General features: G+C 41.9%; 7 protein-coding genes and 1 long non-coding RNA gene across 11 annotated transcripts; 6 read left to right on the top strand and 2 right to left on the bottom strand.

The window, feature by feature from the left end:
• The first annotated feature begins 2,218 nt into the window (after positions 1–2,218).
• hspb7 (heat shock protein family, member 7 (cardiovascular)) lies at positions 2,219–4,189 on the top strand. The gene is made up of 3 exons (XM_024384544.2): positions 2,219–2,626; positions 3,507–3,640; positions 3,763–4,189. The coding sequence occupies exons 1-3, from the start codon at positions 2,461–2,463 to the stop codon at positions 3,940–3,942; spliced, it is 480 nt and encodes a 159-aa protein (XP_024240312.1). The 5' UTR covers positions 2,219–2,460; the 3' UTR covers positions 3,943–4,189.
• A 204-nt stretch (positions 4,190–4,393) lies between these two features.
• zbtb17 (zinc finger and BTB domain containing 17) lies at positions 4,394–13,411 on the top strand. Its single transcript, XM_024384543.2, has 15 exons — positions 4,394–5,206; positions 6,664–6,893; positions 7,152–7,328; positions 7,523–7,840; positions 7,928–8,017; positions 8,221–8,486; positions 8,700–8,842; positions 9,201–9,501; positions 9,627–9,714; positions 10,007–10,123; positions 10,301–10,421; positions 10,497–10,627; positions 11,049–11,321; positions 11,511–11,600; positions 11,858–13,411. Exons 2-15 carry the CDS (start codon positions 6,689–6,691, stop codon positions 12,256–12,258), a joined length of 2,721 nt encoding a protein of 906 aa, XP_024240311.2. The 5' UTR covers positions 4,394–5,206; positions 6,664–6,688; the 3' UTR covers positions 12,259–13,411.
• Positions 13,412–13,775: 364 nt separating this feature from the next.
• Positions 13,776–18,311, top strand: ddost (dolichyl-diphosphooligosaccharide--protein glycosyltransferase subunit (non-catalytic)). The gene is made up of 11 exons (XM_024384542.2): positions 13,776–14,050; positions 14,615–14,725; positions 14,831–14,917; positions 15,031–15,134; positions 15,336–15,430; positions 15,547–15,640; positions 15,775–15,923; positions 16,061–16,208; positions 16,393–16,513; positions 17,565–17,671; positions 17,783–18,311. The coding sequence occupies exons 1-11, from the start codon at positions 13,816–13,818 to the stop codon at positions 17,930–17,932; spliced, it is 1,401 nt and encodes a 466-aa protein (XP_024240310.1). The 5' UTR covers positions 13,776–13,815; the 3' UTR covers positions 17,933–18,311.
• Positions 18,312–18,562: 251 nt separating this feature from the next.
• On the top strand, positions 18,563–38,248 carry plekhm2 (pleckstrin homology domain containing, family M (with RUN domain) member 2). 2 transcript variants are annotated; one of them, XM_024384537.2, is made up of 20 exons: positions 18,563–19,298; positions 20,411–20,517; positions 20,636–20,745; positions 21,183–21,282; positions 21,387–21,474; positions 21,725–21,890; positions 22,357–22,410; positions 23,638–23,917; positions 25,350–26,207; positions 26,645–26,714; positions 27,294–27,384; positions 29,182–29,246; positions 29,996–30,084; positions 30,354–30,486; positions 30,811–31,001; positions 31,913–31,978; positions 32,299–32,458; positions 33,328–33,507; positions 34,391–34,507; positions 34,667–38,248. In XM_024384537.2, exons 1-20 carry the CDS (start codon positions 19,239–19,241, stop codon positions 34,802–34,804), a joined length of 3,123 nt encoding a protein of 1,040 aa, XP_024240305.1. In that variant the 5' UTR covers positions 18,563–19,238; the 3' UTR covers positions 34,805–38,248. The 2 variants fall into 2 exon arrangements, with proteins under 2 accessions (XP_024240305.1, XP_024240306.1); XM_024384538.2 differs by lacking the exon at positions 22,357–22,410.
• On the bottom strand, positions 38,063–46,099 carry LOC112222013 (E3 ubiquitin-protein ligase TRIM16). 2 transcript variants are annotated; one of them, XM_024384539.2, is made up of 8 exons: positions 44,946–46,099; positions 42,756–42,851; positions 42,194–42,427; positions 40,030–40,180; positions 39,811–39,870; positions 39,667–39,729; positions 39,478–39,531; positions 38,063–39,362 (listed from the first exon to the last, which is right to left on the bottom strand). In XM_024384539.2, exons 1-8 carry the CDS (start codon positions 45,558–45,560, stop codon positions 38,794–38,796), a joined length of 1,842 nt encoding a protein of 613 aa, XP_024240307.1. In that variant the 5' UTR covers positions 45,561–46,099; the 3' UTR covers positions 38,063–38,793. The 2 variants fall into 2 exon arrangements, with proteins under 2 accessions (XP_024240307.1, XP_024240308.1); XM_024384540.2 differs by having other exon boundaries at positions 39,161–39,300; positions 44,946–46,011.
• A 5,549-nt stretch (positions 46,100–51,648) lies between these two features.
• On the top strand, positions 51,649–63,362 carry LOC112221543. Of its 2 annotated transcripts, none has more exons than XR_006079634.1 (6): positions 51,649–51,833; positions 52,009–52,174; positions 53,845–53,941; positions 56,815–56,958; positions 61,898–61,996; positions 62,178–63,362. It is a non-coding gene; the product is annotated as an uncharacterized LOC112221543 (long non-coding RNA). The 2 variants fall into 2 exon arrangements; XR_006079635.1 differs by having other exon boundaries at positions 52,480–53,941.
• Positions 63,363–72,455: 9,093 nt separating this feature from the next.
• On the top strand, positions 72,456–108,317 carry arhgef19 (Rho guanine nucleotide exchange factor (GEF) 19). The gene is made up of 16 exons (XM_024384536.2): positions 72,456–73,944; positions 89,069–89,731; positions 89,947–90,402; positions 90,569–90,710; positions 90,856–90,941; positions 91,178–91,434; positions 91,838–91,998; positions 99,531–99,683; positions 100,665–100,794; positions 100,982–101,056; positions 101,203–101,292; positions 101,573–101,736; positions 101,948–102,106; positions 102,198–102,277; positions 102,509–102,613; positions 107,253–108,317. Exons 2-16 carry the CDS (start codon positions 89,071–89,073, stop codon positions 107,408–107,410), a joined length of 2,877 nt encoding a protein of 958 aa, XP_024240304.1. The 5' UTR covers positions 72,456–73,944; positions 89,069–89,070; the 3' UTR covers positions 107,411–108,317.
• A 2,455-nt stretch (positions 108,318–110,772) lies between these two features.
• Positions 110,773–119,126, bottom strand: LOC112222010 (probable pleckstrin homology domain-containing family N member 1). Its single transcript, XM_024384535.2, has 11 exons — positions 118,677–119,126; positions 115,509–115,608; positions 115,025–115,168; positions 114,815–114,901; positions 114,609–114,687; positions 114,336–114,472; positions 113,148–113,294; positions 112,224–112,310; positions 111,924–111,999; positions 111,669–111,745; positions 110,773–111,406 (listed from the first exon to the last, which is right to left on the bottom strand). The coding sequence occupies exons 1-11, from the start codon at positions 118,769–118,771 to the stop codon at positions 111,299–111,301; spliced, it is 1,137 nt and encodes a 378-aa protein (XP_024240303.1). The 5' UTR covers positions 118,772–119,126; the 3' UTR covers positions 110,773–111,298.
• Positions 119,127–121,388: the final 2,262 nt, after the last annotated feature.

Here is a 121,388-nt window from a genome sequence, read left to right as displayed (position 1 = left end):
CCCACAGCTGGCAGAACACAAGTAATCATCCATTTAAAGTGCAGCTGCATGTGATCCAATCGTAATGCCATGGTACATTTCTTAATTAACCAAATCTAAAATGAGGCCCAATCAGGAAGTGCAGTTGCACTTTAAGCCACCTTCAGTATTATTTTACAGCTACGTATGTGAATGACACCCTATTCTGATTTCTCAACTCCGTACTGGTTTCCATGGAAACAACCCAATGAAGTGAATGTGAAAATTGATATTACAAGTTAGTAACTTCCATACAAAATCATCTTGGTTGGAACTCTAGTGCTCTAATCTGTTTCCGGGACCAGTGGCAGTCAGTCAGTCAGACACACAGTGGGAGAGTGAGAATGGGAGCGTTATATAATACATGGCAGCTGAGACAAACACAACCACATGCCCAAAAATAGGAATGATATTAGTGTGTGTGTGTGTGTGTATATGTGTGTGTTAGAATGTCTATGGGTCTATCTGCTGTGCACATTTCCCACTATCCAAAACACATGCCTTGTGCTGGTCATAGCTAATGGCGTCAGTGACCTCTCCAGAAGTGACTCAATGTCACTGATGAGACACATGAGTTACTGGGCTGTGTGTATAAGGTTCACTTTTAATGTGCGTTCCCTCTCTTAATGCCTCAGAACAGCACATGCTGAGAACGATAACACTCCCTCCCTCCCTTTCACTCTCTCCCTCCCTGTCTCTCTCTCTCCCTGTCTCTCTTCCTCCCTGTCTCTCTCTCTCCCTGTCTCTCTCTCTCCCTGTCTATCTTCCTCCCTGTCTCTCTCTCTCTTTTTCTTTCAATCACTCACTTCTCTGGCAAACTGCTCTTTCTGTCTCTCTTGTTAGTTTCTCTTCCCAAATATCTCACTCTCCAGCACCCTTCATCTTTTTCCCTGTTTCCCCCCACTCCCCTCTCCCTTTCTTATCTCTCTGTCTCTCCAAATCACTAATCTGTCTAGAATAGAAGCCCACTCAGACAGGTCTCTTGACTGGAGACATGGTCAGTCTCTGTGGGGAGGTGGTGAGTTGCTGAGCCGGATTTAGACGATTAGTAGTGGACTTAGCATTTACACTGATAGGATGGAATATGATGTGTCACAGTGCAGTAAATTGTATAATTGGAATCACTTCTACGTGACCTTAAAGGACAGAGCAAGAGACCATACAGAGCTGAACTTTTATTGCCCTTGATTCATCCATTATTTTGGGCTTCCCCTCGTGGATTAAGGAGCAGTGAAGCTGAGAAAAGTAAGTCAATTAGTTAATTAATTGCAGACTGTTATTTACAACCATTTCAGTGGACAATGTTGATTTTTTTCGGGCAAAGTATCATCAACATTGACGAGTGGCTCAAAGAGACTCAAAATGTTCCATTGATGTCCTGAATTCCCTACAGATATTAATAGCTACTGTGCCCTCCCAAACAATGTCACCTAATCCCTGGTGCAATCATCAGTCCTCCACCAAAGGCTTTGTTTTCAGGCGCATTCTTTCCACCTTGCCTCTTCTCTGAAGTAAAAAACAAACAAAAAAACAACCCATTGAAATGGGTAGATGAACAGTGTAGCCTACATACTAAGAACAAAGGACAGGAATACAAAGGTTAGCTGCACTTTATTAATTAATTAGAAACAGCATATTTAGAAACAGATACATAGTAGTTACTTCATTTAGATATGAACCCCAAGTACTAATTGGTTCAGTTACCACTAGTTTTGTAATAGTAATTACTTGAAATAAGTATAATAACACCAATTGTAACCAATATGTGGGTGAATAGCAGGCAGCAGAAGTTTTATGGCCAAGAGTACATGTTATGTAACCACTGATCCACAATATGATCAAATGTCATGACAAGAAAGGGAAACTGATGCTTACAGAGAAAAAAACAGATAGAGAGAGAGTAGAGGAAAGAAGTAGATAACTATTTGGGGTATTGAGTGTCTGGAATGCCAACTGTTGACTCATCCCCTTCTCTTGCCTTCCTCTCACCGTCTCTCTCTCTCTTTGTCAGAGCCCCTCTCTCTCTCTTAACCTCAAGCCCTCATCGCCCATAACTTTTCCGACCCCAGACCCGCTCTCTCTCTCCCTCACATGATAAATATAGCTCACTGTTATCCTTCAGAAACGCACACGTGACCCCCACCACACACACAAAAAAAAAACATTGCTTGGATCCAAATATATAAGAGCCTGTATGTGTGACTGACTGGCTATGCTCGTGCACACACTTAACCGACACACTTATCCAAAAGATAGACACAGACACACTTTTTTAAACAGTGGGAAAGTAAAGATAGCATTTTACAAACTACCTGAAGATCTGCCCACTTTCCCTCTGATGTAAACTGAGTGGACTGGGCCAAGACTGAACAACAAGGATATCCTCCCTTTCTCTCTTTAAAAAGCGGATCCTTTTCCCACCTCTCAGGCAGATAGCCATCAATGAGTGTGACCAACTCCTCTGCCTACAGATCGGAACGCAGCTTCCAGCAGACCTCTTCCTCCTCCTCATCCTCCAACAACCCATACATGGAGAAGAGCAGGGGGCTCTTTGCAGAGGACTTTGGCTCTTTCATGCGTCCTGGAACGGATGCCTTGGGATTTCCCAGTGAGTTGATTTGACATGAATTCCCAATTTTGGACCAGCATAACATATATATAGCTATACATGATATATTAGGTTGTAATATTCTACTTATTCCATACATATAGTATCAAATGCCATTGCTGAATGAATTTGTCTGTGGATAATTCATGATGTATTAGATGTGTCTCTGTGCCACACACATGTGTATTCATGTGTGTAGATTGCCTGCTGAACTCTATTTAAGGCTCTGCGCGCATGTGCTTCCATGTGTTTGACCCAACAGCTTCTCAACAGGACATCACAGGGCAAATGGGAGGGTTGTTTGGTGGGTATTAGCAGTAGGGCAAAGCAGGGTATTTTGGTGCTATGACTGGTATGCCCGTGCCTCCGGAAAAAGGAGGAGGTGGCTGCCGATGGAAGGAAGACAGGGCTGGATGGGAGGGGGGATGTTGGACACACTGCCAGCGCCGTGACCTCACACACAGAGAATGACTGGGATGAGGCGTAGGAGAGGACGGGCCAGACTGTTGCATATCAACCAGCATACACACACACTGTCAAACTGGCCATCATGTAGCCAAAGCAGACAAGTAAGAGGCACCCAGGCAGCTCACACAGCGGAATGCTCATTTCCAATTTGGGGACACACGTTAACTAATTTACATTCTAACACAACACTTTTTAAAAATAATTAATGCATAGACAGTAAACAGGCCAAACCTTTGGACTGTGTGTGAATTTATTTTACATATGAATGTTTTTAAGGTGCATCTAAGGTTGATTAAGTAAGAATGATCATCTTAGTTATTATATAAGGATAAGAGTGATTGGGCTGCACTCAACCAGTCAAGAATGGATAGCTCTCAGTAAGCACATTACCATGTCTTGGTTGTGTTTCCAGGTCGGACAGGGACAGCAGGAAAGATCAAGACAATGGGAGACAGCTACCAGTTCACAGTGGATGTCCAAGACTTCTCTCCAGAGGACGTCATTGTCACCACCTCCAACAACCAGATCGAAGTACATGCAGAAAAGGTGGACATATCTCTTTTTAGTGACAATTAAATTCTCTGTGATTTTGAGAATTTTGTTTCTAAAATATTTGAGATATGAAAAATATCTTGGTCATTTTCTCATGTCTATCTTCACTTCAACAGTTGGCAGCGGATGGCACAGTGATGAACACTTTCACCCACAAGTGCCAGCTACCTGAGGATGTGGACCCCACCTCTGTGACATCATCATTGGGCACTGAGGGAACGCTAACAGTCAAGGCCCGTAGAAACCCATCCAAGCATGAGCTCACACAGACCTTCCGCACTGAGATCAAGATCTAAGAAGACAGACAGGACTCTCCCATGAGCCATGACCCCTGTTCCCTCACTGCCTGTATTTTGTAATGCTATATTCCCGTTTTTCTCATTTAATGTCTTTATCATTATATGTTCATTCTGCCCTTTAAGCTGGAACGTTTTTTTTCTTCTGCCATACCACCTCCTCAAAATACCACATCCTCCAATAGCTGCCTTGGATTGACAACAGTTAGCCTAATTTGTTATTGTGTTTTCCCAGTTATCACACATACACACATCACCTCCACACACACACACATCACCTCCATACATACACACATCACCTTCACACATACACACATCACCTCCACACATACACACATCACCTCCACACACACACATCACCACCAAACACACACACCACCTCCACACACACACACACATCACCTCTACACACACACATCACCTCCACACACACACACACACACACATCACCTTCACACACGTCACCTCCACACATCACCTCCACACACACACACACAAAATTGAGAATGCTGGGGGGAGGATGGCTCATAATAATGGCTGGAGCTGCGTGAATGGAATGGCATCAAACCATGTGTTCTGCTATTCTACTCCAGCCCTTTCCACGAGCCTGCACACACACATCCATCCATCAACTAACTATTGCTTCTTCTACTGAAATCTACAGATACTGCTACCATTGTGCATTGTAATAGTTGTGTGAATAAAGTAGTTGATTGATTTTTAATTTAGAGAACATAAACGTTTGTGTGCATCAATGTACGATGTTTCATGTTTGTCTATTCATGGCTCAGAAGACCTAGGCCAGTGTCAGAAAAAAGAAAAAGTGCACACCACTAAGAATGGCCATAGCTAAATTTCTATTTTCTTACCCCTTTCAAACATTTACACCTAAGCTGTCCATTGTTTTTAGTATGTCATTATGAGGATTAAAAGAACATATACAAGTTTAGGCACAACGTAGTAGTGAAAGAAATTATTACTGTGAGAACCATCTTGAATACGACCAGGTTTAGTGCGCCATCACATGGCCATTTTTTAACACCATTCCACGCTCAGAAATAAAACTGCGCGTGCGCATTATGTAAACTATCCACCCGGCCACTATCAATCGATCAGAGAGTGGAAGATGGCGGTGAATCGAGTCTTTGGGGCTAGATCGATCACCGAAAAACTCGATTGAACGAATTCAACGGATTGTGAGAAAATATTACGAAACAACAACATAACAAGCGTTTGGAGTGGAGAAACCTGCGATTCTTGAGAGGTAATTTTAATGCACTCCTTTTGAAAGATGGCGTATGCTTAAAGTACAGAACGAGGCTCTAAGGACTAGCAGAAAGAAAGGCCTCTCTATAGCCAAACGCCATCTTGTTTATCCAAAACATGCATGTCTAGACACGCTAAATTAATCCCGGATAGCGAGGGTAGAAGGATATAGGATTCATAATCAATCTTCTGCATCGTCAAAAAATAAATTCATGAAATTCCTTAAATTACAAATGATTTGCGAACCATTGGTATACAGTCTGTCGCATCGATGGCTAGGACTTTTAAACGGTCAATTGTCGATATACGCCAACCCTGGCTTCTTTTGATAAGTTTAATATTGCATTGCTATATTTTTTTTAATATAAAACAACACCATAGAGTACCACAGAATGAGTCATATTACGTTTTGATCTCTCTAAGATGCTTTTTATAAATATTGTAACGACCCTGGGTTTATAAGCGCGGAATTCGACTCTGCCGCACGAGTATGCTTTTGCGGCACAGTCTATAGCGCGCCGGACCTCGGGCTAGAAGGTTGAGGGTTCGAGACCTGCTCCCTGCTGTTTCATTACAATATATTCACCACCCCAAATATAAATGCTTATTATCTGCTAATAGGGCTATCATAAAAAAAAACTACAAATGCCATGATGATCTGGACGAGACTACCAAATCAAAGCAATGGTAAGAATCTCTGGATTCTGTTAGCTAAATTTAGTAATCAATAAATTGGCACCAAAAAAAATATATTGACAATTCTGTGAATGGTCATGTGCAAGTTTTAAATTGACACAATACCTGTTAGCAAAGGCATCAGCTAGAGATGTCTACTTTAATACTAATGAGCATTTTTGAATCTGAGAGTAAATAGAGACGAATATATTGATAAGAGTCACCTTGTCCGAGAGAGTTATCAAAACATCATGCCAGGGTAAGCCTACGCCCCTATTTTAAGTGTTTCTGAAGTCCCTTATGGGAAAAAATTAATGGTGGAAATACAATTGGAACTGTTTCCCTGTTTGACCGCTAGGTTTTATGGGTATTATGAAACCTCCACTGTGGGGCTCTATATCGTGTGAGCCCGGATTATTTAGTTGTCAGGAAATGTTAAATTATTAAATTACATACGATAAATGCACTGAGGAATAAACCAACCGTGAGGGATTATATCATAATTATTAGTCACATTTTAAGTGAGAATCAAATGCGCTGAATACAACAAGTGTAGACTAACTTACAAACCCTTTCCCAACTATACAGTTAAAGAGTAAGACAATTAACAAATAGAAAAACAAAATAGTAACACACAATAAAATAGCAATAATGAATCCCCTTTCTAGACATGTTTTTGTTTAAAGTTCCAAACATGTAGGTTAGTTTGACAGTGGTAATGTGTTGCCTCACCTGCTTGACTAAGTCCAATACAACTGTAACCCTATCCACTGTCAATAGCTTCCCAAGGCGCCCACTCTCCAGGATGGACTTTCCCTGGCACAGTGGCAAGGTTTTGGAACAGCTCAATCACCAGCGTCAGCTGGGCCTGCTTTGTGACTGTACCTTTGTGGTGGATGGGGAGGACTTCAAGGCCCACAAGGCTGTGCTGGCTGCCTGCAGCGCCTACTTCCGCACCCTCTTCCTGGACCAGAAGGATGTGGTGCACCTGGATATTAGCAACGCAGCAGGTACATAAGCCTTTTCCTGGTTGATGAGTTAGGATTTCTGCAATAAGTGGATGTCTGCTGTTGCCCCTAAAAGCCTTGTTGGAAAATGATAACACTATTATGAATTATGGTATTCCCCACCTAAGACAAAAATATATGGAGGGAAAACACTGAATTATTTTCTTTACCTTAATATCCAAGACCATGTTCAACATCATGCTTAGGTTGCCTGCCTCAGTCACAGCAGGGCTCATGGATCCATCCCTGTGTATTCTGCAGGTCTGGGCCAAGTCCTTGAGTTCATGTACACGGCCAAGCTGAGTCTGAGTCCTCAGAATGTGGAGGATGTGGTGGCGGTGGCCACGTTCCTGCAGATGCAGGAGATAGTCAATGCCTGTTCTGCCTACCAGTCTCTGGCAGTCTCCACATCCCAGACAACACAATACTTAATTGACCGTGAGTACAGTACAGATCAGTTCACAAACAGCGGTTATTAGTGCACAGTCATTAGCATGCTCGCTTTAACAAGACCACTAATGTTATCAGTACATTTTTTGGGACAGCTGAAGCAAGCACACTGATTTTCTTCAGGAAATTGACCATTTCTGGTTAATATTGTTCTCACCCATCATTTCTTCCAAACCATAAAGACAAGATTGAGGAAGGAGAGCAAAACACGGAGAAGGAGCCGTCAGAGACAAGGTCACATGATGAGGAAATCCCAAACCCCTCAGCAGAGGATGAAGGGCCAAAGGGCTTTCAGGAGGACCCGAAGGAGACCACCCTGGATGATGGCCAGATTTCCAGAAAAGCCCCAGACAAACAGACCCCGGGGAGAGGAAGACCCCCCAAAACCTCCACCTACGCCACACAGAGAAAAGCTGCAGCTGAAAGTGAGGAGGTGGAGAGCACCGCCAAAGATGTGCCTGAGTTTCAGGATGACCCCTCGGATGCGGACTACACGCCCAGTATGTGAATAATTTGTCTTCATACTTTTCATTGATGATCTGTATGTTTGATATTGCTGTGCTGATGAAGATTTATTTTGTACTTAGAGTTGCCATTCAAGTCTGCAGCCTGTAGGTCCTACATGAGCACCAGGAGAAGAAGGACACGGAGAGCTCCTCGACGCAACCTCTCACAGGGTAAACAAACAGATTGACTGACCTTCCTAGGAGTAATTACAGATCTGCCATGACTGGAGAGGTTAAAGCTACCTTGCTTTCTCCTATCCAATCATATCGGATCAGTGACTACTTCAAGGAAGGGAAGATGGAAGGCTATATTTTCTAAATATTTGACTGCAGTGGGCCACAGTGTCTGATGGTTATGCAATTCCTATTCATAGATAATGACTCCAATGAGGGGAGTAGCGCACCAAAGACAGTAAATGAAGAGAAAAAAGAGGTGGAGGAGGGCGAGCTGGAGGAGGAGGAAGAGGAGGGAGGTGGTGAAGAAGAAGAAGAAGAAGTAGAAGAGCAGGAGGATGAAGGAGATGAGGGAGAAGACGGCCAGGGAACAGAGAGCGGAGAGGAGAGGAAGCAGCTACGGTTGGGTGCTGTCACCGACCGCACCGAGTCACGGTCCTACGGCTCTGTGACTCACAAGTGTGAGGTGAGAACCACGTGCTTGTTTATGTGTGTGGTTACTTTGCACACTGTGATTAAACATGGAAATTATCGTCTTGAATGTTTTTTCATGATCCATTCCCTATTAGAGGACTTATTGTTTTAAACTGTTTATATATTGTCCTATAAAATAGAGGATATTTACACTCATGTAATTGGGGGTTGCGCATTTCTAACTTACGTGCCATGTATTTTCTAGGACTGTGGAAAGAAGTTCACCCACACGGGGAACTTCAAGAGACACATTCGCATTCACACAGGAGAGAAACCTTTCAGCTGCCGTGACTGCCACAAGGCCTTCTCAGACCCGGCTGCCTGCAAGGCTCACGAGAAAACACACAGGTTCGTATCAAGCTCATCACCTGTCTTTCTCATGGGCATAATGACAAACCAATCCCTTTGTCCTATGTTCTCTTTGCAGATCTGATTGGTTTACTTTCTCATTTTAGATTTGCTTGAAGAGATCTACCCTCTCTTAATGTTCAAAAACAAGACTTTGTCTGAACAAGGCTTTTTGTGCAACACATCCCCTTGTAACTTGTTGATAATAACGATGATCAAATTGATAGTGAATTAAAATCAAAACAGTCATAAAAATCTGAGTTTCATTACATCAACATCCTCTCGAACCTCTCAACACCTGAGTAAATATAAGTAGCTATATCTTACTTAAATATATCTTATGTTTCTCTCTCCATAGCCCCCTGAAACCTTACTGCTGCTCCTCATGTGGGAAGAGCTACCGGCAGATCAGCCTGCTCAACTTGCACCGGAAACGTCACACGGGCGAGGCCCGATACAGTTGCAGAGACTGTGGCAAGCTCTTCACCACGTCTGGCAACCTGAAGCGCCACATGCTGGTGCACAGCGGCGAGAAGCCGTACCACTGCGACTACTGCGACCGGGCCTTCTCCGACCCCACTGCCAAGATGCGCCACCTGGAGACCCATGATGCCGACAAGGGCCACAGGTGTCCGCACTGCGACAAGCGGTTCAACCAGGTTAGGACCACAACTACACTGATAATGTTGTAGTGTTTTTGTACAACCCTGTATATAGTTTCTCTCTATCCTTGCATTGAAATGTTTAACTGTACTCTAACCTGGCTATTCCTCTGTTTGGACAGACTGGGAATCTAAAGGCTCACCTGAAGATCCACATCACAGACGGCCCTCTGAAGTGTAAAGAGTGTGGCAAACAGTTCACCACCTCAGGTAAGAGCAGACTAGACGAGAGGTGGACTTCTGGGATTGTAGTCATTAAGCGTCTCAGAGAGTAGGAGTTCTGATCTAGGATCAGGACCTCACTGTTCATGTAATCTTATTAATTATGATCTAAAAGGCAACACTGATTCTAATGAATAAGATTGCATGGGAGGACCTGATCCTAGATCAGCACTCTTACTTTTACACACTTTATGAACACAGGCCCTGGTCGCTCTCTGTGTTGATATATAACTAGTCTCTGGTCTTCGTATTGGTATATAACTGTAGTTTTGTTTCTCAGGGAATTTGAAGAGACACCTGCGTGTTCACAGTGGGGAGAAGCCCTATATCTGTATGCACTGCCAGAGAGCTTTCTCCGACCCCGGGGCGCTACAGAGACACGAGCGCATACACACAGGTAACAGTCCTAGAAATGGATTTATATGACGGTTCACATTTACCTCATGCTTTGTACTGTGTAGCCTTAACATGTGTGTAACATAAACATGTGCAAAAATAACAGGAAATGCCTGTGCAGTGCATCATTGGTTAGAGACTGTAATGTAACTGTAGTGTGTGTGTGTGTCTCCTGTAGGGGAGAAGCCGTGTCTGTGTCTGATCTGTGGGAAGGGGTTCACCCAGGCCAGTTCACTCATCGCTCATGTCCGCCAGCACACCGGAGAGAAGCCCTATGTCTGCGACCGCTGTGGCAAAAGGTAAACACACACACACACACAGTATGATCCTATTGATATAACATAGAGCCGTTTATGTCCTCTCTCCGACTTCAGGTTTGTCCAGTCCAGTCAGCTGGCCAATCACATCCGTCACCATGATAACATCCGGCCACACAAGTGTCACATCTGCAACAAGGCGTTTGTCAACGTTGGGGATCTCTCCAAGCATATCATCATTCACACAGGTAGGAAGTACCATTGTGAGTGAGCAGAAAGTGAGATTCCCTGGAAGTAGTGAATATTAATGTATTCCACACCCTTGGCGACATTGACAGAAAGCAGATTTATTTCTGGTTTTCAGGGAAACAGTATTTTCAACCTAACTTCTGTTTTCTCTGAAAAACAGAAGTTGGGGCTCTGCTCAGGCATCTTTCTATGTCTGCTACTGTACATTAGGTTAATGGATAGTCAAAAAATAGTACATAATATGTAAAAAGAAAAAAGAAAAAAAAATGGAATATAGGTATATTTCCAGTGAAGAAAACAAAGCTGTTGGGTATCTGGGTACATTATATCCCCTCTGTCTTTAGTGTCCCTCAACCTCCTTACCCTGAGGTATAACATTAGTCTACATTCAAGTCATTTTTTCATCCCACCATCCCCTAGGAGAGAAGCCCTTCCTGTGTGACAAGTGCGGCCGCGGTTTCAACCGCGTTGACAACCTGCGCTCCCACGTCAAGACCGTCCACCAGGGTAAGGCCGGGATGAAGCGCCTGGTGGTTGCCGGGGGCGACAGCGACGATGGGGGTGACGGGTTTCACGGTGGGTCGGCCTCAGAGATGGACGACAACGAGATCAACATCGTCACCGTCACCACTGAGGACATCGTCACCCTGGCGACAGGGGCCCTGGCTGGCAGCTCTGTGGCCCAGCTGACAGGTCAGACCGATAGCATGCTGGGTAATGAAGTTCAGATAGGGGGAGGAGAATGGTGGTATGCAGTGGATGTGACTGTAATAGGAATGAGTTGAAAGGAATGTGGCTGTGTGAGAGTAAGAAAGAAATGGACTCGGAATAATGAAGAAAATTCTCCTGTTGTGCGTTTCTATGGATTCTGTCTGTTTCCAGTGGTGCCTGTGGCTTCATCGGTCTCAGCAGACGAGACGGAGGCTCTAAAAGCAGAGATCACCAAGGCTGTGGAGAAGGTGCAGGAAGCAGGTGAGACTGGCCAACACAGCTTTGATCAGCTATTACTATTCATCACTTGGATAACACGGAATGTAATATCAGTATTTTTTTAGTTTATTAATTAGACCATTTAAAAAAAAAACAGGCACACATAAAACTTAAAAAGCCATTCATGCACGTGAATAAAATCATTGAGGATAACACACAATAAAGTCTGGGGCTATAGATGATACTTCCTTATACACATACTGTACATCCTCACCATCAGTCTTCTCTGTTCTTCCCAGACCCCAACACTCAGATCCTGTATGCGTGCGACTCGTGCGGTGACAAGTTCCTGGATGCCAGTTCGCTGGCCCAACACGTGCGAATCCACACGGCCCAGGCCCTGGTCATGTTCCAGGCTGACTCGGACTTCTACCAGCAGTACGCCGCTGCTGCAGGAGCCACCGCCGTGGGGGAAGTTGTTACCACAACCTGGCAACCCGCCTCCGAGCAGGTCATCCAGGGAGGGGAGCTCGTCTTCCACACCCGTGAGGCCGAGGAGGAGGGGGGGGGGAGGTGGTGGCCCAAGCTGACTCCCAGCCGGAGGGGAAAGATGAGGCTGGAACAGAGGGAGAAGAGATGGAGTGTGAGGCTTAGGGAAGAAAAGTACATTGAAGAACTGATTATATCTGGTGTGCAATGACACCCCAAGTTACAGTGCATTGAGTGAGTAATTAGTCATAATTTTTGACAATTTCCTGCCCTGTGTGGGAAAAGGAAAGTAAGATTTCTAATCACGAGTTTACATAATCATTAATAGAGATTTAATAGAGATTTAGCAAAGCATTGTCAGCCTCTTCTGACATAAGTTCCCCTAATTCTAGAATCTCTTTAGACGATAGCAGTAGTATGTAACATGCTATAGTCAATTTTGCACTGTATGTTTAAAATGTATATTATAAAATATAGAAATGGGCTATTCATTTAGAAAATCGTCATGCGGTATATCCCAGGGCAGGAAGGTCAGTTGATACATCACACCACTTTTGTTTTTCTTCTCCCTGACAGTAAAAAACAGATAGGTAGTAAAATATTGCCTACAGATTCCTGCCTTGTTTTACTGAGATAGTGTAAATGTTCCTCTCTTAGTTTAGGTATTTTAGTATACTTCATTGAAGTATTTTCATTAAAAGCACAAGTGTACATAAACGATTGATAGAATACTTTGTGTAGTGCTACTAGCATTTTGAGTGAGAAGGACTTGCTAGAAATGTTGTTTCTCTTTCACATTGCACGTCCATGGTCGACAGGCAAACAATGTAAATGCTGTGCACGTTGACGTTTGTTCTATTTCCTACTAACCTATTATAATTACTCTTTGTGGAGATAACTAGAAAACTGAAATCACTTCCTATTGGTGGGATCCATATGAGAAATGACAAGTTGTGGATTCATTCCACAAATTGACAAGATTATTTTCCAATTGATCCCTGTGTAAATCATGAAACAGCACTGTCATTCCTCAATGATTTGTAGCACTGACTTGGCAGGTATTAAGAAGTACAAGAAGTCATTAACTGACTATGTATGCTAGCCTATATTAGCATAAAAATATGTTTCCTTGAGAAAGCTTAGTTTAATGGCAGCAGGAACACCTAACATGCATACCAATGTGTGTAGATTATGATTATATTCAGTCCTGGTTGATACTAGGTCGTGCAAATCTTTTTTTAGTTGAACAATACAGATTATGACATACACCATCTGTTTTAAATTAAATCAATGGCTGATTAAATATGGGGGGAGGGGAGAATGTATAAAAACTGATCAATAAAGACGGCTACATCAAAACAGAACTGAGCTGCTCGTTTTTTTCCCCCTTCACTGTTAAATGTATGTGGTTGAACCTAACACCACACGTGTTCCTTGGGTGAATAAAAAAAAGTTCAGTAACACTTAAAACTGACTGCATAATGCATTATATGTTGCATATTGGGACAAGAATGTATGACCCACTTGTGTCTTTAAATTATGATTATGCACAGTATTGCAGATCATTTATTGACAAAAAATACAAACAATTAAGTATTCGCACAGATATTACAGAAAATCACACTCCCTCATAATAAAATAAAAGTGCCCTGATCGTGTTCATTGTCAAACTTGAAAGCACGGTGGACGCGTTCTTGTGTGCGATTGGCTGAATTCTGAAGCCAAAGGTAGGTTTACTGCTAAAGCTGACGTCGGCTTATTTCCCAAAATGGCGACGCGGACATCAGACACACAAACGAGCCGGGGTAGTACTACGTTATTATCTAGTAAACGGACCGTAAGCATGGCTCAAACAAAATCCAGACTGTTGGGAAACAATTGTATTTTCTTCTTAACAATATCGTCTATGATGCACATGGCATTGGCTGACGGAAAGACACTCGTTTTGTTGGACAACCTCAACATAAGAGACACCCATTCAATCTTCTTCCGCAGTCTGGCAGGTGAGAAGGAATACTCATGCTTTTCTCAATCATTGATACTTAGGTCGCTAGTGGTTTCGCAATATTACATTCAATAACAACAACGTGTTTTCATTCATTGTTTTCGTTCAGATATTAATCTAAGTTAGCGCTCGTATCTGTCCACTACTAGCTAGCTAATCTTAGCTAGTTTTGTTAACGTTGCGTAGGAAAATGTGTCACTGCTGGGGCGTGTGGCATTGATTTTGGTCAAATAGTACCTAGCTAGCTCCCATTGTCGATGTTGAAGACGAAGATAGCTCGTATCTGTCCACCTGACGATGTTAGCTTTTTGCACTAATTGTGATTGTAGTGTACTGCTGAGCTACATCCTGCATATTTTACAGACCTCACTGCGCATGTGCAGTTACATGATGTTTCCAAAATGTATATCCAAGGCAATACACATTTTTAATGTAAGCATCCCTCAAAGTAGTGCATTCTTTATATGCACTAGAAATGACTGGTTAACAGCATATCCTAGGGGATCAAATGTGTGACGCAAATACATTTGCAGCGGGCTGATGTAGCTGTTTCCTTTTGCAGATCGTGGTTTTGACCTTTCATTCAAGACTGCAGATGATCCTTCACTTTCCCTGATCAAATATGGCCAATTTCTCTATGACCACCTCATCATCTTCTCCCCATCTGTGGAAGGTTAGTTAATATTGCAGTTGAACATTTTTGTTGCATTTCATAACTTTACTCAGTGACTCTTGTTACAAAGTTTAAACTATTCAATGCATATTTGTTTCCTTTAAGACTTTGGTGGCAACATCAATGTTGAGACCATCACATCATTCATTGATGGTGGAGGCAATGTCCTGGTGGCTGCTGGCTCTGATATTGGTAAGTGCAAAGATGGATTATTCTTCCATGATGTGTGTAAAAACCACACACTTGGCTGCTTCTTCATTTACACTGGAACTAGTGCCATTGTCTTGTCCTCTCTTTTGCCCTAGGTGACCCACTTAGAGAGCTGGGCAGTGAATGTGGGATTGAGTTTGATGAGGAGAAGACTGCTGTAATTGACCACCACCATTACGATGTGTCAGACCCTGGTGAGGTAAGCGGAAGAGATGTAGATAACATTCTAATGTAAACCTTTAAGCTGTAGTTTTTGCAATTGCTTATAGAGGCACTGTTTGCACACCTGTCTGGTAATGTAAACTTCTCAAGAAAAGATGTGGCTTGAGTGTACATTTGAATTACAGAGCACTTGAGGTGGGTTATGATCATAAGATGTAACTGTTTTTCTTTCCCCTAGCATACCCTGATTGTTGCTGATCCAGAGAATCTGCTGAAGGCTCCCACTATTGTTGGGAACCCCAGTGACAAACCCATCCTCTTCAAGGGTGTTGGGTGAGTATCATTACAGTGGAGAACAATTATTTGCTCTTAACAAGGGTTATTACTACACTGTTATTGGGTTGTTTCCCATGGTGAAGGATTGTTGTCATCTTCTCTCCTTCTCCCAGCATGGTGGCAGACCCAGATAACCCCCTGGTCCTGGACATCCTGACTGGCTCCTCCACATCCTACTCCTACTTCCCTGACCGGCCCATCTCTCAGGTAATACCAGCACTGTTTCCTTCCTTATCAAACATTCTCCTTTGAAAATGTAATAAGTTATGTGCATGTATAAGGTGTTTATCCCTGGAACATAATATTTTGGTTAACACTATGTTCTCCTTCTTTCTGGACAGTACCCCCATGCTGTTGGAAAGAACACTCTTCTGATTGCTGGACTCCAGGCCAGGAACAACGCCCGTGTGGTATTCAGTGGCTCATTGTACTTTTTCAGCGACGCCTTCTTCAACTCAGCTGTGCAGAAGGCCACACCTGGCTCCCAGAGGTAACTCTCTCTCTTAGTGCTTTTCATCATCTGCTCTGCAATTGCCTGCCCTACTTTTTCACTTTAATTGTCCAATACTCACCCTTGTATTTCTAGAAATGGAACTGTTTTAATTCCTGTCTTGCACCTCCTTGAAGGTATGCTCAGACTGGGAATATGGAGTTGGCTGAGGCTCTGTCCCAATGGGTGTTCAAGGAGGCCGGCGTACTCCGGGTGGGAGCTGTTACCCATCATCCTGTTGGCGAGAGCACCCCTCCAGCAGCCTACACAATCACAGACCTTGTGGTGAGGCACTTAAGGCCATGATTTATGATCACAGTATTTATGATGACAGTATTTAGCTATTTTTATGTTTATTTAACGGACATTCAAAGTTGAAAATATGCCCGTTGAGCTCATGAGTGAGCATGAAGATGTTAGTTATCATCAAGTGGCATGGCAATGTTTCTGTCCCTTACTTCCGACACAGGAGTACAGCGTTGTTATTGAGAAGCTGTCCAAGGGCAGTTGGGTTCCCTTTGACGGAAAAGACATCCAGCTGGAGTTTGTGAGAATTGACCCCTTCGTCAGGACCTACCTGAAGAAAAATGGTATGAATATTTCACAGACATGACCAATGTTCTCTTTAAGCAGTCTGTGAAAAAATACCTGCCCCTGCAGAGATGCACAAAATTCAACTTCTCTGAACTTGACTTGATTTTCACACTGTTAGTTTACAGTATTTTTTTAGCTCAACGTTTCCCTCTACTGTGGTAATTGTGTTCGACTCAATATCAGCCCCTTTCAATGCAACATACCGAAATAAAGCAAACTGTGAAATATTGTTTTTGTTGTCGGCAGAGTGCATCGAAATGGGGATTCTACAGGCACGAGCGACTGCAACTTACGAGTAGCCTAGATGCGCTTGTTTTCAGATCAAGGTGCAGAGCCCGTGTGCACATTTGTTGATGTTCTTTGCTTGTTAGTGAGTTATTATCCCAGTTATAGCTAGTTTTTGGTCCGCAATGGAGTGATTGCTGCCTACAAAATGCATGAAATGTGTACATTTCTAGCTATCTTTGAAAAGTAAGTCAGGTTAAGAGGGGCAGTATTGTATTTTGAGACGGGCTTGAATCTATCATCACTGGGGCCAAGCTCCCTGCCTTCCAGGACCTCTTAAGGCCTTCCTCTGATGGTGTTAGAGGAAAGCCCTAACAATTCAGACTCCAGCCACCCTAGTCAGACTGTTCTCTCTGCTACCGATACATCAAGTCTGGAACCAACAGGACCCTGAACAGCTTCTACCCCCAAGTCATAAGACTGCTAAATAGTTAACCAATATCTACAATGGACTATCTGCATTGACACTTTTTGCACTAACTCTTTTGACTCCTCACATATGCTGCTGTTACTGTTTTATCCATCCTGTTGCCTAGTAACTTTATCCCTAACTGTGTACATATCTACCTCATACCCCTGCGCATTGACTCTGTACTGGTGCCAAGTTATCATTACTCATTGTGTATTTATTCGTGTTATTTCTGCATTGATGGGAAGGGCACGTAAGTAAGCATTTCACTGTTAGTCTGCCCCTGTTTACGAATCATGTAACTAATACAAATTCATTTGAAATGTGTTTTTTCTTTATTTTTTTCTTTACAGGAGATAAGTACAGCGTCCAGTTTAAGTTGCCTGACGTGTATGGAGTGTTCCAGTTCAAGGTGGACTATAACAGGCTAGGCTACACACACCTGTACTCCTCAACTCAGGTGAGGGAACTGTTACATTAAAACATGTTTTGTAATGGAAGGTACCTAACATAATAATATAGTCCTGAACTGTAAGAGGCTCATTTGCTAATGTATACATCCTCTCCATAGGTGTCGGTGCGACCCCTGCAGCACACCCAGTATGACCGCTTCATCCCCTCTGCGTTTCCCTACTACGCCAGTGTCTTCTCTATGATGGGAGGACTCTTTGTCTTCAGCATAGTCTTCCTTCACATGAAAGAAAAGGAGAAGTCAGACTAGGGTGATAAATGTGTATTAGGGGAGGGCTGGTAGATGATGGGGGTGAAGGTTCTTGGTTGCTTAAATTGTCTGTCGGAGCCTGCAAAAAGAGTTGACAATTGTAATTGTTGCTTCTCTATTGGTTGTGGGGGCATTTAATTAGGGCTTTGCAGGCCAACTTACTCAGCTTTTGTACAAAAAAAATAAAACGTTCATGTTTAAAATAATCACTTAAATTATCTGTGAGCATTCTAAAATTAAGTTGGGAATTGGATGTTGTTGCGTCCAGATCTCAATATCAGGTGAAGCACTTGTTTGGAAATATTCCATGAATTTGTTTTTTTTCCCCCCACCCACTTGTACGAGGATTAAAAACACATTGATATGGAAATGCTCTGAATATTTTAGTTGTCTTATAAAATCTGTTTCTGTGGTAAGTCTAACATATTTTCAACTACTAGAAAGTTAAACAAGTCCTTGAAAGTTACAATAAAATGTTGACATGACATTATTAGTCAATAACATATCCTGCAGCAGGACAGGGCAGAACATATATTACAATTCATTTTTTTGCGAAAATATGTCCGTTCCCACTTTAACATTTTTATTTTTATTAACAACAAATCAATACATAAAGCACATGAGTTATCCGTTCCCACATCTGTCTACAATCATTTTGTTGGTGTCACGAGCTCATTGACAGGCGGTTAGTGACGTATAACTTGGAATGGCTAGCTGCTGAGCTTATTGTCAAGAACTTATTCCTCCACTAGACTAAACATTGGGCCTGACCTTGCTCATGGTCTCGCAATTTCACAATGATAAGTTTATCTACAGTAAAAGTAAGTTTGAAGAAGTGTATATATTAAAGGACAATTCGCCTATTAAAATACTGGGTAGCTAGCTACACCGAAACTGTACGCAACCTATGACAGCGGGAGATTCATTCTCTAGCGCTAAGGTAACGCGTTGGCTAGATAGCTAGCAAGCTTACGTGTTAGCCAGTTTAGTTGAATAGTCATTCGAAGCGTTTCCGAGGCTAGTATTGAGACCGTAGCTAGCTAACGTCAGCTAGGAAACTAGTCAACGTTAGTAGCTAGCACTTGCCACTGTCTTGTGTGCTAGTTTAACTACGGTAACGTTATCGTTACCTAGCCAGCTGCTTGCTTGATGGTTTATGTTGTGTGCTAGCCAATTACTGTACCAGCATTAAATATATATGGCTAGCTAGCTTAGCTATTAGTTGTCTAGCTTTGAGAACATCAACAGACCACATCGAGACTTCTGGGAATCAGCTGACAGCTGCAGGCAGCCAAGGAGACCAGTGATGGATCAACTTAAAGTCAAGGACCGAATATTGGAAAACATTAATTTGTCTGTCAAGAAGGTAAGTTTGATATTATGTCTCGTAAGCACACATTCTTCATGCTAGCATGATTAGCTAGCTAATTTATTTGAAGATTAAACATGAGTATTAACCTAAGTTACGTAGCAGGCGTAAAAATAAACGCATGCTAGGATAAGTAGGCCTGGTTCATGAAAGAAAACAGTTGATGACTGTAAGGTCCTTGAACATTGTTTAGTTAGCTAACAAATATGGATTAAGTATATCAACATGGGTGTTTTGTTTACTAGCTAACGTCACTAGTATTGTATTGGTTAGTCGAGACATTCAATGGCTGGTGAAAACAAAGCACAACAGCACTAATCCTGCTGCTGCCTGACTGCCGCATATCGATACTGTCACGTAATAAACTTCCTTCTAAAATTCTTTGTCATGGTCGATTCAGCAACCCTTGGGTAGCTAGCTAGGTCTATTTGAAGGACAACATATTGTTGCTAATTTTCCAAACACATTTCAATAAACTTGCTTCAGATAAACATGAGTACTGTGAAAACATTGACATTCAGTATTTGACTTCTAGGTGTCTTCATAAATTAGGCTGAACCCTGTTTGAATGTTGACATTCACCCTTTGCATAAACCTGTGCAGTGTGGTAACATTGAGTCCCATCCTTCCAAAGTATTTGTGCTGTGCCAGACGACCACGGCTTTATAGACCTTGCCTGATATGATATTCAAATCATCTTCTGCCTATATTTGGTTAATTCCTGTCCCCAGTCTGTCTCGTGGTCACGTTACCATCAGGGGACTGGAATTTATTACATTTCTACATTCCAGTATATTCAGTCAGTGATGTTTAACTGGTCTTTTCTGAGGTGACGCACAAAAGTCTGATTAATTTAAGTTAGTCATGGTAATACCATTTAGGGGATCAGATATACTGTAGCATTTAACCAATTTCAGGCTCCATACTTCCATCAAAGCCTATACTGTATCCTCAGACAGACATTGCACAATCATGCTTGTCAGCTGTCAATATTTGATGCATGTGGTACTCCTCTCAGGGTCTCATGACTGGGGAAGAAATAACCATATTTCTAGTTTGGCTGTGGGCCTACTCACATCAGTCCCACCTGTTTTGTGCACTGACTGCAGTTGCAGAGTTACTTTGCTGCCTGTGAAGATGAAACCCCAGCCATTCGGAATCACGACCGGGTTCTACAGCGGCTGTGTGAGCACCTCGACCATGCACTGCTCTATGGGTAAGAAGACTGAGAGAGACCAATCTTCTCAGTACTTTGATACATCCTAACTCTGACATTGTCTGTGATTGTACGTTTTGAACTATGTTCTTCAACTCTCCTGTTTTGTGCATTGCAGGCTGCAGGATATCTCCTCAGGTTATTGGGTCCTGGTTCTACACTTCACCCGCAGGGAAGCGGTCCGGCAGATAGACGAGCTCCAGCACATAGCAACCAACCTTGGGCGAAGTAAGAACACAATCATTTTCACCACATCTTACGCACACATTCACATCAGTCTTGTGGGCAACTTAAGAGACAAACATTTCATAGTAGTAAACACGAATACATGCCATTTCTGTAAATAAATTCATACACTCCCATTTACTGTCATAATGTGAATGACATTTGTTAGTGGTTTGGCAAATGTAAGTTCCTCTTGTGTCACATGCCAGAAATGTAGCACAAGAATGCTGTTATTTGAGGTCAGGATTACAGTAATTACCACTGTGGTTTGCACATGTTTGTTTCTCTTTTTACAGAGAGGTTTCTTTGTAGGTATACTTGTTTGACTTATTTGCACGTTCAGACAGGAAAGAAAGAATAGAGAGTGCTTGTAAAAATGATCTACTTATGCCCATGTCCCTCATACTGAGCAAATATTTTTCTGTTGTGTTTCTGTGCAGGTCGTGCCTGGTTATACCTAGCACTGAGTGAGAGCTCCTTAGAAAGCTACCTCCGTCTCTTCCAAGAGAACCAAGGATTGCTGCAGAAGTATTACTTCAAGTGAGTCTTCTGACCTAAAGAGCATCATATTATTCCTTTTGACTAATGCGTGTAGCTAGTCTCCTTATTGTAAATACACCATTTGCTTTTAATCTCTCCCCCAGAAATGCATTGGTATGCAGCCATGATCACCTCACGCTCTTTCTCACTTTGGTGTCGGGACTGGAGTTCATTCGCTTTGATCTGGAGTTGGTCAGTATTAAACAGTTTTTTGAAACCATTAGAATTCACATCAATACCCCTAATTTACAAAAGTCCAACAGTTCAATGTTCAGGCTTTATTGTAACAAAAGAAGGTACAACTTGGCTTAACCAAAGAATGTAAACAGAGTACATGGTTGGTGCGTAAAACCCAATAAATAATTCAGTCAAAAAAGAGACATGTATAATGTAATATCAACAACACTCTCAAACCTCCATTGTTTTGTTTTCTGGGTGTTAGGATGTCCCCTACTTGGACGTGGCCCCCTACATGCCGGAGTACTACAAGCCCCATAACCTTCTGGACTTTGAGGAGCGTCTCCCAAGCTCGGACAGCCTGTCCCTGCACTCTTTCACCTCCACCAACCTGGAATGGGATGACAGCGCCATCGCCCCGTCCAGTGAAGGTCGGGGGCTCCACCTTTCTCTTTCTTGCTTTCTCTTTCTTGCTTTCTCTTTCTCTACCTTGGTTTCAGTCTCCACCCACTCCGTGTTATGCGGTCCATTAGCCTAATTCATAGGCCGGTGTGTCAAGTAATGGGGTGTTGAAGCTGATGTTGGATCGATCAGGTTAACCCGTTCATGGGTTATTACGTAGAAATAATAGTCTAGTGCTCACATTGAAGTGATTTTCATTGAGCACCCAACACAGTATGGTGTGAATGTTCTCATACAGTATCTCTCATCACTTTTCACAAACCATCGAGTCTTCATTTTTTAAATTGTAGTTTTCTGTCTGCCTTCCCATACCTGTGTCTGTTATCATCATGTGTATCATATTTCTCTCATATGTCATGTTTTCAGTGTGTGCCATTGTCTCTTCTCTCTCGGGCCTTCCTGTTCTAATGTTGAGTCTTATCCCTCCTTTTTTAGATTATGATTTCGGTGACATCTTCCCCGTGTTGCAGCCAAGTGCAGACTGGGAAGGTGGGACATGGTTACCCCTCCCCTATCCTCCCTCCCTCTCTGTCTCCGTCCTCACCTCTCTTGCCACCCCCTTCCCCGTCTCACAGCATCATGCATGTCCTCCATCCCACTGTGTGTGCTGAATGCATGCTGGTCCTCTGTGTGTGTGTGTAGCCAGTGGTTTAATTGATATTGCAATTAAGATACTCAAATACTGATAAAGAACAAGCAGCTAGCTAATGCTAAGAGGGAATGGTAGAGAAAGGAATCAAAGGGCTTTTGATTAATCTACTGCTAGTTTCTTGGGAAATAGGCAAAATGGATTGGTAATGCTTTTACACTTCTCTTTGAAGACACTACTGAATCAAGCATCACTCCTTAATATCATTACATTTGTAGAGTACAACAGGAGGAATATCATAATGATGCCTAGATGTTAACATTTTTTATGTATATATAATTTTAGGGGCATTTTGTGCTCACCTTTATGCAATAAATTATGATGTGGCACTATTGCCAACATTTAATACGATTTATGGCCAGGTAAGTTATTTTCTAAGTAGAAATTTGTATGCACTGGTGAATTGTTAGATGTTGACGATCATGTTTTAATGAACCACGCAACATGTTTCTCTTTAAAGATGTGATCCTAAAGCTAATGCAGCATTGATGTGGAATATTACTAATGAGAGCTGCATTGCCTGATGAAATGGTACTCACTCTGTCTGGTATCTACTGGCATATATGTGGAATATTCTCTCTTTCTCTTTGTGGAAACATTGGAATGCATGTATTTGGTCTAGGTTCAACCCAGCCTTTATAGCTTTTGTCACCAACTTTAGTGTGTAGCACTGCATTCATTCACTTGACATAGGCTAAGTAGTTTAATTTAACTATAATTTCTCCAAGCAAGTCCTGGTATGTTGCATTGATTGACTTCAACAATATCAATTAGGCACCTAATTTGAACAGATAATGAAACATCCTAAATCAATTTAATAAACACTTGTGCCCTTATGTATGCTTTATCAACTATATTGTACAGTAAGCTATGGTAGGATGGTTTAGCCAAGGCCTTTGTCGCTTATGTCTGTCTTCCTGCCTGTGTGACCTTCTCACCCCTGTCCCAGCCAAAGCACCAGTATCTCTTCTCATTCATTTAAACCCAGAGTGTGTTCAGTAGCCTGTGGCATACTGTACGTGTGACTGTTCTGCTATTCATTTGACTGTGTGTGTTCCCCTCCATAGAGGGTGACCTCACTGACCCAGTCAGCTGTCCTCGCTCAAATGCCTCAGACCCTCAGACGGTCTTCAGTGATTCTGTGATTCTCCGGGCAGCCGCTGCCGTCATCACAGTGAGGGGAACGCCGCCGCCACCGCCCCGCAGCCCCACCTTCAGACACAACCCCTTCAACGAGTACTCAGACACCAACACCTCGGCTGACATTACACCCGTCCACACAGCCAGCTGCCACCACGACACCAGGGACAACATGGAGAGCATCAGCAACGAGCTAGAGGTTATCAGGTACAGCACACACCCCTAACATTAGCCTCTGTGGCTAAAACTACATGGGAATTAGCCTAGTTAGGTGGTTATCCTTTTATGTTACCCATACTTTTCTCAGCCTCAACACAGAGCTTGGAGTTGTTGAATCCAATTGGCACATTATCACTTAATCTCGATGTCTGTAAACTAAAGTTATCAGATCAACAAAGCCCTCGGACACCCGACAAGGCCCAAATCCCTGTCATTCGCATGAAGAAGAGACGGAAATATCGGGGACATAGGTCGGGGTGCCTTGTCATTAGAGGCGGATTATCAACTAAACGTTGGATCCTTACAAGGCACCCCTACCCACTATTAGCCAACGTGCAATCATTTAAAAATAAATTGGATGAGCTCCAATCAAGACTATCCTACCAACGGGACATTAAAAACTGTAATAACTTATGTTTCAGTCGTGGCTGAACGATGACATAGATAACATACATCTAGCTGGGTTTTCAGTACATTGGCAAGATAGAACAGCTGCCTCCGGTAAGACAAGGGGTGGTGGTCAGTGTCTATTTATAAATAACAGCTGGTGCATGAAGTACCAAGTACTTAATATTAAAGAAGTCTCGAGGTTTTGCTCGCCTGAGGTAGAGTATGTCATGATAAGCTGTAGACCACACTATTTCATTTAACAGTTTTCATCTATATTTTTCGTAGCTGTCTATTTACCACCATAAACCGTTGCTGGCACTAAGACCACACTCAACAAGTTGTATAAGGCCATAAGCAAACAAGAAAATTCTAATCCAGAGGCAGTGCTCCTAGTGGCCAGGGACTTTAATGCAGGGAAACTAAAATCAGTTTTACCTAATTTCTACCAGCATGTTACATGTACAACCAGAGAAAAATTAAAAAAAACTCTAGACCACCTTTACTCCACACACAGAGACGTGTACAAAGCTCTCCCTCGCCCTCCATTTAGCAAATCTGACCATAATTCTATCCTCCTGATACCTATTTACAAGCAATAACTAAAACAAGAAGTACCAGTGACTCACTCAATACAGAAGTGGTCAAATGATGCAGATGCTAAACTACAGGACTGGTTTGCTAGCACAGACTAGGAATATGTTCTGGGATTCTTCCGATGGCATTGAGGAGTACACCACATCAGTCACTGGCTTCATCAATAAGTGCATCGCACGTACGCACGTGCAAGGAAAATATGCGTATCGGCCAAAAATGCCATATTGGTGCATCCCAAATTTCACTGTCAGGTCTACACCTGTTGTATTTGGCTCATGTGACAAATAAATATTTGATTTGTTTTATTGGCACACACATACAGGTCAGCAAGCCTTGTAGCTCTATGGCTTGGAAAATGTGATTTGTTAATTTATACAATGGGCCCAGGAAGAGTACACATGACGCCATTATGACGTGGTTGTTTCTTTTCCACCAGGATGGCCAGACGAAGGAAGCCATCCAAGAAGCGCTGTAGCGTGAAAAGCTCCACAGTGAGCGGTGACCAGAACAATGTGGCCTTCGAGCAGGCGGAGGCAGACGATAGAGCCCCGGCTGGATGTGAGGGACCAGAAGGAGACACCTGGAGCCCCTCTGTGGGGTTGCCGCAGGGCTCAGGGGTAGCAGAGACGGCGAGGAGGAGCAGCAGGAGGGAGACAGGGGAGGAGGAAGAGTCAGAGGGCCTCCTGCGGCTGCCAGAGATGACAGACACCTCCATGGACAGCGTTGGCCAGCCCCTACGTGACGTCATGGACCGGCTCAACGGTGCTCTGGATGGGGAGAAGACCTGGGGGCGACCAGCTGGAGAGGAAGAAGAAGAAGAGGAGGGGGCAAAAACCCAGCAGAGTTCCCTCCCCAGAAGGCCCTCCTCCACCAGCCTTGAAGCCAACCCGCAGCCCCCGGGGCAGCAGCCCTTTCGAGGGGATTCGATGGGTGAGCCGCCTGACCCAGAAGCCAGGCACCCCCCCCTGCTGCGCCCTGCTCTGGCCCCGAGTCCCAACTTCCTGCAGGCCCCCCCGGCTCCTGCAGACTTTTACTGCTTTACCCCCCACAGTCCAGATGCTGCTGCCCTGCGTAGTGGCCACCATGACACTGCAGGGCATGGCCAGTCACAGGCTCTTCTTGGTGGCCATGAAGTTGAGGCAGAGGCACCGCCAGGACAGAACCCCTCCCTAGAGGAGGAAGAGCATGATGAGGCAGTAATGGTTGAGAATGGATTGGCTGCTGGAGAAACTGAAGAGGAGACTGAAGAGGACAGGCTCAGTCCAACGGAAAACTCTCATCCTGCAGAATTCAAGTGAGTTGAGGGTTACTTAACACCATTTTAGGTGAACCATGAATGAAACCTTTTTTTCATGGTGCAATATGTCGAATTTAGCTTTCTGGTTTCGAATTTAGATTTCTGGTTTCTAAAATGTTTTAATGTCCGTCTGATTTCAGGTTGTGACATAACAAGCAATGTACAGTATAGAAAATCATTGTACCATCTAAACCGCTAAGAAAAACATTTTTAATAACCAGAAATATAGTTTATAATATTGCTGTATGAAGCTGATATGAGTAAAATGAAACTTACGGAGGAGGGGAAGCAATCATAATGAAAGATGTATAATTCACATTTCTATCTGAAATCAGTCAGGTCGTACACCAAATTACACAATGGACCTTTTAAGTATATCTTTATTGGCAATACTTTAGCCACAGTGGTGTGCTGATTCTGTGTGGCCGTTTCAGGGTGGACAACAATCACCTGCTGCTGCTCATGATCCACGTCTTCAGAGAGAATGAGGAGCAGCTCTTCAAGGTAAGCCTCTGTTTCACTGTGGTATATTATGTTGGGGGGGGGTAAAGGCCATACATTATGATAATTTGAGCATTTATCATTGGATTTAAACCCTCCCTGTCATGGATTTAACAATAGTAGAATTTCCCTCCAGCCAATGCTTCCCTCCAATCCAAAGCATTTAAATCCTTGAAAGGGAGTGTGCACACTAGGAGAAGCATTGAGAATCGGGACGCTGCCACAACCATGTCCATTCTGAATACATAACTGGGGAAAAATTATTCAAATGTATTGGTGAATAAACAAGTACTATTAGTATGCTTTGCAGTGTATATTTTGAGTTTATATGAACCTTTTTTCAACTAGGCAAGTCGGTTAAGAACAAATTCTTATTTACATTGACGGCCAAACCCTAACCTGGATGACGGTGGGCCAGTTGTGCGCCACCCTATGGGACTCCAAATCATGGCCGGTTGTGATACAGCCTGGAATCGAACCAGGGTCTGCAGTGACGCCTCTAGCACTGAGATGCAGTGCCTTAGACCGCTGTGCCACTCGGGAGCGGTGCAGTCCTGAGTGTTTAGTTCTGTCTGTTCCCAGATGGTGAGGATGAGCACGGGTCACATGGAGGGGGACTTGCAGCCTCTCTACCTGCTGCTGACTGACTGTTACATCTACCTGCTGAGGAAAGGTGAGGGTTTACTGCTCATCACGCTCTCAGATACTCTCTTTCTTACTGTTTCTATCTATCTCTTGCGCTCTCTGTCTTTGTGTGATGGTCATTACATTTATATTTAATGGCTGCCTTTGACTTTGCTTGTCATGCTCTATCCTATCTATCTACAGTGCATATGGAAAGTATTCAGACCACTTGACTTTTACACATTTTGTGACATTACAGCCTTATTCTGAAATGGAATAAATACATTTTTTTTCTCATCAATCTACACAATACCCCATAATGACTTAGGGAAAAATGTTTTTTAGAAAATTTGCAGAATGTATTAAAAATAAGAAACAGAAATACCTTATTTACATAAGTATTCAGACCCTTTGCTATGAGACTCAAAATTGAGCTCAGGTGCATCCTGTTTCCATTGATCATCCTTGATGTTTCTACAACTTGATTGGAGTCCACCTGTGGTAAATTTAATTGATTGGACATGATTTGCGAAGGCACACCTGTCTATTTAAGTTCCCACTTTTGACAGTGCATGTCAGAGTAAAAACCAAGCCATGAGGTCAAAGGAATTGTCCGTAGAGCTTCAAGACAGGATTCTGTTGAAGGACAGATCTGGGGAAAAACATTTCTGCACGATTGAAGGTCCCCAAAAACACAGTGACCATCATTCTTAAATTGAAGATGTTTGGAAACACCAAGACACTGACTAGAGCTGGCGGCCCAGCCATAATGACCAATCGGGGAGAAAGACCTTGTTCAGGGAGGTGACCAAGAACCCAATGGTCACTCTGACAGAGCTCCAGAGTTCCTCTGTGGAGTTGGGAGAATCTTCCAGAAGGACAACCATCTGCAACACTCCACCAGTCAGGCCTTTATGGTAGAGTGGCCAGATGGAAGCCACTCCTCAGTAAAAGACACATGACAGCCCACTTGGAGTTTGCCAAAAGGCACTTAAAAGACCCTCAGACCATGAGAAACAAGATTCTCTGGTCTGATGAAACCAAGATTAAACTTTTTGGCCTGAATGCCAAGCGTCACGTCTGGAGGAAACCTGGCATCATCCCTAGGGTGAAGCATTGTGGTGGCAGCATCATGTTGTGGGGATGTTTTTCAGCGGCATGGACTGGGAGACTAGTCAGGGTCGAGGGAAAGATGAACAGAGCAAATACAGAGAGATCCTTAATGAAAACCTGTTCCAGAGCGCTCAGGACCTCAGGCTGGGGCAAAGGTTCCTTCCAACAAGACAACGACCCTAAGCACACATCCAAGACAACGCAGGAGTGGCTTCGGGACAAGTCTCTTATTGTCCTTGAGTGGCCCAGCCTGAGCCCACACTTGAACCTGATCTAACATCTCTGGAGAAACCTGAAGATAGCTGTGCAGCAACACTCCCCATCAAACCTGACACACCTTGAGAGGATCTGCAGAGAAGAATGGGAGAAACTTCCCAAATACAGGTGTGCCAAGCTTGTAGCGTCATACCCAAGAACACTCAAGGCTGTAATTGCAACAAAGTACTGAGTACTTTCCAAATGCACTGTAGATAGATAGGACAGAGCGTGACAAGCAATGTCAAAAGGCAGCCATTAAATATAAATATTTTGCTCTGACTTGTGTAAATGTGATATTTCAGTAGTTTTTGCTTTGTCATTATGGGGTATTGTAATCAATTTTAGAATTAGGCTGTAACGTAACAAGATGTGGAAAAAGTCAAGGGGTCTGAATACTTTCCGAATGCACTGTAGCTGTCTCTCTGTCTGTCTGTTCATCCAACACTTGAACGCTCTCTCTCTCTTGCTCTTTCAGGTGCAGCGGAAAAGCCCTACACAGTAGAGGATGCCATCTCTTACAATGAGTTGGACTTTGTCTCTGTAAGTTGTCTATACTGCTGGGATATGTTGTCTAGTGTCAGGATTGTCTGTGAATTGTTTCTTGTAATGTCGAATGGCTTCAAGGACACTACTTTTTCTTCAAGTTTTAGCTTTAGGGTTGTCTTGGTCAATGTTTAGCTTCAGGGTCACAGTGTCACAATGTTCATGAGGTCAGATGGTTCATGATGAGTTTGCTAGATTCGCGTTGTTCCAGTCATTGTTTATGGGAATTCCAAGATGGCCGACAATCTTGCAACCAATTTGAAAACCGTTGACTGTGACTTTCTGTCATTCAAATGTTCAAATGCAAATTGTAGTAGATCCTTCATAGACATATGTGCAGCGGTAGCAATTTACCAAAAGTAAAATCCCAATGCTTAGTTTATTGACTAGAGTCTTGTAATGAGTTTAATTTTCCAAATAGTGTTGATGCCACCATATCATTTTATGAAGTACTTTGGACTGTATGAGGGAAGTGCATGAAAGATGCCTTGAAGGGATACTTTGGGATTTTGGCTATGAGGGCCTTTTATTTACTCCCCCAGAGTCCGATGAACTGACTCTGGGGAAGTGACCGGAAGTCTATGGGTATAAAAATGAAAAGATTGCTTTTATATTGCACATTGCTGCAACAAGACCTCCACCTAAAAAGCTGATGGACAGAAGAAGGGAAAACGACAAGAAGGAAATGACTGTCAATGTCCAGTCCACTAAGTTGTGCTGTGTTATTGTCCCTGTCCGTCTCTCAGGTGGGCTTGGACCAGCAGACATTCCTGCTGGTGTGCACCAACAGAAGACGGCAGTTCCTCCTGGACACGGCTGACTCATCGCTTACTGTGTGAGTGCCTCTAATCTGCTCTCCCTCCTTCTCCCTGGCGGCATCTCCACAGTCTAAAATGGCTTCCTCTCCCCATCTCCTTTCCTCCATCTGTGCTAATTCTAAAGGACTGGACTGTGGAAAGCAACTTCCTAGTTGGCATGCTCTTGCATATGTTTCCATATCAGTATGAATGAAGGAGAAGAGAAGCAGAATAAGTTACTCTTTATCCATCCCCCTGTCTTCTAACCCACCATCCTCTTTTTTCTTTCTTTCTCTCTCTCCCCCAGCTGTTTTTTGGCAGCCCTGACATCGGCCATGATAAAGGGGTGCAGGGAGCCCCCCTACCCCTCTGTGCTGACCGACGCCACCATGGAGAAACTGGCCCTCACCAAGTTTGTCTCCCAGGAGTCCCACTGTGAGGTGAGGACCACCAATTTTTTCTGTCTCACTTAGCTGGGCCTGCACACATCCTTCATTTCTAAAATATACAAATAAAGACATTTCATTTTGAAAGAATGCCTGTATACTGATTTTATGCTCTCATGAAAGGAAGTCTTATTTTGATTGGAATCACATTACAATACACACTTAACTTTCATCAATCATGGATCTGATGGAGTGGTTATAGGCATAGCTATGACTAGCCACAGACATCACCAACTCAATCAGTATGCTCAACACATGTACAACAATGTGTAATAGACAAGGGATACACTTGTGTAATGATGCGTTGTGTCTGTGTAGGTATCTCAAGTGATCATTCGCCTGTATTCTTTGATTCACTGGGAGGACCCCATGGATGTGACTCTGGCCACCCAGACAGCCCTGGTGGGCGCTGGGGACTCGTCCAGCACTAAAGAGGGCCCCCTACTCTACAGAGCATGCACCACCTACCTGGGCAAGGAGCTGTGGAAGAGCTGTTACCTCGTACTGAGGTATGTATTGGCAGTCATAGGCTTTTAGAGGAACAATATGCTGAAATCACTCTGCCATTGCCTGGTTGCTAAAGTTCTAAACTGATTGCCTAATTTCTGTTTATGTGATGAAACAAGCAGTGTAGAGAATCATTGTAACGTCTAAACCTCTGTGTAATATATTTTCAATAACCAAAAATATTGTATCTTTAGCTGTTTGAAGCTAGTGTACAAAATCGAAAGTAAAAAAAGATGCAAAAACAAAAGTTAAGGACGGTAAGCATAAACATAACACCCATAAAACAGATCTATCGCTTATAAGACTTTCAATGAGAATGACGGATCTATAACTCACATTTCTGTGTGAATTTGGTTGGGTTGCCCATAAAGCTACATATTGCACCTTTAATAAACCCATATAATAAGACATCATACAGGCTCGTACTTGCTTATAACAAGTAATAAAGCATTGTACCTGGATGCGTCTTCCAGGAAGTGTTACTGATATATCTGCCTTCTATTACGTTTGTTATAGAATGTTATGTGTAACTTTACTTGAACAGGTTGAAGCACAGCTACAGTAACACATTCCTGTTCTTATTTTAATGTAACTGCAATATTCAATGTAATAATATAATTATACATTTGCACATTTCATTGTGCTCAAAGCAAGATTATAAACTGGGTTGTTCAAGCCCTGGACGCTGATTGGCTGAAAGCCATGGTATATGAGGCCATATACCACGGGTATGAATTAAAACTACTTATTTACTGTTCTAATTACATTGGTAACCTTTTTAAAATGGTAATAAGGCACCTCATGGGTTTGGGGGGCTAACAGCTTAGCCGTAGTATATTGTCCATATACCACACCCCCTTGAGCCTTATTGCTTAAATATATTTCAGTATGTGTTCCTCTTGTCCTTGTTCAGCAAAGGGGTTCTCTACCAGTATACAGAGAAGACTGATGCGACACCACTAATGTCCATCACTATGGGGTAAGGCATGCACGCCGTGTTACTGCTCATCCTCCAACATGTGTGTTGTGTCTGTTTATGATGGGATTCCACAAGGGAATGGATCTGTTCCTAGCACTTTTATGGATCAAGTTGTTTGGACAATTGCACTGGGTTCAAACATAGGTGATTGCACTTATTTTGCTGAATTTTCCAAAGTCATAATTTGATGAAATACCCATAGTTGGGTATCTATCGCTATGAAAATATATATTTTTTGTAAATAGTAGGCTATTGACTTTTCCTATTTTCATTGTTTGACCATCTTCTGTGTGCTCTCTCCCACCCTTCTTCGCTCTCAGGGGTGGGTACTGCGGAGGTTGCCGGCGCTCCAACAGCACAGAGCAGCCTCATGCCTTCCAGGTGATCCTGACAGAGCGGCCTCCTCTGGAGCTGAGCGCCGACAATGAGGGAGACATGGCCGACTGGATGCTGGTGCTCTGCCAGTCTGTCTCCAAAGGGGTGAGGGCATACACACACACGCTGCACTCTGACACACATGCACACTGCACCGTGAGAATCATGAGAGTGAGCATGGCTGACCATGCAGATTTTGCCATGCTATAGCCATGAGGGGAAGAAAACCCTACTAGATTAAAAACATATTTTTGCATGAACTGTCCCACACCATGTCATTCCCTATCTCCCAACATTGAGTTCAGTTCCTCCAGGTTCAATCAAAGATTGACTGCAGACAAGGGATCTTTCTCTGATTTTTAAATCAGAAATATGTTTGTTTTCATTTAGTTCATGGTTTTTCTACATAGAATTGTTGTTGGTTTTGTACCGTCTATGTCCAATCTTTTTTATATAAACATTTCCGGGATAGAAAAAGGTTTTCAGTGTAAACTTAAATGATGAAAACGATATAAAGTATGCCAATCATAATGGACCTAATATACTTTTTCAAAAAGATCTTTGAGAATGAACTATATTTTTGTCATGGCATGGGCCCACATTGATTTTATGTTTGAGTCACTCGGGATAGCATAAGCCATGGTAAAATGTGTAGAATTGCAGGAAATTATCTTTAAAATAGCACATTTTCTCTCGGCCCCATGGAAAGAACTGAAAAATTGCAGGAAATTTGCTTTAAAAGCTACATTTTGCAGCCAACAGGAGGGCATCTAAAACTGCATCATTGGCCACAACCCTGCCATGCCCACCACCTAAGCCAGATTTTGGTCCAGAAAAAAACCTGTCGTTTTAACAGTAGCTCTGAAGTACATAGGTTAAGTATATCTGTATTTTATCAATAAATTAGACTGGTTTCCCTATATCACCCCCCACCATAGCTGTTTTTATTCTTTAAACCTCCCTTCTGTCTTCAGGTGATCCCCCAGGGCGTGGCCCCCACACTGTGTATTCCTTGTTGCCTGGTGGTGACAGACAGGAAGCTGCTGACATGCCACCAGGACTGCCAGACTAGCTTCTTCCGCTCGCTGGGCGGCGCTGATCTCTCTGATGTCACTGCTGTCAGTCTGGAGGACGACAAAGAATACTGTGTTGTTGTGAGTCACCTCACGCCTGCCTTGTCCTCACTTGCCTGTGCCCTCTAGTCTTTTCTCTTTGTCTCAATTAAAATTGAATTTGTTCTATTGAACATGCCACCACTATAAAAGCATTTTAATTATATGAAGAATCTTGTAGATCAGTGGTTCCCAAACTTTGTTTGTAGTCCCGTACCCCTTCAAACATTCAACCTCCAGCTGTCTACCCCCTCTAGCACCAGGGTCAGCACACTTTCAAATGTTTTTTTTTTTTCCATCATTGTAAGCCTGCCCCACACACACACACACACACACACTATGAGTTTTTGTCACAATCCGGCTCGTGTGAATACACAAGAACTCTTATAGGACAAGGGCACAAATAATAATATAATAATAATCAATAATTTTGCTCTTTATTTAACCATCTTCCATATAAAACCTTATTTGTTAATCGAAAATTGTGAATAACTCACCACAGGTTAATGAGAAGGGTGTGCTTGAAAGGATGCTCATAACTTTGCAATGTTGGGTTGTATTGGAGATATTGTATTGGAGTCTCAAGTCTTATTTTATTTTCCGCACACAGTCTGTGCCTGTATTTAGTTTTCATGCTAGTGAGGGCCGAGAATACATACATACACCTTAGCCAAATACATTTAAACTGTTTTTCACAATTCCTGACATTTAATCCTAGTAAAAATTCCCTGTCTTAGCTCAGTTAGGATCACCACTTTATTTTAAGAATGAAATGTCAAAGATTTATTTCAGCTTTCATTTCTTTCATCACATTCCCAGTGGGTCAGAAGTTTACATACACTCAATTAGTATTTGGTAGCATTGCCTTTGTCTGTATTGCTCTTGCCATAATTATTATTGTTATTATTATTATCTCTGTATATAGGAGTTTGCAGTGGACAGGGCTCAGTTCCTGCCTCCCTGGGTGTTGTACTTCAGCGGATGTGAGGAGAGAGACCGCCTGCTGGAGGCGCTAGAGAATGCCTGGAGAGACATTTTCCAGGTAAGGGAGAGAAGGATCGAAGAGGAAGGGGTTTGAGACAGGCAAGGATCACAGTAAAAAAGGATCAGCTCAATAACATGATTTCCCTGTGTCTCTGTCCCTCTCTTGCTCTCTTTGTCTCTCGCACTTTCTTTTCAACCCTCTTTTCTTGTGTTCCAGGTGTGTCTGCCTCGTAGGAGGGTGTCAGAGCCGTCGGTGCAGAAGCATTGTGGTGAGGCCTTGGCTCTGATGAGGAGTGCCTGGCAGAGAAGTGACAGCCTTGCCCGGGGACGTGCCCAGAGAGAGCCCTGGTGCTGACAGACTGGTGGATGGACAGATAGGACAAAAGGCTTTCACTAACACTCCTATCTATTCCTACTCTACACATCAGGGTCGTAGTCAATTGCATTCAAATGTTATCAATTCTGCAAGTGAATAGAAAATGTACCATTATTTTCTATGTGGATTTGTTCAATTGTCAAATTTAATTTCAACTGGGTGACTGAGTTTGAATGGAATTCACACCAAACCTGTTACATATAATTATGACAACAGCCATATAGATAGAGGGAAACGCACCCTCTGTTGTGTCTACATTATGAAGAGTATACGGTAAGTTAAGCATATGAGGATGTGTCTTCATGGGATGTTGCGAGACAGACAGCAGTTTGAATCTCCGTTCACACTCCTGGCCTTCACAAATATGTATGTAGGGCTGTGACAGTCATGGCATTTTGGATGACGGTTATTGGTCAGGCAAATGACTGGTCACTGTTTTAATCGTTTGAGTAGCAAAATGTTTTTTTATATAAAAAAAAAAATTAAACACTCATTTTCTCCTCTCCTTCGCTCCTTACTGCACGTGCTGCTGCTGCAGAGAGGGGGTCATTGCCTAGGCAACTAGAGACTGTTGCTAAAACATCTTGCTTGTTTCAGCAAGGAGCAACAAAGTTTCATCATGTTGTAAAGAGTCCATGTTACCTCTGAAAGGGACTCAACTGCACAATGCCTGTGGTCCTGTCTTCAGTCAGCTCATTCAATGTAAAAAATAAAATATATATATATTTTTTTTTTTACTGTTATTTTATTTTCATGATTGTCTTCATCCATAATCGTCAGTTACACAATTACACGGTAGTTGTGCCAGCCCTATATGTATGTATGTATGTATGTATGTATGTATGTATGTATGTATGTACGTTCTGCTTGACATTCCTCTTCTCGTTGAGTCGGCCGTCAGGGGAGGAGGTGCACTCGTTATAGAATAAGACGTTCACTCACATATGAGGTTCTTTTGAACCTTAACCAACACACTACATGTCTAGTGCTTATGTAAAACGCGGTATAGTATTGAATTATAGTATTGTATGTTTATCAATCCTTACGCAAATGTACATTGCCCATCTCTCCATGAATCCAGACCTACATTGATTTAGTCTTGTATAGGTTTGTCTGTTGTCAAATACATCAAACAAAACCCTTCTCTCCCATGCAAAGGTTGTGATAGTTATTCTTCAGTCACTTGAAGTGGCATACACTATTAGTTACAGCACTCATCTCTTGCCTTGGTCGGCCATCTTGGTTTACCATTGGGTTTTCCACCTTTTAGTTAGGTCGGGTTGGATGGTCAAAGTTAATATTAAAGTATCAGAGCGGAGAATGGTCTCAACCTAGCATGGATACACTTTTAACAAGAAGGATGAGAGGAAGGATGAGAGGAGAGAGTAACTTGCTGTTGAATGCGAGATTGCACATTGCTTTTGGGTTTCAGCCGTGGTGATTTTATTTGAGTGTATTGATAAGTTCATTGGGGTTCTGTGCGAAGTTCACGTTCAGTGCTGCTTTTAAATATAAGCACAAATGGGAGCAAATAGTTGTTTATTTGTAACACGACTTGTTATGTGAGTCTAATTGTATGCAATTTATAAAGGGGATATATTTGCTTTTATTTTGCGTGGTTTGTTCTAGTCATTTGGCACACACCTCTATCCTTTGAGGGGAGTGTCTGTCATTGCATTGTATGTGTTGCAAGTGGCCTGGTCAAGATGTGGGATATGTCAATGTTCTACAACAGGTGGAGGCATCAGTGCATCCCTACTTTATTGCACAACCTGTAATTTTATTGCTCTGGAGACTCTGTTGCGCAATGACTGACCATTGCTTTTAGTCCAGTAGTTATAGTACAACCAGTCCATATGCATTAGTAAATCAATAAAAAGCAGTTTGACTAGAGATGACACTACTTTATTCATATGATTTGTCATCGCATTAATCCAGTTTACCCCTTACAATGTATCCCCCACATAATTAAATGCAAATCCTCACATTCATTTGTTTGACAATGTAGCTAATTATTTATATAGACATGTTATGTGAACGTAAGATTTTTGTGTTGCTGTTGACAAGAGGGGAATTTATCCAATGCCATGGCTATCCTGAAATTGCTCAAGGGCAGAGTGATGCTAAGACTTTAAAATGTATGCCAAACAAAAAAACAGTGATTGCAAAGTTAAACAAACCATACAACTCTGCACAAGGACTACTTTGAACTATTTCCACAGAACATTTGACAAAAACACATCTACTTGAAGAGTAAATGTGTTTGTCAAATTTTCAATTAACATTTTTAAAAGTCGTCGTTGTGGTTTGTTTAATTTTGCAATCAGTTTTTTGTTCACCATAGATTTTTTTTAAAGTGAAAAATCTTGAGTCTCAGGATCACTCTGTTACTGTGGAATTTACTTCAATCATCAGGAGAAGGTTTCTGGAGGCTTTCAGTTTAATTGCCTGTTGCTCCTTAATAATCGCGTCCTTTTTCATTACCTTCATTTGATTGGCGATAATGGCCTCAGGCCCTGTTTTGACCAAATAAAGTACTACTCTTGAATGTGGCCTTATACTGCTGCTGGCTTCTAATCGAACATGATTAAAAATCAGTGAAATTAATTTGCTGGGTTGTGAATACACAATGTGTGTGTTCCCTGTCCTCCAATTGCATTATAGTAATAGGCGTAATTACTAAACATTCTCTGCTTTGAGCATTTTAAGTGCCACGTGGTCTTGCCTCTATTCTACTGTTTCTGTAGGCGTGGGAAGCCAACATCCCAGAATTTAGCTTCTCAGGTTAGAAATGTTACAAATAATTTAAATGTAGTACCCTAGATCCCATGCAGAAAAGACCCAACACCTCAAGCCAGAGAAACCATGTCCTACATTTTAGTTTCAACTGACTTCTGCTATTTTATATCCCCTTTCTTTTGTTGGTACTTATCCCTTAGTTTTCTAAGCAGTGGAGTTAGAGAGCTCACTGGAAGTAAGATTATTATGTTCTAGAGAAATGTACAATTGTGATACTTCAGTATTTGAAAGGTTTGTCAATATTTGATTGAGGAAAGGAAATATGAAGCATCTTGGCTTCATATCCAGAGTTAAGTGAAGTTTGTCTTTATGAACAGTAATTTAAATGTTGGACATTGCTGGCCAATGGTGGATTACTTCTTTTGATTGACTACTTGTGATACTAAAATTGTTTTTACGTTTGTTTTTATATCTATGTATATCTATATATATATATTCTTTGTATTGTGTTTAGCTGTCTTTTTTTTATTTGAAATGTATGACACTAATGGGATTGCTCTATTGTATGATAACCTGTGATCATCACACTAAAACCTGCATGTATTTAGTGTTTTTTTATATTGCTAATAACGAATGTACAAAAAAACTTGTGAATAGAACATGAATAAAGAAATTCAAACCATAGCTTTTCAACAACTAGTCTTTGTTTTAATGACCTTAACACGGGTGTTCTAAGCTAAGTTATTGAACAAAGTCCCTGCCGTCTGTGGATGCCTGGCTCGTAACTATGACTATGGAGAGTAAAGGACTAGACTATTCTCTCAGCAGCCTTTTTTTGGTTTCCTGTTTTGCTTCGGTTTAATTTAGCTGTGTTTTTGTTTGGATTTTAGTTTCTTTGAAATTAATATAAGGCACCTTTTGGTCTTTGGAAGCGCTATCTAAATCCCATGTATCTATGTACCGGAATGTAAGTTATTAACTGTGGTTACTACTAAAGCATTCTTGTGATCAACACCATGAGGCATAACATGTCCAGAAGCCCCCATAACCCCTTGGAACTTGTAGATCAGAAAAGATTGGATAGCTAAGGATAACAAATATGGCACTGAGCAGCTTGATACAAAACTTTGATACATTACAGATTGGGATCATTGTAGTTCTGAATGCAAAATAGCCTAATAATATGTGAAACAATCTTACAAGTCAGTTGCAAAGAGTGATTGGCATGTCTATGTCCTCAATTGTCGTTGTCTCCCCAATTGGCAAAGTATCAACGAGGATTGTAGCCCAACACCAAAACCAGGATACAGTGGCTCTGAGAAGTCCTCTGACAAAAAACTATGGAGCAGAATCATGGAGGAGTCAGAGATGCTGTAAAAAGACAGAGTTCCTGCTTTGTGATCTAAATAAACCCCTATTCTAGGGGATGAGACCTTGGCAGTGATCTTGGTTTCAATGTTATCGTGCCATGCTGAGTAACTGGTGTCAGAGCACTGTAAGCTCCATGATTTTACATTGTACCCCAGGCCACACGCTAGTCCCCTGCCTCCCCTCTGAATGCTCTCATAGGTCACTCCAATGAACACTCCTTTGCCTCTCCAATCTGCCTCCCAGTAGTAACGGGCACCGGTCAAGCCCTCCCAGCACAGCACTTGTTCCCAGAAGTCAAAGGTCTTCGGGAGACGTGACCTGGTCCAGGATTGACCTCTGGACTTGACCAGAGTCACCTTGCGGTTCTGGTCAGAGAAGCACAAGTTGCGGTGTGCTGTATCAGTGTCTAGAGTGAGTTGAAAAGCATCTGAACAAAAAGAGACAACAGTCTTCACTGTTCGGGTTATTCTCTTTCACATTCCTTCTTGTTAAAACTAGCCTTACTGTACACGCAAAGCCATAACTCTGTTACAATGACTCACAGTGTAAGAAGTCGGGTCTGGTCTTAGGAATTCCAAATGTGAAATCTCTGCTTACTGGAGAGACGAGTGTTAGTATTTTAGTTAACAGATTGGACATTCGACTAGTTGTAGAGACACTACCTTAGGGTCCACATTCAATAATAACATTCAATAAATAATATTCTGCAACGAAAATAAGGATACACTTACTGCTCCATGCTTTTTGCAGTGGCACCGGTGGCATTGGCTGGCATTCAGAATGGGCTCTTCTCACTTGAAGAAAAAGTGGAAAATCCATGATTTCATTTTCATTCTTTGGTGTGCAGGAAAAAGGACTAGAGGCAAATGTCTTACCTTGCCTGCCCTGAGGTTTGGTCATGGGTACTGGAGATTCCAAAATGTCCACATTTGCAACTGCAAAGAGGATCAAGAAATGTCCAAATAGGTTATTGTAAGTTTGTATTCTTGTATTATCTTTCCATTTAAACAGAACCCTCCTCCATTCACAGACTGAAGAAAATCTCACCGCTGCCACCAATTTCACAAGTAAAACGTTTAAGTTACCATACTAACCTGCTTGTTTAATCTTTTCTAAGAAGTCAACATTCATGTCCTTAAGCAGCTCCTTGAATTCAGTGATAATTGACGTCACAGCTCCAAATGAATGTCTTTCACTGATAACACTAGGTTCACGATCCGGCAGCAGGCTGATGGGTTGCCACCTCTACAGAGACCAGAGAAGATTAATCAATAAGTTCGTTTTTTTTCTTCTTTTGGTATAATTTCAGTTTTTGGTCTCATACCTTCCTTATAATGTACTGTTACGAAACCAATAACTGGCCTGCTAATATCATTGCACTCACTAAGTCTAGGGTCTTAGTTAACTGTCTGTAACCTGATTTGATGTGTGCGTAAATGTGAGAAGTAAACGTGCGTGACGAGGTATTGAATGTACAGTCGTGGCCAAAAGTTTTGAGAATGACACAAATATACATTTTCACAAAGTCTGCTGCCTCAGTTTGTGTGATGGCAATTTGCAAACACTCCAGAATGTTATGAAGAGTGATCAGATGAATTGCAATTATTTGCAAAGTCCCTCTTTGCCATGCAAATGAACTGAATCCCCAAAACACATTTCCACTGAATTTCAGCCCTGCCACAAAAGGACCAGCTGACATCATGTCAGTGAGTCTCTCGTTAACACAGGTGTGAGTGTTGACGAGAACAAGGCTGGAGATCACTCTGTCATGCTGATTGAGTTTGAATAACAGACTGGAAGCTTCAAAAGGAGGGTGGTGTTTGGAATCAGTTCTTCCTCTGTCAACCATGGTTACCTGCAAGGAAACACGTGCCGTAATCATTGCTTTGAACAAAAAGGGCCTTCACAGGCAAGGATATTGCTGCCAGTAAGATTGCACCTAAATCAACCATTTATCGAATCATCGAGAACTTCAAGGAGAGCGGTTCAATTGTTGTGAAGAAGGCTTCAGGGTGCCCAAGAAAGTCCAGCAAGCGCCAGGACCGTCTCCTAAAGTTGATTCAGCTGCGGGATTGGGGCACCACCAGTACAGAGCTTGCTCAGGAATGGCAGCAGGCAGATGTGAGTGCATCTACACACACAGGGAGGCGAAGACTTTTGGAGGATGGCATGGTGTCAAGAAGGGCAGCAAAGAAGCCACTTCTCTCCAGGAAAAACATCAGGTACAGACTGTTATTCTGCAAAAGGTACAGGGATTGGACTGCTGAGGACTGGGGTAAAGTTATTTTCTCTGATTAATCCCCTTTCCGATTCTTTGGGGCATCTGGAAAAAAAGCTTGTCCCGAGAAGACAAGGTAAGCGCTACCATCAGACTTGTGTCATGCCAACAGTAAAGCATCCTGAGACCATTCATGTGTGGGGTTGCTTCTCAGCCAAGGGAGTGGGCTCACTCACAATTTTGCCTAAGAAAAAATATTGACTCTTTGCATCAACTTCATGTAATTGTCAATAAACGCTTTTGACACTTATGCAATGCTTGTAATTATTCTTCAGTATTCCATAGTAACATCTGACAAAATATCTAAAGACACTGAAGCAGAAAACTTTGTGGAAATTAATATTTGTGTCATTCTCAAAACTTTTAGCCATGACTGTATATGCACCCATGAGACTGCCACTTTACTTTAGGCCCAGGGCCAGCTCGTTCTTGACCAAGCTGATTATTAATTGTTCAGATCATGACGAAACATAAATATGTACAAAAAGAAAGAAACAAAGGCAAGCCCATAGAACCAGCAGCCACACAGCTTTGCCAGCTGGAAAACTGACTGAGGCTGCGTTTAGATGATTGATGCAAAAACCATCATACAGTCAGCATGGGGGACAAGAAAACAAGAGAGGGTGGCGGCAAAAGCAAGCCAGCGAGACGGTACGCGTTGCTATGGTGATTTCCGTTAAACAGTGCAAATCAACATCCAGCAGAAAACAACGCTAAGGCAGATGTTGAAATATTTGAACTCTGGCGGCAACTCCCGTCTACCGTGGCTGCTGACACCATTCACCGCCAGCCTCAACGGCATTTACCGTCATATTCTCATTGAAAACAATGTCATCCTGTTTGCTCTCTACCTCATACCATCTAAATGCAGCATTAATTGCGTGCACGTGACAGCTTATAAAGACTTGGCTCAGCATTGAGACCCGGTTGGCACTACCACCTGGGGGATGGCATGTGTGTGTGTCCCAAAGGGAAGTTACCTGGAGAAAGAGTATGCTGTCTTGTGTTTGGGCGAGTTTCTCCAGATCGCTGTTTCTCCTTTGCAGTGTTGTTATGTCCTGTCTCAGTCGTGTCTCTGCTCTTGCTGCCTGAGCAGCCAGAGTCTTCTCCCTATCTTTGATGGAGTCCCTCACCTCTGCTCTCCTCTTTTCTAGGGAGTGGATCAGCTCAACGAAGATCATGTCACTGACCTCCACTGCAGCTTGTGCAAATCCCTACAGGGAGTGGGAGTACAGTCAAACATGGGCTCTATTCCAATATCCACTCTACCATAGTACTACTTAGCAATGGTCCGGGCATGCATTCTAAGTGGTATGTTAGTATGAGAATGGGAACCTACATATCATATTCTGTTTAGTCGACAGCATCTTAGTTGTTTAGTCAATAATTTTATGTCATCATCAAGGCTCTATTTTGGAACATAGGGTACGCTAATGAGGAGGACCTTCCTCCTGCCTGGACGAGCCTCCACTGGCACAGCATGCCGAAGGGTGGCAAACTCAATGGTGGCTCAGTAATGTTATCTACTTTTTTGTAACTCACTTTAAGAGATCCCGCAGCCTCTCCCAGTTGTGTCAGCAGCTCCTCCTTCATCTGGAGTTTACTGTTGGATTTGATCTGTTCCACTGCCAACAGTGCCTTAAGGAACAAACCCATACATTTCAGTTAAGAAGGCCATAATAATTCTCACTCCAACATGCAATATGGTAGGCCATACTGACCTAAGAACAGTAGGTTTGAGTTAGAACTGTAAAAACGTTGCATACTATCCCACACCTACCACTCTCGTTCCAACAGATCATACTTTAATTTACTTTAAATGTTCCACTTGTGCATATCTAGAGGTCTTGTTCATGGAGCTACTCACTGACAATATTTATCTAATTATCCACATACAAATGAAAACCCACCTGCTGCTTGACAATTCGCTGTGACCCCTTGCCGTTCCTCAACTTATAAAGCGTTAACGTTAGTTGCTTACTGGACCTTGGCAATCTGTGTGAAATTTTAACTAGTTATAGTTTGCTAACAAACTAACTACTGTGAACTAATGTTTTCCCTCTATAATTTGTGGTTAATTTTCAGAATGAGAGAATTAGGTGAAAAGTAGGCATTGCTTGTTATTAAACAAGTGCAGCTGGAGCTGGGCCTGGCTTAAGATGGATGCCACCATAGAGGTGAAAGGAACACCATAGACTTTCCCTCTTTCTCACTTTTTTACAGTGGATAAGAAGGGGTATGCCAGCTGTACTCTCTGCCTGAAAGAGATCAATTATTCCAACAAAGAATGCTGGCCATTGTAGAACAGATGTCCATAGGAAGAAAGTGTACAATGTAATGATTTGCAGTGTAGCCCAAAGATATTGCTTTTGTGTTGAACTTGACAGTAACACTTGTGTGTGAATGGGATTATAACTTTTTTTACTCAGTGAACGTTATTTCTGCACACATGTAGTTTTGTGCACTTGATCGATGTCTAGTGGCCACTATTATAGAGCAAAAATAGAAAGTATATTTGTTTAACTCTATTTCTAATTTAAAATGTGTTTAGATGCGTGTGGTCACAAACGTTCTATTATAAAGAATGTCATGGCTAACTGCAATATTTGTGTATTGTTCTTTCTCCATTGCAGTAAAGTCTAGGCAACAAACAACATTGGATTGCTTTCTTTACATTTTTTCAGCTGTGAGTTAGGTTCACATTAACCACTTTTTATTTTACACATAGACTGATCAAGTAAAACATATTATTTTTTGTTTAATTAGTTAACCTGCATTTCCCCCAAGCAGGGATTTTTTGCATGTTTCAATGACCTTTTTGGGCCCTCAGCAGTTTGCATCCCTGGTGCTTCTGTAACAGATGGTTATCCAGGTGGACTCTAAGGTGAGACTGGCAGTAGGACAGCTTACACTCCCGACGGGCTTTGACAGACTTTGCCTTCCTCCCAGCCTCTACACGAGTACACACCACGTCTTCAGTCGAGCAAAGTAATCTACTTTAGCTTCTCCACCATCTTTTCCAGCATTGGGTTCTTAGTGTGGGGCACCTGCAGAATGTCTCTCGACAGTAAGGACAGAAGGAATCTTCGTTGCTGCTGCTGATACTACCACTCTCATCCAAGCATTTTCTGATACAGTCGAGGCAGAAGTTGTGTCGACATGGAAGATGTCAGGGTGTTCAAACAGACTGGACAGCTGATGTCCTCCCTTGTCCACGGCTTAGAGACCATTTTGTCACAGTGTATACATTTTTTTATAAATAATGTTGTTTTATAACACCGGTTCAGCATGAAGTTTTGTGACTAATGTTACCTATCAGGAAGTGTAACATTCAGGACTCATGAAGGATGAACCAGTTTGAGACTTACTGGAAATAAGAGCTCCTTCTGACACGAGAATGCGCAACACTTTTAGAATGCAGCTGTACTGTGTACGTTTTTGCTAGTTTCTTCATTGTTGGCTGGTGGTTGGTGTCATGGTAAATATAAAAAAGATGACCTCGTAGTTTTTTTTTATATGCGCACAAAGGATCTATTGTTCCTCCTTTTTTGTAAAAGCATGAGACCCAGCATGAGTGGCACTGACACTGTCTACCCCTCTCCCTATCCACTCCCTATCCTCTCCCTATCCTCTCCCTATCCTCCCCCTATCCCTTCCTCAAGTCTAGAAGCTCACTTACAATATTTATCGAATTATCCAAATTCAAAATGTCCTTTGGTTATGAAAACCCACCTGTTTCTTGGCCCGTTCAGTCTCAGCGGAGACAGTTTGGTGGCTTTTGTGTTCCTCAACTGCACACAGAGAACAGATACACCTCCTCTCAAGTCTGCAGTACATGTCCAGCAGTTTGTCATGCTGGGGACACAGCTTCTCCAGTTGCAGCTCCTTGACCACCACACCCACCAGAGTGTGCTTCTGTAACAGAAGGATATCCAGGTGGGCTCTAAGGTGAGACTGGCAGTAGGACAGCTTACACTCCCGACAGGCCCTCACAGCCTTTGCCTTCCTCCTGGACCCTAGAAGAGTACACACGTCACACACCACGTCTTCAGGCCCATCGTACGGATACCCAGGAGAGGTATCGAGTAAAGTAGTCTTTAGCTTCTCCACCATCTTTTCCAATATTGAGTTCTTAGTCAGTGTGGGGCGCAATCTGAATGTCTCTCGACAGTAAGGACAGCAGGAAACCGCGTTGCTTCTGCTGCTGATACTACCACTCTCATCCCAGCATTTTCTGATACAGTCGAGGCAGAAGTTGTGTCCACATGGAAGAGTTGTAGGCTCTGTTAGGGTGTTCAAACAGACTGGACAGCTAATTTCCTCCTTTGTCCACAGCTTAGAGGCCATTTCGTCCAAGTGTATAAAAAACAAAAAAATACTGTTGTTTTATAACACTGGTTCAGCATGAAGTTTTGTGACTAATGTTACCTATCAAGAAGTGTGGCAGCTTGTAACATTCAGAACTCCTGAGTGATTAACCCGTTTTAAACTTACTGGAAACAAGGAGCTCCTTCTGACATGAGAATGCACGCATCACTTCTAGAATGCAGTTGTACTGTGTAAGCTTTGGCTAGTTTCCTCATTCTTGGCTAGTGGTTGGTGTCATGTTTTAATGAGCACAAAGGATCTGTTGTTCCTCCTCTTGTAAAAGCATGAGTCCCGGCATGAGTGGCATTGACACTGTCTCCTCTTCTCTCCTCCTACCATCCCCTTCTCAAATCTAGAAGCTTCCTAGAAGCTCAGCTTTATAACCCCTCTCTGGCGATTGTTAATATTTCACACTACCCCCACCCCCTTCCACCTCTCTCTCTCTCTCTCCCTATGTTGTAACTGCGGTAATGGGGGAGGGGTAGAGATGAAAAGCAGCAGATGGAAAACAAAAACCAAGAAGCACGTGTGTTCTTCTGAATCAGAACACCTCTGCAGTTTTCGGGCATGAAAAATGTATCCCAATCCAACTAACAAAGCCCCACCCTGGTCCCTTATGTTAAGACCGTATCTATGTACTGGTGTATTGGCACATTTAGCAATACCGATAAGTGACTTGGCTGTGAGAGAGGTGTGGCCAAGCTGAAAAGGCTGGGCTTCTTCTAATGGTAATAATTCATTATTCATGAGTATGTGCCAGTGAGAGAACCAATACACACATTGTGTATATTAATGAAGACTGGGGCAATACACTCCGACAGGAAGATCAGAAAACTCCCCTCCCCTCTCATATGCCCTACAGCATTCACCACCCCTAAGATAATGCTGGTCCTCTCCCTACCCTTTAAAATCTTACTGAGTAGGTGTTACATTATTTACTGGTGTAAGGGCATGTGCATGTTTCCTCTGCTGAAAGGGATGGAGAAAAAGGATTACGGTATACCATTCTGTTCGGCTCTGTCCCTGTGGAGTGAGGAGAGAATGATGCAGAGAGAAAGGAGAGAAGGCAGAGATTACTGCAGATCCACACACTCTTCCCTCCCATTCCCAGCCCCCTCTCCACTGAGATAGTATTATCATTTCCTTTCCCTGCTCCACTCCTCCATCTCTTGCTGGAATACCAAATCCATTCTTCCTCTTCATTAACCCCAATCTATCTCCTTAATGCTGAGTGCTAAGCAGAGATGCATTGGATCCCATTTTTGCAGTCTTTGGTATGACTCGTCCGGAGATCGAACTCCCAACCTTCCAATCTCAGGGTGAACACTAACCACAGGCCCACTGAGTTGGTCCAGATTCTTGGTAACAGATAATATAAAGAAAATGCCACCAATCAAATTCTAACTCGTGGCTTTGTCTGGCTGTACCTGAATCAGACTTTGTTCTAGTGTGGGAGGTGAAACGGAGAAAGTGTCGCTCCCAAAAGAGGGGGAGATTGGAGACCAGCAGTCAGGGAGGTCGGGGGAGGGCCAGAGGAGGAGAGAAGCAGGTCTGAATGGAGAAAAGACTCAGCTGGCTCGATGGAGGGACAAATTCACCCAAAACCTGCAGAATACCGGCCTGCTGCTGGAAAAGGTAACATATGACATTTGATGTACACTAGATCACCTAGCTCAACAAGTAGTTAGATCTAGTGTTCCTACTTTCCCAATAACATTATATTTGCATGTTACCTTAGAGAGGACAATTGCTCCTTAATGTTAATGCTCTGACAGTTCTATGGTCAGTCTAATAATGCTTATGTCCCTAATAATGCTTATGACATACTGTACTAAATAATTCATTATTTTGTGACTGTTCTGTAATGTAATGATTTTTTTGGCATTAGGAGGAGACAGTGAGAGAGGAAAAAATCCATCCATTATCTGAAATTTAGCGCCCCCTGGGATGTGTTGGTTTATTACGCAGAGGAGCTCATTCTAAGAGTGCCCCTACAGGTCAGTGCTAGTACCAAATACAGTAGTATAGAATACGTTAATCCCAATACTATGGTGTGTTATGAAGAACATTGTTTTTGTGTATCAGGCTCAACCAAACCCAGACTTCTATACGTCTGACTGGATCCTTCGGAAGCTATGCATTCCCAACATCATGGCTGAGTCCGTGCCCAGCAGGCCACTGGACTACTACACTTGTGCCTTTCGCAAGTCAAATGGAGAAGTGAGTACCTAGATGGAGAAGTGGGGCTCCCAAGTGGCGCAGGGGTCTAAGGCACTGCCTCTTAGTGCTAGAGGCGTCACTACAGGCGTCACTACCCTGGTTCGAATCCAGGCTGTATCACAACCGGGCGTGATTGGGAATCCCAATCCCCGGCTCACAATTGGCCCAGCGTTGCCTGGGTTTGGCCGGTGTAGGCCGTCATTGTAAATAAGAATTTGTTCTTCGCTGACTTGCCTAGTCAAATAAAATTTAAATAAATCATCCTGGAAACTTCCTAATATAGGTTTTGATTGAGGATCCTCAAACTTTAGTTGAGCCTCATTGCGTACTGATCCTCATAGAGCTGTCTGTATGTGTACAAATGACTACAGGATTAACCTGGCTCAGTTTGTCCTTCTCAGGTTCCTTGGCTTTGAGGACCATGACACCTACTTCACTAATACACAGAGACACCGTATAGTGAGTGCATCCATTGACTTTTTTATATCTTTACCCATGTGTTGTGTAGTGATGGACGTACCCCAGATATACACCCAGAGGGTACAAAACATTGAGAACACCTTCTTAATATTGAGTTGCAAACCCCCTTTTTCCCTCAGAACAGCCTCAATTCAACGGGGCATGGACTCCAAAAGGTGTTTAAAGCGGTCAACAGGGATGCTGGCCAGTGGTGGGAAAAGTACACAATTGTCATACTTGAGTAAATGTAAAGATGCATTCATAGAAAATTACTCAAGTAAAAGTGAAAGTCACCCAGAAAAATACTACTTGAGTAAAAGTCTAAAATTATTTAGTTTTAAATATACTTAAGTATCAAAAGTATAAATCATTTCAAATTGCTTATAGTAAGCAAATCGGAAACCACAATTATTTTAATTTTTTTAAATTTACGGATAGCCAGGGGCACACTACAACACACGTACATAATTTACAAACAAAGCATTTGTGTTTAGTGAGTCCTCCAGATCAGAGGCAGTAGGAATGACCAGGGATGTTCTCTTGATAAGTGAGTGAATTGGACCATTTTCCTGTCCCGCTAAGCATTCAAAATGTAACAGGTACTTTTGGGTGTCAGGGAAAATGTATGGAGTAAAAAGTACATTATTTTCTTTAGGAATGTAGTGAAGCAAAAGTAGTCCAAATATATAAATTGTAAAGTACAGATACTTTAAAAAAATACTTAAGTTGTACTTTAAAGTATTTTTACTTGAGTACTTTACACCTCTGATGCTGACCCATGTTGACTCCAATGCTTCCCAGAGCTGTGTCAAGTTGGCTGGATGTCCTTTGGGTGGTGGACCATTCTTGACACGCATGGGGAAACTGTTGAGTGTGAAAAACACAGCAGCGTTGCAGTTCTTGACACATACCGGTGCACCTGTCACCTACTACCATACCCTGTTTAAAGGCACCCTCTGAATGGCACACGTACACAATCCATGTCTCAATTGTTTTAAAAATATTTATTTAATCTGTCTCCTCCCCTTCATCTACATTCTACACTGATTGAAGTGGATTTAACAAGTGATCTCAATTAGGATCATAGTTTTTACTTTGTCAGTCTATGAAATGGACAGCAGATGTTCTTAATGTTTTATGTACTCAGTTTAGGTGGACATATATAGGCCTACCTACAGTGCCTTCAGAAAGTATTCAGACACCTTGACTTTTTCCACATCTTGTTACAGCCTTATTCTAAAATGGATACAATTTTTTTCCCTCATCAATCTACACACAATACCCCATAATGACAAAGCGAAAACATGTTTTTAGAAAATTTAGCAAAGGTATTAAAAATAAAAAAACTATCACTTTTACATAATTATTCAGACCGTTTACTCAGTACTTTGTTGAAGCACCTTTGGCAGCGATTGCAGCCTCGAGTTTTCTTGGGTGTGACGCTACAAGCTTGGCAGACCTGTATTTGGGGAGTTTCTCCCATTCTTTGCAGATCCTCTCAAGCTGGGTTCGGTTGGAGGGGGAGCGTCGCTGCACAGCTATTTTCAGGTCTCTCCAGAGAAGTTTGATTAGGTTCAAGTCCGGGCTCTGGCTGGGCCACTCAAGGACTTTCAGAGTCCTGTCCTGAGGCCACTCCTGCATTGTCTTGCCTGTGTGCTTAGGGTTGTTGTCCTGTTGGAAGGTGAACCTTCGACCCAGTCTGAGGTCTTTTTTCTTGTAACGATGTGGGCTGAGAGTCGGGAAGCAAGTTCAGGGAGTGAGTGTTTTAATAAATAAACACAACAAAATACGAAACACGAACAACGCACAGACATGACACAGCAACAGAAACAATAACCCCTGGAAAAGGAACCAAAGGGAGTGACATATATAGGGAAGGTAATCAGGGAAGTGATGGAGTCCGGGTGAGTCTGATGAAGCGCAGCTGCACGTAACGATGGTGCGCCATAACGAAAAGCCTGGTGACCTAGAGGCCGGAGAGGGAACACACGTGACGGCTCTGGAGCAGGTTTTCATCAAGGATCTCTATATTTTGCTCTGTTCATCTTTCTCTCGATCCAGACTAGTCTCCCAGTCCCTGCCGGTGAAAAACATCCCCACAGCATGATGCTGCCACCACCATGCTTTACCATAGGGATGGTGCCAGGTTTCCTTCAGATGTGATGGTTGGCATTCAGGCCAAAGAGTTCAATCTGGGTTTCATCAGAACAGAGAATCTTGTTTCTCCTGGTCTGAGAGTCCTTTATGTGCCTTTTGGCAAACTCCAAGTGGGCAGTCATGTGCCTTTTACTGAGAAGTGGCTTCCGTCTGGCCACTCTATCATAAAGGCCTGTTTGGTGGAGTGCTGCAGAGATGGTTGTCCTTCTAGAAGGTTCTCCCATCTCCACAGAGGAACTTTGGAACTCTGTCAGAGTGACCAATCGGCTTCTTGGTCACCTCCCTGATCAAGGCCCTTCTCCTCCCATTGCTCAGTTTGGCCGTGCTTTAGGGATTCTTGGTGGTTCCAAACTTCTTCCATTTAAGCCACTGCATTGATTTTGGTACCCTTCCCAGATCTGTGCCTTGACACAAACCTGTCTCGGAGCTTTACGGACAATTCCTTCGACTTCATGGCTTGGTTTTTGCTCTGACATGCACTGACAACTGTGGGACCTTAAATAGACAGGTGTGTGCCTTTCCAAATCATGTCCAATCAATTTAATTTACCACAGGTGGACTCCAATCACATTGTAGAAACATCTCAAGGATGATCAATGGAAACAGGATTGACCTGTTTTTTATTTTTAATAGATTTGCAAAATGTTAAACTGCTTTTGCTTTGTCATTATGGGGTATTGGGTTTAGATTGATTAACACTTTTTTCTTAAACACATTTTAGAATAAGACTTTAACGTAACAAAATGAAAAAAGTCAAGGGGTTCGAATGCACTGTATATGTGGTCAATAGGCTTTACATCAATCTATGTCATTCTTATATGTCCAATTGGCTTTCCGTGGCAGGTGTATAAGCTTCTGGCAAGTATGGTGTATGGCAAGAGGAAGAGCACGGAGGTGGGCGTGGCTCGACTGCTCAACGAGGGGGCATACACCGCAGCGTTTCCCTTGCATGAGGTCAGACACATTCTTTTTTTCTTTTTTTAACCCCTTTTCTAACCAATTTCGTGGTATCCAATTGTCAGTAGTTGTTATCTTGTCTCATCGCTACAATTCCCGTACGGTCTCGTGAGAGACGAAGATCGAAAGCCATGCGTCCTCCAAAACACAACCCAACCAAGCCGCGCTGCTTCTTAACACAGCGCGCATCCAACCCGGAAGCGAGCCGCACCAATATGTCGGAGGAAACGTGCACCTGGCGACCTGGTTAGCGTGCACTGCTCCCCGCCCACCACAGGAGTCGCTAGTGCGTGATGAGACAAGGATATCCCTACCGGCCAAACCCTCTCTAACCCGGACGATGCTAGGCCAATTGTGCTTCGACCCACGGACCTCCTTGTTGCGAACCCAGATTCTCTGGTGGCCCAGCTAGCACTGCAATGCAGTGCCCTAGACCACTACACCACCCGGGAGACCTAGGTCAGATACATTCTTAATGTACCGCTACTCATAATGACATCTGCCTATTACAGCAGTGTGTGTGTGTGTGTATATATGTGCGCACTTGCATCCATGTGCACGTGTGCGTGTTTGTGTGTGCGGCAAGTGAGTTTGTGTGTGCATGTGTAGATGCGTACGTGTGTGTGTTTCTCAGGTCCCATTTGAGCTGCCAGAGTATGAGGCGTGTCCAGATGAGCTCAACCAGAGGCAGGTCTTGTTCCAGTATTGGGCCCGCTGGTCTAAGTGGAACAAGTACCAGACACTGGACCACATCAGAGAATACTTTGGAGAGAAGATAGCCTTTTACTTTGCCTGGCTAGGTAAGCAGAATTCCTCACAGTACATCTGATACAATACCATAATTTAATTCTGTACTGCTTATATGGTTACACTTGTTGGTGAGGGGGATTCATGAAACTGAACACATCCCAAAAAATCTGAGATTTACACATCATACTCAAGAAGACTTGGATGAAATTAATGCTACCATATCTATTCTCTCTTATACAATGTCCATTTTTGTGAAGATATGTGGTCAATTTACCACAACAGTACAGTTTTGTGAGAATTCCCCACTGTGTTGTGTGTGAGAGAGAGGTTTTTGTCTCTCTGGTCCTCTCTGTAGGCTTCTACACAGCCTGGCTGCTCCCCGCGGCAGTGGTGGGGACCTTTGTCTTTGTGTCAGGAGTCATGTCCGAGGGCACCAACACTCCTGCATGAGTCCTGAAACTCAATCACTTACAATGCTTTTCTAACACATTCATTTCTTTGCCTGTAATCAAGGTTCATGGTTTGAAAATTGTACAGTATAGAGCTCTTATTATAATTATCTTTACTACAAATCGAGACCAAAAGAACGCTCAAAGAGGTGCTATTACAATATAATTACAGTATAATTTGAGCAACAGCGTGGCCTAGTGTAATTCGCAGTCTGGAGCTCTGCAAATGTACAGGCTCAATTTAGTTACGCAGGCCGCCTGTACCAGTCTTAGGACATAATGCATTGCTTCGCTGTGTGTGTGTCTTACAGTAACATCACCCAGAATGCATCACAAACTATACCAATTACATAATTGACAATTAACTTCAATAAAGGCATGAAAAAGGTCAACAAAAACATTTAGGAAATATATTACACGATACATATCCACACATCAATAATCGTGGTAAACCATGTTTTAAACTTCAATAAAACACAGGAATATGAACATATGCTTTAGCTTCCCTGCAACACTCAAACTATGCGCTCTAAAGCACCCACTGTTTGACCATCAAACCTCGACCAGGAAGTAAGGTGTGTGAGAGAGTGAAAACGTGTGTGTGTGTGCTTGTGTGTCCGTCTATGCGTGTGTCAGGGGGAAAATAATAATATACTATATGCCATTTAGTAGACACTTTTATCCAAAGAAACTTAAAGTAATGCGTGCATACATTTTACGTATGGGCGATCCCAGGCATCGAACTGGCATTTTAAACAACATGCTCTTCTAACTGAGCTACCATGTCTTGTCAATGTTCCCTGTGTCTCCAATGTGTTTCCATGGCAACTGCTGACCATTGTTTTCTCAGTAGTCTCTGTTACCCAGTAGTTAAATGTGTGCATAACTTTGTCACTTGTTTTCTCGTCGTTTATTTACAGAATCTGTCCACGAGAGAATACTTTCTCGGGACCAGTGTTTGATGGCTTGGTGGGGACTCAGTCGATTTACCAGGCCATAAAGATAGGGAGTCTAAAGATTCAATAACATAGCGAAGGAAGAAAAGCATTGAGTCTCTTACAGGCCCAAAGACATTAGTGTAACTCTTCATGTTCATTGTGGTTTAGTAATATCAATCACTGCACTGTATAAAAGCCAGAGAGCCTCTGGTGATGTACTCTGTAGCAAGCAATCAACGGGTAATAATAATTCAGATGTGTCTGAAATCACACTCACTTCACTACTTTTGAGTGGTGAATTGTGTATGTGATTCTGTGCCTGACTGTCCACAGCAAGGAGATCTGTAGCAGTGGGAATAGCTACCTGATGTGTCCTCTCTGTAAGACCTGCAAGCCCTGGAACATGCCTGATATCTGCCCCATGGCTAAGGTACTGTACTGTTTATATTTAGACCTAGGTCTCCTTTACAAATGTGCCCTGTATATGCCCAAACTATAACTATATATAAAACATCAAATCACCCAGAAAAACAGTTACACCACAAATGAGTCCCCAATCAATACTCTAAATTGCCCAAACGAAACCAGAACATCAAGATGAAATGTATTTAGAATTTTGTTCCAGGAATATGGTGCATTAAAACTAAAAGCAGATCTACCTAGCTCGGTGGAGACCCAAGGAACCTCGAGTTATCCAATCCTGTGAACTGGTTACACAACCCTGGTGTCTATACTTCAACAGCAAAGTTAGGTAAGACAGAAATGATGAAGTAGGGCCTAGTAAACAAAAAGGGAGTAATGTAGAGATCTATGGGTCTTTAGCGAAGTCCAGCCAACCTTTTGATACAGGATGCAGTGATGAAGATCAAAACTGTCACCTGTCAACAAAAGGTTTAATCCAAAGGTTTAAACAGCTGCCCTTTTAATAAATAATATCACCACAATCAAGAACAGATAAAAAGGTTGACTGAATAATCTGCTTCCCACTGCTTAGAGAAAAGCACAATCTGTTTCTGTAGAAAAATAACAACTTTAAATCTTATCCTAACCAGCTCATCTATGTTTTATAAATGTAAAATCCATATCAATCCAAATGCCTATAGTATTTATATTGACAGAAACACGTTCGATTGGAGAACCATCTAATGACTAGTAGTAATGTAGTTCATCTTTAACATTCTTACGAGAGTTTGAAAACAACATGTATTTTGTTTTGCCTGTATTAAGCACAAGTTGTAAATCAGAAAGGGATTCCTGCATAGCTATAAAATCTGACTGTGTAAGGACCGACGCCAGAAACGAGAAGCAGGTACGGGGAGTCAACATTTAATGAAGAACAGACATGAAACAAGACAGGCACAGTGTCCGCACACGGGCAAAACAACGACATTCAACAATCAATGCAGCATCGGGGAGCAGAGATGGGGAACTGACATATAGGGGAGGAAATAAACAAGTGATTGAGTCCAATAATACGCTGATGCGCGTGACGTGGAAAGGCAGGTTTGCGAAATGATGGTGGCAGGAGTGTGTAATACTGAGGAGCCTGGCGCGGGGAACAGCGGGTGCAGGCGTGACAGACTATAGTTTTGACACATCCCGATCAACAGTCGGGGCAATAGCATACATAATAGTATCATCCGCATATAGATTAAGTTTACAATTTTTAACAAATTGACGGATGGTGTTTAAATAGTGAAGATCGTAGGTTCCAAAAAGTGGAACACTATCATTGTGAATAAGCTTAGAAGTTCTTACAAAGATGGATCCCGCTGAAATAAAATGGTGATTAAATACCTCAATTGATTGCATTCTTTCCGTAATGATGCCAACTAATTTGTTGTGGCAGAGAGGAGGAAGTAGAACCCATCAGGAATTTGACAGTTTTCCTGAATTTAGCAGGGTTCCCATTACAATCTGAAAGACCGGTTACATAATCAGATTTGAGACTTTTTGATTTGTCTTACAAAATTATTCCTCAGTTGCTTAAAGCATGCCAGTCAAGACCTAAGCTTGTGTTCCTGACCTTGACCCAAGCATTGTCTCTTTTATGAATGACTTCTGATAATTCCGAAGTGTACCAGTCATTCGATCTACCTTTAACCATCCATTTTTTGAAGAGAGCATGATTATCTAAAAATAGTATTGAAGACATCTTCAAAAAGGCTCAAAGCTAAATCAGGTTCAGGGATAGGAAATACAATCAAGGTCAATAAAATAAAGATAATGTAAAAAAGTTTTTAAAGTTCCTCTTTGTGATGTGACAAGGCTTAGTTTTTTTTGTATTCTCACATCTCTGACACAAACAACTGGGCAATAATCACTAATGTCTTGGGTGAAGACACCAGTAGAAACATATTTCACTGGTGTATTCGTTAGGATAAGATCAATCAGAGTTGACTTTGAAGGATCTTTAGGGTTGGGCTGTGTAGGCTTAGTCACCAGCTGGGTTAGGTTTAGATAATTACACATCGTTTAGATTGTCTGTCTGAAGCCTGAAAATCCCAATCATAATTTAGGTCACCCAGGGTAATAACTTCTGATTTAATAAACTATTTAACTCCTCGAGTGCATAAACGTTAGTGGGGGGAGGATGGTAGACCCCTATAACAGTTTGATTTTTCCCCAGACAAAGGCTTAAATATAGCAGCAAAACTATTTGGGGAAGGGAAATGGTTTTCAGTATAGAGACAACGAAATGTTTGTCAGCTCTGAACACATTATAACACTCAATATAAAATATCAGAGTTCAGAATGTCCCCAGAGATCCAAGTTTCAGTCAATACCAGAATGTCCGGATTCATCTGCATAGCCCAGATTTTGATGTAATCCAGTTTAGGAAGTATGCTCCTAATGTTCGGAGGCATCAACCCAACTCAAACAAGCTATATTTAATAGGAAGTAACAAGGTATGAGTGACTGTCTGATGTGCTTATCTAAATCTTTTCAGAATACATACATTCACCTCTATGCCAAATGTGTTGCTTTTATCACATTAATGAACAATCTTTATGGATATTTTAGCTTAGCCGTCCCACTACTACTAAATCCATAGATGGCAGGCGGATGTGTTTAGGGTGCCGTCTCTGTGGTCACTAAAGATCCCATGGCACTTATCGTAAGAGTAGGGGTGTTAACCCCGGTGTCCCGTCTAATTTCCCAATCTGACCCTCATACCATCATGGCCACCTAATCATTCCTCTCCTCTGTAACAGGTTGTTGCATTAAATTAGAATGTGTTCTCAGTCAACTTAACTGGTCAAATAAAACATGGAAATACATGTGGTGTGTCTGTGTTGGCAGGTGGGCTACCTGTTTGACCACCCCGGGACACTTCTCTTCAGTGCGTTCATGTCATTCTGGGCAGTCACCTTACTGGAGTACTGAAAACGCAAGATGGCCACCCTGGCTCACCACTAGGACTGCATGGACTTCCAAGAGGAGGAGGTCTGGATTAGAGCCAATTCATTAAAGGACTTTCATTCATTTCAATTTCTATACTTTTGTAATTCTGTGATGTGTTACCGTACATACTGTAAAAACAGAGCTCAACGGTTAGCAGTCATCAGCTAACCTTAGCCTGGTCAACTCCTGCCAGTCTGCACAGCACGTTTCAACCCAGAGCTTACCGGACTGCTCTTTCTCCATCTCCGGTTTCCTACCGCAAGCTCTGAACCTTTTCACCTGGATCATCGCAGCTAGCTAGCTGCTATCCGAGTGGCTACCCACCTGGCTAACATCTCTGTCCCGAAGCAATAACCAGTGAGCCTGGAACTAGCCTCGTGCTAGGCCCAGCCCCCGGCTAGCTTAAGAGGTCCATCAGCCACTCCTTGGGCTACAAAACATATTTTGCCAATTGGCCTGGACCCCTTTTACTGCCGACATGGAGCCCTGCCGATTCCACCACGACTGGTTCACCGACATGATCCACCCGAGGAGTGTCAACAGGCTCCTCCGTCGCGACGTTCCCTGAAGGCCCATCCGCTAGCCTGCTGGCCGTGGCCCGCTAGCTGTCTAGAGCATATCGGACTGCTAGCTGAAGAGGACCATCAGCCAATTTCTTGGGCTACAATGCCTATTTTCCAATTGGCCTGAACCCTTTTACTGCCAACATGGAGCCCTGCCAATCCAACACAACTGGTCTGCCGACGTAACCGTCCGAGGGAGCTACAACAGACTTTCTTCTGTCGCGACGTCCCCCCTGCTGGCCCTTCTGCTATCCCCGGCCCGCTAGCTGTCTGAATCGCGTGTCTCCAGCTCGCCTAGCCTCCAACTGGTCCCTATGATCACTCGGCTACGCATGCCTCTCCCTAATGTCAATATGTCTTGTCCATTGCTGTTTTGGTTAGTGATTATTGTCTTATTTCACTGTAGAGACTCCAGCCCTGCTCAATATGCCTTATGCATTTTGTTTCACCTCCCACACATGCGGTGACCTCACCTGTTCTAAATGATGTCGCTAGAGACAAATTCTCTCTCATCATCACACAATGCCTAGGTTTACCTCCACTGTATTCACATCCTACCATACCCTTGTCTGTACATTATGCCTTGAATCTATTCTTCCACGCCCAGAAACCTGTTCCCTTTACTCTCTGTTCTGAACGCACTAGACGACCCGTCCTTATAGCTTTTAGCCGTACCCTTATCCTACTCCTCCTCTGTTCCTCTAGTGATGTAGAGGTTAATCCAGGTCCTACAGTGCCTTGCTCAACTCCCATTCCCCAGGCGCTCTCATTTGTTGATTTCTGTAACCATAAAATCCTTGGTTTCATGCATGTTAACATTAGAAGCCTCCTCCCTAAGTTTGTTTTACTCACTGCTTTAGCACACTCTGCCAATTCGGATGTCCTAGTCGTGTCTGAATCCTGGCTTAGGAAGGCCACCAAAAATCCTGAAATTTCCATCCCTAACTATAACACTTTCCGACAAGATAGATAGAACTGCCAAATGGGGTGGAATTGCAATCTACTGCAGAGACAGCCTGCAGAGTTCTGTCATACTATTCAGGTCTGTGCCCAAACAATTTGAGCTTCTACTTCTAAAAATCCACCTTTCCAGAAACAAGTCTCTCACCATTGCCGCTTGTTATAGACCACCTTCTGTCCCCAGCTGTGCCCTGGACACCATATGTGAATTGATTTCCCCCCATCTATCTTCAAAGCTCGTACTGTTAGGTGACCTAAACTGAGACATGCTTAACACCCCGGCTGTCCTACAGTCTAAGCCAGATGCCCTCAATCTCACACAAATTATCAATGAACCTACCAGGTACAACCCCAAATCTGTAAACACTGGCACCCTCATAGATATCATCCTGACCAACCTGCCCTCTAAATACATCTCTGCTGTCTTCAACCTGTGTCCGTAATGGCTCTGCGGTCAAGCGACCACCCCTCATCACTGTCAAACGCTCCCTAAAACACTTCAGCGAGCAGGCCTTTCTAACGACCTGGCCCGGGTATGCTGGAAGAATATTGACCACATTCCATCAATAGAGGATGCCTGGTTATTCTTTAAAAGTGCTTTCCTCACCATCTTAAATAAGCATGCCCCATTCAAAAAAAAATTGAACCAGGAACAGATATAGCCCTTGGTTCACTCCAGACCTGACTGCCCTTGACCAGTACAAAATCATCCTGTGGCGTACTGCATTAGCATCAAATAGCCCCCGCGATATGCAGCTTTTCAGGGAAGTTAGGAACCAATATACACAGGCAGTTAGGAAAGCAAAGGCTAGCTTTTTCAAACAGACATTTGCATCCTGTAGCACAAACTCCAAACAGTTCTGGGACACTGTGAAGTCCATGGAGAATAAGAGCACCTCCTCCCAGCTGCCCACTGCACTGAGGCTAGGAAACACTGTCACCACCGATAAATCCACGATAATTGAGAATTTCACTAAGCATTTTTCTACAGCTGGCTGTGCTTTCCACCTGGCTACCCCAACCCCGGTCAACAGCCCTGCACCCCCGACAGCAACTTACCCAAACTTCCCCCATTTCTCCTTCACCCAAATCCAGGTAGCTGATGTTCTGAAAGAGTTGCAAAATCTGGACCCGTACAAATCAACTCAGCAGCTTGGATGCAGTCTATCACAGTTCCATCCGTTTTGTCACCAAAGCTTCATACACTGCCCACCACTGCAACCTGTATGCTCTCGTTGGCTGGCTCTCGCTTCATATTCGTCGCCAAACCCACTGGCTCCAGGTCATTTATAAGTCTTAAAGCTCCACCTTATCTCAGCTCACAGGTCACCATAGCATTACCCACCCTTAGCAGGTATATTTCACTGGTCACCCCCAAAGCATATTCCTCTTTGGCCACCTTTCCTTCCAGTTCTCTGCTGCCAATGACTGGAACGAATTGCACAATCACTGAAGCTGGAGACTCATATCTCCCTCACTAACTTTGAGCATCAGTTGTCAGAGCTGTACATAGCCCATCTGTAAATAGCCCACCCAACTACCCCATATTGTTATTTATTTATTGCTCCTTTGCAACCCAGTATCTCTACTTGCACATTCATCTTCTGCACATCAAGTCATATCTATCACTCCAGTGTTTAAATTGTAAATACTTTGCCATTAGGGCCTATTTATTTATTTTACCTTTATTTTACTAGGCAAGTCAGTTAAGAACAAATTCTTATTTTCAATGACGGCCTAGGAACAGTGGGTTAACTGCCTGTTCAGGGGCAGAACGACAGATTTGTACCTTGTTGGCTCGGGGATTCGAACTTGCAACCTTTCGGTTACTAGTCCAACGCTCTAACCACTAGGCTACCCTGCCGCCCCAAATTCTACCTCATTTGCACACACTGCATATAGATTTTTTTTCCTATTGTGTTATTGACTGTGAGTTTGTTTATTCCATTTGTAACTCTGTGTTGTTGTTTGTGTCGCACTGCTTTTCTTTACCTTGGCCAAGTCACAGTTGTAAATGAGATCTTGTTCTCAACTGGCCTACCTGGTTAAATAAAAAAAATTGAGCCTCATTTCAAATAACTGGTCACATACAGTACTGGTCACATACAGTACTGGTCACATACAGTACTGGTCACATACAGTACTGGTCACATCAGTTTTACTGTAGTATAGTTCACAGATATGGAGACGACTGCTGTGCTTACATACAGTGGGGTCGAAATTATTGACGATCTTGATAAAGATGAGCAATAATGACTATAAAATAAATAATTCAAATACTGAGCTACAGTATATTGTATGCTAAAAACATTTGGGAAATTATATGATTTCATACTAATACAATTGCTGAGAGAAAGAGACTTTGTTTAACATGTAATACTTTTTTCTCAAAAAGGTAGGGGTCAAAATGATTGACACCCCTAAAGATTCATATAGAACTAGTCAAAAGTATTTGGTCCAATATTCCCAGCACGTAATGACTATAAAAAGCTTGTGACTCTCCAAACTTGTTAGATACATTTTCAGTTAGTTTTGGTTGTTTCAGATTATTTTGTGCTTAATAGAAATGAATGGTAAATAGTGTATCGTGTCATTTTGGAGTAACTTTTATTGGAAATTAGAATGTGGATGTTACCATGATTATGGATCATCCTGAATAAATTGTGAATAATGAGAGAGTCAAAAGGTCATACTCCCAAAAGATGAAAACCTCCCCTGTTATTGGTAATAGTGAGAGATTAGCATGTTTTGGGGTATGATCGTTGACCCTTTAATGTTCTCACTCATCATTATTCACAGTTCATTCAGGATTATCTGTAATCATGCTAGCATCCACATTAATGTAGAAGTGTTCATAAAGTATTCTTATTTACAACAAAAGTGACTCCAAAATGACACAATATATTATTTAGCATTTCTATTGGGCACATCAAACACAACCAAAACGTACTGCAAATGGGCCTGAGTTTGCAGACATGGCTCCAGCTATGGAGCACAACCCAGTGACAGGAGTGAAAGAGCCCTACTTCCCAGAGAAGGCCCGGCTGTCCCGCATTCTCACTTGCTCCATGGTCATCATGGTAAGACACTGAGTTTTCCTCTCTTCGTGTCCTTTGCTCTGTGTTTATTGACACCAGGGGTAGCCGGACCCCAGATCTGTCACTGACATGACAATGACAAAAGGAGTTGGTGTGATGGCACAAACAGATTTTGAACAGTTGTTCATTATCATGTTTCCTGACCAGTTAACATTCAAAACCCTCCTTATAAACTAATGCAGAAAGCCCAAAGTTTTTCCTAGCCAGGCCACACAGTCAGGGAAAATGTTGCACCCTAGTGATACAGAAAGGATGCCATTTTAGTGTACTGTATTTGAATGTGGATAAGGTGTAGTTGGACTAATATTAACCTTATTCACCTCACTCCTCTTTCCTCTGTCTACCCTTGTCTATCCCCAGTTTTGTGTGGTGAGGATCTTCCTGGTGAAAGTGATCATGTACCGTGGGATAGTGGGTGTGATGATGTACCGCACAGGCAGCGTTGTGCTGCGCACTCAGGTACAGTACAATACACTCTGCTCTGATGAATAAAACTGCTGACCCTGGATCAGAATACCCTTCAAAACACCTGACAATGGGTGACATCCTCCATTTAGCTAATTCCAGCAGATATGTTAGCTCAGATTGATACATTAGCTCAAATTGCTGTGTGTGTGCACGTGTGTGTGTGTTCCCTCAGGCAGAGGAACATTGCCAATATCTCCAGCAGTTTGGTGAATCTGGCCCTGATTCTGCTGATGGGGCTGCAGCTCACTAAATTGGGTAAGAACACAGACCTCAGCCACATCCCTGTCTGCCTCAGCCAATACGCTACCAATCAATACATCTACCTACAGGGAAATCTACTTCCTTGGGGTTTGATTAAGCGTCTACGTCTATCACAGTGGCCTCAAAGAGAAAACATTGTCTATCAAATAAACTGGAAGCGGTTTGATATTCAAGGATTTTTACATGATGTATCTAGCATGGCATGGAATAGCATGGAATTAATCCCTGGTGTTGAACTAGCCTTTTCTTACTTCCACAACACATTCCCGGATGTATGCAATAGGCCCCTTTTAAAAAAATCAGGATTAAGGGCAGAGAGAACCCTTGGTTTACTTAAGGAACTTACAAAAATCATAAGGGAACGAAATGCTATGTTGGCTCAAGCAAGAGGGACTGGTTTGGCAGATGATTGGGTGGCTTTTAAATGTCTTCGAAATATGGGTGTGGCTATGATCCATAATTTGAAAGCAGACCACTATCTGAAATCTACTTCACATAGTTTAAATAATCCATCCACATTTTGGCAAGTAGTGAAGGGTTTGGAGTGCAAAAAGATACACATCTTCCCAAACAGTTGTTGGTCGACACACAGATTGTAACTGAGAGAACCTCCATTCTGAAAGCTTTTAATCAGCATTTCATTTAGATGCAGGCAGTTTATTTGAAAAGGTCAAAGGTATAATTGAGTTTCAATGAATATACCTGACACCCCTGTGCACTCCTTCACCAGGTTCTCCTTTTCATCCTTTTCTGTTTCAGAAGTGTGTAAAGCCCTGAAAGAAATTTGTGGGAAAAAATATGTTTCCTACACCTAGCTGCAGACATCATTGCTCCCCCTTAACATGTATTTTTAACCTCACGCTTGATGTTGAGGAAATATGGAAATATGCTTTTGTACTGCCTCTCCTGAAAGGTGGAGATCCTTCGCTACTTGACAACTGTTGACCCATATCCAAATTGTCTGTACTGTCAAAGGTACTGGAGTCCTTTAGTTAGTATGCAGCTAAAGGCCTACTTCCAAGAAAACAACATCTTAAATGGAATGCAATCAGGTTTCAGGTCTGGCCACAGCACTGTTTCAGCAACATTGAAGATTTTAAATGACATCCACTGTGCTCTTGATAAGAAGTTACATTGTGTGTGTGTGTCTTTATTGATTTGTCAAAGGCTTTTGACACCGTGGACCATGCTGTGTTAGTGCAATGGTTAAAATGTTGTGGAATTACTGGTCATGCTCTAGATAGGTAATTTATAAACCAATCAAATTGTACACAATGTGTAATAGCGGATGGTTGTAAATCTCCATAGAGGTGTGCTCAGGAGTCCATAGAGGTGTGCTCAGGTGTTCTGCAAGGTTCAATTTTGGGCCCACTGTTGTTCATTTTGTATATCAACAACATTGGGAATCTTATTGAAACAGCGGCTGTTCATTTTTATGCAGATGATACTGTTCTTTATTCAAGTGGTAGTAGTTTATCTTTATCTTTTGAAAATGCCCAAAGATCATTTAACATCATACAACATAATCTGTATGATTTAAAGCTGGTTCTAAATTCAGGTAAAACAAAATGTGTGGTATTTTCAAATGCCTAGCACCTTACTAATCATGTCATTGCTACATTGGCTGGACATACTATAGAGCAAGTTAAAGTGTACAAATATTTGGGTGTGTGGGTTGATGATAAGGAAGCTGAGCTTCACTGTGCATGTAGAGAACTTGATAGGAAGCTCAAGCTGAAAATAGGACTTTATTACCGGCATAAGGGTTGTTTTTCTTTTGAGGCCAGGAAGGAGCTGGTACGATGTACATTACTGTCGGTTTTAGATTTTAGTGATGTTATATATACAAGCCTCAACCACCACCCTGAGATCCCTTGATTCAGTGTATCGTGCAGCCCTCAGGTTCATTACAAATCAAAAACGTCTAACACATCATTGTGATCTCTACAGCGCTGTTGGCTGGTCGTCATTGACCTTGTGTAGGCTTAAACACTGGTATACACTGATTTATAAGGCCATATTGGGTAAAATGCTATTTATCTCTGTTCTTTTTTTTAGTCAGGTCAGTAAATAAATATTGATTACAGTCCCATTCCGATTTGCTTCTAACAGTACCAAAAATTAGAACAGGTCATGGTAGAAATAGTTTGTTACTTAGCTCCGTGGTTCTGGAATTCTCTCCTGAACATTTAAAAATGTGATGATCTAGTATCATTGGTGGAGTTTAAACACTTGATCAATGTATATATCATAGAAGAGTGTAATTGTTTTTAGGCCAGCTGTTTTTAGTAAAGACTTTCATGTTTTTAACGTTAAATGTTTTTGTTGTACTGTATGTGTGTTTCATAGTTTTGCTTACTGTTGTTTTAGTGTATGTAAGTTGTTTTGCTTGAAACGTTGTTCCCCCTGCTTGTAACGTTCGTCGTCTTCCTCTGATGAGGAGTAAGAGAGGACGGACCAATTTGCAGCGTGGTAAGTGTCCATTTTAATAAGACAAACTGAACACTACAAAAACACAAAATAGCAAAGTGAAACAAACGAAACGATCCCGTGTGGTAACAAACACTAATGTAACAGTATGACTTTAGACCGTCCCCTCGCCCATACCCGGGCGCGAACCAAAATAATCACCCACAACTCAAAAGTGAAACCAGGCTACCTAAATATGGTTCTCAGGGACAACGATAAACAGCTGCCTCTGATTGAGAACCATACCAGGCCAAACAAAGAGATCCCAAAACATAATAAAAGTAACATAGACAACCCACCCAACTCACGCCCTGACCATACTAAAACAAAGACATAATAAAAGAACGAAGGTCAGAACGTGATACTGCTGCTATTGGACCAGGTCTCTCTTGGAAAAGAGATGTTATCTCAGTGAGAGAAACCTGTATAAATAAAGGTAAAATTAAAAAATCAATGTGAGTCGTGTAGTGATGACCTCATCACCAGTGTGCTGTATTTTTTTAAATTCCAAAATTGGTCTGGAAATATTTTGTCTGAAAACATCTGATAAACGTACATTTTGTAATGTCCTTTTAAGCAGTATATTGAAAGGATTATAATATTATTATTTAGTGTTTTTATCATTTCTGTTCATTTTAATTTACTGTACCATCTAAAATGCTTTTGTATGTCAATCTACCCCTTTCAGGCTTTCTTGATTGCCTTCACATCAGGTTTCTGCTTTACCAGTAAAAGTTTGACAACAATCTGAACGGATATGTTAATTTCACTCTGGCCTATGCTCCACACAGCTACACGAGCCAACCCATGTGCAGGTAATAGTGATCATAAATACACACTGGAACACACTATAGTAGATATAGTATAGCTGTTGTATATACTTTAAGGCATAGTTCATTGAAATGTTTAGATATGTGATTCCGTAGCTTGACAGCGGTCTATGGAAAAGGAGTAACTGCAATCCACACTTTAGTTTTGTTAGACTAGCCACTGCCAACAAATGCTAATATTAGGATATTTATACCAAACTCCCTTGTTTAGCATGTTTCACATTTCATCTCAAGTCTTTCCAGTAGAGGGCAGAATTGGTGATGTTGACAATCCTGACCTGTTGTTTACAACCATGAATGTGTTGCCTGTAGATATAAAGCCTTTAGGGACAACAATGGAAATTACACTCTGGTTTACTGGGAACTCCTGGCTGTAAGGTTAGGCTTCATCATCGCTTTCGAGGTATGCAAGGAACTGACTGTCTGTCTCTGTCATTGTTTGCTTTCTACTTGCTCCTCTATTTAACCTGTGCCTTTTGCATTCTCTCCTTATACTGTGCCCTATCCGTCTTTCTATTCCTTACTTGTTCTGTCCTACCCCCTTATCTACTACACGTGTATGTTATTTTGTACCTGTGATCATTTGAAGCTTGCTAATCTTTGCCTCCCAGGCTTTCCAATGGTATTTTACTATTTTATATTTTATCACCTTTACTCTATTGATACTACTCTCCTCAGAATCCCTCTTCTTCCACTGAGGTTTCTGTCTAATTTCACCCTGTCTTCTTTTCCATCCCTCTGTCTCACTATCTATTTATCCTTCTTTACCTTCCTGTCACCCCCAATGTATGCTCTTTTCCCTCCATCCCTCTCTGCAGCTTGTAGTGTTTTTCTTCCTGTAAGCGATAGACTGGATGGTGCCAGATGTCTCTGAGTCTCTGGAGCTGAAGATGAAGAGAGAGCGCTACTTGGCTAAGCAGGCCCTGGCTGACAATCAGGATGCCCTGTTGGTGAGTCAGCGTGCCCCGGCCTCCAGCCCAGGTCAGTGGAACATGGCGATGCTCACACACCCTCACCACACACCCACTGCTTTCCTGCAAAGAATCATTGTGGTGTTCAGGTTGTTATTGCAAAACAAAATGTGTTGTCATTTGTCATGACTAACCCTGTTTAAAAAACATTGTGCCTAAGAACAGCCCTAGCCATGTTATATTGGCCATATACCACACCATATACCACACCCCATCGTGACTTATTGCGTATGTATAACACCCTTTTCCTCCTTCGGTTCAGTTGTATCCCTGTTATATTAGTGGTTACTTATTAGCTAGGGCTCCTGTTCATTTGAAACTACACACACATAAAGTGAGTCATTAAGGATTTAAATTGGCACCCTATTCCCTATTTAGTGCACTACCTTTGGAAAGGGTGCCCATAGGGATCTGGTCAAAGTAGTGCACTATATATGGAATAGGGTGCCATTTGGGTTACAGTCAGTATCCCATTGGATCCAGTGTACATTTCCTGGAGTATTAAGGGCGGTGAAACCAGAGAGAGACATGAATTGATTGATTCTAAAGCTGCTGTATAAGTAGTGCAAGCAGTGGTGTTAATAAGTTACGTATTACATTATTACAGAAACCGATTTGATCTTCATAAATTAATTCCAGACTTTATATCCTATTATAGACTTTATAGCCCCCTCACACACACACACACACAAAAACCCCTGAGCCTTAACTCTAACATTGCACTGCTCAAGTCAGCAGCAGCTAGCCTGTTTGCTCTGTGATTCAGACTCAATAAAAACATATGCACAATGTTTAAAGACTGGGCTCACTACAACGGTCATAATATGGCGATAGAAATGCTAAAGTGTTCAAAGCCAGACCCATATAACCTTAACCTAAGTTATTGCATCCATAAGTCTTTTCCCATGGCATGTGTAGCCTCTTTCTCTCACTTCGCATCCCATCAGCACAAGACTGGTGCTTGCTGGCCCATTGTTTCTCGTTGTGGTCCTTTAAATGGTGTGGTGGTGGGTGTGCGTCCCCGTGTTCTGACCATGCCATTGTGGGAGTTCTGTTTCTTGTCGTGAATGTCCTGGATGGGGTGAGTAGAAATTCTCACTAATGCAGTCTGTTAAGCTTCTAAGTAATATATATACAGTACCAGTCAAAAGTTTGGACACACCGACTCATTCCAGGGTTTTTCTTTATTTTGATTATTTTCTACATTGTAGAATAATAGTGAAAACATCAAAACTATGAAATAGCATATATGGAATCATGTAGTAACCAAAAAAGTGTTAAACAAATTAAAATATATTTTATATTGTCGATTCTTCAAAGTAGCCACCCTTTGCCTTGATGACAGCTTTCCACACTCTTGGCATTCTCTCAACTAGCTTCATGAGGTAGTCACCTGGAATGCATTTCAATTAACAGGTGTGCCTTATTGAAAGTTAATTTGTGGAATTTCTTTCCTCCTTAATGGCTTTGAGCCAATCAGTTGTGTTGTGACAAGGTAGGGGGGGTATACAGAAGACAGCCCTATTTAGTAAAATACCAAGTTCATATTATGGAAAGAACAGCTCAAATAAGCAAAGAGAAACGACAGTCCATCATTACTTTAAGACATGAAGGTTAGTCAATTTGGAAAGTGCAGTCTCAAAAACTCTAAATAAATTGAATTCTAAATAAATCACAGATGGTGTCACTAGCAAAGCACCACCATACCATCACACCTCTATGCTTCACAGTGGGAACCATACATGCGGAGATCATCCGTTCACCTACTCTGCATCTCAAATTTGGACTCATCAGACCAAAGGACAGATTTCCTCCAGGCTAATGTCCATTGCTCGTGTTTCTTGGGCCAAGCAAATCTCTTCTTCTTATTGGTGTCCTTTAGTAGTGTTTTCTTTGCAGCAATTCGACCATGAAGGCCTGATTCACACAGTCTCCTCTGAACAGTTGATGTTGAGATGTGTCTGTTACTTGAACTCTGTGAAGCATTTATTTGGTCTGCAGTTTCTGAGGCTGCTCTTATGAACATATCCTCTGCAGCAGAGGTAACTCTGGGTCTTCCTTTCCTGTGGTGGTCCTCATTGAGAGCCAGTTTCATAATAGCACTTGATGGTTTTTGCAACTGCACTTGAAGAAAGTTCAAAGTTCTTGAAATATATCAGCGTCTTAAAGTAATGATGGACTGTCATTTCTCTTTGCTTATTTGTGCTGTTCTTGCCATAACATGGACTTGGTCTTTTACAAAATAGAGCTATCTTCTGTGTACCAGCCCTACCTTGTCACAACACAACTGTTTGGTTCAAACGCATTAAGAAGGAAAGAAATTCCACAAATTAACTTTTATCAAGACACACCTGTTAATTGAAATGCATTCCAGGTGACTACCTCATGAAGCTGGTTGAGAGAATGCCAAGAGTATGCAAAGAATCTCTTTGTTGAACAAGAATCTCTTTAAAAATAATCTCTTTGTTTAACACTTTTTTGGTTACTACATGATTCCATATGTGTTATTTCATAGTTTTGATGTCTTCACTATTATTCTACAATGTAGAAAATAGTAAAAATAAAGAAAAACCCTTGAATGAGTAGGTGTGCCCAAACCTTTGACTGGCACTGTATATATAATATTTTAAAGTAAAGTTAATCAATCCATTAAAGACGTCTCATATAACGAGTTTAATGCTGTAACTCAGTAACATAACATGATAGAGCAAGCACCTAAGTGTCTACCGTCTGTCTGTTTGGGTCTACCGTCTGTCTGCTTTTGTGTGCTACGATTTTTCTAACCAAAGCTGTACCCATGTTTTCTCTCCCCGTCCAAACTGTACTGTATGTCTCAAAGCAAGCGACGCGTCCTTTGGCAACATGAGTTAGGACTGCAGTGCATAACTTCTTTTCCAGGAGAAGCGGAATGGATGGGGAGGTGAAGGGAGGAGAGGTAGAGTGAGATAAAAGAGACTCTTTTGCATTTCAGGTCCCATCAATTAATTTGTTTCCCTGATGGCTCTCTGTCTATCCACTATGGTCAGTTTTTAGGTTTGTTTACAGCAGGGGTGGCCAAACGTATCTGCAAAGGACCGGTGTGGTTGCAGGTGTTTGTTCCAGCCAAGTGGTAACACACCTGATTCAAATGATCAATTTGTCATAGTCTTTCATTAAGACTTTGATTAGTTGAATTAGATGTGTTACTACACAGACCTTTTGCAGGTAATATTGTGGTTTGCACCTGGTTTACAATATGTGAGAGTTGGTTTGTATTGTTACATTTTTGTTGCTTTTCTATGAGCTAATGACTTGATTTCTGTCCTTCAACTATGATGATTTGTGATGTTCTCACTTTGTTAAATGGATGAGCTTGTAATGTATATACACATAGGTATATTTACATATGTGAAACTGGTCCCGCTTTTCTACACTATCACTCTATATTTGTAATGAGATAGACCTGAAACATATTGGGAATCTTGTTGCTTATCTTGTTGGTACTGTACTATACGATTGAAGTCTTTCTACAAGTGTAACACGTTTTGCGCAAGCTGTTTTGCATTTCAAATTTTGGAAAATAACTCTGGTTGGATGAATGAGATACAGAACCAATAAGGTGTCAATCTGAAATAAATTCAAGTTCAAGATGCCAGAGAACTTTGCTGTTATCTTACCAAAAAATCTGCTCCCCTTTCCTCCCCACGCCCTCAGAAACGTAAACTCCCCTCAGAAAAGAAGAACTCCAGACAGATGAAATCCCTCTGATTTATTAGGAGTCAGAGAGAGACAGGTGTTCTGTTAATTAATTCTCTCCCCTCTGCTCCTACCCACCCTTCTGAAATATTCCTGTGGCCTTCGGCGACTTCTCTTTCCTCCTTTCTCTCGCTCTCTCACCCCTCATTCTCTCTTTCTCTCTCCCTTTCTCTACCGCTGGAGCGTTCATCTTTTGCTTGCTATGCTTGCTGTGAGTGTGTTCCTCTGCCATTCAGCCTGCAGGAAGTGTGCGTTAGTACATGTCAGTTAGTGGAGTAAGGTATGCAACGTGGTCACAGTCTTCCACAGAGACTGTGCATTCCAGATGGCACCCTATTCCCTATAATGTGCTCTCCTTTTTTAGAGTTCTGTAGGCAAAAATGTGCTATTTGGGACATGGACATTGTACTAATGATTCTCCCATTATACCTCAACATCACACTTAAAGTAACTGTCATTTGAAAATCTCACTTTGGAAAGTACATATTCTGTTAACTCATACCCACATAATGTTGTTGACTCATTCTATACTCATATTTGTGAGTTACATTCAGTTACTTTTAGATTACTTTCCCCTTAAGAGGCATTAAAAGAAGACAAACATGTATGTTACCAATTGAACCACATCTATTGCAGGATACATCAATGTCAACGTTTACATAGCTGGCCATATATGGATGTTACATTTTACTTTATGGGTTGATTATGTAGGCTTCTTCTAACCCATCACTTTCTACTACATATAATAATATGATTAAATAGTATCTTTACATTAAAAACTAAAGTCTGTCAGAATTCCGGTCACGGGCCTCCCGAGTGGCGCAGTGGTCTAAGGCACTGCATTGCAGTGCTAGCTGTGCCACTAGTGATCCTGGGCCGCGACCGGGACACCCATGGGGCGGCGCACAATTGGCCCAGCGTCATCCAGATTAGGGGAGGGTTTGGCCGCTCTAGCGACTCCTGTGGTGGGCCGGACGCATGCACGCTGGCACGGTCGCCAGGTGTACCTTTTTTCCTCCGGCACTTTGGCGTGGCTGGCTTCCGGGTTAAGTGGGCATTGTGTCAAGAAGCAGTGCGGCTTGGTTGGGTTGTGTTTCGGAGGACGCACGGCTCTCGACCTTTGCCTCTCCCGAGTCCGTTCAGGAGTTGCAGCGATGGGACAAGACTGTAACTACCAATTGGATACCACGAAATTGTTGATAAATACCAACAACAAAACAAAAACAAAAAATAGAATTCCAGTCATTCCAATAAATGTTATACCCCTTGGTCTTCAAGAACAGGACTTGGAAATATGGAAGTATAGATTAGCCAAATTGTTTTACCTGAGCATCACCCCAAAACTAAGGACTTATTAGCCAGCCCTACTCTGTTGTTTATGATTTTGTTGTCATGTAGGACTGATTGGGCTCATTAATTTGAGTTGAAAAATAAGTGCTGCGTTCATGGAATGACATTCTTTGAGCACTACTGAAAAGTGCTATTTACATGTGAAAAATGAATGCCATATGCTGCATTTGCAATAACGTTTTGTTGGTGACACTTTGATATCTAGATAATATGCAGCTGTTTAAAGGGCAAATCCACAGATGAAACAATAACAAAATGGTTGCCCGCCTCTGTTTTGGTAAAAAGCTGAAGGCTGGGCCTGGAGAAATGTAACCACTCTCAGATTAATAGACAGAGCTATGGATGCAAGGTCTGACCATCCATGATATCAACATTATTGTTTTAACCATGTTATGAGGCTATACAGTGTTTGTTTATATTTACAAAGTTTATAAACATTGGAGTAAAACAAGCTTATATTTTGGGTTCTCATGTAGTGTGACAGTTAAACTAAGCTCATGAGGCATTTATAAGTTATATTCTTGAAAAATCTCAAATATGAAATATATTTTTATTTGTTTAACACTTTTTGGTTACTACATGATTCAATATGTGTTATTTCATAGTTTGATATTTTCCCTATTCTAAAATGTAGAAAATAGTAAAAATGAAGAAAAACCCTGGAATGAGTAGGTATGTCAACTTTTGACTGGTACTGTGTGTACTGTGTGTGTGTGTGTGTGTGTGTGTGTGTGTGTGTGTGTGTGTGTGTGTGTGTATGTATGTGTGTGTGTGTATATATATATATATATATTTCTATATATAAAATTGTTTTAGCAACTACAGATTGCCCCTTTAAGTCTATCAAAAGTGTACGAGTTTGAACATGTGTCCATTAGGGCTATGGATAAAAAGTGTTATCTGCATGAATTAGATTGAGCAATGAAAGCCCCACTTGTATTCCATAGGCTGGGATCTGCACTGTGCAGCTGTGCAAGAGCCATGTTTCACTGGTTTCAAAAAGCCTTTTTTCAATGCTGATTTGAATGTCATTGGGAAAACAACAAGACGTTTCAAAGATTTGTTTTGCAAACCTCCTTTCTGAATTTAAAAGTAATCCTCAAAGTAATCATCTAGTTTTTCAAAAGTATCTGTAATCTGATTACAATATTTTTGCTGGTATCATAACGGATTACAGTTACCGTTTTTTTTGTAACCCCTTACACGTAACATATTACATGTAATCCAATACTCCCCAAACCTGCTTGTCATGTAACTACAAACAAGTTGCCATTGTAAGATGGAATGCACAATATTGTGTAGAGTTTTAATCATAGCAGATTAACTGGCAACTGAGTTTTTTTTATAGATTTCTGGTTTGTTGATAGTGACATGATGAAAGAACAACTTTTGAATTTTTTACTGTTCAAAACTGTTCAAATGAGGACAATTAGACTTTCTCTCACCACTGCTTAGTAGAGGGTTGACCGAGGTAACAATTTTTTATGTTTAATTAGGGCGTTATAATGCTTGGGAGAGGGAGAAGCCAAGTAATTCAAGCATGCGTTTGCAAATACTTTCTTTCTCCAAACTGATACTTAGCTACTTACTTAATTGCATGGGCGCACACACATACACACACACAGACACGGCCTGAGTACACACACAGACAGACACACGCCTGAGCGCACACACTGTCTGCTTCCCACCCCTTTTCCCTCCTACTTGCCTTCTATCCACTTTCAGTGCATTTCTGTTGACACACAAGGATCCGACCCATGCGTACACACACACACACACACAGAGAAACTATCACACATATTCACAGAAAGGAAAACATTTTCTCTCACACAGATGGCTGCTAGCACACTCCTCTCTCGATCTCTTTCTATAAGCAGGTGTTGAAATGCAACACTAACTATTAGAGGCCGAGAGAAAAAGAGGGGGAGAGGGAGGAGAGAGAACGGGAGAGAGTGCACTTCCCCAACTGTAGCAGAGAGAGAGGGGACGAGAGGGATTGTCCATGAGGAGAGGGAGTGCAGAAGCCTAAAGAGGGATCTGCATGGTAAGTAACCAGACCAGCGAGCACTTTTTTTCGTTTAAAGTTCTTGTTTTTTGTTGGAGGGAGAAGAAAATAAAGACACAACGGAGGAGTCAGGACCCTGTCCCCTACTTTCTGGACGAGTGGAGTAAAAATCTGAGGAAGACCCGAAGGGAATGAAGCTGGGAGGGACACAAGGCAGTCATGGATAGCACATAGAGCCTCAGCCAGACGCTAGGATGGCCTGGATTCACACACTGTCGCTGGCAACCATCCAGCTCAGAAGCTACTGATACCCATGAGGTAGTACAGCCCATCTATCCATACATATTTGTATATATTGCTCTGTGTGCAATGCAATGTTGAAGTGTACACTAACCAAGTGTGTACCGTTGTTAGTTATTGTGACCTTCGGGTGGGGTGGTGGATTTTGATGTTGCATTTGAAAGTTAAGCTGTCCTGTTTTTTGGGGGGTGAGTCAAAACAGTGCCATGGTGCTGCTTTCAGACTGCATTGCTGCATGTCAGATGCACAGATTTAGAGGTAGATGAAAACAAAGATAAACAAAAACACCCTCAAGTTGACAACTTGAGGGTGTTTTTGTTTTATTGTTATTTTCATGGCAATTGTACTGGGAGAGTGTGTTCCTCCAATGTGCAGTCTGTTTCAATTACACATGGTGTGCTGTTAGAGTGAGACAGTTTGAGAGTTCAAGGGTACATGTTCAGTATCATAGGGGGTGCATTCTATACTATTTCACTGTTATGGAAATTAAACTTTATTTTAAAGTACATTTAACATCTCTACACATAATACAGTAAACTAGGCTCAATAAATAATAATAACCATCCCTGACGTGCACTGTAATCCAGAGAGAATGACTTTACAGTCGATGAGTCATTATAGTGTAGGTCTGCAGTATACGTTTACATAATACATGTAAAATACACATGCATCTGTCAATACATGGAGATACTTTAGAAACACCACACGTACAGACTCAACCTTTCACATCAATTATACAATGGAATGGCAAAATATTCCATTAGAAGCATTGTTTGCATCAGTAATAGTTCCCTATCCTTGGGCATAGCATGGGAAATGAGGCTTTGCAAGGCTTTGAGGCTGGAGTGTAATGGTTACAGTAGGAGCTGTGATTAGTTGCAGGGCAGGTAAGTGCATGTTTGGAATATGTCGGGGGGAGGATTGTTAAAAAAAAAACTGCACGGCGCCGTAGTGCGCACACACTCCTTTCAAGTCTTAGTCTACACCAGATCACTTGGAGGCCCTCTCCATAAACCTTCAGGATCTTTCAAGTGACTGCACTGTAAACTGAGGAGCAACCATGTGTGTCTGTGTGCGTGTTTGTGTTTGTGTGTTTTTCACAGCAGTGTTTCTGCAGGGAGAGTGTTTTTCTCTCCCACGCTCTGCCTCCAGGTATGTTTGTTTGCCCATTTAACTCAGTGTCTCATAGGAACTGCAATCTAGCTAAGCTGTTTACACACCATCACGAGGAACAAACAAATGACTCAATACTGACATTCAACAGTTCAGCAATATAACTGTTTAGTGCCTGCCAGATTATGGTGTGCCTCCCAAATGGCACCCTATTCCCTATGTAGTGCACTACTTTTGACCAGAGCCTCTGATCAAAACAAGTGTGCTACATAGTGAATAGGGTGCCATTTGGGATGCAAGCATGCTCTTATCTGCTCTGGTTCCCGAACTAAATTTGATTTAGGCCATGTCCTCAAAGACTTCTAGTTTAGATACAGATTGATGTAGCACTAACTTATTATATTATTAATGGCTGTAGCAAGAGAGGGTGAACCAAGGTGGTACGGGTAGAGAATACCCACAAGTAATTTAGTCTGTCTCGCTTATGACTAAGCCTTTTCTGTTTGTGTGTGCGTGTGTGTGTGTGCTTATGTCTGAGTGGATGTGTGAGGGTATATGTCTGAATCTGTGCTACTGCTTTGCCTACAGACCAATAGTTATATCTCTGCTTGTGGAGACTGATGCCTGTACAACAGCTGCTACACTCCAGGCCTATACGATGATCTGTACAGAAAAATTAAGAGCCAAAGAACCACATTACATAAAAAAGTTCAACAGGTACTGAGTATACCAAACACTAGGAACATCTTCCTAATATTGAGTTGCAACCCCCCCCGCCCCCAAACAGCCACAATTTGTGGAGACATGGACTCTACAAGGTGTCGAAAGCGTTCCACAGGGATGGCGGCACACGTTGACTCCAATGCTTCCCACAGTTGTGTCAAGTTGGCTGGATGTCCTTTGGGTGGTGGTCCACTCTTGATACACACAGGACACTGTTTAGTGTGAAAAACCCAGCAGCGTTGGAGTTCTTAACACAAACCGGTGCACCTGGCACCTAGTACCATACCCTGTTCAAAGGCACTTAAATCTTTTGTCTAGCCCATTCACCCTCTGAATGGCACACATACACAATCCATGTCTCAGTTGTCTGAAGGCTTAAAAATCCTTTAACATGTCTCCTCCCCTTCACCTACACTGATTTGAAGTGAATTTAACAAGTGAAATCAATAAGGGATCATTGCTTTCACCTGGATTCTCCTAGTCAATCCATGCCATGAAAAGAGCAGGTGTTCTTAATGTTTTGTATACTCAGTGTAGATCACAATATTGGGTTTGTTGAATGTAACTTTCTTCAGGAAATGAAACAAATCTCTTGATAACATAGAGCCGATTCGGACATAGGAAATTACGCCTTTCTTACACACACCTTTCTTATGCACTTCTCAGTAGTTGGTATTAAGACTTTCCTTGTGCAGGTGAGCAACGGGCTTTGTAGGCGTGGTTTCCTTGTGAATGTAATTCAACCGCTGAAAACTCTCCCACTTACTGGCCAACAGATCTTCTTGTGGACTTTTCACTCAATGGGGTTTTCAGTACATTTATCTTCAGCCATCTCTTTCAAAACGCTGGTAACTTTCAGTTTGAATTTTGTCCAGACTCACTAGAATACATCTAGAGAACGGGTTCAGAATAAAGGAAAGGGAAAGGGGGATAGTGAGTTGTACAACTGAAATGTAGAATATTATGGATCAACGAAAGAAAGTCATCTAAATATATGCATAATCAAGCCATCTAAATATTTGCATAATCGTCTCAGTTTCAGCACCAATTGGTAGATTTAAAAATACTCTGATCTTGTAGATTATTTAGGGTTAGGGAAGTATTTATGAATCATAAACTGGTGAGCAGAGCCTCACCAGTACGCACAAAATAAAGAAAATGGTGGTTTGATTAATTCTGAAAATTGCCACACTCAGTTCTTCAACCAATGGTAATGTAGAAAGAATAGTGTACAATAGTAGGTTATACCGTCATCTATTATCTGCACTAACCATGGAACTGTGATGACACAGCCAAGTATTCCACCAGGCGTAGGGTTCAAACTGTTACGGCTTGGTCTGTGCTCCACTCCATAACGTTTTAATTAGCCTTTTTGGTATATTATCGACTGTTACTAATGATCCTCAGCAACAACCATATGGCCTTGACATAATTTACAGAGGAACCAAAGGTAAACAAAATAGTGTAATTAAATTGAATGATAATGTAGGCTATGCCAACTGAAGGGAACTAACAGTAAATTGACAGTTGAATGTGTGGTTATTAGGTCTACTGACAGTCGATACTGATAGTGGCTAATATTTAACATGATAGATCTAGGAGAAAGTTGGGGTAGCCTATAGTTAAGACATTCGAGACTGCCCATCCCTGCAAGTTAAAGGCTGTACAATTTAAATTATGTATAATGGCACAGCATTTCATACACTTTTGTGTGGGAAAGTTTATCAAATCAAATGTATTTATATAGCCCTTCTTACATCAGCTGATATCTCAAAGTGCTGTACAGAAACCCAGCGTAAAACCCCAAACAGAAAGCAATGCAGGTGTAGAAGCACATTAAAAGGTCATTTACCACCTACACAAGTGCAGTCTCAGTGCTATGATGGGGTCTAAAACCAGACTGAAGCATTTCGTATACATTGTTTGTCTTCAGGAAGGCAGTGAGTTGCTGCGCAACAGATTTGTCTAAAAGTTTAGAGAGGAATGGAAGATTCGATATAGGCCGATATAGGCTTTATTACTAAGTTTGGTACACATCCGGTGGATAGAGAGCCGTCTATTATGTTCAACATAGGAGGGCCAAGCACAGGAAGCAGCTGTTTCAGTAGTTTAGTTGGAATAGGGTCCAGTATGCAACTTGAAGGTTTAGAGGCCATGATTATTTTCATCATTGTGCCAAGATGTATAGTACTAAAACACTTGAGTGTCTCCCTTGATCCTAGATCCTGGCAGATTTGTGCAGACTCAGGACAACTGATCTTTGGAGGAATACGCAGATTTAAAGGGGAGTCTGTCATTTGCTTTCTAATGATCATGATCTTTTCCTCAAAGAAGTTAATTAATTTATTACTGCTGAAGTGAAAGCCATCCTCTCTTGGGGAATGCTGCTTTTTAGTTAGCTTTGCGACAGTATCAAAAATACATTTTGGATTGTTCTTATTTTCCTCAATTAAGTTAGAAAAATAGGGTGAGCAGTGAGCAGCAGTGAGGGCTCTTCGATACTGCACGGTACTGTCTTTCTAAGCTAGTCGGAAGACTTCCAGTTTGGTGTGGCACCATTTTCGTTCCAATTTTCTGGAAGCTTGCTTCAGAGCTCGGGTATTTTCTGTATACCAGGGAGCTAGTTTCTTGTGACAAATGTTTTTCGTTTTTAGGGGTGCAACTGCATCTAGGGTATTGCACAAGGTTAAATTGAGTTCCTCAGTTAGGTGGTTAACTGATTTTTGTTCTCTGACGTCCTTGGGTAGGCAGAGGGAGTCTGGAAGGGCATCAAGGAATCTTTTGGTTGCCTGAGAATTTATAACACAATTTTTGATGCTCCTTGGTTGGGGTCTGAGCAGATTATTTGTTGCGATTGCAAACTTAATAAAATGGTGGTCCGATAGTCCAGGGTTATGAGGAAAAACATTAAGATCCACAACATTTCTTCCATGGGACAAAACTAGGTCCAGAGTATGACTGTGGCAGTGAGTAGGTCCAGAGACATGTTGGACAAAACCAACATGATATGACCAACATGAGTTGATATGTTGATATGCTTCAGTTTCTGCCCTATGACTGGTTTCACATTTGTCACCAGCGATTTATAAGGTAAAATATATCTAAAACAAGTGTCATTTATATTTACAATTCCCTTATCCAAACGGATTACTCATTTACCTAGCTCTTATCAATAGCTCTTATCAAGATGTAAATTATAGTGCATGGAGAATTGTTAATTATATTGAGAGAAAAAAATAGAGCAGAGGCTTTTCCCACTTGGAGCCGGTAGGTTCGCTAGACCTTATTCATGGTTTCCTCGCGCATAAAGGTGGTGGAATTATGAGAGAATTAAGTCAAGGTCAGAATACAGTGTATCTCTAAACACACCTCCGTCACACCTTCATTTATTAGATCTCTACCCCAAATGAATAGCAGCTGAATAGCATGCTATTCCCATGCTTAAGTTCAAGGTTAGAATTCTCATAGAGAGAAAAGGGGATAAAAAGGGAAATCCGTTCCCTTTACGTGCTTAACTCGGGTCGGAATCGGCCCCTCAGTGTTTTGCTCCTAAGCATGCAATTTTAGCACTACAATTTATCGTTGTGGGAAGGAAAGTATTGACATGGTAATTTCACCATATAGGCAAATATGCTAAAATATACCAGAACAAATCATCTGTAAAGTTGAGTGACTAAAGTGCTCTTTGAATCAGACCATAAATGTCTGCCCACAGGCTGCCCACAGTCTGGATAGTCACAGCCATATCGTAATGTTTGTTGTCTGGGAGAGGTGAAGGAGACAGCCATAACTTGACTGACTCAGACTCCACAGACAACACAGCTGTAGTGGAAACCTTTCACAGTATCACAGAGTGTCTATTTATGTGAATGCAATAGCAGAAGTACAGTAGCACATGATCCTTGACCTTGCGTTTCCAACCAAATATTCCATTGATGTTCGTAGGTATGTTGACTGATAGAATGTTGGTTCAACATATTTTTGCCTTTATCACTGCGTCGGTGACCACAATTGACCACTGACTCAGTGATAAAGGCAAAAATATGTTGAACCAACATTCTCAGTCCTGCAAAATTACCTGTGTCTTACTATAAACTTAGTCATAACATGATAACTAAACAATGTGGATATACTATGGTTTTTTGCTGTCAGTTAATCGTTGAATGATGGACCTACTTGAGTGATAGTGTAACGAAGGCACTGAGAGTCGGGAAGCAAGTTCAGGGAGTGAGTGATTTAATCAATAAATGAAACATAATACAAAAACAAGAAACACGAACAACGCACAGACATGGAACAGAAACAATGACGACTCGGGAACAAACCGTAGGAGTGACTTATAAAGGGCAGGTAATCAAGGAGGTGATGGAGCCCAGGTGAGTAGCATTATGCGCTGATGCGCATAACGATGGTGACAGGTGTGCGACATAACTAGCAACCTGGTGACCTAGAGGTGACCTAGAGTCCGGAGAGGGAGCACAAGTGACAGTACCCCCTCCCCGACTCAAGGCTCCGGCCACAGTAAGCCGACCAAAATGACGATCCCAGGGATCAGGAGTTGACCGGTCACCTCTGCTAAGGCACAGGTGCACGGCGACCTAGAGTTCCGGAGAGAGAGCATACGTGACAGTTCCCCCTCTTCGTCGCGCGGCTCCAGCCGCAGGACGCCAACCACAGGGACGATCCCAGGGATCAGGAGCGGACTGGTCACCTCCGCTGAGGCACAGAAACCTGACGGACCGGCTGAGACGTGAGAGCCTGATGAGCTGGCTGAGACCTCCCCGGTTGTCTCGGTCGAGGCATGGGAGCCTGTCGAGCCTGCTGAGGGAGCATGGTGACCTACTGGCGCTGGAGAGAGCATGCATGACAGAGCCCCCTCCCCGGCTCGTGGGGAGCCTGTCGAGCCCGCTGAGGCAGGGGAACCCATCGAACCCACCGAGGCATGGGAATCCGACAAACCAGCTGAGGCCTCCCAGGTAGCTCCGGTTCTGACACCTAGTCCCGACATCACCACACAAACAAAAATAACAAAAAACAAAAAAAACTTTCCTGATGCTTCCCTTAGGCGAGGTGTCATAATGTAACGTGTGCGCTGAGAGTCAGGAAGCAAGTTCAGGGAGTGAGTGATTTAATCAATAAACTAAACATAATACAAAACACGAACACCGCAGAAACAATGACAACTCGGGAAGAAACCAAAGGGAGTGAAATATAAAGGGCAGGTAATCAAGGAGGTGATGGAGTCCAGGTGAGTGTCATTATGCGCTGATGCGCATAACGATGGTGACAGGTGTACACCATAATAGCCTGGTGACCTAGAGGCAGGAGAGTTTGCACAGGTGACAGATATATATATATATTTTAATTCGAGAGTGATGTGCCTTCAGATTTACAACTCAATTTACTGCAGTACACCCCTCCACCTCTTCACCCTCCCCTCCAGCCCGTTCCTTCACCTTACCTCCATACTCCCCTGTCCTCCCTCCCCTCCATCTCTCTGAGTCTGGAGCACCTGCCCCATCACCTGTCACTCAGATTGTGTGTGTGCGTTGTGTGCACTTGTGCCTGAGTGTACACATATGCATTGGTGTGGTTGGCTGGAGGTGTATCTGACTATGTGCATCTACATGCACTGCCACTGCAGGGAAGCCAGACAGGAAGCTGTGCCACATCCTTCCCATCCATCCAACTGTTGCATGCAATCCTAGCTGTATGGCTAGCCCTTAGACAAACGGTCTGGCTTTGAATTAGGAGAACTGAACATGAGAGGAGGGGTAGGGTGGTGAGACCTACACAGCTTTTTGTATTATGTTAAATGCTTTGCCCTCACTATTTTGCTTTGACCTGGTTTCCAAAATGAGTTTTTTTTTGTTTGAGAAATCATCCCACCCATAAAATAAATGGAGCGGGGCAAACCACTTTCATATCCTTTGGTTTAGTAGCAGCTCTTTTTTCTGTTGCATGTGGAAAGTCCAGTCCCTTTGTTTGTCTCCTGTTGCAGATTACTGAGAATTTTTAGAGGAATGACGAGAGCCTAGCTATTCAGGGAATGTGCAAAGTGCCTGCATTTGTCAAAGGTTCTTGTTTGGGGGCTGGTCGGTAATGAATTTGGAAGTTAACTTGCTGGCCCTCTTCTGTCAGAGCATGAAGCAATCACTAGTCGAATGTCTCTATCATGTACATATAATAAAAAAATACTATTGATTATTGAACTTTTGACACATTTTCTGTAGTGAAATCCTGTTGATACGTACATTGATCAAACTTGGAAGGGCAGGAAGGATACATCTAAACATTCATAGCATAAAAAAACCAAACAGCATGTTCTTTTTCCCTGGATGATATCTCATATTTTGAAAGTATTTGAAAAAGATTAGATTCACAAATGAGCGTGAGCAGTGGGGCCCTGGGGCTAGGTGTGAAATGCCCTTCCTAACAGTGTTGCTTGCACACCTGTGCAAGAGCTGAAGCTAGAGCTGAAGCCTGCAGGCTGTTCCAAGCACTGAGTTGGCTATGGCCCCAGCCCACAGCATCTAACATGCTATGGGGCAGGTTTCACACATGCACAATAATACATTTCTGTCCCACAATAAAGTTCAACAGTTTTTTTTATCAAAGAGAGTTGTACAGTGTTCTTCATGAGTTAATCCCTTCAGTTTTCCCTGTCAGTTTTCTGTTAAAAAATGAACCCCAGATATGGCTGCAAGGTACAGCGTCTAATTGATATGCCAACTTGAGAGAGAACTATAGAGTACTTTGTCCTCGCTCTAGTTCACCTCCTAATCCTAATGATGCTGTGCTTTTTCCTTCTCCGTTTTTTAAATTCGTTTGTAGCTTCGCCCCACAGGCAAAACCTACAACATGGTCAGCTTCGAGGTGGGTTCTCTACCTACCCTGATCATGTTTCAAAACAAGCCGCCCTCAGTTGACTTGTCCATACCTGTCCAGAAGATAAAGGAGAGAGTAGGACAAAAAAAAGTCTTGGCTTGGTTCCAAACTGGAGGAGAGAAAGACAGAGAAAACAGACACAGGGAATGAGAGAATACAATACTTGAATACAAGAGATGCATCAGCAGAATGTACAGTGGCCCATGATCAGATCATCAAACAATCTTTGATTGACAGTTTGGGTGCAGAGAACACCTACAAAGCTGTTTTTTGTTTTGTTTAGTTTTTTACCCCCTTTTCTCCCCCATTTTGTGGTATCCAATTGTTAGTATCTTGTCTCATCGCTACAACACCCATATGGGCTTGGGAGAGGCAAAACACAACCCAACCAATCCCCACTGCTTCTTAACACAGCACGCATCCAACCCAGAAGCCAGCTGCACCAATGTGTTGGAGGAAATGCCGTGCACCTGACAACCTGGTTAGCGTGCACTGCGAGATGAGACAAGGATATCCCTACCAGCCAAACCCTCACGTCACTAGGCCCTGGCTGCGACAGAGCCTGGGCGCGAACACAGAGTCTCTGGTGGCACAGCTAGCACTGCGATGCAGTGCCCTAGACCGCTGTGCCACCCGGGAGGCCCTACAAAGCTGTTTGAGTGGATCTGACAAAATGTTGTTGAAAAGTACAAATATCTCAGGCCTTCCGTTTGCTTTGTGATGGCAGGTCTGTAGTTCATCAGTAGCCTACTTTTTATATCTGAATTGAGTGAAGAAACAAGTGTACTTCCTTTCATAAACTCAAATTCCTTTTGAATTCTTTCAAATACTTTGAGGGTTTGCTTTAGCCAGCCTGGAGTGCTAGGTGGGTGGGATGACTTTTTTATTTTTTATTGGTTCATTGCAGCAGGGAAGCTCTGTTGCAATGAACAGCTCAAGTTTTTTTAATGATTTCAAATAGTATTTGAACCCAGGTCTAAAACTCATCCCCCTGACTAAACCGAGTATGTTGCTCTTCTTCCCTCACCCAGTCTGTCTCTTTGATGGGGGGGAGAGGGGAGGAGGGGTAGTATTGTGGAGGGGGCAGGGTGTACTGGTGCCCGAGAGGGGGAAGGCAAAACTGCACATGTCTTGTCATTTACATGCGAGATTCTACACATTTTTGTGGGCTTTTAAATAATATATTGTTGTTTGTGCTGTCTGTTAGCTGGAATCCCGACTCTCGAGCAACAAGTCCGAGATTGTCGGAGGTCAAATATTTAACAGGACACCTTTCTTATGTTTTGTCTCTTTCAGTCAAAGACAGCTGAAATCACTCTCTCGCTAGGCTCAGGTGTGTCTGTCCCCCAAGGTGCTCCTTGTATGTCCATTGTTTGTGTCAGGGTAAGCCAGGTTGTCAGTATGTCTTAATAGGGAAGGAGTAGCTGCCCCAGGCTCTGAACAGGATTAGGACCCACACCAAGTATCAACATTAAGGGAGATTTCTTTCTGCTCCATGGCCTCAGAACCTCACCTGTGGGTCTGGAGCAGACAAATGAAAATCTGAATGCCCCTTTTTAAAAACATCTATCCAGCCTTTCATGTCTATAACTAGACACTTTAGTCTTTTGATTTTGAGAAAATGGTCGCAGTAGGTGGTTCCGAGTGTTTGAAGTTGCAATCGCTTTTCAGGTGGGGTTTCATTGTAAATACATTTAATGTAATTTTCATCTCAGTATCCTCTTGCACCCAAGGGATATTTCCAATCACAAATTAATCTCCTCACATTCTCAGTGATAGTGGAGGAAAAGTTTGACAATCTCCTCCAGAGTGCTATACCCTCAGTTTGTCCTACTGTCCGATACCACTTTGCACATAGAAGATTAATTACTATAACTCAACTTGAATGGGAATGTGCTATGCTGCCTCACCAGCATGGTGGAGAGTCCAATTTTGTGAAATACTGTATATATTATGTCTATGGCATAGTGGCAGAGTCCCCCAGTCTACTACAGGGAAATTAGTGTCCTGATGTGACAGGGCTTCACTGCCTTCTCACACACATACAGGATGGGGTCTCACCACACTGCCAGGCCACTCCACTCCGCCTGCTCAAACACACACATCCCATAACAGACCCCATAACTCTGGATGAGAGACATGAGGGAGAAGACGCACATCTTCAGGACAGGTCTCTGTCTGTCCCCTGACTTATGGTTACCCTTTGAAACTGGAAAAAGATAAAGAGAGATTTATGCAAATAGTTTGATATTGAGGAGGACGTGCTGTTGATCAATCTAAACAGTGACACCAGTCATCATACCCTATATTATTATTTACCACTTAAAATGTGACTGTCACAGTGTGTTTTGTTTATCTGCAGTGAGTCCCATGATTCCCATGCCAGAGTGAGTGATGTATGACTATGACTAGGAATGAAAGTAACTTTCAATAAATTCCCTGGTTTTCCTGAAATCCCGGTTGGCGGTAGCCCGGCATCAGGAGGGAATAAGCAGGAAATCCGGAATCCTCCAACCAGGATTTCTGGAAAACCAGGGAATTTATTGAAAGTTCCCGGAATTTTGCAACCTTAACCATGACATTATTACCAAAGAGTTCAAACTATGCTAACATGCTAACTTAAAGTGACTGATGATACAGGCATGGAGATTTTTATAACGATGCATCAAAATTGAATTTATGGTATCCATGTTATGAGTCTGATAAGGGATTACGCCGTACATTAAAAAAATTGAACATTGTTCTTTAATCAAAACTGTTATAAAAGAGATTCCAGTGTACTAGCTACTCATTAACAATGTAGACATTCTTTCTTATTGTGGCCTATTAAAATTACAGGGGAAACGCCTACGCCAAAGTCCATAACACTCCCAAATAACACTATACAACCAAAGGCACATTTTAAGCCTTTTGAATGGAATACATAACTTACTCGGATGCATTTATGGAGATGCCCTTGTTGGTAGTTCTGAGTCGATTAGGTGTCTACATGGAATGGGCAGACATTGGACAGATTTTTCTGTACAGCACTTTGATATGGCAGGGTAGCCTAGTGGTTAGAGCGTTGGACTAGTAACCGGACTAATAACCGGAAGGTTGCAAGTTCAAACCCCCGAGCTGATAAGGTACAAATCTGTTGTTCTGCCCCTGAACAGGCAGTTAACCCACTGTTCCTAGGCCATCATTAAAAATAAGAATTTGTTCTTTAACTGACTTGCCTGGTTAAATAAAGGTAAAATATCAGCTGATGTACGAATGGCTATATAGATACATTTGACTTGACATTGCAGGGTTGCAAGGTGTTACATGTTTTTCTGTATGATAGTAGGGACACAGTGGTAGACTGGATATGGACAGGTTATAGACCATAGAGAAAGAGTGACTTGAACTGGATACTGTCTTATTGTACCTTTATCAGTGGCGGTCGGTGCCATTTAAGATGAGGGAATGCGATTATTTTTGTTCATGAAAAGGCATGGCCTTTTTCTATTACAGCAAAAACAATCGTATTCCCTCATCTTAAATGGCACTGACCGCCACTGATAAAGGTACAATAAGACAGTATTCAGTTCAAGTCACTCTTTCTCTATGGTCTATAACCTGTCCATATCCATGCACCCAATTCAATGTAACATCAATAGATTTATACTACATGATACTCACATTTTCCCTTTATCCATCATGAGGTTGCTACAACCTAGCCTATGAATGAAAGTTTGTAACGTGCACACAGGTCGAGAGAAAAATCATTAGGCCCTAATCTATGGATTTCACATGACTGGGCAGGGGCACAGGTATGGGTTGACCTGGGAGGGCATAGGCCCACCCACTGGGGAGCCAGGCCAAGCCAATCAGAATGAGTTTTTCCCCACTAAGGGGCTTTATTACAGACAGAAATACTGGGCTGGTGTGGGCTCCTGAGTGGCGCAGTGGTCTAAGGCACTGCATCTTAGTGCTAGAGACCCTGGTTCAATTCCAGGCTGTATCACAACCAGCTGTGATTGGGAGTCCCAAAGGGCAGCGCACAATTGACCCAGCATTGTCTGGGTTTAGCTGTCACTGTAAATAACAATTTGTTCTTAAAATACACGTGGTTGTGAGGCCAGTTGGACATACTGCCAAATTCTCTAAAACAATGTTGGAGGTGGCTTATGATAGAGAAATGAACATTAAATTATCTGCCAACAGCTCTGGTGGAAGTTCCTGCAATCAGCATGCCAATTGTACGATCCCTCAAAACTCGAGACATCTGTGGCATTGTGCTGTGTGACAAAACTACACATTTTAGTGGCCTTTTATTGTCCCCAGTACAAGGTGCACTTGTGTAATGATCATGCTGTTTAATCAGTTTATTGATATGCCACACCTATCAGGTGGATGGATTATCTTGGCAAAGGAGAAATGCTCACAAACAGGGATATAAACAAATTTGTGTACAAAAATGGAGAGATATTAGGTTTGTGTGCATATGGAACATTTCTGGGATCTTTTATATCAGCTCATAAAACATGGGACCTGTTGCGTTTATATTTTTGTTCAGTATAGATGTTTTTTACACTTGGAACTGACAGGTACACTTAACCTTATTCATTGTTTCCTCACACGTTCAGGTGCTAGAATTATTAGTCAATTAAGTCAAGGTCAGAATACTGCGTATGTAGACGCACACATTTCTTTGATTTCCTCTCCAAATGCGTACCGTACCTTGCTGGCACTGGCATTTCCCCATGTTCAAGGCCAGAATACGCATAGAGAGAAAAGTACTCAAGCTACATGCATGTAACTCCAGTCTGAATTCCCCCCAATTTGTTTATAGTAAGTAACACTAGTGTAAAGTGCCGACCTAATTTTCAAGGCTCAGTGGGGGAATCATTTGTGGGTCACTCTCTCTTTTTCTCTCCCTCAATCTCTTAGAATCCCTCTCCCTTCTCTCGGTCTCTCTGAATCTCTAGACTGCTGATCATGTCATAACAACCAGGTTAAAGATTAAACACTGTGAGAGATAGATGGGTCTATATTGTCAGGTGAAAGGTGACGAGGACTGAATATGTAGTTTCACTTGGTTTGGGCGCACTTTGTGAAGGGTTATGGCTGAATGTGTGTGGCTCTGGCCTGGTTCAGCATGCCATCAGTAGATAAAGGAGGTTTGTGTGTGTGTGTGTGGGGGTGGGGGTGGGGGGTGGGGGGTAGAGGATAAGTACAGGGGCTGAGAGCTGTGTGTGGTGCAGTCTTTAATTAGAGCAGGAAGACACTCTCAGCTGCAGCACAGAGCCAGACCTAGAGGAGAGGGGGTGGGGGGTTTCATGCGTCCATGTTCAACTGCCATTTTGCTCCAATGAACAGACATCTTCCTTAGCGAGTATACAGTACATCTTTCACACTGCCACAACAGATTGTTACACAATGTGTGAGAGATAGAACAAACTGAAAGTATTTCAGGAAACATACTATTTGATAACAGTATACATTACAAAACCATGACAATTATTTGTGAAGGGGACCTGATTGGTTTGTTTTGGCATACACAAACTATAAACAAACTAGCGGTTGAGTCGTTTTGTACTGCATTTGGTACTTGGGCTACAGCAGGTTTGCTTTATGTACAACAGCAACACCTTCCATATAAGGATATAACTGTCTCCACCAGTGGTTAATAACTGTCTCACTCAGTATTTCAATTTAACATATCATGTCTCATATAGAGGGAAGCCTGAATGAGAGACCACATGTTGAAATGTTCCTTTTAATAGTGATTAGTGAATACAATATAGCCTACACTGAGTGCACACATCATTCGATATTAAACTGATTATGGCACTAGGCCAAGTATGGAAATAGTCATGTAAACACCTTACTCTGCTTGTCATAATAAGGTCAAAATCGAAGTAAGCATACGTCGATTAAAACACCTTGTTTTTCTTTTTTCTTTCAAATTATTAGACATGTAAACAGTTTAATCAGCACTCCGGCTGTGAATTCGATCTGCACATGTGCCAGCACCTGTAGGGCAAGCCTCCCTTTTATGTGCGAGTGAAGTGAGTTTAACATGCAAACCTTATATGTCCAAACACAGAATCAAATACCCGTGCAAAAATAACATGGTCACTGTGATAAAGCGTTTATTTTCATTGCCGATTTTCTGCATTTATTTAAGTCCCACCAGGTAGCCTGATTTCAAATATGTCCATGTAAACAGGATTATTAGGGAAATGGTTATTCTTGCAAAGCATGTCAACGTTTTAAACACACTATTATATTAATCTGACTATCCATAATAATGGTATTATTGTGTGCATGTAACCATGCTCAGTGGGTGCTGTTTTACCAGATATGGCAAGAGGATACTATGTTAGCATATTGAAGTTTATTGCAAAAACTTGTTTCTCCTTTCTTCTGCATTTCCCATGTGTTCTCTCAGTCATGCTTCCCGGGTATGGATTCTCCCCTCTCCCTGACTTCCAGCCTCACCTCCATGTCTTCCGTTGCCGAGGAGAGTGTCCCAGCATGTGGTTCCCAGTCTCAGGCGAGTCCCAGGCTTTGAGCGAGGCCCGGGACGACAGGTCTCTCCTGCGGCAGTGCCAGCACAACCACATCGCCGTGTGTCAGCAGGAGCGGCAGCCGCCTGTGACCCCCAGCGACAACGGCCATGGATCACCTACTGCAGACACTCAGCACTCCACCCCTTTGCCTCTGAATCATTGCAAACACACAAGAACTGAAGCAGAAAATGGCGGCTGGAGGAGTAACACTGATCAAGACACTGATACGGACCTGAGTTCAGACTCTCAGATGCTAGGGGGTGACGTTGAGCTTTTTATCCGGGAAGATAGGAGGACTGACCCTCCAGGGCAAGAGAAGTGTGAGAGACCCATGGTGGTGTCGACGGTGTTTCGTCCCCTCCATACAGCCCTCAGCCTGCCCCTGTTCCTCCCTCTGTCCTCCCTGTACAGGGACACAGACTACTGTAACTCTCAGTCACCTGGCTCTCCATCCTCACATGAGCCTCCGGAGATGCAGACCCCAGACACCTGTCGACCCCAGAGGAGGACGTCACAGGGTTCACTCAAGGAAAAGTCTATCCGTAAGTACAGTATCTATCCATTCCACTTTGTCAACTCCCTGTTAGTCCTCATCAGGAGAATGTTTCTTTCCTTCTTCATTTTGTCATCTGTAGGACATAAAAATCACACTTCAAATCTTACTTCTGAAATATTTTGTACAAGGCCTATTTCCAATATGACTGGCTGTAGTTTGCAGAGAAGTCTTCACCTCAGTCTTTTTTGTGTTGTGTCCTAGGGCGTAAGATGCGAGTGTACTCACCAGACAGCCTGAGTGACGATTCTTTGGCCAGCCCCATTCTGGATGGCGACTACCTCTTCTCAGGACCCTTCGATTCCTTCCTGGAGGAGGACATCGGGGGAGACCCTGTAGATGCCACGAGCCCCTCATCAACAGGGGGGACACCCAACCCCCGAAAGACTCCACCTTTTTCCGCAGAGCCGCTGCAGTTGTCAGAGCACTCATCTGTCTTGAACTGTGGGGCTGTAGAGAATTCCTCGGCCACCGGAGGAAGCTCTTTAGCCCGCTCCAGTATGGCGGAACACGAGCGGCGTCGCTTCTCAGCCTCAGAGCTGATCTCACGGCTACAGCTTTCCCAGAGGAAGAACTCGTTCACACTAAAGCTTGGCAAGTCGCTGTCAGCTCGCGTGGCCTCCCGCGACAGGCAGAACCCCAGCAACTTCAGCCCTGACTGTGAGTGTCCTGCCTCAGGGTTGAGCACCACTGCAGTGGGATGTGTTAGACATTATGTTTTTGACAGCAAATGCTATAACCAATTTAGCAAACGCTGGTTTCTATGTAAGAGTGGTTGAGTGTTTGCTAGGTTCCTTCCACCTCCATCTACTTTCTTCCTCTCCAGATAAGTCCACTTCCAGGCATCGTGGCTCAGGTGGTGCCAGTGACAGCGCCCCCCATAGTCCAGTAGGACCTACACCGCAACTGCCATCTGCTGACAAAAACACGCAACAACATCGACGTAGCACCGGATTCACAATCAAAAAGTGTGTTTTAACAGCAAAAAATGGGTGTATTACATCAAAGTTAAACTCACAAATTTCAACTACAAATCTTAGCTGGAAGTGAGTTGTAAGGTTGTCCACTGTGAATAACACTGTTATAACGACTATAAATACTACCTTCCCACAGTTTGAGGAAGAAATCCATTGAGGATGATTGGTGCACTCCTCCCACAGTCAGCAGATCCAATCGTCTGTCACGGTTTCTCCCCAGCTGTGAGTCTTGTGTCAAAAATTTGGTTTATTCCACCTCCCTTCTCCACCTCAATTATCAATGGTATTTATATGGCATTGCAATGGTATCCACACTCGTGCAACCACATGCTACATAACAACATAATATCTGAAAGTATTTTTTTTTAAACTTTCTGCAATATTGATTTTAATTCTCAATCACCCCTATGTACTCTTCTTACTCAAATTCTCATCGCTCTCTCTTTCTCTCTCCTCAGCAATTCTGTACCAGGAGTACAGTGATGTTGCAATCAACCGAGAAATCCTGAGGCAGCAGGGGGAGGAGCCGGGTGCTGAGGAGGAGGGGCTAAGGGAGGAAGGGGCTGGGGAGACTCCATCTCCATCTAATCTGTCTCCATCCAGCTCCTTTTGCTCGTCACGAGGCTCCGCCTTCTCGCTGTGGCAAGACATCCCTGATGTCCGGTCCAGCGGTCAGCTTGACAACTTCAGCAACGTGGAGCGCAAACTACAGGAGGTGAGAACATGGGGATGACATCAAGCCATATTGGGATTTGGGAAACACTCATAGAGATGGATAGAAGGTGTGCCCAATATCCTATCTTTTGTGGAAAGTGCAGCCTCTATCCATGTCTATGGTAGCACTACAGGGTTTTAGCATGTCCAATTAGCCAGCCAAGTTGATCTGTTTCATCTATGGGATGGATTACCTATTTTGTTAACATAACATATTTTGATTTGTGGTCATAACATTAAATTCATAGATTTTCCCAATATGTCTCATGATAACGTCATGATTTTAATATTTAGATAAAGTATTTCATTTTTCATATTTAGATAAATAAAGTATTATGTTTTTAATTGTGAGTGAGAGGTGTGCCTATTGCTTCCTAAAGGCCCATAATGTCTCCTCATCACAGGCCAAGTTTGAGCTGGTGACATCAGAGGCGTCGTACATTCGGAGTCTGACCATCGCAGTGGACCATTTTATGCTGTCCCAGGAGCTGGGGGAGTGTCTGGGGGCCCAGGACAGACAGTGGCTCTTCTCCAAGCTCCCCGAGGTCAAGGACGTCAGTGAGAGGTATAGTAAATGAATGTATGTCATGAGATTCTCTGTTTTTTCTGTCTTGGTTTTTCTTATTCTTCTGTTTCTCTTCAAATCAAATTTGATTAGTCACAAACAGGTGTAGACTAAGAGTGAAATGCTTACTCATGGGCCCTTCCCAACAATGCAGAGAGGAAAAAGAGAAATAATAGAAAAATAATAACACAAGGAATAAATACACAATAAGTAACGATAATATATACAGGGTACCAGTACCAAGTAGATGTGCAGGGGTATGAGGTAATTAAGGTAGATATGTACATATAGGAAGAGATAAAGTGACTAGGCAACAGGCAGTGGTGTAAAGTACTTAAGTACATATAGGAAGAGATAAAGTCACTAGGCAACAGGCAGTGGTGTAAAGTACTTAAGTAAAAATACTTTAAAGTACTACTTAAAGAAAATAATATACTTTTTACTCCATACATTTTCCCTGACACCCAAAAGTACTTGATACATTTTGAATGCTTAGCAGGACAGAAAAATTGTCCAATTCATGCAATTATCAGAAGAAAATGCCTGGTCATCCCTACTGCCTCTGATCTGGCAGACTCACTAACACAAATGCTTTGTTTGTAAATGATGTGTGAGTGTTGAAGTGTGCCCCTGGTGATCCATACATTTTAAAAAACATTAAAATCATGCCGTCTTGTTTGATTTAATATTAGGAATGATGTATACTTTTACTATTGATACTTAAGTATATTTTAGCAATTACATTTTACTTTTGATACTTAAGTAGATTTAAAAACAAATCATTTTTGAGTTTTACTCAAGTAGTGTTTTACTGGGTGACTTTCACTTTTACTTGAGTCCTTTTTTGTTAAGGTATCTACTTTTACTCAGGTATGACAATTGGGTACTTTTTCCACCACTGGCAACAGGATAGATAATAAACAGCAGCAGCAGCATACATAAACATAAACAGTAGCAGGAAGGAACTCACAGACAAGGTAATAATACACGATTCCAACATGGATCGTCTACTCAGGGAAAACAGGGTGATGAAGGAGTCGCTACTATACATACAGAGTCATAGCATGCGTGGAAATCATTTTTTTTCTGAGATTCCTGATGACGCATCCAATAATCCAGAGGGTGCGATCAGAGAATTCATGCAATCCGCCTTGAAACTTCCTATGGAGACTGTAAACAAGGTGGCTTTCCACCAAGTACAAAGACTTGGAGCTATGACCGACAAGACCAAGGGTCCCCGACCGATCATCACAAAATGTGAACACTACCAACAAAAGGAGCTGATCAAAAGCAGGGGAAGGGAGCTTAAAGGGACCAAATTCGGTCTCAATGACCAATTTCCAAGGGAGATAAACAAACGTCCTAAGAGACTGTATCTGGTACAAAGGCAACAACGAGAGAAGAGTAAGCATGACTTTATCATTGTGACATTGACAAACTCTTTATAGATGGACAGCTATTCCGAGACAGCTCCATAACACCATGGCTGTACTAAATTCTACAGGGATTTCAGGTTACGAAAAAAAAGAAAGTATGGGAACTGTAAAAATATTTGAACATTATGAAGTGGATATGAACACACAGGTACTCAATTACATGCGCACTTACACATATGGACTTACACACACACACACAGCTGATCTCGCTCTCGTTCTTCTTCTCTCCTCTCTCTCTATTGTCAATAACAGTTTTATAATTTTGTGTTTGTTTGTCTATCTTTTTTATGTATTTGTCTACAAGTTTATATATGTTTACAACAAGCAAGGGGAGATATCAGAATAATAACATATTGTACTGAATACATTTGTACTGTAGTGAGAGTAATGCAAGGTCTATTTTATGATCATGTGAAACGTCAATTGCTATGGAAATGCTGGGATGTGTTTTTCGATGATGTTAAAGATAATTATGATGCAACTATGACGGTGATACGATATGGATTACAATTATCATCATGAATATTAAGGCTATACGCACTATATATTACACACATAGACACTCAACCATGCAAATTGACAGATGTATTATGGACATAACACATTATAGTCTTACTCTTATACAGACATCATGCACACTCTCACCAAATCACATCTAATATCATACACATCAACCTACTCAGATTTACTACACACATAATATCTTGTTTCAATTTTATAACATCTGTGGCATTGGCTCACAGGCAAACAGGCAAGGGAATAAAACAAATATTGCTAGAACCTACTTCTTGAATTCTAAATATCAGACATTTGAAAACTCTAGTTTTGACCGTCATAATACCTCTGATGGCAGTAACTTTAGAAGCACTAATTATGGTCAATTTAGACTGAGAATAGTATCTAGTTATGGTAAGGGGTGAAATAAGTATAGCCAGTTATAATTATAATGGTTTAGCAGATTGTAAAAAAAGATCAGTCTTTACATAGCTAAAACAAAAGGAATATAATATATACTGTTTACAGGAAACTCAATACATCCTTAGATGAAGTTGTGTAGAAAAAGGAATGGGGTGGTGGAATCATTTTCTGTCATGGACAAAGGAACTCAAATGGTGTGATGATATTAATTAACAACAATTTTGATCTGAACGTGCAAATAGTCAGGAATGATTCGCAAGGAAGGTGGATCCTTTTCAATATGAAAGTGGACAAAAAAGAGATGGTCCAAATCAGGATAATCCATACTTCTTCAAAATAATTTATATCAATTTATTGAATTTACAGGCAACAAATGATCAATTAATTATGGTAGGAGACTATAACACAGTGTTAAGTACCTCATTGGACCGTAAAAGTAATCACTCTACAAACTATCATCACCGTGCCCTGAAGGAAATCACAAATATTATGGACACATTAGAAATAGTGGATATTTGGATACTAAAAACTAGTGAGATATACATGGAGGAGACTTAATCAAGCTAGTCGTCTTGACCACTTTCTTGTCTCTTTCTCTCTTGCATCAAAGGTTAAAAAAGTTTTAATAGGAGACAGAATGCGATCTGATCATGATCTAATTGGCATTCACAAAACTCTTATAGATTTTCCACGTGGACGGTTATATTGGAAATTTAATCAAAGTTTACTGGAGGACAACTTAGTTAAAAATAAGACAAAATCATTTATAACTGAATTTTTCCCGTATAATATAGGTTCAGCAAATCCCTTTATTGTTTGGGATACCTTTAAATGTACCTTCAATTCAATATTCATCAATAATTTTAAAAAGCAGTTTCTGGCTAAAGAGACAAGACTAACAAGGGAAATCCATGAACTAATAGTACAGGTAGTTAGCAATAAAAACAATACTACAGAGATGCAAAATAAGTTGGAAGAAAAACAAAAAGAACTTGAGGAACTTATTCAAGAATGATCTAATGTAATCTATTACAAAAATAAAGCAAACTAGATGGAATATGGAGAAAAATGCACAAAATTCATCTTGAATCTCCAATACAGGAACGCTAACAAAAATAATTTGCAGAAACTCGTTACTGAAGACGGAGTCATCTTTGATTCTCTGAATTGTATTTTAAAAGAGGCAGCTAACTATTTTAGGCAGATGTTCTCTTTTCCGTCTTATCCTCTCCCACTGAATGAAGATTACAGTAAGGAATTCTTTCCAAAATATCTAAAAAATGGAAAATGAACAAATTTACAAAAAGATCAATGCGAAGGCCAAATTACAGAGGAAGAACTGTTTGAGGCTATTAAATCCTTTCAGTCTGGAAAAACCCCAGGGCTTGATGACATACCGGTATCAAGCGTTTTTTGATATTCTAAAAGCTCCATTGTTAGATTTTTTTAAACTACTCCTATATAAATGGTAGTCTGACAGGTACTTAGCAGGAAGGTCTTATTTCTCTATTATTAAAACAAGACCCAGATGGAGGCCCCTTACACTTCAATATTGTGATGCAAAAATACTTGTGAAATGCATAGCACTCAGAATTCAAAGGGTTTTACCAGGTATTCTTCATCCTGATCAGACAGGTTTTTTACATGGACGATACAATGGAGATAATATACAACAACTACTAGAAATAATAGAACATCATGAAACATCTAAGAAGCCAGGCCTGGTATTTATACAGTGCCTTGCGAAAGTATTCGGCCCCCTTGAACTTTGCGACCTTTTGCCACATTTCAGGCTTCAAACATAAAGATATAAAACTGTATTTTTTTGTGAAGAATCAACAACAAGTGGGACACAATCATGAAGTGGAACAACATTTTTGGGATATTTCAAACTTTTTTAACAAATCAAAAACTGAAAAATTGGGCGTGCAAAATTATTCAGCCCCCTTATTAAGTTAATACTTTGTAGCGCCACCTTTTGCTGCGATTACAGCTGTAAGTCGCTTGGGGTATGTCTCTATCAGTTTTGCACATCGAGAGACTGAAATTTTTTCCCATTCCTCCTTGCAAAACAGCTCGAGCTCAGTGAGGTTGGATGGAGAGCATTTGTGAACAGCAGTTTTCAGTTCTTTCCACAGATTCTCGATTGGATTCAGGTCTGGACTTTGACTTGGCCATTCTAACACCTGGATATGTTTATTTTTGAACCATTCCATTGTAGATTTTGCTTTATGTTTTGGATCATTGTCTTGTTGGAAGACAAATCTCCGTCCCAGTCTAAGGTCTTTTGCAGACTCCATCAGGTTTTCTTCCAGAATGGTCCTGTATTTGGCTCCATCCATCTTCCCATCAATTTTAACCATCTTCCCTGTCCCTGCTGAAGAAAAGCAGGCCCAAACCATGATGCTGCCACCACCATGTTTGACAGTGGGGATGGTGTGCTCAGGGTGATGAGCTGTGTTGCTTTTACGCCAAACATAACATTTTGCATTGTTGCCAAAAAGTTCAATTTTGGTTTCATCTGACCAGAGCACCTTCTTCCATATGTTTGGTGTGTCTCCCAGGTGGCTTGTGGCAAACTTTAAACTACACTTTTTATGGATATCTTTAAGAAATGGCTTTCTTCTTGCCACTCTTCCATAAAGGCCAGATTTGTGCAATATATGACTGATTGTTGTCCTATGGACAGAGTCTCCCACCTCAGCTGTAGATCTCTGCAGTTCATCCAGAGTGATCATGGGCCTCTTGGCTGCATCTCTGATCAGTCTTCTCCTTGTATGAGCTGAAAGTTTAGAGGGACGGCCAGGTCTTGGTAGATTTGCAGTGGTCTGATACTCCTTCCATTTCAATATTATCGCTTGCACAGTGCTCCTTGGGATGTTTAAAGCTTGGGAAATCTTTTTGTATCCAAATCTGGCTTTAAACTTCTTCACAACAGTATCTCGGACCTGCCTGGTGTGTTCCTTGTTCTTCATGATGCTCTCTGCGCTTTTAACGGACCTCTGAGACTATCACAGTGCAGGTGCATTTATACGGAGACTTGATTACACACAGGTGGATTGTATTTATCATCATTAGTCATTTAGGTCAACATTGGATCATTCAGAGATCCTCACTGAACTTCTGGAGAGAGTTTGCTGCACTGAAAGTAAAGGGGCTGAATAATTTTGCACTGGATTTGATTTATAAATGCCTGGATTTTTCCAATTTCGGTAATTCTCTTATAAAATGGGTAAAAAATGATGTATAGTAGCCCCAGGTGTAAAATAGTAAATAACGGCTACTTCTCAGAGAGTTTTGAATTGTCAAGAGGAGTTGAAAAGGGTGTCCTCTGTCACCATATCTATTTGTTATGGCCATCGAAATGCTAGCTATTAAAATCAGATCCAATAACAAGATTAGAGGATTAGAAATCCAAGGTTTAAAAACAAAGATGTCCATGTATTGATGACTCAAGTTTTATATTAAGTCTGCAAGCTAGATCCCTGCAATGTCTCATTGAAAATCTAGCTAACCTTTCTGTACTCTCTGGACTAAAACCTAATTACAATATTATGTATTATGTATTGGACCTTTAAAAAATACAACTTTTACATTACCCTGCAGTTTACCTGTAAAATGGGCTGATGGTGAAGTAGACATACTTGGAATTCATATCACAAAATATAAAAATAAGCTCTCCACAATTAATTTCAATAGAAAACTTGTAAAAATAGACAAGATCCTGCAACCATGGAAAGGTAAATACTTGTCTATTTATGGAAAAATTGCCCTGATTAACTCCTTAGTCATATATCAGTTTACTCACTTCCTTATGGCGCTGCCTACTCATGATTATTCATTTTTCAAATCATATGAGCAAAAAATATTTTGCTTTATCTGGGACGCCAAACCAGACAAAATAAAACGTGCCTATCTATATAATGAATATGAATTGGGTGGGTTGAGATTATTAAATATAAAAGCACTAAACCTCTCTCTAAAAACTTCATTTATTCAAAAGTTTTACTTGAAGCCTAAATGGTTCTCAAGTAGATTTCTAAGAAAAGCTCATCCATTGTTTTAAAATTGCCTTTTTGCCTTTGTGCAGATTGCCATGTCTCATTTTTGTTTAATTGAAAACTATACTTTTTTCAAAGTATCTCTCTTTTTCAAACAAAATAAAACATGATAAAAAGTATGTTTAAATGACACAGAGGGGCAGTGTTTTTACAACTAATGCCGGTTTGCCTGAGGCTGATGCCGTGCAGGTTTGTACACATGAATATACATACACTCTCATTCAAATAAACGCATACAAGAACACACACATATATGTAATAGTGCCAGACATGCACACAAACATATACAGTTGGCATTGCTGTTAGGATTTTAGTTATCCTTGGTGTCCTTTGTTTTAAATGTATTATATATTTATTTGTATTTTTATTTTTTGCAGTGTTGTTTGCTATTTTCTTCTGTCTTCCTTTTTTCTCTTTAATTGTATATATTTTCTTTCTTCTTCTTCTTGGGGGGTGATTGTGGGAGGGGTCTCGAATGGTTGCAGGACAGCTATTGGGGAACTGTGTGGGGATCTTGGAGGGTTCGGATTCACGTTTGGCCTGGTGGGAGATCTGTCAACGCGCCCCTTGAGCAGGGCATTGAACATGGATGCTTCTGTGTGTTGCTCTGAATGGGAGTCTGTTGGATGATTGGTCTGATGTAGTTGTTGAGCGGCTTCACTGCAAGTATATTGTTTATTTCGGATATTCAATAATATATATATATATATATTTTTAAAGTAGCAGCATATGTGATGAGTTAAAAGAGTTAGTAACAAAAGGGTCAATGCAGATAGTCCAGGTAACTGGTTAACTATTTAACTTACTATTTAGCAGTCTTATGGCTTGGGGATAGAAGCTGTTCGGGGTCCTGTTGGTTCAAGTCTTCGGTATTGCTTGCTGTGCCGTAGTAGAGAAAACAATCTATGACTTGGGTGGCTGAAGTCTTTGAGCATTTTTAGGGGCCTTCCTCCGACACTGCCTGGTATAGAGGTCATGGATGGCAGGTAATTTAGCCCCACTGCTTTCAATATCTCTCTCTGTTTCGATCCCACGCTCGATTTTCTCTGAATATTTCACTTTCTTTGTTACTCCCTCTCTTCCTTTCTCTCTCTTCCTTTCATCTCTCTCTCTCTAGGTTCCTGCAGGACCTGGAGCACAGGCTGGAGGAGGACATCTTGCGTTTTGACGTGTCTGACATCGTCCTGGCCCACTGTCCCGCCCTGCGAAGGGTCTACCTCCCCTACGTGACCAACCAGGCCTACCAGGAACAGACCTACCAGCGCATGTTGTGAGCAGTCTTACTTTGTGTGTAATCTATTTTGCTTTGTTGCACATTTGAGACCGTAAGTATAATGCAAATTATGTTGCTTAGTGCCTAGTACACACGCTCGAATTGTCACTTTGTACATATGGATATCGACGGTGTGCAGGTTTCTGTTCCAGCCCAGCACTAACACACCTGGTTCAACTGATCATCCAGACCAAGTGTGCTAGTGCTGGGTTGGAACGAAACCCTGTAGCTCTTCAGAAACAGGGTTCATGACCATAGATATATGTGAACCGATTCAGGAAACTAGGCGTATATTGCAAGTCACGACTTCACAGGAGAGCCGTTTGAACTTAAGAAAAATGTTGTTAGCTAGCTAATGACAGCCTAATGAATGTGGTTAGCTAGCTAACATTGAACCTGGTTGGTTAGCTCCCAGCACTGTGGCATTGTTGGCACTGTTCGTTGTTGTTTAACTAGCTAACGTTAGCTGGCTGGCTTGTTAGCTAACGTTACGTAACATTGTTTGAATTTACACTTTGTTTACATAGCTAGGTTCGTTGTTTACCTAGATAGCTATATGTCTTAAGATAAAGTGTACTGTTAGCTAGCTAGCTAACGTTAGTTGGCTGGCTCCCTAGCTGACGTTATTATTCATATTTCAGAGCCATTTGCTTTTCTAATTAGAGCCAAATGTTAGCTAGATAACATTGAACCTGGTTAGTTAGCTCCCAGCACTGTGGCATTGTTGGCACTGTATTGTCGTTTAATTAGCTAATATTAGCTGGCTGGCTCGTTAGCTAACGTTACGTGATGTGTGTACAACACCCATTGAATATGGCCAGTGTCAGTAAACATCTGCAAAAGAACATAATAAAATTGTTGCCAGCAGAGTTGGTTAGGCTGTTTTCAAGTCACATATACACATATATCTCCAATCCATACCAGTGAAGGTTTTTTCTGTCCATATTGCTAGATTTGAAGCAATTTTTGTCTCTGTAGACAGGAGAATGCTCGCTTCCCAGGTATCCTGGCTCGTTTGGAAGAAGACCCCATCTGCCAGCGTCTTCCCCTCGCCTCCTTCCTCATCCTCCCCTTCCAGAGGATCACACGGCTCAAGATGCTGGTGGAGGTATGATAGAGCACCCTTGTTCACCATAGAATTAAACTATTCATGACTGGCTGTAGGGACAAAACAATTACTCAACCTTACATCAAGTTAATGACCAGTGAATAAGCAAATATACAGCAGCAGGCTTTGCAGTGTCCTGAGGTGAAAGTTGAGATCCAAAATGTTCTATCTTCCTTCTATCTTATAGAATATCCTAAAGAGGACAACACCAGGCTCTAGGGATGAGGACACAGCCACCAAGGCCTTCAATGAGCTGAAAAAGGTAGCATAAAATAAAACATATACCAAAAGTTGAAGTTTGGTACATTTTTAGTCGTTATACAAAATAAATAATAGAGAAATGGTTAAACTTTTTACTAATAGACTATATTGCCTAAAACATTGAAATAACCGTTCTTATCACAACAGATTATAAAGGAATGTAACTCCAGTGTGCAGTCAATGAAGAGGATGGAAGAGCTCATTCACCTCAATAAGAAGATCCACTTTGAGGGCAAGGTAGATGACAACATCTCTCGTTAGGAACAACCTCATTCATTCTCAGTACACCTACTGTATACTCATGTACAGTATATTCCCCTTTCCCCTATCCACTGCTGAGAATCAATGGTTTTGGACAACAACAAATCCTATTTCTTATTATTGCCATAGTATGGATTAACCATATAATGTTTGCCCATTGTAGATTGCAAGTAAAGAAACCGCATGCCTCTAACCCCAGTAATAATTAAATAACTGTTCATTCATGCTCATTAATCACATACATCTCCCCTTTTAGATATTCCCTTTGATCTCCCAGTCTCGCTGGTTGGTCAAGCATGGAGAACTGCTCGAAGTGGACACACAGACCATGAGTATTTCTGGGTCAAAGTTAAAGTTGCCCACAAGGCCTGTGTACCTGCATCTGTTCAATGACTGTCTTCTGCTGTCCAAGAGGAAGGAGTGAGTACTAAAGATGTACAATGTAGAGGGAGAATAGAAAGAAAAGTGTTTTATATGTATGGCATAATGCCATGCTACAGTATGCTGAGCTATGCTATGCTCTTCCACACTATGCAACACTATGTATGGTGTTACTGTATGTCATAAATGTTGGTTGATTGAGTGATGCATGGCATACATTGACAAATTCCTGTCTCTGGTCTGTCTGCAGCACGTGGAAGTTCATGGTGTTTGTTCACGCTAAGATCGGGCAGCTGAAGGTGAAGGACCTCAGTCAGAAGCTTCAGGGCATCTCAGGTTTCATCTTCCACCTGCAGCTGTGTGAGGGCCGGCAACTCAAACACCAGATCCTACTCAAGGCCCACACTGAGTGAGCTGCTATACATACCACTATCATGATATGTAATGGTAGTGATAAAGTAGGAACTGACAGCCTCTACGTGGGTTTTGTTTCTTCCCAGGAGTGGGAAACAAAGATGGATCACAGCCATGTTCCCCTCTGATCCATTGGAAGATATTGAGCAGGCCACTGAGAATGATGGTAAGTAGCTGCTTTATCAATAGTCTGGATAAGCAGTCACATCTTTCAGTGCTGATTAAGTATTTCAATTACTTATAAACCAACTTCAGTCATGTCCCTGAGCTTCTGTTGTTTCATTTACTGTAACTTGGAAAATATTGCATTACGTTTTAAAATATTTTAAAAATAGATTTTAACGGAAGTACAGCCTTTTCAGTAATTTTATACACCTTTGGTTGTTTCTCCTCTCAGATCTTTCCCAAGTTCAATGCATCAAGAGTTACCAGGCCCAAGAGCATGATGAGCTTACATTGGAGAAGGCTGATATTCTTCAAGCCAAGACCATTACAAGTGATGGTGAGAAACTCCCTTTGGCAAGCTCACATTAAACTCTATCATCATAAACAGGTTCAATCCAAGATGGGCAGGTTCAATCCAAGATGGCGTAGCAGTCAGACATATTTGTCCTTCGTCTTGTCGTGTCCCATGTATATATATTTTTATATATTTTTCTTTGCATATCTTTTAATATTTTTCTAAACCCTTACTTCAAAATACTCTCCTGCAACCCACCTCACCCAATGTGGTGTGGACCTGCTTTTTCTCTAAAGTATTTTTCTCTGCCTCTATTACTGGAATCTCTCCAACATAAACTAGCCAGATAACTAGCCAGCTAACGGTCATCAGCTAACCTCTAGCCAGTTTGTACAAAGCAATTCAACCAGAGCCTACCGGACCTATTTTTCTCTCCAAATCTCCGGATTCCTATCGCAAGCTCTGAACCTTCTCACCTTCCGACCTTCGCAGTTAACGTCCCCTGAATGCTATCTGTCTAGAGCACAACGGACTGTTGGCTTACGAGGCCCATCAAATACATTCCGAAGCCACTAGCTAGCAGTCAGCTATCCTTTGCTAGCTGTCATCAGCTACATTTATCCCGGACAACTCTCGCCAGTCTGTACAGCGTGACTCAAACCAGAGCTAGTCGGACTTATTCTTCTCCATATCTCCGGATTCCTATCGCAAGCTCTGAACCTATTATTTTTTTTTAATTTTTATGTTTAATTGTTTCTTTTTTTTATTATCATTTTTTCAACATTTTTATTATGATATTTTTCCCCCACCTGGAATTATAGCAGCTAACGACCCCTGAACGCACAGCCGCAAATCTGCGGCCTGCTAGCTATCTAAAGCACATTGGACTGCTGGCTTAAGAGGCCCTTCGGACATATTTCTAAGCTCACTATACATATTTTGCCAATTGGCCTGGTTTACCACACGGAGTCCTGCTGATCCGTCCGCTGATGTAACTGCACGAGGGGGCCACAACAGACTTTCCTCCTCTAAGGCCTTTCTGTTAGCCTGCTAACCCTGTGCCGCTAGCTGCCTGAAGCCACGCACTGGACTTGTATGATCACCCGGCTACGCATGCCTTTCCCTAACGTCACCATGCCGTGTCGATTGCTGTTCTGGTTTGTAACTATTGTTTTATTTCACTGTAGAGCCTCTAGCACTGCTCAACACGCCTCGGCTAACAATTTAGTTCCACCTCCCACACACGCAGTGACATCACCTGGTTTAAATGCTATTTCTAGAGACAATATCTCTTTCATTATCACTATATGCACAGGTTTACCCCCACTGTATTCACATCCTACTATACCTTTGTCTGTACATTATGCCTTGAATATATTCTACCGTGCCCAGAAATCTGCTCCTTTTACTCTCTGTTCTGAACGTACTAGGCGTCCAGTTCTGTTAGCCTTTAGCCGTACCCTTATCCTACTCCTCCTCTGTTAATCTGGTGATGTAGAGGTTAATCCAGGCCCTGCAGTGTCTACCTCCACTCCCATCCCCCAGGCTCTCTCATTTGTTGACTTCTGCAACCGTAAAAGCCTTGGTTTCATGCATGTTAACATTAGAAGCCTCCTCCCTAAGTTTGTTTTATTCACTGCCCTAGCACACTCCACCAATGCGGATGTCCTAGCCGTGTCTGAATCCTGGCTTAGGAAGACCACCAAAAACCTTGACATTTCCATTCCTAACTATAACATTTTTCGACAAGATAGAACTGCCAAAGGGGGCGGTGTTGCAATTTACTGCAAAGATAACCTGCAGAGTTCTGTCTTACTATCCAGGTCTGTACCGAAACAATTTGAGCTTCTACTTCTAAAAATGAACCTTTCCAGAAACAAGTCTCTCACCGTTGCCGCTTGCTACAAGACCACCCTCTGCCCCCAGCTGTGCCCTCGACACCATATGTGATTTGATTGCCCCCCATCTATCTTCTGAGCTTGTGCTGCTAGGTAACCTAAACTGGGACATGCTTAACACCCCGGCCATCCTACAATCTAAGCTTGATGCCCTCAATCTCACACAACTTATCAATGAACCTACCAGGTACAACCCCAAATCCATAAACACGGGCACCCTCATAGATGTCATCCTAACTAACTCACCCTTCAAATACACCTCTGCTGTTTTCAACCAAGATCAGCAACTTTTCAGGGAAGTTAGGAACCAATATACACAGGCAGTTAGGAAAGCTAAGTCTAGCTTTTTTAAACAGAAATTTGCATCCTGCAGTACAAACTCAAAAAAGTTCTGGGACACTGTAAAGTCCATGGAGAATAAGAGCACCTCCTCCAAGCTACCCACTGCTCTGAGGCTAGGAAACACTGTTACAACTGACAAATCCGCTATAATTGAGAATTTCAATAAGTATTTCTCTACGGCTGGCCATGCTTTCCACCTGGCTACCCCTACCCTGGTCAACTGCCCGGCACCCTCCACAGCAACCCGCCCAAGCCCCCACCATTTCTCCTTCACTCATATCCAGATAGCTGATGTTCTGAAAGAGCTGCAAAATCTGAACCCCTACAAATCTGGAGATTTAGACAATCTGGATCTAGACAATCTGGATCCTCTCTTTCTAAAATTACCTGCCGAAATTGTTGCAACCCCTATTACTAGCCTCTCTTTCGTATCGTCTGAGATTCCCAAAGATTGGAAAGCTGCCGCGGTAATCCCCCTCTTCAAAGAGGGAGACACTCTAGACCTAAACTACTACAGACCTTTATCTATCCTACCCTGCATCTCTAAGGTCTTCGAAAGCCAAGTTAACAAACAGATTACTGACCATTTTGAATCACATCGTACCTTCTCCGCTATGCAATCTGGTTTCTGAGCTGGTCATGTGTGCACCTCAGCCACGCTCAAGGTCCTTAACGATATCATAACCACCATCGATAAGAGACATTACTGTGCAGCTGTATTCATCAACCTGGCCAAGGCTTTCGACTCTGTCAATCACCACATTCTTATTGGCAGACTCAACAGCCTTGGTTTCTCAAATGATTGCCTCGCCTGGTTCACCAACTACTTCTCTGATAGAGCTCAGTGTGTCAAATCGGAGGGCCTGTTGTCCGGACCTCTGGCAGTCTCTATGGGGGTGCCACAGGGTTCAATTCTCGGGCCGACTCTCTTCTCTGTATACATCAATGATGTCGCTCTTGCTGCTGGTGATTCTCTGATCCACCTCTACTCAGACGACACCATTCTGTATACTTCTGACCCTTCTTTGGACACTGTGTTAATTAACCTCCAGACGAGCTTCAATGCCATACAACACTCCTTCCGGGGCCTCCAACTGCTCTTAAACGCAAATAAAACTAAATGCATGCTATTCAACCGATCATTGCCCGCACCTGCCCGCCCATCCAGCATCACTACTCTGGACGGCTCTGACTTAGAATACATGGATAACTACAAATACCTAGGTGTCTGGCTAGACTGTAAACTCTCCTTCCAGACTCACATTAAGTATCTCCAATCAAAAATTAAATCTAGAATCTGCTTCCTATTTCGCAACAAAGCTTCCTTCACTCATGCTGCCAAACATACCCTCGTAAAACTGACCATCCTACCGATCCTTGACTTCGGCGATGTCATCTATAAAATAGCCTCCAACTTTCTACTCAGAAAACTGGATGTAGTCTATCACAGTGCCATCCGTTTTGCCACCAAAGCCCCATACACTACTCACCACTGCGACCGATACGCTCTCATTGGCTGGCCCTCGCTTCATACTCGTCGCCAAACCCACTGGCTACAGGTTATCTACAAGTCACTGCTAGGTAAAGCCCCGCCCTATCTCAGCTCGCTGGTCACCATAGCAGCACCCACTCGTAGCACGCGCTCCAGCAGGTATATCTCACTGGTCACCCCCAAAGCCAATTCCTCCGTGGTCGCCTTTCCTTCCAGTTCTCTGCTGCCACTGACTGGAACGAACTGCAAAAATCACTGAAGCTGGAGATTCCCATCTCCCTCACTAGCTTTAAGAACCAACTGTCAGAGCAGCTCACAGATCACTGCACCTGTTCATAGCCCATCTGTATACAGCCCATCTATCTACCTCATCCCCAAACTGTATTTATTTATTTTGCTCCTTTTGCACCACAGTATCTCTACTTGCACATCCATCTTTTGCACATCTACCATTCCAGTGTTTAATTGCCATATTGTAATTACATTGCCACCATGGCCTATTTATTGCCTTAACTCTCTTATTTGACCTAATTTGCACTCACTGTATATAGACTTTGTTTTCTTTTTTTCTACTGTATTATTGACTGTATGTTTCGTTCATTCCACGTGTAACTCTGTGTTGTTGAATGTGTCGAACTGCTATGCTTTATCTTGGCCAGGTCGCAGTTGCAAATGAGAACTTGTTCTCAACTAGCTTACCTGGTAAATTAAGGTTAAATAATTGTTTTTAATTTTTAAATAAGTATAAACTTTAAACAGCAACTTCAGTAAAATAAAATAAAAACCTTTACATTTTCTCCTTTACCCTAAAAGTAGTTCATAACAGTTTTCTATCATGTGTAAAACCCAAAGTTTGAGTCTTAAACCACCACAAGTAGACCACCACAAGTGATAATGTCACTAGGTGTGTTTTTGTTTGCTGAGGTTGTTGTGTATTGTGTATCCACAGGCTGGGTGGAGGGCATTCGGCTGTCAGACGGGGAGCGGGGCTGGTTCCCCAAAACCAACGTGGAGGAGATCACAAGTCGCAGTGCGCGTCTCCGCAACCTCAGAGAAAACATCCGCGTTAAGTGTGTCACACAGAAACTGGAAGAGGAGCTCTTTTAAGTGTCCTTTCCATCCTGCAGGTTTTCATTTACACTTGGAATGTCCAATCAAACAGGGCAGCAACTCTCAACCCGTATCCATTAGACCCAGCTTTTATGCAACACCAGTTATACAATAGCTGAGCAGTTTTAGATTATCTGGATGTGGGAGTTTTATTTAGTCTGCAGGTGCTCATAAGGACATCATTTTTGGCATAGCTCGAGCATAAGCAATATTCTTAAGAAATATGGTTATCCAGCTGCATAGCGGTAATTTTCTTTCACTCATGCTTGCTATGACTGCATATACAGTACAACTACTGTAACACAACTATGGGAATACTGTATCAGAAACCAAGCATTTGTCTTTGCCCCCAAGCACTGTAATAGGAATAAACATAATTTCAGAATTCACTTTCAACAAAACATTAAGAACTACAGTGTTTGTGCATCTTCCCTGTCTTTTGACTTTCACTGCTAGTTAGACAAAAATTAAGACAGTAGCACATTATATTATTGACCAACCACTACTACCATCTACATGCAGATGTTCACCATTCCAGTGACACATTAAATATTTTTTAAATATAGTTTTAAAAAAGTTGTTAGTGCTAATTTAAATGTTTGCTGTTGTGTATTTGTTTATGCTCCTATAGCTGGCTATTCTCTATGGAGATAATGATGTCCATTTACATAGTGTAGATGCACTTGTTTAAATGAGTAATGGCTAATTTACTATTATGACTGTAATTTATGAGGGCCAGGGTCTGCCAAAAATATGCCATACCATTTTAACAAATCTTAGAACTTATAGAGAAATATAAATAACAAAATACTAATAATACATGCGCTACTTGAGATTTCTGGTTCTGAACATAATACTTTAAATGTTTTACCCCTGAAATAAACGCACATACTTTTCAATGTTTTATATGACCACTGCTGAAATTGTTTCATATAATAATATGTAGGTGAAGCCTGAATGTTTGTGACCATGACATAAAGTTTGAGTTACTTGTACTGTACATAAGTATTGTACATAATAAGAACACAATTTGGGAAAGGTATTTAGTTACTTTTTATTGAGTCCGTACATTTCAAGAACAATCATAACAGAAAATATGGAAAAGGTCATGAACAGCACTAGATTTTCTATTTTGGTTCACAGAGATTCTACGAAAAATATTGTATATATCAGTTCACTAAAAATAAACTCCCTATTTAGCCTATTCATTGCTATTACAGTCACTAGTGAAGCAGAGTACTACAGACAGTAGTCTACAGCAGAAGAATGTTCACCAGAATCTCTTAATTTCATTGGACCAGACTGAATAATATATACATATACAGTGCCTTCAGAAAGTATTCACACCCTTGACTTTTTCCACATTTGGTTGTTACAGTCTGAATTTAAAATGGATTAAATGGAGATTTTGTGTCACTGGCCTACACACAATATCCCATAATGACAAAGTGGAATTATGTTTGATAAAATTTTGAAAATTAATTAAAAATGAAGAGCTGAAATGTCTTGAGTCAATAAGGATTCAATGACTTTGTTATGGCAAGCCTAAATAAGTTCAGGAGTGAACATTTGCTTAACAGGTCAAATAAGTTGTATGGACTCACTTTGTGTGCAATAATAGTGTTTAATATGATTTTTAAATGACTACCTCATCTCTGTACCCCACACATACAATTATCTGTAAGGTCCCTCAGTCGAGCAGTGAATTTAAAACACAGATTCAAACACAAAGACAAGGGAGGTTTTTCAATGCCTCACAAAGAAGTCCACATATTGATAAATGGGTAAAGAAAAGCAGACATTGAATATCCTTTTCAGCACGGTGAAGTTATTAACCCTCTAGAGAGTTAAGAGACTCTAAGCCCTGTCTAAGCTGGGGTAAGGGGGGTTCTACTAAGCTAACTTATGGAGTTGTTTTAAGATGGTCATACCAAGGATCATTACAGTATTTGATTTAGAATTTTAAGACCCCTTAAAGGTATAAAAAAATATATACAAAAATGATTAGATGACACATTGATTTTGTTGTTACTGTTATTAGCCCATAGAAACGCATTGAATAACAGATTACATGGAACAGATAGTAAAACAAATATATAAAAAGGAAGTTTGTTCTTTAAGTGTCTGCCCTATATCTGAGAGATATAAGAAAGCTCAGGAAACAATTGGGTCCGGGGACCTTCAGAGGAGTCTTGTGAGGCTTGTGGGCGTCCTACAGAGGGGTCGTATTAGTGTGGAGACCAAACTGTTGGGACGCTGCAGACAGAAGTTGGCAGAAGAGGCTTTACCGAATTCAGACGAGTCCTGTGAAGCTTGTGGGGATCGTAGAGCCAAACGGAGAACATCAGCGTGAGAGTCTCATCTTTCATAATAGTTTGTAGGCCTAACCTTTCGGACGCTTTAGACCTTTTCTTGAGAAGACAGATTTTCCGGATGTCTTATGGTCTGACAAACACCGCTCTAGCTCTGCCACCTTTTACCGCATATGCGGAAGGGCTATATTGGCAGATACAGTGGATTGAGACAAAGCCCTAGCGTAAACAGACGGATTTTGAAATACATTTTTTATTGTTAATTTGATTTCCACAGGGCCATGTAAATTGTAGGAGAAGGGTTAATTACACTTTGGATGATATATCAATACAAAGATACAGGCGTCCTTCCTAAGTCAATCAATCAAATGTATTTATAAAGCCCTTCTTACATAAGCTGATGTCAAAGTGCTGGACAGAAACCCAGCCTAAAACCCCAAACAGCAAGTAATGCAGGTGTAGAAGTCAGTTGCCAGAGAGGAAGGAAACCACACAGGGATTTCAGCATGAGGCCAATGGTGACTTTAAAACAGTCAGAGTTTAATGGCTGTGATGGGAGAAAACTGAGAAAGGATCAACAACATTGTAGTTACTCCACAATACTAACCTAAATGACCGAGTGAAAAGAAAGAAGCCTGTACAGAATAAAAATATTTTTGCAACAAGGCACTAAAGTAAAACTGCGAAACATTTGGCAAAGAAATACAAAGAAATACATTTTATGTCCTGAATCCAAAGTGTTATATTTGGGCCAAATTCAACACATCACTAAGTACCACTCTTCATATTTTCAAGCATGGTGGTGGCTGCATCATGTTATTGATTGTGTTTGTCATCGGCAAGGACTAGGGAGTTGTTTAGGATAAAAAATAAATGGAATAGAGCTAAGCACAGGCAAAATCCTAGAGGAAAACCTGGTTCAGTCTGCTTTCCAACAAACACTGGGAGACAAATTCACCTTTCAGCAGGACAATAACCTAAAAGATAAGGCCAAATATACACTGGAGTTGCTTACCAAGATGACATTGAATGTTCCTTAGTGGCCTAGTTACAGTTTTGACTAATTGGCTTGAAAATCTATGGCAATACTTGAAAATGGCTGTCTAGCAATGGATCAACAACCACTTTGACAGAGCTTAAATTAAAATAAAATAAAATAATACAATCTACAATCAATGTGTCGAAACGCTTAGAGACTTACCCAGAGAGACTCACAGCTGTAATAGCTGTCAAAGGTGATTCCAACATGTATTAACTCAGGGGTGTGAATGCTTATGCTTATGTGAATGCTTATGTAAATGAGATATTTCTGTATTTCATTTCCAGTAAATTTGCAAACATTTCTAAAAACATGTTTTCACTAATTAGGAGCTATTTTATGTAGATTGGTGAGAGAAAAAATATATGTTTAATCAATTTTGAATTCAGGCTATAACACAACAAAATGTGGAATAAGTCAAGGGGTATGAATACTTTCTAAAGGAACTGTATACACGATATACACAAATAGTGTATATTAATGAAAAGAGGCATGAGTCTTCTATATTGTGAGGCCATTGGTCAGTTAGTCTCATTAATGTGCAATTATCATTGGTTCCTGGGACTCCTTTCTGCTCCTTTGTTTTTTTGGCATGAGAGGTGGAGCCGGGTGGTTTGAGGTAGCTTGGAGGTTTTTTTCCGGCTATTGAGAAAAGAAATAAACACTACTGAGTCGTTCTGCAACTACTTTTTGGGACTTGTCTCTAATTTTCTTTTTTTTCTGTAAAAAACGTTCAAGACAAAATAACTTGTTTTTAACATCCTGCATCTTCACAAAATAGATGTACATGTATGGCTCAATTGGAATCAATGGAAACAGGCAAAAGGCTAGCCACACAGTTTTCCCGATCCGTTTGTTTTGTTCCATCTTTTCCCATTTTAACGGGACTGTAATGGTACTTTACCTGTTGTAGCTGGAAGATCCAGTTCTGATATTCTTCAGGACAGGTGCAAGATACCTGCAGTGGCTCAATCAGTTCACCTGAGCCACACAATATACAATAGAAGTACAGTGCTCTTCACCAATACATACAGCAACACTTGACACAGTGGAATTGATACAGATCTCTTTGCAGTTTGGAGGGTCAATTTACAGTCAATTTCCCTCATTATATAAACATGTTAGAGCAGAATGACATTATGTCTGTTTTGTATATAACCTGCTAACTCGAACTCCAGCCTCCCAGGTAATGCTGACCTCTCCACGGCTGTGATGCTTTTCCGAGGCAATCTACCCTAAAGTGTTATGAAATACAGGTTGAAGTGCCATTTATCTTGAATTGAGAAAGGTTAGTATTGGATCACCTCTATATTTTACAACATCTTCTAAACTGTACATCATAGTATATCACACCAACATCTACTCTATAGTGACAATTGGCAAACGTGGTAAGGTCACCAGGTTCCTATTGTAGGAGTTCCAGTGAAATTGTTTCCTAGAGAACATCATTTGACTGTACCTCATATATGACACTGAGGCTCTTGTTATCCACAGAGAGCAGGAGGACATCTTGAGGGAAGAGTACTAGAAGTTGCTGATGGAGTCCCTGCAAGAATGTTTTAACATTATCACACTGTTAATTTGATCTGAAGTCCACTATTATAATTATCATTAGCATTCTAATATTAGCATAATCAAGTATTATTATTAGGCCTATGATCATTATTGGTTGATTAGCATATTTATTAGCATTAGCATTATTTATATTTTTTTTATGTAGCAGATACTAGTGATGAAGTATTGTCTGAGTATTTGCTTCCTTTGCATGGCATGTATACCATGTGTTGAATCTGTTTTAGAACATACCTGTGTGTTTACCTAATTCTGGAAATATGTCATTAATTATTTACCTGGGATTTAATGATCTGTTATTTGATTGACCAATGCATTAATTGTATTGTAATAGCTTTATTGAAACCGGAAGTGACGGACCGTTTCTGAGTTTTGGCTAATGGTATTCAATTGGGTCTGCCTAAATAGTAATCTGTCTCCGTCCACTCTTTGTTGCTTAAAGGAGGACATCCAACCCTTCTGTATGCGGCCCCTAAAGTTACACTGGTGGCAGCAGTGGTGCTATTTTTTATGGAATTGTGATTTTTGTTCTATCTCTGGACATTGTGGATAGCTAGATTCACCTACCTAGCTATTGAGATCTTCAGCAGATGTTGATCTTTTTGCTGGAGATAAGAGGGATTTCAGATTTTTGGGGTAATTTTGCCACCATTTCCATCCACATAGATTTGCCTTTTTCATTCCAGTACAACATGCATGCCTATTTGAATTGTTTAGCATGTCTAACATGACAGCTATCAAGCTATCAAGAGCCCTTAAAATGGACTTTAGAGTACTGGTGAGTACACAAGTTACAGTGCGGGTTGTGTACCTGTCTCTGTGTGTTGATGATGTGGACCATGGATATGTATACAGGCTGGCCCATGTGCTGGATGGGGGCCCCTTCCCACTGCTGAATTGGGACTTGCAGTAAATACGTTTTCAGTTCCTCTTTCTTCCAGATCTCATCGCAGGGTACCTACAGTAAATGACAACAGAAACGTAGCTTCATATTTGGAGAGTTTCGCCATAATTATTTGCAGCAAATGTCCTTTCATGATGATGCATTTAGCTCATTAGTGTAATATATAGTTGAAGTCGCAAGTTTACATACACCTTAGCCAAATACATTTAAACTGAGTTTTTCCACAATTCCTGACATTTAATCCTAGTAAAAATTCCCTGTCAGGATCCCCACTTTATAGTAACCGAAAGGTTGCAAGATCGAATCCCCGAGCTGACAAGGTAAAAATCTGTCGTTCTGTCTCTGAACAAGGCAGTTAACCAACAGTTCCTAGGCCGTCATTGAAAATAAGAATTTGACAGAATGCGTCTCCTTCCTGAGCGGTATGACAGCTGCGTGGTCCAATGGTATTTATACTTGTGTACAGATGAGGGGTATCTTCAGGCGTTTGGAAATTGCTCCCAAGGATGAACCAGAATGTGGAGGTCTTGGCTGATTTATTTGGATTTGCCCATGATGTCAAGCTACGTTTGAAGTTAGGCCTTGAAATACATCCACAGGTACACCTCCAATTGACTCAAATGATGTCAATTAGCCTATCTGAAACTTCTAAAGCCATGACATAATTTTCTGGAATTTTCCAAGCTGTTTAAAGACACAGTCAACTTAGTGTATGTAAACTTCTGACCCACTGGAATTGTGATACAATGAATTATAAGTGAAATAATCTGTCTGTAAACAATTGTTGGAAAAATGACTTGTGTCATGCACAAAGTAGATGTCCTAACCGACTTGCCAAAACTATAGTTTGTTTTAACAAGAAATTTGTGGAGTGGTTGAAAAATTATTTTTAATGACTCCAACCTAAGTGTATGTAAACTTCCGACTTCAACTGTATGTAATATGTGCTATTCATATGTGCTATTAGATGTTCAAGTTGTGATCAAGCAAAGTGAACCTCACAATTGTTCAGACAGTTTAACATTTTGCAACGACATCTGTTTAGGATCTGTAATTTACTGTATAAGGGTGTGGTTCTTATGCTGATTGAATTACCAGGTAAGACAGTGCACAGTGGGAGGGGCTTAGCAGTTGGCTCATGGATTTGTATTTCCTCTCCTCCATGTGGTGTATCCATTTGTTCATCTCTGCTGCACTGGCACAGGTGAATACTTTGGAGTCCACCATTGGACCTAGAATGGGGAGGGAGATGGTTGGCTTTGCATCATGCCTATGAACGTAGCACAGCCATAATAAACCACAATAAATCATATACCCTTGCCTATTTATGCTTTAATGAACTCTCTGCACAATCATAATAGAACTCACCACTGATCTGGAACATGGTTTGCGAGTTGGAGGCTAGTGAAGTGGCTTGGAAAGACAGTCCAGAGAGAGGCAGCATGCCCTGAAAAAGAAGAAGCAACACATTGACTAGCTGGCCTTAGGTGAACGCATTTTACATTCAAGTTAAATGTTCAACATGCATCTGCACAGTGTCGTTACAGTATTTCCCCATTTGTAAAGGAACCAACCTCATAGATAAAATCATGGTGAGAGTGGTCCAGAGATAGGATCAACAAGTGGAAGGAGAACAGCACCAGATAGTGTTCACGTGTCTCCTATAGGAATATAAACAAACATATGAACAGAACATCAATATAGCAGTACTAGAGTCAGGACATAGACAGTGAGTGATGATTGATCTCTACAGTCTATCTGTGCATGGTGTAGTGAGATGTTACCTGTGTGTAGCTGTTGTGGAGAGACACCAGGGAGGAGTGCACTATCTCTCCATACATGTGTGTAGGTTGGCCCTCCCAGTCACGGATGGGCTGGTTGTAGATTCTGTGGTGTAGCTCCTCTCTGCTCCTGCCCCATAGCACAACCTAGAGGAATAGAATAGAATACTTCATTTGAAATGAGATGTTGTGAGGTGTTTACATTAGTATACATGAGTATCCCTTTATCATTAATGTGATATAACAACTTTGACATAAAATAGTATGTTGATGCACCATTGACACCATGCATTCACACTTGCAGGTGCCAATATGTGCACTCGAAGGGTGTGACCCACTGTTGTTTCCTGTGTGATAAGTGCATGGCAGAACCTTTTCAATTTCTGTATCTTAGTGTCATATTCATACAGATGGCCACTCTCTCTCTCTCTCTCTCTCTCTCTCTCTGACACACACACACAGACACACACTTTCATCCTCCACTGACCTCCTGGTTGAGGTGTCTCACTGAAGGGTAGCGAGAGGGTGGACCATCTTTTCCATTCCTCACGGAGAGCTGAAGCCTGCTCTCTCCTAGACTCCATATCCTGAAACATTAATCATATACAGTGCCTTCGGAAAGTATTCAGACCCCTTGACTTTTTCCACATTTTGTTACGATGCAGCCTTATTCGAAAATTGATTAAGTCGTATTTTCCCCTCATCAATCTACACACAATACCCCATAATAACAAAGCAAAAACAGGTTTAATTAGAAATGTTTGCAATAAAAAAAACAGAAATATTACATTTACATAAGTATTCAGACCCTTTACTCAGTACTTTGTTGAAGCACCTTTGGCAGCGATTACAGCATCGAGTCTTCTTGGGTATGACGCTACAAGCTTGGCACACCCGTGGATCTCTCTGTACTTTGCTCTGTTCTTCTGTGCCTCGATCCTGACTAGTCTCCCAGTCCCTGCCACTGAAAAACATCCTCACAGCCTGATGCTGCCCCACCATGCTTCCCCGTAGGGATGGTGCCAGGTTTTCTCCAGACGTGACGCTTGACATTCAGGCCAAAGAGTTCAATCTTGGTTTCATCAGACCAGAGAATGTTGTTTCTCATTGTCTGAGAGTCTTAAGGTGCCTTTCGGCAAACTCCAATCAGGCTGTCATGTGGATTCTGTCTGGCCACTCTAACATAAAGGCCTGATTGGTGGAGTGCTGCAGAGATGGTTGTCCTTCTGGAGGTTTTTCCCATCTCCACAGAAGAACTCTGGAGCTCTGTCAGAGTGCCCATCGGGTTCTTGATCACCTCCCTGACCAAGGTGCTTCTCCCCCCGATTGCTCAGTTTGGCTGGGCGGACAGCTGTAGGAAGAGTCTTGGTTGTTTCAAAATTCTTCCATTTAAAAATGGTGACCTTCAATGTTGCTGATATTTTTTGGTGCCCTGCCCACATCTGTGCCTCGACACAACACAATCCAGTCTCAGAGCTCTATGGACAATTCCTTCGACCTAATGACTTGGTTTTTGCTCTGACATGAACTGTCAACTGTGGAACTTTATATATACAGTTGTGTGCCTTTCCAAATCATGTCCAATCAATTTAATTTACCACAGGTGGACTCAAATCAAGTTGTAGAAACATCTCAAGGATGATCAATGGAAACAGGATGCACCTGAGCTCAATTTCTAGTCTCATAGTAAAGGGTCTGAATACTTACGTAAATAAGGTATTTCTGATTTTATTTTTTTATTTATACATTTGATAAAAAGTTTTTTTTTTTACTGTTTTCGCTTAGTCATTATGGGGTATTGTGTGTAGATTGCTAAGGATTTTTTTAAAGTCCATTTTAGAATAAGGCTGTAATGTAACAAAATGTGGAAAAAGTCAAGGGGTCTGAATACTTTCCGATGGCACTGTATATCAGCAGTCACATTAACCACAAAACCTTCTCACAAAGATGTTTATATCTCCCATTTATCCCACACTCCTGTAACATCTCATAGAACTGTAGACCAATTTGCCCACCTCATTTACAAGCCAGCCATGTTGCCTGAGCCCCCTTCACCCAACAGTGTCCAGACATAAGCAGATTAAAGTGTGGAGCAGACACCCACCATCTGACCCCCTCACATAAAGACCTGTTGCCCACATTCACCCATTTATCTGGTAGTAATACAGTAGCTACATATCCCTAAACCATTCCCTATGTGTGTCAACAGTTCTGTCACATCTGTGTTTGTGCTTGAGTGTCTGTCTCTGTGTGTGCATGTGTCCCTTTGTGTGTGTGTATGCACTGTTTGAATGCAGTGTGTGTGAACCTATTCATGCGTGTGTGTGTGTGTGTGTGTGTGTGTGTGTGTGTGTGTGTGTGTGTGTGTGTGTGTGTGTATATATATATATATATATATATATATATATATATATATATATATATATATATATATATATATATATATATATACATACATACATACATACATACATACATACATACATACATACATACATACATACATACATACATACATACATACATACATACATTCATACATACATACATACATACATACATTCATAAGTGCGTCAATGTGTGTGCGCGGACAAGCATCCTCGCGTGTGTGCACAGTATGTGTTGCTTGTGGCTGATCCCTTGTCTTCTCACAGTTTGGGCACGTGAAGTCTGTGAGCTGCTATTGTGATTAGCTTCTCGTTTCCCCCACTCCCCACATGACGGGATTTAGAGGCCTGGCCAGTGTTAGACCAGACTGGACAGGAGGGAGAGACGAGCGGTAGCATTGTCTGCTAATTAGGGAGACAATATCACCGGCCGCTCATGTCCTAATCACATCAGTGCCGCTTCAGTGAGGATCAGTACGTTTATGTCTAACGTTTATGTCTCCAAACTAGCGTTCTGACTCTGTATGTGCTTTTGTGTATAAATGAAAATGACACAGATGCATTATGTTTCATTGTTCAATAAAATATGCCCTCAAATGTCATTGTTTCTTTCTCAAGGAACTGAAGTTCTGAAGTGGTTGAAACTGCTAGCACACAATGTGTGCTCTATTTTCACCACTCACCCCAAGGAAAAGCGATACCACTTCCTCTCAATACCTCGTCAACCAATCACACCTCGTTCTTATTACCAAAACCCAACAATAGGTACTATTTAATAGTATTGCTTCAAACTTTCTTACAAAGCCAAGAGGCTCAGTATTTTACTGCGTGTTTTATCTAGATTCAGAGAAGTTGATATTGTGAAGCGTATCTATTCGGTTGTGACCATGCTTGATAGTCTTAGATGCTGTCATGTGTCATCAACATATTTAAAATCTCCACAGTCATTACATTTACGTCATTTAGCAGATGTTCTTATCCAGAGAGACTTACAGGAGCAACTGGGTTAAGTGCCTTGCTCAAGGGCACATGGACAGATTGTTCACTTAGTCATCTCAGGGATTCAAACCGGCGACCTTTCGGTTACTGGCCCAACACTCTTAACCTCTCTTTACCGCTAGGCTACCTGCCGCTTATGTTTCCGAATCAAAATAAAATGGGATTGTGAGGATGTAAAAAGCCGAATGGCAGTCTATCAAACTCAAACAGACCACTCCCATGAGGGATTGATAGGGTTCATGTTCTACTGTTAACAAAATAAGACTCACCCTGAGTTGTCAATCTCCAGGAGCTCGATCTCATCAGGGCCCACATCATCAATCCCGGAATGCGCTCCTCTCTGAGTCACACTACAGCATCCCATGACCAGGTAGCACTCTCCTCTCTCAGCCTAGTCCAGTCCAGCGAGACACAGAACTCTTTTCTTCACCCTCAGTTCCTAGTACACTAACTATACTGTACCATCTGTCTCCGTCTGCATTCATCCCCACAGCTAAGACCAGACGGAGGATATGTAGAGAGAGGGAGGGGGGGAGGAGAGGAAAAGAGGACCGGCACAGTGCAGAGGGAAGGGAGGGCTATGTCGCTTAACTTCTCAGTTCTCAATTTCTTCTAAAACACAATATCACTATCCCTGAAATATCAAGAAAAAGGTGGCAAAGCTTCTGAGATGCGTTGAGTCAAGAAGCAAAAAGCTGTGAGCAGCGTCACAGTGCACTCACTCTTCCTTCCTGTCAGTTTGCACGCAGAGAGCCATGCAACTTCCTCAGTGGCCTTTTCACTTTGACGGTGTCACAGAGCAAATTTGAGTTCTTCCGAAGCCTGTCTGCTTTCCCTTTGGAGAATCATGCAGATGAAGCAATTGATGGCAGAGCCATTGAGAAACAAGAGACGCTGTTGACCATTGTTGAAATAATCCTCCTGTTTACATGTGCAGTGCTTAATAAGTACAGAGGCATGATAATTATGTGTTTCACAGCTGAAAGACAAAAGGCTGCAGTCATAACAACAAGCCACAGCTTCAACACAGTTGTGTGGTGTGTTGTAGTTGTTGTTTGTACAGTTGGATTGGTGTGGGCACTGTTGGATTGGTGTGGGCAATTCCACAATAACAGAGTGATGCTGAGACACAGATTTTCCACTTTAAAAAGTATATGGACACCCCTTCAAATTAGTGGATTCGTCCATTTCAGCCACACCCATTACTGCAGATGTATAAAATCGAACACACAGCCTTGCAATCTCCATACACAAACATTGGCAGTAGAATGACTCGTACTGAAGAGCTCAGTGACTTTCAACGTGGCACCGTCATAGGATGCCACCTTCCAACAAGCCAGTTTGTCAAATTTCTAGAGCTGCTAGAGCTGCCCCGGTCAACTGTAAGTGCTGTGAAGTGGAAACGTCTAGGAGCAACAGCTCAACCGCGAAGTGGTAGGCCACACAAGCTCACAGAACGGGACCACCGAGTACTGAAATGCGTAGCTTGTGAAAATTGTCTGTCCTCGGTTGCAACACTCACTACCGAGTTCCAAAATACCTCTGGAAGCAACGTCAGCACAGTAACTGTTCGTCAGGAGCTTCATGAAATGGGTTTCCATGGCCGAGCAGCCGCATACAAGCCTAAGATCACAATGCCAAGCGTCGGCAGGAGTGGTGTAAAGCTCGCCTCCATTGGACGCTGAAGCAGTGGAAACGCATTCTCTGGAGTGTTGAATCACGCTACAGCATCAGGCTATCCGACGGACAAATCTAGGTTTGGCAGATGCCAGGAGAAAGCAACCTGCCTAAAGTTTGGTGGAGGAGGAATAATGGTCTAGGGCTGTTTTTCATGGTTCGGACTAGGCCCCTTAGTTCCAATGAAGGGAAATATTAACGCTACAGCATACAATGACATTCTAGATTTGTGAAAACAGTTTGGGGAGGGTTCTTTCCTGTTTCAGCATGACAATGCCCCCATGCACAAGGCGAGGGCCATACAGAAATGGTTTGTTGAGATTGGTGTGGAAGAACTTGACTGTCCTGCTTACAGAGCCCTGGCCTCAATCCCATCAAACACCTTTGGGATGAATTAGAACGTCGACTGCGAGCCAGGCCCAGGCCTAATCGCCCAACATCAGTGCCCCAACTCACTAATGTTATTTTGGCTGGATGGAAGTAAGTCCCCACAGCAATGTTCCAACATCTAGTAGAAAGCCTTCCCAGAAGACTGGAGACTGTTAAAGCAGCACAGGGGGGACCAACTCCATAATGCAAATGATTTTGGAATGAGATGTTCGATGAGCAGGTGTCCACATACTTTGGGTCATGTAGTGAATGTCAAACAATATCCAATGTTTGCAAAGTTAAACAAAACTCAAACTCAAATCAAATAAAACGTTATTTGTCACATGTGCTAAATACAACCGGTGTAGACCTTACAGTGTTAAGAAAAAAATTAAATATGTTTTAAGTAAAAAAATTAAAATAGAAAATAAAAGTAACAAATAATTAAACAGCAGCAGTAAAATAGCAAGCAAGGCTATATACAGGGGGTACCGGTACAGAGTCAATGTGCGAGGGCACCGGTTATTTGAGGTAATATGTACATGTAGTTAGAGTTAAAGTGACTATGCAGAGATTATAAACAGAGAGTAGCAGCGTAAAAGAGGGGTCTGGGTAGCCCTTTGATTAGCTGTTCAGGAGTCTTATGGCTTGGGGGTAGAAGCTGTTAAGAAGCCTTTTGGACCTCGACTTGGCGCTCCGGTATTGCTTGCCGTGCGGTAGCAGAGAGAACAGTTTATGACTAGGGTGGCTGGAGTCTTTGACAATTTTCAGGGCGGCCTTCCTCTGACATTGCCTGATATAGAGGTCTTGGATGTACTGATGTACTGGGCCGTACACACTAACCTCTGTAGTGCCTTGCAGTTGAATGCCAAGCATTTGCCATACCAGGCAGTGATGCAACCAGTCAGGATGTTCTTGATGGTGCAGCTGTAGAA

Source organism: Oncorhynchus tshawytscha, linkage group LG22 (assembly GCF_018296145.1).
Source record: "Oncorhynchus tshawytscha isolate Ot180627B linkage group LG22, Otsh_v2.0, whole genome shotgun sequence".
NCBI lineage: Eukaryota > Metazoa > Chordata > Actinopteri > Salmoniformes > Salmonidae > Oncorhynchus > Oncorhynchus tshawytscha.
Note: the sequence above shows the minus strand (reverse complement) of the source record. Positions and strands in the feature narration are given on the sequence as shown.

Coding starts and splice junctions, on each gene's coding strand:
- hspb7 (XM_024384544.2), top strand. CDS start 2,461: ATGAGTGTGACCAACTCCTCTGCCTACAGATCGGAACGCAGCTTCCAG. Junction 2,627..3,506: donor GGATGCCTTGGGATTTCCCA/GTGAGTTGATTT, acceptor TTGTGTTTCCAG/GTCGGACAGGGACAGCAGGA. Junction 3,641..3,762: donor TCGAAGTACATGCAGAAAAG/GTGGACATATCT, acceptor TCACTTCAACAG/TTGGCAGCGGATGGCACAGT.
- zbtb17 (XM_024384543.2), top strand. CDS start 6,689: ATGGACTTTCCCTGGCACAGTGGCAAGGTTTTGGAACAGCTCAATCAC. Junction 10,124..10,300: donor ACACGAGCGCATACACACAG/GTAACAGTCCTA, acceptor TGTCTCCTGTAG/GGGAGAAGCCGTGTCTGTGT. Junction 11,601..11,857: donor GGAGAAGGTGCAGGAAGCAG/GTGAGACTGGCC, acceptor TGTTCTTCCCAG/ACCCCAACACTCAGATCCTG.
- ddost (XM_024384542.2), top strand. CDS start 13,816: ATGGCGACGCGGACATCAGACACACAAACGAGCCGGGGTAGTACTACG. Junction 14,726..14,830: donor CTTCTCCCCATCTGTGGAAG/GTTAGTTAATAT, acceptor GTTTCCTTTAAG/ACTTTGGTGGCAACATCAAT. Junction 15,431..15,546: donor ATCCTCTTCAAGGGTGTTGG/GTGAGTATCATT, acceptor TCCTTCTCCCAG/CATGGTGGCAGACCCAGATA.
- plekhm2 (XM_024384537.2), top strand. CDS start 19,239: ATGGATCAACTTAAAGTCAAGGACCGAATATTGGAAAACATTAATTTG. Junction 20,746..21,182: donor AGCAACCAACCTTGGGCGAA/GTAAGAACACAA, acceptor GTTTCTGTGCAG/GTCGTGCCTGGTTATACCTA. Junction 21,283..21,386: donor CTGCAGAAGTATTACTTCAA/GTGAGTCTTCTG, acceptor TCTCTCCCCCAG/AAATGCATTGGTATGCAGCC.
- LOC112222013 (XM_024384539.2), bottom strand. CDS start 45,560: ATGGCCTCTAAGCTGTGGACAAAGGAGGAAATTAGCTGTCCAGTCTGT. Junction 42,852..44,945: donor CTGAACGGGCCAAGAAACAG/GTGGGTTTTCAT, acceptor TTGTTCCTTAAG/GCACTGTTGGCAGTGGAACA. Junction 39,871..40,029: donor AGAAAAGATTAAACAAGCAG/GTTAGTATGGTA, acceptor TCCTCTTTGCAG/TTGCAAATGTGGACATTTTG.
- arhgef19 (XM_024384536.2), top strand. CDS start 89,071: ATGCTTCCCGGGTATGGATTCTCCCCTCTCCCTGACTTCCAGCCTCAC. Junction 90,403..90,568: donor CAGCAACTTCAGCCCTGACT/GTGAGTGTCCTG, acceptor CTTCCTCTCCAG/ATAAGTCCACTTCCAGGCAT. Junction 102,614..107,252: donor CAAGACCATTACAAGTGATG/GTGAGAAACTCC, acceptor GTGTATCCACAG/GCTGGGTGGAGGGCATTCGG.
- LOC112222010 (XM_024384535.2), bottom strand. CDS start 118,771: ATGGGATGCTGTAGTGTGACTCAGAGAGGAGCGCATTCCGGGATTGAT. Junction 115,169..115,508: donor TGAGACACCTCAACCAGGAG/GTCAGTGGAGGA, acceptor CTATTCCTCTAG/GTTGTGCTATGGGGCAGGAG. Junction 114,902..115,024: donor TCCACAACAGCTACACACAG/GTAACATCTCAC, acceptor ATATTCCTATAG/GAGACACGTGAACACTATCT.